Genomic DNA, 144179 nt, shown 5'->3' on the forward strand with positions numbered 1-144179 from the left:
TGTGATGTTCGTATCGATTTTTTCTTTTTGCTCTGTGTCTGCCCACACTCCAATCCCAGTGCTGTGCCTCAGAGGGGGCCAGAAATTTGAAGTCCAGCAGCCTCAGATACATCTGGATGAGAGGTGCTGACTGCCAAAGTGTGAGTGAGCTCACCATCCATCCCTGTCTGTGACTGAAGTCTCCTCCCTTCTCTCTCCTGCCTCTGAGTGAGTACAGTAAGGTAAAGCCGGGTTCTCAGAGCACCCCTTACAGCAGAGGTCCCCTTTACACCAGAGGCCACAGTGTTCTCCGATAAATCCGGGTTCCCAGAACATCCCTTATGTTCGAGTCCCCAGAGTTCCCCCCTACATCAGAGTCTGCAGAGTCCCCCCTTACAGTGTAAGGAAACTCTTCAGATGTAAAAGGGGAACTCTGTGGACTCTAATGTAAAGGGGGACTTTTGTGATTAACTTCATGTGATTAGAAATGTTATTTAATTGCAAAATACAGTCAGGTCCATAAATATTGGGACATCGACACAATTCTAGTCTTTTTGGCTCCACCACAATGGATTTGAAATAAAACGAACAAGATGTGCTTTAACTGCAGACTTTCAGCTTTAATTTGAGGGTATTTACATCCAAATCAGGTGAACGGTGTAGGAATTACAACAGTTTGTATATGTGCATTACACTTTTTAAGGGACCAAAAGTAATGGGACAGATTAACAATCATCCATCAAACTTTCACTTTTTAATACTTGGTTTGCAAATCCTTTGCAGTCAATTACAGCCTGAAGTCTGGAACGCATAGACATCACCAGACGCTGGGTTTCATCCCTGGTGATGCTCTGCCAGGCCTCTACTGCAACTGTCTTCAGTTCCTGCTTGTTCTTGGGGCATTTTTCCTTCAGTTTTGTCTTCAGCAAGTGAAATGGATACTCAATCGGATTCAGGTCAGGTGATTGACTTGGCCATTGTATAACATTCCACTTCTTTCCCTTAAAAAACTCTTTGGTTGCTTTCGCAGTATGCTTCGGGTCATTGTCCATCTGCACTGTGAAGCGCCGTCCAATGAGTTCTGAAGCATTTTGCTGAATATGAGCAGATAATATTGTTCGAAACACTTCAGAATTCATCCTGCTGCTTTTGTCAGCAGTCACATCATCAATAAATACAAGAGAACCAGTTCCATTGGCAGCCATACATGTCCACGCCATGACACTACCACCACCATGCTTCACTGATGAGGTGGTATGCTTTGGATCATGAGCAGTTCCTTTCCTTCTCCATACTCTTCTCTTCCCATCACTCTGGTACAAGTTGATCTTGGTCTCATCTGTCCATAGGATGTTGTTCCAGAACTATGAAGGCTTTTTTAGATGTTGTTTGGCAAACTCTAATCTGACCTTCCTGTTTATGAGGCTCACCAATGGTTTACATCTTGTGGTGAACCCTCTGTATTCACTCTGGGGAAGTCTTCTCTTGATTGTTGACTTTGACACACATACACCTACCTCCTGGAGAGTGTTCTTGATCTAGCCAACTGTTGTGAAGGGTGTTTTCTTCACCAGGGAAAGAATTCTTCGGTCATCCACCACAGTTGTTTTCCGTGGTCTTCCGGGTCTTTTGGTGTTGCTGAGCTCACCGATGCGTTCTTTCTTTTTAAGGATGTTCCAAACAGTTGATCTGGCCACACCTAATGTTTTTGCTATCTCTCTGATGAGTTTGTTTTGTTTTTTCAGCCTAATGATGGCTTGCTTCACTGATAGTGACAGCTCTTTGGATCTCATATTGAGAGTTGACAGCAACATATTCCAAATGCAAATAGCACACTTGAAATGAACTCTGGACCTTTTATCTGCTCCTTGTAAATGGGATAATGAGGGAATAACACACACCTGGCCATGGAACATCTGAGCAGCCAATTGCCCATTACTTTTGGTCCCTTAAAAAGTGGGAGGCACATATACAAACTGATGTAATTCCTACACCGTTCACCTGATTTGGATGTAAATACCCTCAAATTAAAGCTGAAAGTCTGCAGTTAAAGCACATCTTGTTTGTTTCATTTTAAATCCATTGTGGTGGTGTATAGAGCCAAAAAGATTAGAATTGTGTCGATATCCCAATATTTATGGACCTGACTGTATATGTATAGTTTTTTACTATAAAAAAAAAATTGCTGTGCGCCGCTAAAGTGTTCGGGTTTGACTTGAAGAAAAGGTGGCAACCCTATCACCACCCCCTTCAACCTCTGCAGCAATGCTGGCAGCACTCATACCTCTATTTCCCAAAGACAACCTCTGGATATGACGCTGAGCACGTGCCCTCAACTTCTTTGGTCGACTATGGCGAGGCCTGTTCTGAGTGGAACCTGTCCTGTTAAACCGCTGTATGGTCTTGGCCACCGTGCTGCATCTCAGTTTTAGGGTCTTGGCAAGCTTCTTATAGCCTAGGCCATCTTTATGTAGAGAAACAATTCTTTTTTTCAGATCCTCAGAGAGTTCCTTGCCATGAGGTGCCATGTTGAACTTCCAGTGGCCAGTATGAGAGAGTGAGAGCGATAACATCAAATTTAACACACCTGCTCCCCATTCACACCTGAGACCTTGTAACACGATTCACATGACATCAGGGAGGGAAAATGGCTAATTGGGCCCAAATTGGACATTTTCACTTAGGGGTGTACTTACTTTTGTTGCCAGCGGTTTGCCAGAGGTTTGGAAATTAAAGGGGTTGTAAACCCTCATTTTCTTTTTAAAATAATAAACGTGTTATACTTACTTCCAGTGTTCAGTTCGTTTTGCACAGAGTGCCCCGATCCGCCTCTTCTGGCGGCGTTGGTGCCTCCTCCCCGCATCGAGTGCCCATGTTGGAGAAGGCTTTCCTAAGGTGGACACCCGTGCGGGCGTGCTTCCGAGTCCTGCTTCTGTGTCCATTCACACAGAATGTAGGACTTGGCTTCGTTCCCCCGGCACCCGAGTCATTGGATTTGATTGACAGCAGCGGGAGCCAATGGCTGCGCTGCTATCAGTCTATCCAATCAGGACACAAGACACAAGCTAGAGCTGGTGTGCTCGTTCCCGGCCAGAGAAAGATCGGGTTCAGGTAAGTAAAACGGGGGTTTGGAGGGGGCTTCAGCACTACAGAAGGTTTTTCACCTTGATGCATAGAATGGGGACATTAAAGGGTCTCCATGAGGGTTTACAACCCCTTTAATGGCTGTGTGTTGAGTTATTTTGAGGGGGCAGCAAATTTACACTGTTATACAAGCTGTACACTCACTACTTTACATTGTAGCAAAGTGTCATTTCTTCAGTGTTGTCACATGAAAAGATAGAAGAAAATATTTACAAAACTAGAAGTAATATAAAAAAATAAACAGAAAATAGAAGAAAAAGAGGGGTGTACTCACTTTTGTGAGATACTGTATTGCACAAACCATGTGATTACTTTACAAGGCTCAATACTAAAAGGCTGTGAATCTTACATTGACTACAGATTGCAAGCTCTTGGGCTCAGCAAGTTGCAGGAGCAGCTTGTAGTATTCTCTTGCTGGAATGATCCATAAAAGGTAATTATTAAGGATTAATAATCTTGATAAATGTATTCATTCTGTGAGAAATGTTAAAGTACCCAGCTAAGTCAGAGATAGAGTTCTCTAATCAACAATGATTGCAGAGCTATGTCTGACTCAGAAAGGGGCACGTGGGACCTCTGCAGAGAGACCACAGCTTCCACACAGAGACGAGCAAGGGTCCTTCTCTGCAGCATGCTGGCAACGGCATATTATCAGTCAGGAGATCCACCCTTTCTGTTAGTCCTGTTGACCACTATCACCGGGCAGACAGTGGGGGGAAATCCAAAGGAAACGTATCAAATCTTTGCTTTGAAGCCTGCAGAGCATTGCAACTCTGATCAGTGTGTAGTGGTTGCATAGGCATGCGCAGGGGGGTGTGCCTGGGCACACCCTAATCACTAGGTGCAGTGCTGATTCCCCCTACTGCCCAGGCTCCCCCCCTCCCCGAGTTGTGCCCCCCCCACCCTACTCACAGTGCTGGCTTCCCTCCTCTCCTCCCGGCTGCTGCAGGGATGTTTCAGAATGGAGAGTGGGGGAAGAAGCTAGTCAATACGTCATTTACCAGCCCTTTCTTTTTCTAAATGAACACAGTGAATACACTGTTTGCGTTCATTCCTAACCGAAGCATAGTAAACTGTGTTTATTATGCTTCAATTCATGAATGAACAGGAAGCTGCTCAGCACAGAGCACTTCCCATTCATTCACTGTCCAGTTCAGCTGAGGCTGCAGAGAAAGGCATGTGTGTTTGAGCTTTGGGGTGCACACTCTAATGCAATGGGCTGCGCACACCTATGAGTGATAGCAATGCTCGGGCTCCATTGTCTACCTCAGCCACAGGGCCATACAGAGGTTCAGACATTCCGCTATGGGAAGTCAACAATGGACGTCACGACACTTGTGCTGGTGCATTCTGCTTCCCATTCATAAATCCCTGTAAATGGATGACATGGCTTTATGGGAGGAGCCATGCACTGCCATGCTAACCTAAAAAAAACAACTGGAGGTTGCAGAGAGAAGCACCCCATGATTCAGGTAAGTGGGGGTAGGTTTGTAGGTTTGAAGGTGGGGGGGGGGATGGGAAATGTGACCGTGTTTAATGTTATACCCTAAATATTTGTGTAGCGTGAATTTGGTTGGAAGGGTGAAGTACGCCTTTAAGCCAAGGCTTTGATTTTGATTACTCCGGGTTCTTGGGCTGAAGGTATATGCAGACACCTATATGTACTGTCTGTTGGCACCTGAGGTGAGTTTTAATTTAATAATAATTGTAACCTATGCTCAGATCTTAGCTCATACTGGCCCTTTACAAGCCCCTAAGGCCTCTTTCACATATGCAGCCGGGGGTTGATAAAAACAGGCGGCTTACCACCCATTTACCCATTTACCACCCACCTAAAGCCTAGAACAGTGGTTGCCAAGCAGTGGTCTTTGGGCCACTGATGGTCCGTGGAGAAAATGTTGGTGGTCCCCAGGGGTTCTGCCGCAAATCAACATTGTGGCGGATGTATACCAGCCAATGTTTCTTCCAGTGTTGTTCTCAATGCATGCTAACAGTCAATACTGTCAGTTGCACATTGATACTCAATGCCTCCTCTGTAGTTCTGGCTCCTGTGAACTCAGAGGGAGATGCTGGGAGTAGTGCAGAGAGTGGGAGGTGAAGAAGGAGGGGTCTTCCAATGGCAGCGCTGATCACAGACTGTGGGAGGGAGCACAAAGCTTGAGCACATGGCTGGATAAGATAAGATAATGTGTAAGGCAGCAGTGTGATGCAGGGAGGGGGGAAAGAGCTGAAGCACTGTGTAAGTCAGAGGTGTGATCCAGGGGAAGGGGGGCAGAGAGCCGGAGCATTGTGTGTATAAGGCAGCAGTGTGATCCAGAGGAAGGGGGGCAGAGAGCCGGAGCATTGTGTGTATAAGGAAGCAGTGTGATCCAGGGGGAGGGGGGCAGAGAGCCGGAGCATTGTGTGTATAAGGAAGCAGTGTGATCCAGGGGGAGGGGGGCAGAGAGCCGGAGCATTGTGTGTAAAAGGAAGCAGTGTGATCCAGGGGAAGGGGGGCAGAGAGCCGGAGCATTGTGTGTATAAGGAAGCAGTGTGATCCAGGGGGAGGGGGGCAGAGAGCCGGAGCATTGTGTGTAAAAGGAAGCAGTGTAATCCAGCGGGAGGGGGGCAGAGAGCTGGAGTATTGTGTGTATAAGGAAGTTGTGTGATCCAGGGGCAGGGGGGCAGAGAGCAGGAGCATTGTGTGTATAAGACAGCAGTGTAATCCAGGGGGAGGCAGCAAAGAGCTGGAGCATTGAGTATAGGTTGGCGACCCCTGGCCTAGAATACAACTGGAGGGGACTGTTCGCATGTCGTGCCCACGATGTTGTACAAATTTTTGTGCAAATTTTTTTTTTAACTTCTTTTTTATTGCGTGTTCGAAGAACTAGTACAAAAGCCGCGTGCCCAGGCCTGTGCAGGGGTAGGACACCCAGCGGAGATCCTGTTGTCAAAAACATCAACAGACAAGCGTAGTAAATCATAAAGCTCCACAAAACTGGTGCGTGGCTCACGTAAAATTGGTAACATAAATGCAAATGAGAGACTGACAATAAATACCCACAAACCAATCCCCACATGTTCCTCCCACTCGGAATTTCAAATAAAGGGAATCACAGCTAAAGGTGTCATTGAACATAGCCGTAGAGGGGTCCTCAATCCAGCCTGCCCACAGTGGTTTTTTGTTGGGCAACAGAAAATACTGCATGTAGCTTGGAAGGTAAAGCAGAATTCACCAGGCACTTACAAAAATGAATAGTTGGAGGACAGGACTTTTTCCAATGTAATATGATGCCTTTCCAGGTGTAAATCAGGAGAAGACTGAGGAGTGTCCGTTCTGCGTTGGTGGAAACCAGGTCTTCCACTATGCCAAGCAGACAAAATCTAGGTGAGGGAGAAAAAGTGATGGCGACAGCATTAATAACATTCTGGGTTCGAGCCGGGAATTCCTGTTGCATACCTGGAACACAGTAGAGCAGTGTTTCTCAACATTTTTTCAGTCAAGGCACCCTTTAAAATTATGGACAGTCTCGAGGCACCCCATTGTAAAATGTAAAGAAACGCAATTCGAATAGCTTTACACAATGTAGCAACATCCACACATAGGACACCCAACGTTAGAAGTGATTTATTCTTCCAAACAAATACACTTTTTTCACACTGGTACTGACTAGTATTCCAATGTTTCTCTTCTCCCTCAATTTCTCTGCATCAGTCAGCTAACGTGACCCCAGTGCTGAGGGAGAGGGACACAGGAGGGTCACACAAGGATGCTGTGGAGGCAACAGACACCCTCCTTATTAACTGATGTCGTCATTGGTTGTTAGGATGCCGGTGTCTAGAAAGTCGTAATGGTGCATAATGAAAACCCGTGGCTTTGTGTCACTGAAAGGCAGGCTTGATCCACCTGCTGGCTTGTATACAATTTTTTGATCAATTTTTAGGCAGTTTGCCAAGGTACCCCTGAAGAAACCTCAAGGCACCCTGTTTGAAAAAGGCTGCACTAGAGTCTATCATTTATAGAATTCATTGCTATCTCTGAATGGCTGGCTGGTATGCAAGAGGAAGTCTTGGCTCGTACCCGGCTCGTACCCGGAACACAGTGCGGTATGCTGTATGTAGTTGAAGCTACATACAGTTTATTCCGCACATTCAGCGGTCTCACATGTTAGTGAGGGACATACTGGAATTCGTCTGGGCCAAACTGGCCCAAACGAACTATGCAAAGTATATTAAAAGATGGAGTTTATCTAAGAGTAGTAGTACTGCTTGCTCCTAGGGCATGGCTCCCTTACTGCCCAAATTGGTCAGGGAGGGAGCAAGGACAGTGTGACCACTTGCTGATCCATCTGGCAATGGAGGGACATTGTGAATGCTCTCCTAGTGAGCCTAACGCTGGTGAGTTGCCACCATCAACAGCATTCCTAGTATGACATGACCATAATAATTAGACATACAAACCATTTAAAATAATGTTTTTATTCGAATTGATATTTGTTTTTGGGTATATTGACTCTTTGTTTCCCACTGACCTTTTCCAGCTCATGAATTTCAAAGTCCTATTCTGGGATCTTAAGTACTTTTGAGGACAAAGGAGAAGTGTGGAAGAGCAAAAAGGCTACACTGCTAATAATGCAAGTCCGACATGGAGACCTTTTCTGAGCCAGACATAATCCCATCACAAGGCAGCATTACAAGGGCTTTAGTGTCCAGCTGGTGGAACCTGCGGGCCTGAGGCTTGCTTATAAGAACGTTAACTCGGACCAAGGAATTAACCGCAGGGAGTATCTCACCTTCGTTTACTGAAATGAGTTGCACTAAATTTGAGATTTCAAATGAAGACTTTTTACATGTCCTGAGGGTTTCGTTGGGTGCCCTCATTAGGGTATGTATATTGGGGTGCTGGGCAGCTTGCTACAATTCTGCTGCATTATCACAGCACCAATATCACGGCCATATCCATGTGTGATGGGGTCCAACTGCAAAACCAAATAAAGGTCCCCCTGCCTTTCTAATCTCTTTCTCAAAGCAAATTCCTCCAGTTATTTGGAGCAAAATAGACACAAATTGCATTGTCCTTACTCATTCAGACATTAGACTTTCTCCAGTGGTCAAGACTGTAACTAGAATCCCCTATATAACTGCTGTGGAAATGAAAAGTATTACTTGAATGGACAATGCAATGTATGCCCATTTTAGCTCATAATAAATAGAGGAATTGGCTTGGACATACAGATTAGAAACGGTAGAGGGACCCTTAAAGATTTTGGACCCCATCACACATTGATATGGTTCTGCTATTGATGCAGCTCAAAATAAATTATTTCTATAATATTTATGTGTACACTTTTTAATAAAGAGCCAGTACACCCAAACAGTGATGTTTTAGTTATGGGTTCAGGCCTGGTGGACCAAGTCAGCCCTTGGCTTTAGATATGTCTTGGTTACCTCAACAGTAAGATCTCCTCGCCAAATTTGCCAGCTCTGTTCCTCCTCCAAACATTTAAGAAGATTTCCTTCTACTTGCTGTTATGTCTTCAGGACAGGAAGTAAAGGAAAATCTCCCCAATAGGGCAGATACAACAGAAAAAGAACTGACAGGGCTTTTAACCATTCACAACTCCATCCTAAACCAAAAAAGATATGTTTTACTATATGTTGGGCAAGCTCCCTCTCATGCTCTCCTGCTTCAAGATCTGGCAATGCTAAGGGTTTTTTATCAGAACCAGGGAACTCAATGGCCTGCATATGCCCAACCTCAGATTTAGGGCCATACTTAAAATCAGGATATTGGTCACCACACTGATTTTGCTAGTAGGGCAACTAGGGACCCCAGTTTGGCTATGTTCCCTGAAGCAGTTTATATCTGCGATCAATGCATTCCCAAGATGAACTCCAGATTTGGATATTTCAAACATAATGGACATTTGGACCAATCTAACCAGAGCTTTCAGAGAATAGGTGCAGGTACTATTCCTTCCAAATCACCCCTTATCTCCGCCCCCTACCCACCTCCAAACACTGTCCCTTGGTTGCACCCCCTATCCATCTCTCAGTACTGCCCCTTTTAGAGAATACGGCTCCAAGTATAATTTTTTGGTGCTAAGTAGTTTGTATGCAATTTGCTAAAGAAAGACAGTAAAATCAGTTCCCTGCAGCCAACATCAATAGACCCCCCCCTAGCAACAATAGACCCCCCAGGAAAAAATAGATCCCTCCCAGCAACAATAGACCACCCCCCTCAGCAACAACAGACCCCCCAGCAACAATGGACTCCCCACAACCAAATACCCCCCAGCAACAATAGACCACCACCAGCAACAACATATGTCCCAATAGCCAGCAACAATAGACCCCCTCCCTCAAAAGTAGATCTCATCTCTCCTATCAACAATTGATCCCTCAGCAACAATAGATCCCCCAGCAACCAGCATGAATAGACCCTCCAGCACACCCCAGCACCCCTTGGCATTATATCCATTTAGTGCTAGAGGTGACGGAACTGCGTTCGCCCTCGTTCCCGCTGAAAAAAAGCCCTGAATGTAATCATGCATATACTATGCATGAAGGACCTCCACTTGCTTCCGAGTCTTGCGCCAAGTGGCTCAATGAATGCAAAGTGTTCTCTGATTGGACGAGGTGGAGAGATGGGGCAGTGACCTCAAACTCTCCACCTCATCCAATTAAAGAATGCTTTGCATTTTCTCAATGGCACCAATGCCTACCGGCCGACCTTCTGTTCTCAGAATGCAGCAGGGCAACCGATCCGCACGGGACATGGAGGCAAGTGGGGAACACTGGAGTAGTGGTGTCTACTTCAGTGATTTCCAGCTTCCAGGGGGATCGGCCAGGTATGATATGTAAATAGATACACTGGTCCAAGCTGGTCCATATCCATACCTGAAATTCATGTTTAAAGCATCACCAACAGAAGCCAATTTTGGAGGATGGATATCTATTTACTCTGTCCAAGCTGGATCAATGCAACCATGTATAAAATATCCATATCTGGAAGTCCTCTTTAACCACCTCAATACAGGGCACTTTCACCCCCTTCCTGCCCAGGCCATTTTTCAGCTTTCAGTGCTGTCGCACTTTGAATGACAATTGCGTGGTCATGTTACACTGCACCCTAATGAAATTTTTATCATTTTTTTCCCCACAAATAGAGCTTTCTTTTGGTGGTATTTGATCACCTCTGCTTTTTTTATTTATTGCGCTATAAACAAAAGAAGAGGGACAAGTTGGAAAAAACACAATATTTTTTACTTTCTGCTATAATAAATATCCAATTTTTTTTTTTTAAACAAATTTTTCCTCAGTTTAGGCCGATATGTATATTTCTACATATTTTTGGTAAAAAAAATCGCAATAAGCGTATATTGATTGGTTTGCGCAAAAGTTATAGCGTCTACAAAATAGGGGATAGATTTATAGCATTTTTATTTATTTATTTTTTACTAGTAAAGGCGGCAATCTGCAATTTCTACCCGGCAATCGCGGGTACCCGACGGACATCGCGGCCGCTGGGCACGCGCGTCGGGTCCCGAGCGACGCGGCGGGCATGCGCGCGCACCCCCTAGTGGCTCGGGAGGGCGATCACGTCATATGACGTCCGCCCAGAACAACAGCTGCCTCGTCCCACCGTCATATGACAGTGGGCGGGTAGCTAGTGGTTAAAGGCTCAAAACTGGTAGTACTATCCCAAAGCACAGCTTTGATTTCCATAACTGATCTCACACCTCAAAGTAAACCCATCGATTTAACAGTTTCAAAAAACAGTTACATTCCCAGCATGTGCTGGAAATGTAACTGTCACATTGGTTGTGTTCTCAACCAAACTGTCAAACCATCCAATGGCTGGTGTCATAACAGATCACAAGTGCAGCAACTTGACAGTTAAAGATTAAACAGAGGCCAAAATGGCAGCTTCCTTGGCTGAAAACGATAGGAGGGTTTACTTCCACTTTAAAGCGTAGCTCCACCCAAAAGGGGATACTTCGCTTGTATGCCTCCTTCCCCCACTCCGGAGCCACATTTGGCCCCTTGTGGAGGGGGGAGTTTGCTGTGGCGAACTCAGATGGAATGGATCTTCCTTTTCTCGGGTCCCGCCTCGGTGCTCCTGTCCCCTCCCTCCTGCCTCCAGCTTGCTATGGGGGCACCCGAGCCAAGCTGCAGCTCTGTGTGTCCATTCAACCCCTCTCTCCTTATTGGCTCACTGACTTTGATTGACAGCAGCTGGAGCCAATGGCGCCACGCCGCTGTCTCAGCCAATGAGGAGGGGTGTCTCTGGCAGCCGAGTCTCTCCTGGGACATTGATGGATCGGCATGGGCTCAGGTAAGTATTTGGGGGGCTGGTGCACACAGAAGGTTTTTTTATCTTAATGCATAGAATGCATAGAACGCATTAAGATAAAAAACCTGCTGACTTTACAACCACTTTAAGTTCTTTTTTCTTTCTCGTTCTTTCTTTTTTTTTTTTTTCTTTAATTTTTTTTTGTGACAAAAAAATGAGGGAAAAAAAAAAAATAGAAGAGCAAAGAGCTACGTCTTGTTTTGTTTCCCTGTTTCCACTCTGGGCGATTACGCTGAGCAAATAATAACCTCGAGTTAATTCTAAGGAATATATTTGTGCTTACAGCGTACCGAAATGTTTCAACAGGGTACATTGCAGCCTTCGCCTCCTCCACCTTGGCGTGCATCCACCTTCGTCAGGCTAGAAAGTCATCAATATTGGGCTGAGTTTTCTCAAAGGTGTTGAATTAAACATGGAAGAGTCTAAATATTGCAGATGGCCCAATTTTTGCCAAGAAAAAGCCATCTGCACTATGTGTTTGTTAGAATAAAAATGGACTTAATGGAGCTACCACAACGACTCCCCCCGGCAGGTCTTGAGTGAATTTCCGCAAATCTTTATCAATCATGGCAAAATCAGAGCCTTCTCTACCTCGTACTGATGCATTAAACTTCACTGAAGGATAACCGCCTCACAATGCTGAAGTAAGGTCAAAAACGTTGACAGCCGGGGTTGTGATGGCAAGCTGTTAATGTGTTGTATTTACAGGATAATCGCCGTTGTGGGTGTCAGAGCTCCGAGTACAAGTCCATGACACATCTGGCTGCAAATACTGAGCCATCCGGAAAGGGGGATTTCTGGAATGAAGATTGAAGTTTGTCCTAAATGCAGAAAAAAAAAAGAAAAATTGTTTTTCGTTTGCCACCCTTTACTGAAAAACTTTCATTCAAATATATTCTTCAGTAGCCACATTTTGTGTGCACCAAACACCTTGAAAAAACCAAGAGGGGAGGGGCCCAGCAGCTCCACCCACTACAGGCTGCCTGCAGAAACCTACAGGAGGGGGCGGAGACAAGACCAGTCACCCTGCACAAGGAAAGAAATCAGAGCTGTGGGAGTGGCTCAGCAGCTCCACCCACTACAGTCTGCCTGCAGAAACAGCAGGAGGGGGCAGAGCCAAGACAGGTCAACCTGCACAAGGAAAGAAATCAGAGCTGTGGGAGTGGCTCAGCAGCTCCACTCACTACAGTCTGCCTGCAGAAACAGCAGGAGGGGGCGGAGACAAGACCAGTCACCCTGCACAAGGAGAGAGAGCAGAGCTGTGGGAGGGGCCGAGTAGCTATACCCACTACAGGCTGCCTGCGGAAAACTACAGGAGGGGGCGGAGACAAGATCAGTCAACCTGCACAAGGAAAGAAATCAGAGCTGTGGGAGGGGCTTAGCAGCTCCACCCACTACAGTCTGCCTGCAGAAACTACAGGAGGGGCGGAGACAAGACCAGTCACCCTGCACAAGGAAAGAGAACTGAGTTGTAGGAGGGGCCTAGCAGCTCCACCTATTACAGTCTGCCTGCAGAAAACTACATGAGGGGGCGGAGACAAGACCCGTCAACCTGCACAAGGAAAGAAATCAGAGCCGTGGGAGGGGCCCAGAAGCTCCGCCCACTACAGGCAGCCTGTAGAAAACAACAGGAGGGGGCGGAGACAAGGCCAGTCACCCTGCACAAGGAAAGAGAGCAGAGCTGTGGGAGGGGCCCAGCAGTTCCACCCACTACAGGCTGCCTGCAGAAAACTACAGGAGGGGGCGGAGACAAGACCAGTCACCCGACACGAGAAGTGAGAGCAGCAGTGACCGGTCTGTATTACAGGAAGTTCCTGCGCAGAGGTAAAACAGAGGACTTGTTTAATGCTGGATAACGGCATAGATATGTTAAAAAGACACAAAGGATACCAAGATTCCTGTAAGAATACACAAGGCTCTTAGATTTGTTTATCCTGGACTTCTGCTTTAACTCAAGCCCGACTCCAGCCTAAACCTTTCTTTCTGGAGCAATACAAGCTTTGGAAAAGGTTAGAACCTCTGTCAGGCTTTTATTACTGGTTGTTGCTGCTCTAGGGATTTCTTCTCACTTCTGGGAGAGGGAGTAAGAGCAAGTATCCCAAACAGAGATGCTTAACAGCTATTTAAAAACGTTTAAATAGATTGAGGAAGGGTTAGAATCTCTATCAGGTATCTATGGTCCCAGTGGAAAGAATTGCCCTGTCTACTTTCTGTCCTGGTGACACTTAGGGCATGACCGGGTATTAGGAAGTGAACCTCTCCAGGGACACAGGCAGCAATAAAAAGGTGAAGTTCTAAAGTGAAAGAAAATTAATAGATTCCCCCCCATCCACACATTGGAGGTGAATGGATAGTCCAATGTGTCAATGTCCATTCACAGGAGAGTGGCTCGGGAGTGAGCGAGCTCGGGTGCCCCCATAGCAAAAGGCTTGCTATTGGGGGCACTCGGCAGGAGGGAGGAGCCAGCACCGCCAAAAAAGAAGAGGATCAGAGCTGCTCTGTGCAGAACCATTGCCCAGAGCAAGTAAGTAGAACATGTTTGTTATTTAAAAAAATAAAAAATGTATCTTTAGAATCATTTAACAACTTTAGCCCCAGAAGGTTTTACCCCTCTTCATGACCAGGCCATTTTTTGCCATACGGCACTGCATTACTTTAACTGACAATTGCGCGGTCTTGCAATGATGTACCCAAATAAAATCGGTCGTCCCTTTTCCCCACAAATAGAGCTTTCTTTTGGTGGTATTTGATCACCTCTGCGGTTTTTATTTTTTGCACTATAAACAAAAAAATGCAAATTTAAAAAAAAACAAAAAAAAAAAACAATATTTGTTACTTTCTGCTATAAAACATCCAATAAAAAAATGGGGAAAAAAACAAAAAACAAATTTCTTCATCAGTTTAGGCCAATATATATTCTGCTACATATTTTTGGTAAAAAAATCCCAATAAGCGTATATTGATTGGTTTGTGCAAAAACGTATCGAGTCTACAAACTATGGAATATTTTTATGGCATTTTAATTGAATTTTTTACTAGTAATGATCAGCGATCAATAACGCAGTCCCATTATTGTTTTAAGTGGGACTGCGATATTGTGGCAGACAAATCGGACACTTTTGACACTTTTTTGGGGACCAGTGACATTATTACAGTAATCAGTGCTAAAAATATGCACTGTCACTGTACTAATGACGTTGGCAGGGAAGGGGTTAACCTCAGGGGCGATCAAAGGGTTAAATGTGTCCCCCTGAGGAGCGCTTTCTAATTGTGTGGGGAATGGACTGACTGGGTGAAGACAGAGATCGGTGTTCTTGCTTAGCAGAAACACCGATCTCTATCTTCTCCCCTATCGGAATGGCGATTTGCCTTGTTTATATAGGCAGGTCGCCCTTCTGCCTTTCCCGGGGAACGATTGTGGGTGGATGGCGGACATCGGGTCTGCCAGACCCGCTGATTGCCATCCCCTCTGTCCAATCAGCAGGCAATCGCGTCTCCCAGTGGCTATTGCATGAAATAGAGTACAGGTACGTCATTTCGCACAATAGAACCGACCTGCCGCCGTATATCTACGGTAGGCGTTCGGATACTGGTTAAGATGCAACTTTACCCATAAGCACCTCATTTCTCCCACACAGATCTATACGAGGGTAGTCTGAAAGGTTCATGGCTTGACACGGAAGGAGTGACCACACAGACGTGAAATGTTATCACTGCACCAAACCACTCTTCTAAATATTCAGTGCTCAAAATGACGCATGCATGCTATACCGTTGTCATGCACTCTTTGCAAACATTTGCCCCCTCCCAAACTTACATAGTTACATAGTAGGTGAGGTTGAAAAAAGACACAAGTCCATCAAGTCCAACCTATGTGAAGTCAAGTTGAAAATGGAGAAAGTGGAAGAAGAAGGCTTGAAGTGTTTATTTTATCACGGTTACGTGGTAGTTTATGTTTTTGGGCTTGTATTCAAGATGTGCAAAGAGAGATCACACAATTAATTATCAGTATAACATTTAATTAAGCAATGACAGATACAGATAACAGATGTAAAATATTAGAAAAGATAACAAGAATGCTTAAATAAAGATGCCTTTTCGCCACGGAGTCCCTTTCCCGCTTCTTTCATGACGTGGCACAGAAGATCATAATCAGGCCCATACACAATAGCAGCTCTGATACCAGACTATTAATACAAGTTTTAGCTGTAATATGTATAGGACTTGAATGTAAGGAATTGGCAACCCCCCCCCTGGCCAACTCCCCTTAGAGCAACATGATCTTTTAACCACTTGCTTACTGGGCACTTAAACCCCCCTCCTATCCAGACCAATTTTCAGCTTTCAGCACTGACGCACTTTCAATGACAATTGTGCGGTCATACAACACTGTAATGATTCCAAATGAAATTTTTATCATTTTTTTCCCCACAAATAGAGCTTTCTTTTGGTGGTATTTGATCACCTTTGTGGTTTTTATTTTTTGTTAAAAAAATGTAAAGAGACCAAATTAAAATTTTTTTTTTTTAAATATTTTTTTAATAAAATTTAAAAAAAGGTAATTTTTCTCCTTCATTGATGTACGCTGATGAGGCGGCACTGATGGACACCAATAGGTTGCAGTGATGGGCACTGATGGGTGGCAGTGATGGGCACTGATGGATGGCAGTGATGGGCACTGATGGGTGGCAATAATGGGCACTGATCGGTGGCAATAATGGGCAGCACTGCTAGGTGGCACTGATTGGCACCACTGGTGGGCATTGATAGGTGGCACTTGTGGGCATTGATAGGTGGCACTTGTAGGCATTGATAGGTGGCACTCATGGGCATTAATAGGTGGCACTGGTGGGCACTGTCAGGTGGCAATGGCAGGTGGCACTGGCAGGGGGTAATGGTGGCACAATTGAGGCAGAATTGCCTCTTCTGGACCGATGCCCCTTGCTGATAAGCCGGCGATCGGCCTTTTTTTTCTCCTCGCGCTGTCATAAGCCGAGTTTTTCAGCACATTTTTTTGTGCTGAAGATGCCCCCCTTGGCTTATAGTCGAGTCAAGCACTTTTCTGCAGCAGAGAATGACATTTTCCAAACTGACTTCGGGGCCCCGTATCTCGGGGCCATTTGGTGCTAGGTACCCCAAATTTGGTGTGCAAACCCAGTGGAACTAGCTCTACAACATATCAACATGGGGTTCCTAGCACCAAGTGGCCCCAAGATATGGGACCCCAAAGTCAGTTTGGAAAATGTCATGCTCTGCTGCAGAAAAGTGCTTGACATTTTCCAAACCGACTTTGGATGTGTTGTAGTGCTGGTTCCAGTGGGTTTGCACACCAAATTTGGGGTTCCTAACACCAAGTGGCCCCAAGATATGGGGCCCCAAAGTCGGTCAACTGTGTCCATCTGCAGCAATGTCATTTTGGGACCCTTTGGGTCCAGGGACCCCACATTTTGGCTGCAGCTAGGGGGCATCTAGGAACCCTTCACTACCGAGTTTGAAGTTCGGGGGACCTATGGCTGCAAATGGGAACAGTGAGGCTGCAAATGGGCACAGTGAGGCTGCAAATGGGCACAGTGAGGCTGCAAATGGGCATTATTGACCCTCTTTTCCACTTACAGTAGCTGCGCATTTCTCACCCTCGTCTTATACTCGGGTCAATAAGTTTTCCCAGTTTTTTGTGGTAAAACTAGGTGCCTCGGCTTATATTCGGTTCGGCTTATACTTGAGCTTATAAACGGTAATTTTTAAAATTTCTTTAGATGGATCTATAAAGTTTAGGTAAATGCCAGCGGCAAACTTCTCTTCTTTGCTCCATTGTGTTCTGTTAAATATACAATTGGAAGATTTTTTTTTATACAGTAAAACCTTGGATTGAGAGTAACTCCGTTTGAGAGCGTTTTGCAAGACAAGCTAAATTTGTTAATACATTTTGACTTGATATACAAGCGATGTCTTGATATACAAGTAGCGTCATGTCCCAACTGAGTATAAAAGAGAAGAGAGGCGCCTCTAAGTGTAGCAATATGGTTACATTTAATGAAGGTACAACATTTAGCAACTCACACGGTTGATGATTAAAAGAGGCACATCTAAGTATGCAGACATCCGGGGTATAGCTGTCCACATAGACCATCCTCCTCAACGCCATCGACGTCATCCTTTCCACACTGCGCTCCACAAGCGCTTCAAGCCTCGCTTTCAGATCGCTCTACTGCAGGGTAGTCTTCCCGGTCACGATTGCAGACTGACAGCGGTGAGGATGATGGTCTATGTGGACGGCTTTACCCCGGATGCCTGTATACTTAGATGTGATTCTTTTAATCATCAGCCATGTGAGTTGCTAAATGTTGTACCTTCATTAAATGTAACCATATTGCTACACTTAGAGGCTCCTCTTTTCTCTTTTATACACTGGAGCTCCTCCTGGATTTTGCTGCTAATTCATTTGTGGATGGACATTTTATGGTTACACAAGCCATCACATTGCTATAATCTTTTTATATGGACTATAAATTGAATGATTTATGAATAAATGATTGTAGAACGAATCATCAGAGTTTCTATTATTTCTTATGGGGAAATTTGCTTTGATATAAGAGTGCTTTGGATTACAAGCATGTTTCTGGAATTAATTCTGCTCGTAATCCAAGGTTTTACTGTATCTGTTTGATAAGTGCAAAAAAATAAATAAATAAAACCTTTGGTTCATGTGCGTGCGTCCCAATACTTTTGGTAATATAGTGTATTTAACCGCTTGCCGACCAGCCGCCGTCATTATACTGCGGTAGGTCGGCACGATACCCGCGAACCGTCGTAGTTATTCGCCGGCTCGTGGGATCGGGATAGCAGGCGCGCACGCCCGCTACGCAGCAGGGGTGCCGATGCTTGTGGCCGGCGGGCGATCGCGAGCTTGAGGGAAAGAACACGGAAGTGTGTGTGTAAACATACAAATCCCTGTTCTGCACTGAGAGGAATGACAGATCGTGTGTTTCTATTAACTAGGAACCACAATCCGTCACTTCCTCTAGTCAGTCCCCTCCCCCTTCAGTTAGAATCACCTCCCAGGGAACACATTTAACCTCTTGATCGCCCCCTAGTGTTAACCCCTTCCCTGCCAGTGACATTTTTACAGTAAACAATGCATTTTTATAGCACTGATCGCTGTATAATGCCAAAGGTCCCAAAAATGAGTCAAAATTGTCCGATGTGTCCGCCATAATGTCACAGTCACGATAAAAATTGCAGATTGCCGTCATTACTAGTAAAAAAAAAAATAATAATTATAAAAATGCTATAAATCTATCCCCTATTTTGTAGATGCTATAACCTCTGCGCAAACCAATCAATATACGCTTATAGCGATTTTTTTAACCAAAAATGTGTGGAAGAATACATAGCGACCTAAACTTAGAAAAAAATGCGCTTTAAAAAAAAAAAAAAAAAGGGGATATTTATTATAGCAAAAAGTACAAAATATTATGTTTTTTTTCAAAATTGTCGCTCTTTTTCTTTTTATAGCGCAAAAAATAAAAAAACGCAGAGGAGATCAGATACAATCAAAAGAAAGCTCTGTTTGTGGGGAAAAAAAGGACATCAATTTTGTTTGGGTGCAGCATCGCACAACCGCATCGCACAAATTGTCCGTTAAAGCGACGCAGTGGCGAATCGCAAAAAAATGGCCTGGTCATTCAGCGGCCAAATCTTCCGGGGCTGAAGTGATTAAACTGAATGATTTATGAATAAATGGTTGTGGAACGTATCATCTGAGTTTCCATTATTTCTTATGGGAAAATTCGCTTTGATATAAGAGTGCGCATGTTTCCGGAATTAATTATGCTCGCAATCCAAGGTATTACTGTATTGCCCCGTACAAACGGTCAGATTTTCTGACGGAAAATGTGTGCTAGGACCTTGTTGTCAGAAATTCCGACCGTGTGTAGGCTCCATCACACATTTTCCATCGGAATTTCTGACACACAAAGTTTGATAGCAGGCTATAAAATTTTCCGACAACAAAAACCGTTGTCGGAAATTCCGATCGTGTGTACACAAATCCGACGCACAAAGTGCCGCGCAGAATAAATTAAGATAAGAAAGCTATTGGCTACTGCCCCGTTTATAGTCTCGACGTACGTGTTTTACGTCACCGCGTTCAGAACGATCGGATTTTCCGACAACTTTGTGTGACCGTGTGTATGCAAGACAAGTTTGAGCCAACATCCGTCAGAACAAATCCATTGATTTTGTTGTCGGCATGTCCGGTCAATGTCCAAACGTGTGTACAGGGCATATCTGTTTTATAAGTGAAAAAAAAAAAAAAAACACCTTTGGTTCATGTGCGTGTGTCCCAATACTTTTGGTAATATAGTGTATTTAAAAATATGTTGGTAAGAATTATGTTTTTTTTTTTGTAGCGTTATGTTTACCGTGTTGTCTTTTGCACATGAATTTTGGATATATCATATATGATATAATGTCTGTATCACATGGGAGGTTATAGTAAAGGGGTGTCTTTTGGCTAAAAACGCTAGCGCTAAAACGAGCGCCTTTTTCCATCGAAGACGGTAGCAAGGTAATGATTATGGGTTAAAATAAATCTTGTTTGTGCAGCTAAAGAAACCTTTTTTTTTTTTTTTTTACTATCACTTGCTGCATAAATACAATTTTGACCTCTACCGGCTCCAGAAGTATTACGGTAAAAAATACGGCTCTGCAAGGTGCTTTATATCCGGCGTTGTAACCTTCAACAACAAATATTTTCGTACTATGTAGACAGCAAATACAAACAATTGCATATGTAGTCTGAAAGCATACCCAGGAAAATCAATATTTGACATCTCAACAACTGGCTCTTTGGAACACCGCTCAATAGCCGGTATTCATTATACCCTTCTATCTCTTTCAAATCCTCTTTTGTCACAAGAAAGCCATTTTTTTCCCTTCTGACTTCTACATAACTTCTTTGCCCTGCACTTTTACAGATGCCTCCCAGCTATAAATACTGATGACATTTTACTGGTTAATTCAATTTTGCTGGTACACTTGCAGTTATGACCTAACTTTCCCACGAGAGAGGCTGATTGAACATTCGACAACCTTATGGAGAGGCACAAACACTCGGCTGAAGTGGACGGACAATTTCCATAATTATAGAATTCGCAGCCTAATGACCTTAAAAAACAATAAAAAGATCCTGCCTTTAATTCCATTTTCTACCGCTGACATTCAGAATATTTAATTCCACTCAGGGACAACAAATTTACTTTTTTATTTAAAAAAAAAAAAAAAAAAAAGGAGCCCTATCTTTTTTACTCGCAGACTATATTATCGGAACCGGAAAAAAAAAAAAAAAAGGTAAAAAAGATTTCATGGAATATTTAGCATTTCGTTGTCTTTTAAAAGTTAGAATATTTACGATCTTTAAAATGCTGTGACTGATTTATGGCAGTCAATTACAATAGTGCTTTTTCAAATGGCCCTTTTAAAAATGAAGTATAGAATAATTAAAAAGATCACAAGTCCTCCTCTGCATATCATTAGTTCATTATTTCATTACAGTGCAGAAACAGTTTTTGCTGAGTGGAGACAATTTTAATTGAGAGGAATCTATAACGGGGGAAAGGTAGGGAAGGCAGCTCTTCTGGAGCAAATCGGCGTGCGTGGAATTATCTCTAAGGACTGTCTATCATTCCGCGCCACCGTATCAAATCAAAGTCTAGATAATATGGACATTTTCAGCTCCTCGGAGCATATTAGAAGAAAATAACTTTATTTTAATGCACAAATAATAATAATGAGTGCTTACACGGAGGTGTTAGATATGGTCCCCAACCGTGCCTCAGTCTGGCTTCCCGAACCAGATTTCTCCTCCATATCTGTTCCCTTTGAAGGTCTGATGTAAAAATTTGTCTGAATTGTTCCTACTATTTAACTACCTAGATTATTTATCTTACCTTTATGGTAGATGCCAATCTGGTAGCTTATTTTTCAAAGGAAAAATTATTTTTCTTAACTTGTATCTAACACTCAACCTTTTTTTTTTTCAGTTTTAGATAAAATAATGAGGGGTTAGAGGGGGTCACATTTTTAAGGACTGTCTATAATTCCGCGCAAACATATCAAATCAAAGTCTAGATAATATGGACATTTTCAGCTCCTCTGAGCATATTAGGAGAAAATAACTTTATTTTAATGCACAAATAATATTAATGAACACTTACACGGAGGTGTTAGATATGGTCTCCAACTGTGCTTCAGTCTCGCTTCCCGAACCAGATTTCTCCTCAATAACTGTTCTTTTTGAAGGTTTGAGTTACGGATTTGTGTGAATAATGTCTACCATTTAACTACCTAGATCAGTGATGGTGAACTTTGGCACACCAGATGTTTTGGAACTACATTTCCCATGATGCTCATGCACTCTGCAGTGTAGTGAAGCATCATGGGAAATGTAGTTCCAAAACATCTGGGGTGCCAAGGTTTGCCATTAATGACCTAGATCAGGGATATGCAATTAGCGGACCTCCAGCTGTTGCAAACCTACAAGTCCCATCATGCCTCTGCCTCTGGGTGTCATGCTTGTGGTTGTCAGAGTCATGGGAATTGTAGTTCTGCAACATCTGGAGGTCCACTAATTGCAAACCCCTGACCTAGATTATGTATCTTATCTTCTTGGTAGCATCCATCCTAGTAGCTTATTTTCCAAAGGAAATTTTGTTTTTCTTATCTAACACTCAAACTTTTTTTTTCAGTTTTAGATAAAATGGTGAGGGGTTAGAAAACATATCAAATCAAAGTCTAGATAATATGGACATTTTCAGCTCCTTTGAGAATATTAGGAGAAAATACCTTTATTTTAATGCACAAATAATAATAATGAGCGCTTACACAGAGGTATTAGATATGGTCCCCAACTGTTTCTCCTCCACAACTGTTCTTTTTGAAGGTCTGAGGTATGGATTTGTCTGAATAATGTCTACCTTTTAACTACCTAGATTATTTATCTTATCTTCATGGTAGCATCCATCCTAGTAGCTTATTTTCCAAAGGAACGTTTGTTTTTCTTAAAGTGTATCTAACATTAAAACTTTTTTTTTCAGTTTTGGATAAAATAGGGAGTGGTTAGAGGGGGTCACATTTTTAAGGACCGTCTATCATTCCGTACAACTATATTAAATCAAAGTTTAGATAATATGGACGTTTCAGCTCCTCTGCGCATATTAGGGGAAAATAACTTTATTTTAATGCACAAATAATAATAATGAGCGCTTACACGGAGGTGTTAGATATGGTCCCCAACTGTGCTTCAGTCTCGCTTCCCGAACCAGATTTCTCCTCCACAACTGTTGTTTTTTGAAGGAACCTCTGGAGGAACCCTAATGTTCCATGGAACCCTGGTTGGGAAACCCTGACCTAGAGTATTAACCTTATTTACTTGATACTACCAACCTGGTCGCTTATTATCCAAAGGAAAAAATATTTTTCGAAAAAGTGCATTTAACACTTAAACTTTTTTTTTTTTCAGTTTTGGACAAAATAGTGAGGGGTTAGAGGGGGGTCACATTTTTATTGCAGTTAGGGAGATTCACTTTCTTTTTCGACCATTGTCATTGGGACAAAAATTGAGTGAAAATTTTAAAAAGATTTAAAGTGGTAACCATCTAACGGGTGATAATTGATTAAAAGAACATTTAGTTCACTTTTTCACTTTGAATACAACATTTGTAGGAAAGGGAAATAGGACTTTCAAGGTACCAATAGTTCAAAAAATTAAAAAATATTTTTATCATGTTGATGGTTTAAGATCACATAATAATCTTTATATCAAGTATAATAGCAGTATTAACCCCCGCCCAAAAAATAAATAAATAAATAAATAAAATAAATTAATATTTTGTAGCTCACCAATGTGGTTGTGTTATTTCTCATTTTTAGGCTTTTTTATTTCTTTGATTTTCACCTGTTCATCCTACCAATAACACATTTTTTGTCTTAGGGTGTCTCCACTTTTGATGAGGTAGAAATGGAGACACCTTTGGACACCAGCATTGTCAGTCTGGAGAGGGAAGTGTTAGATGGACTAGCATATTTAGATGGACTTAACTAGCAAATTAAAGCCAAACTCCAGCTAACACATTTTAGGCAGTTACAGAATTTTTTTTTTGCTTTTGAGATAAAGGTTTTACATCAATGAATAAAAACTGACCAATGTAGGCACCCTTGTCAAGGCTAAATGGTTTGTTTCAGCTCTCCAACCGCCACTTTTGCTGGACAGCTTGGTCATTGAAAAATAACAGATTTACTGGCTGGGTCAATAGGTGAAAAAAAAAAGGAAAAAAGCTTATAAAAAGAAAACAAATAACACCACATGAACTAATTGGTAAGCTGCAATATGATATTGTTTTATTTTTTAGGTTTAATAGAGAGAGTTGCAACTTTAAGCCCTCGTAGATTACACCTCAACAACCAATGACCTGCTATTTGTTATGCACAATTCAGTCTAACATCATTATATTATAGGATAATCTATCTCCATTAATTGGTACTGATCTCTATTATTTGGTGCTGATTTTACAGTGAAATGAGGAAGATTCAACAGAGCATTTGCTTTGTCAGGAGGATATAGGAGGTGTTTACCGAAAACATTTTTATAACGACCAGTTTCATCCTAACTCGAACCATATTCCCTCCACAGGTCAACAAGAAGAACCTGGGACCACTAAGGCTCTTTAAGCGGTTCTAATCAATACTATTTTCTACTAGATCAGTCTCTTTTTTTTAAAGAAAAGGAACAGGGACAATCTTTTATAGTAATAAACCCCCCAAAATGGCATAATAGTTGTTCCAAAAAATTATGAAACGACAGGGTCTACAAATAAGCAACCTACAAGATCTCAAAGTAAGCCAGTTCTTGTTGAACCATACATTTTCTAAGACTTACATATGCTTTTCCTGTTTGTTTGTTTCCCCTTATCCCTTCTCTCTTTTTTATACTTCTGCCGCCTTATTCTATTCTAGAGTAGGTATGTTCTCATTGTTCTGTATTCCATAGGCATTGGCTTATTGGTATGCTGAATGGCAACGTACTTGTACTTTATACTGATGGTTTTTGTAATCTCTCTGCTAAAAAATATATTCAGATTAAAAAATACAAGTAGAAAAATAAATTAGACCCAGACAAATCTTCTAAAGAGTAACAACTGTTTAAGAGCAAATTTACCTCACTTTGTTTTAACCTGTTTTTATTAAATGTTTCTATAAACACAAGACATAACATAACATAACATTACAGACAGTCTACTGACTGGAATGGTACCAGCTGATTGGAGAAAAGCCAATGTAGCACCAATATTTAAAAAGGGCCTAACATCAATAGTATGCAAACTCTTGGAGGGGATGATAAGGGACCATATACAAGATTTTAGTAATGAGAACGGTATCATTAGCAGTAATCAGCATGGATTCATGAAGAATCGTTCTTGCCAAACCAATCTATTAACCTTCTATGAGGAGGTGAGTTGCCATCTAGATAAAGGAAGGCCCGTAGACGTGGTGTATCTGGATTTTGCAAAAGCATTTGACACAGTTCCCCATAAATGTTTACCGTACAAAATAAGTTTCGTTGGCATGGACCATAGGGTGAGTACATGGATTGAAAACTGGCTACAAGGGCGAGTTCAGAGGGTGGTGATAAATGGGGAGTACTCAGAATGGTCAGGGGTGGGTAGTGGGGTCCCCCAGGGTTCTGTGCTGGGACCAATCCTATTTAATTTGTTCATAAACGACCTGGAGGATGGGATAAACAGTTCAATCTCTGTATTTGCAGACGATACTAAGCTAAGCAGGGCAATAACTTCTCCGCAGGATGTGGAAACCTTGCAAAAAGATCTGAAGAAATTAATGGGGTGGGCAACTACATGGCAAATGAGGTTCAATGTAGAAAAATGTAAAATAATGCATTTGGGCATGAAGGGCAACAAAGCTAATAAAGGGTTTGGAGGATATTAGTTATGAGGAAAGGTTGCGAGCACTGAACTTATTCCCTCTGGAGAAGAGACGCTTGAGAGGGGATATGATTTCAATATACAAATACCGTACTGGTGACCCCACAATAGGGATAAAACTTTTTCGCAGAAGAGAGTTTAACAAGACTCGCGGCCACTCATTAAAATTAGAAGAAAAGAGGTTTAACCTTAAACTACATAGAGGGTTCTTTACTGTAAGAGCGGCAAAGATGTTGAATTCCCTTCCACAGGTGGTGGTCTCAGCGGGGAGCATCGATAGTTTCAAAAAACTATTAGATAAGCACCTGAATGACCGCAACATACAGGGATATACAATGTAATACTGACACATAATCACACACATAGGTTGGACTTGATGGACTTGTGTCTTTTTTCAACCTCACCTACTATGTAACTATGTAACTATGTAACATTCAAAAACATATATGTGAATCATTCCTAGAATGCACATACTACAAAAAATTTTAAATCCTCCATAAAATACATATAATTCCTAGATTCTCCCTCCACAAAAAAAAAAAAAAGGGAGAAAAAAGAGAGAGCCGGGGGATCCCCTTTTATGGAAATCCCTCCGGCTCTGTCCATCAATACCCCTCCCTCACCCCAAAATCTCCAACCAACAAACTCACCATACAAAATAAAACACTCCCCCATTACAAACCGTGAAAAACCAAAGATACCTAAAAGTTTGTGTAAATTTTTTATTTAATTAAGGGGTGGATCTGGGAACATCTGCCTTGTGTCTACAGGACAGGAAATTAAGGTAATCTGCCTAACCTCCCCAATAGAACACAACTGGCAAAAAAACAAAACAAAAAAAACAGATTGGGGTTTTTACCATTTTCAACTTTATCTAAAATAAAAAAGAAACATGAGTGAAGTTGGTTGTTATGAGCAGGACAACTACAAAAAAAAGTAGACTTTAGGTGATTTGTGTTGTTTTTCAGTGTGTTCGTTGTTGATCATTGTAGGTGTATTTTTTTTAAATCCTCATGGTCTGACTTTGCATATTTTTTTATTCCTAAATGTACAAAGTATAACTGGGTAATAATATTTGTAGGTAACAACACCAAAGCTTTTTGATTCAGGAAATACCTGATTGTCTTTAAGGGATCAGATATTATTTTTTTTTACCCCTGCTGAAGTACTCTAAATTGAACCATGCTTTGTAGGGGTTTCTTGTCTAACTAGGGTACTGTATATTGAGGTTTTCTATTTATTTATTTATGTATTTGTTTATTTATTTATTTATGTATTCTATTGGTTGAACTAGACGGACTTATATCTTTCCAGTACAAAAAAATTGGCCACTGCCCTCACCTATAACTGATCTTTGCAGCAGGGAGCACATAGAAAGGCAATGCATGCAAAACAAAACCAAAGAAATTCCCAGCTCAACTTACCGACCAGCCTGCTATCCAACCCAATGGTCCTGTCTAACAGTATACGTTAAAAGCAGGGGTTTAGTCTGTACACATTTGCAAATACATGCGTAAGCTACAGAGCCCTGTCAAGGCACCCCAGTATCTGTAGTCCTAACTCTAAATTTTGAGAGCCTCCATAGTGGAAGAACATGCATTATAATGGATAGTTAGCGGGGAGGTGAGCTTGGAGGGAGCCCACCCCTCCTTAACAGTTATATCAAATTTACCTATTCTTAGAAATGTCCCCTCACACCTCCTGCTACCTAACTGTCACATACCTGACTGTGGTGCCCGAGGTGACGAAGGTGGTCTCTTGCGCAATTCTCATCCAAGCACCCCTGGTAATGGAAACAGGGAGTGCAAAGGCGTAGGTGCCAAGAGGCTGGAGTAGTGAACTTGAGCTTGGAAAAACAGACGTCCTTTCAGCAGCAGTATGGTGTCAGGTCACAAGCTATGTTCAGCAGCAACCAGGCAGACAGGTGAAAAGTCAAATTCAAGGTCAGGAACAGGCAGGAGCTGGTGGCAGGGTACCAATTACAAGGCAGAATCGTGGTCATAAGTCCAAGCCGTGGTCGTTAACACAAGTGAGAAGCAGACAAAGCTGGCAGGGGTGATCCAAGAGAGGTGTCGGACGTAGCCTGGTCAGCTACAAGGGAGCAGACTTCCAGGAACTTGGGTTACACAAACTAGAGTTGAAGTCAATCCAGCACTGAAGATAGGCAGACCTTGGATTTAAATAGACCGCTGGGTGCCAGGATCTCTGGGTGCACCAGTGCTCATGCACATGCCCATTCTTGTCTTTGCCCATCTGGTTAGGTTTCTACGCTCACCTGCCTGCACATGAAGATGAGCACTTGCATTATGGGAATTAGCACTTGCTGTATAAGAGTTAGCACTTGTTGCACAAGCTCCCTGACACTACCCCATATAGTCCGCTCACGCAATCCTGTAGCTCTGGATACCCTGTGCCAGTAAGTGGCTGACTGCAGGGAAAAGGAGGGAGCGTTGACAAAGGCTGGGCAATGGGTGCCTGTGGGTGACCTCACCGATTCCAGAATTACCAGCCGTTGTTGACTCTGACACAGAGGAGCCGGAGCTGTGAGATCATGTGACTGGACCAGAGCGGGCTGAAAAAAGGTAAAAATACAGATCTTTTTTACATAAAGTAGGCAGCATAAGTAGCAGTAAGAGGGAGGGGACATTTTTAAGAATAGTCATGGTTGGGCAAGAATTTCACTTTAATGTCTGTTTTGAAGTTTAACTTCAGGCTGGCCAAAAAATGAAATGCACACCTCCCCCAGCAGTTGTAGAATAAAATGCTTGTTTTTCCAGGAGAAGATTTACTTACCTTAATCCATGGCCCCACAAATGTCTCCCCTGCTGATCCTGATCCATGGTCCCGCAAACATCAGTCATGCTACCACTTCAGTCACCAACCAGCGGCCAACTATATCGTACATGATGATGTTAAGCAGTGGTCTCCAAACTGTGGCCCAGGGGCAGGATGCGGCCATTTGCTTGTTTTTTATCCGGCCCTTGGGGTACTATTTCACTGACACCAAAAAAGGGGCACAATTCCTCCCAATGGAACCAGCGATGGGGCACAGTTCCTCCCAATGACACCAATGATGGGGCCCAATGACACCAATGATGGAGCACAATTCCTACCCATGACACCAATGATAGGGCACAATTCCTCCCAATGACACCAGTGATGAGGCACAATTCCACCAATGATACCAATGATGGGGCACTATTCCTCCCACTGACACCAGTGATGGGGCATTATTCCTACCAATGACACCAATGATGGGGCACAAATCTTACCAATGATGGGACAGAATTCCTTTCACTGAAACCAAAGATGGGGCATTGTTTACTCCAACTGATGCTGGGTCATTTTCGACTCCCGAAGACCACAGTGCGCCCCCCCCCCAGTAAACTGGCCCTTTGTTTAGAATGTTTTGGGACCCCTGATGTTAAGGGTTGGCTCACATTCCAGCATTGGAGAGAACAGGATTGGAACATTGTTGTGGGACTTTGTGTTAAAGTAAGTATTCCTGTATTCCTTCTATACTCAGACCCTCCAGAGACAAAACAAACATCTTGACAGCTCAGAGTGCAGCTTTAAGACCTTACTTAAAGTGGAACTTTAGTCAGAAAATTAAGTCCTTCTGGACCACCCCAGGTTGGCCCCTTTTGCCGATGTAGCTATGTAAAGTAATACATTAAAAATAAGTGTCTAGACCACGGGCGTCAAGCTGGGGGCCCTCCAGCTGTTGCAGAACTACAAGTTCCTTGAGGCATTGCAAGGCTGACAGTTACAAGCATGACTCCAAATAGCAGAGGCATGATGGGACTTGTAGTTCCGCAACAGCTGGAGGGCCACCAGTTTGGTCTAGACTGTTCAAAATCCAGTAATACACTGTCTCACCCTGCTCTGCACATGCTCAGTCACTCCCTATTTTTAGGCACTGTGCCCAATATCAGAGCCACTAGAGGCCGATCTGCTGGCAGCCTAAAGATTTACTGCTGCTCAGGGGCTCTGGGCTTTGGAAAAATGGCAGTCTCCAACAAGAAGAAACAGGACCAAAGCTGGAGGCAATTTAAAGCACACACCCATTTTAGTAGCAAAATTATTAGTGTGAAATGTATGTAAGTTGTTACAGGTTAAGTTCCACTTTAAATAGTTATTATTGGGTAAAAAGAACCAACAACAGAAAAAGGTGGAATAAAAAAAAAACACAACAAGTAGAAGCAAATAAAACAGCACATTCAAAGAGTGTCTATATTGCATAAAAAGAATATAATTATTTCATATAAAACTTCAAATAAAGATAGAATTTAATTCATGTCAGCCAACGTAATCCACAGATGTTTAATGAATACGAGGAAAGCCGAATAATGGCTACTTGTTCGCAGGCTTCTTGAACAGAAATTGAATTAAAGGGGGGTCCAGTGACCTAAAAATAGGACAACACAAATTCAATGATTTTGAAAAAGAACAATAATAAAGACCCATCTAAATTTAAATGTCAAAGATCTGGCTTTAAATTACCACCCAGATTAGTTCCTGTGTCCAGTCCAGTTTTTGGCTGATGGTAATTAAGAGGAAACTATAAGGGCCCCTTCACCGTTGTGCATTGTGCTAAAACACATATGCAGCATCTCATGGTTACCTGACCAAAAAAAAGCACGCTCCAGTTTTAGTAAATCAACCCCACAATGTCTACCTGTGAATTTAGTGATTAGTTGTATTATTTCAAACAATGGACTTTTACACACAAGAGGCATTTGCCTATGTGGGCTCATTTCTGCAGTGGACCAGTTTGGTTTTACGTAATGTGAATAGTAGAGATGAGCGGAGTGATCGTGCCGAACTTGATTCTGATATTTTGCTATGGGTATGGCTTAGCCATAATTTGCTTGGACAAAAAAATCACATGGCTGTGTTGATAAAGGAGCATAGTTAGTGCTAGGTTTACCGCTGCGGTGAGTGTTTCTCAAAGGGTTTATCTGTTCCTCAATATCCAATGTCACATTCAGAACTAATGAGAGGTGTCATGTTTTGGCAAAAGAACAGATTCAGGCTAGTTAAAAAGGAGCTATTTAAAGGCCACTGCATCCTTAAAAACCACCTTCATACAGACCAATCATTTTCAACCAAGGTTCAGTGGAACCCTAGGGTTCCTCCAGAGGTTGCTAGGAGTTCTTTGAGCTGTGGCTGACTGACCTCCTATCTGTTGGTGCCATCTAGTTCAGAGGCAAACGCCACTTGGCAGAGTCAGCAGCATGACAACAATCATATTTTTTAGCTGAGTGAATTGGGAGTGTAGCACTGTGATGTTTAGGCAGGGTGGCTATTAAATTGATCTGCCAAGTGATAGTTGCCTGGGCCAATTGTTAGGAGGCCAATGGATTTCACCCAAATTCTGGAATTGCTGCACTTCTCTCTTTTGTCACTAGACAAGGGAGGGATTTGCATGGGTCCCTTGGCCTGCTGGGAGAGCCTATTTATTTAGGTGGAGTCAGATGATTGGGGTTCTGTGCCACCTGGACGGCTGTCTGGGTGGACATGTCTTGTAATGCCAGGCCATAAGCCTTGGGCCTATCCCGGGGACATCTGGCTGCTAGGCTGTTTGAGGGCCTATCCAGACGTAAGAGAGCAGAGTAGGGTTGGGACTGTGGCTGGCAGTCCAACCAGAAGTAATGGTTCCGCTGGCTGGGGAACCAGTTGTGGTCGGAGATAGAAGGAAAGCTGTCACCACTAAGGGACCATCCACCTTGTTACCGGAGACCACTGTGAGTAAGCCAAGGCCAGTACCAGAGCAGACTTCTCGCCAGCCGGGAACTGTGAAGAAGTGGGAAAACTTCAGCAAGTGCCAAGTCAGGAACCCAGCGGGACAGCAAAGGTGACGCTTGTGGAGTGCCAAGCCAGGGACCTAACGTGTCAGCAAGGGTGAAGCTTGAGGAGTATCTGTGAGTGCCAAGCCAGGGACCCAGCGGTGAAGCGGGGGTGACGCTTGAGGAAGATACTGAGTGCTAGATTGGAAGAGCTCAGGGGATCCAGTGGCAGTGGACCAGTAAGTCTAGTGAAAGACTGAGGGCTCAGTGGAAGTGAAGTTCTACAATAGGAGAAGTGAAAGAATTCATTGCAACCTTTGTTAGAAACTGTTACAAGACTGTTGCCATAGGAGACAGCGATCCTACTCATGCAGATGTGGTGTTTGGCCCTGCATGGCTGTCTGCCTATAGAAGTCTCAGAGTCTGCCAATTAACATTGCATCTACTTAAGAGTGTCCTTGCCCCAACCCTCTCTCCCACAGTTCTGTTTAAGAGACAATAAATCCCTTTGCATCCAAGAAGTGTCTGGCACCCATCAATCTACTTTGCATTACACCCACCATGCCTTGTAACCCACTCTACACAGAGGGATGTCGGCTGTCCCTAACCCTGGAGGCCACCATTAGGCCGAGAGTGACCCGGGACTTTGTTACAGGAGCATTCTTCCCACTGACCGCCAATGTAAGCTCCATTTTTCACCAAGGAATTGGATGTAGAAGGCATTCAAAAAGACCTGAAAATGGAAAATTATATTGAGCACTTATCATAATTTTTCTTTCCTGTTGCATATCCATGGCAGCATACCAGGGTAAGAGCCTCACCTTTAATCACTCGCTCAGGACCAGTGAATAGCATAATAGAGAAAGAAATAGGACCCCTGGTAATCTCTGTAAAACCTTTACATGACATGGGTGGGTTTGAATGGTGCCATGGATAAGCATAACTGAAAAAAATATATAAAATAAAAATATATAAACTCGCTCTGATGATGTGAAAAAATGGGTGATAAAAATGAATGAAGCTGCTATACACAAAGTGCTAAACACTTGAACATAGTGACAAAAATATAAATACAGCGCTCACAGACAAAGACCCATGATAGGTAAAAACAAAAACATAAAGTCCATATAAAACTAAAAAGTGCTTCACAAATAGTGTGCAAAATTGCAGAAAATGCTTCACATCTGGTGTGCAAAAAGTGCAGAGAAAATGTTGCAGATGAATTTTCAGGCGTATCGAGACACCCCCACATGTGTCCCCACTCACCAGATCACGGTGACACCCAGCTTTTCAGTCTGGGAGTCAATGCAGGCTTATAACGATTTCCAGAGAATGTCACAGGATGGCAGATTCACCGATGAGATGATAAACGATCCTTCCACAATAATACTCAGCCATACAAGTACCCAAAAGGAAGAAAAGCGGGACCAATAGTGAAGTATGCTAAGATAGAAAATTTATTTCGCATAAAAGGTTATACTTACAAAAGTAAGTTAAAAACAGGCATTGGAATAGTCAGAGGATGCAGCAAACACTGTTGTAAGCGTTCCTACGAGACCGGAAATGACGTCAGTCGTGGCGGAAGTGCGTCGCGTCAATGCATTTCGCCCTCCCGCAGGGCGTCATCAAAGGACCTAACTTCCTGATTGGAACTCACTGCCTTATATCACAAGAGAGAGAAGTAAACTCCCCTTCCTCCACCAATCAGATCGGCCATTTTGTTGGTTAGGAAATCATGTCACCCCCATGGTTAGAGCACAGTCCATATGAGGAACTAAACCGCCATGACATTGGTTGGATATACCTCACCATGATTAGACATCAGTTCCGGTGTCGTGGGAACAACTGAAAACATAATTACTCCAATACTTTAATATACAAAAAATTTAATAAAAGTCACAAATGGCAAAAAATAATAAAATAAAAATAAGACGAAAAATATTAAAAAAATAAAGAAATTTTAAAATGAAAAAAATAATAAAAAATTAAAATAAAAATAAAGATAAAAAAGAAAATAAAATAAAAATCAAAATCAAAATGAAAAAAATAAAAATGAAAAAATAATAAAAAATGAAAATAAAAATGAAAAAAAAAAAAAATAATAAAATATAAAAAATAAAATATAAAAATTGAAAAATGAATGAAAAATGAAATAAAATTGAAAATAAAAATTAAAAAAAGGAAAAAATGTAAATAAAAAAATGTATGCATAAACCTAACCGGATCGATAAATATGATTAAAAATTAGATAGGAAGCAATTAAGATCTAGTTCAATGTTCAACCCCAGAGGGTTCATCGTCCTCAATCGATGAATCCACTGAGTCTCATTACGAGAGATGGCTCTCTTGAGATTACCCCCTCTCCAATGGGCTTCAACTCGATCATTACCACAAAAGGTGAGACTGCTGGGAACCCTACCATGAAATAAACTTAAAGCGGGGGTCCACCTATCTATCATTTTTTTTTTTTGAGTTCATTCACAAACTTTTCTTCTCAGCATTACATACTCACATATTGTGTGTAATATGTCCGCCTGTGTCAGATTTCGTCGGAAAGAATAACTTATATTATTCACTGCAGGCGGTTTCCATCTTCATTGTGGGCATTTGAAGCCCACAAGCATTTATTTCCTAGATGTGGTGAATGCTGTGCTCCCAGCATTCACCGCTCGTTCCTGCACATGCTCAGTGGCATCCTGGGAAGCCTGAGACTAGCTCCCAGGAGTCTGGGAGAGGCTAGAAACACGCCTACTCCCACGGGAGGAGAACCAGAAAGTGCAAAGAAGAATAGAAAAATAAAAGGTAATTACGGCGATTTAAATTTTTTTGAACGGCATGTCAGCATCTAGGCAAGGAAGAGAATACATACAGATATTTAGGGTGGAACCCCGCTTTAAGTGGTTAGACAAGCTGTGGTGTTTGAAACCCTTTTTTATCCGGTTGACATGTTCACGTAAATGAACACCCAATATTAATGCTGTGAAAATTAAACTGTTACTTTTAGAAGGTTCAGCTGATTTCAAAGAAAAAAAATGAAACATTTACAGGACTTTGACGGTAAGGTCGACAAGGAAACCCAAAAGAAAAAGATGAAAAAATATGTGAGGGATACCAATGATTACAAAACGAATAAAGTGTATAAATGGCAGGATGCCATATTGGTGGAAGAAGCCACTCATGTGACCTCAGTTGAGGATCGAGAGACTTTTCCTCCAACTCTCTACACTTTATTAGGTTATATTAATTTAACTCCACAGGCATCACAACGAGTACTAATGATGTTAGATCCCATGCTGATTCTAATTCCTATGGAGTTTCTGTCTATAATAGATATGAATCTTTACCACAAGACGATTACTATTCTCCTGAGGGTTATAGCCAGCCGGAGTATTATGATCGCGGTTGGAATAGCCCAGGTTGGGCTTCACCCCGTACCAGAGGTGGTCACAGAGAGGATACCCTGGCACCAACCACGGGGGGGGATTTTTAAAAAAGGGGGTACGGTGGCCCTCCTTGGAGGGGGAGGGGCCAGCACCCCAGAGGGAGGAGGAGAGGCTCACATCCCCAGCCCAATGGAGGGGGGATTGGAAACCTTGGTTTCCCATGGTACCCCCCAGACAGCACAGAGAGGAACCAGGCATGGTAAACAGGGAGGTTGCAGAGGAGGCAAAAAGAAAGAGAGAGACTTAATGCGGGGTATTTTTAATCTTAGTGATGCCACTTTCACTTTAGACGAGCTTAAAGTGTTGGGTCTCAAATTTGCTCCTGACAAGGAACCTAACAAATTTGATATTTTTATTGACTTTCAGAAGTTTAAGAGAAAAATAAATATTAAGAAGCATTTTAGTAAAACTCCAAGAAAGAAAAAAAACTCCTGCTAAGAAAGAGGCCAGGTACTTAATACCTGATGCTCCAAGGGTATCGGTAATTTACCAATTGCCCAAAATTCATAGGAATCCATCCAAACCACTTGGAAGACCAATTGTAAGTGGGATGGATTTGTTGTTCTCCAGAATTGGTGAATACCTGGACAGTTTTCTACAACGATTGGCACAGAGCTGCCCAACCTATCTGAAAGATCTTATGCAATTATTGCGGGGGATTTAGGTCAGTGATGAGCATCTTCTGGTCAGTATTGATGTCAACTCCCTATGGACTTTAAATAACACCAAAATGAAAAATAAACAAAAAGATTTCTTAATACATGATTTAGATCTAGCCATGAGTCATAATTTTTTCTGGCACGACAAACAGTTTTTTAGACAGAAAAGGGGAGTGGCCATGGGGGCCAAATACGCCCCCTCAGTGGCAAACATTTTTATGAGTCACTGGGAAAACGATGCCATTTTTGGCAGCAACTTACCTCAGCTCAACTTTTACAAGCGTTACATCGATGACATTGTCATTGTTTGGGCAGGATCAAAAGAGTCGTTTTTACAATTTTTGTCATAAATCGGCGAGAACAAATATGGTATTTCTTTCTCAACAGTTTCTGACAATCAGAGTATTAACTTCCTTGACCTTGTAATTTTTAAGGATAATCATCAATTGTCCACCAATTGTCCACCAAAACCTTTTTTAAGGAAGTTGATCGTAACGGTTATATTCTCTTGGGGAGCTGCCACCATCCTCAATGTCTTAGTTCCATCCCCAAGAGCTAATTCATGAGAGTCAGGCGCAATTGCGCCAGGTTAGAAGATTTTGATTCACAGTCGAGGGTCCTTTTTGATAGATTCTTGGAAAAGGGTTACACCCCACGAGAGATGAATAAAACCCTGCTCTCAGTAAGGAATATGAACAGAGATGACCTTTTTAAGAAAAGAGAGGTAAACGAGGGAGACTTTGGAGTTGCTTTCATGACAAGTTTCACCTGGCAATATAGACAAGTAGAAAAAATTATTCATAAGCATTAGCATCTTTTGTTGAAGGATAACGATCTCTCTAAAACCCTACCTGATAAACCCTTGTTTATCTACACGAAACCTCCTACTTTATGGCTGAAGTTGGCACCTAATGTAGTTGATCCCCCCAGGAAGACTGTCACCTTTCCGGACCAAGTTGGTTTTTTCAGCTCTGGGAGATGTGTAATGTGTAGAACTTCTAAACATAGAGTAAGAAAGACACTTGAGTTCACATCCCACTCCTCTGGTGAGTCCTTTAAGATCAATAAGTTTATAACATGTGGGACCACCCACGTCACGTACCTTCTGTCTTGTCCTTGTGGACTACAGTACGTGGGTAGGACCACCAGAGCATTGGGTGTTCGTTTACGTGAACATGTCAACCGGATAAAAAAGGGTTTCAAACACCACAGCTTGTCTAACCACTTCAGGTTATTTCATGGTAGGGATCCCAGCAGTCTCACCCCTTGTGGTATTGATTGAGTTGAAGCCCATTGGAGAGGGGGTAATCTCAAGAGAGCCATCTCTCGTAATGAGACTCAGTGGATTCATCGATTGAGGACAATGAACCCTCTGGGGTTCAACATTGAACTAGATCTTAATTGCTTCCTGTCTAATTTTTAATCATATTTATTGATCTGGTTAGGTTTATGCATACATTTTTTTATTTAAATTTTTTCCATTTTTCCTTTTTTTATTTTTATTTTCAATTTTATTTCATTTTTCATTCATTTTTCAATTTGTATTCTTTATTTTTTATGCTTTATTTTTTATTTTATTTTTTCATTTTTATTTTAATTTTCATTCAGCACAGTGGTTTAGTGGTTAGCACTCTCGCCTAGCAGTAAAAAAAAAAAAAAAAAGGTGTCGCTGGTTCAAATCCCAACCATGACACTACCTGCCTGGAGTTTGCATGTTCTCCCTGTGCCTGTGTGGGTTTCCTCCCACACTCCAAAGACATGCTGGTAGGTTAATTGGTTTCTGTCCAAAAAAGTGGCCATAGTATATGGATGTGAGTTTGGGGACCTTGGATAGTGGGCTCCTTGAGGGTAGGGATCGTGAGTGTGCGATGTATGTGTGCAGCAATGCATAAAATTGACGGTGTATATGGGTACCTTAAATAAAAAAATAGGGATAATTGTAGTCACGCGCACTCACTCAGGTTGAACTGGATGGATTGTGTCTTTATTCAACCTTACTAACTATGTAACTATATTTTTTCATTTTCATTTTTATTTTTATTTTATTTTTATTTTGTTTAATTTCATTTTTTATTTTTCTATTTTATTTTCACTTTTATTTTTATTTATTTTTATTTTCATTTTTTATTATTTTTTTCATTTTAAAATTTCTTTATTTTGTCATTATTTTTCATTTTTTGTCTTATTTTTATTTTATTGTTTTTTGCCATTTGTGATTTTTATTACATTTTTTGTATATTAAAGCATTGGAGTAATTATGTTTTCAGTTGTTCCCACGACACCGGAACTGACGTCTAATAATGGTGAGGTATATCCAACCAATGTCATGGCGGTTTAGTCCCTCATATGGAGTGTGCTCTATCCATGGGGGCGACATGATTTCCTAACCAACAAAATGGCCGCTGTGCCGATCTGATTGGTGGAGGAAGGGAAGTTTACTTCTCTCTCTTGTGATATAAGGCAGTCAGTTCCAATCAGAAGTTAGGTCCTTTGATGACGCCCTGTGGGAGGGCGAAATGCATTGACGCGACGCACTTGCGCCACGACTGACTTCATTTCCGGTCTCGTAGGAACACTTACAACAGTGTTTGCTGCATCCTCTGACTATTCCAATGCCTGTTTTTAACTTACTTTTGTAAGTATAACCTTTTATGCGCAATCAATTTTCTATCTTAGCATACTTCACTATTGGTCCCCCCTTTTCTTCCTTTTGGGTACTTGTATGGCTGAGTATTATTGTGGAAGGATCGTTTATCATTTCATCAGTGAATCTGCCATCCTGTGACATTCTCTGGATATCGTTATAAGCCTGCATTGACTCCCAGACTGAAAAGCTGGGTGTCACCGTGATCTGGTGAGTGGGGACACATGTGGGGGTGTCTCGATACGCCTGAAAATTCATCTGCAACATTTTCTCTGCACTTTTTGCACACCAGATGTGAAGCATTTTCTGCAATTTTGCACACTATTTGTGAAGCACTTTTTAGTTTTATATGGACTTTATGTTTTTGTTTTTACCTATCATGGGTCTTTGTCTATGAGCGCTGTATTTATATTTTTGTCACTATGGATAAGCATAAGGAAAGGAAAATTAAGGTAAGTATTTGATATCATCAATCTTGCCTGATACATGGCAGTATACCAGTGATAAGTAACTACCTGACAGAATGGGTTGGTGCTCAAAAATCAATTTATTGTAAGGAAGAGAGAAGCTTGGATGGTCCATCTCCCAAACTCCAAGGTGCCAGGATCAATTCTGTAATGTTTTAGGAAAGTGTGTTGCTCACTTTACTGGGAATATTCGGTATGATAAAAAAAAAAAAGCAGAATACTAGGGGTCCAAGTTCTTTCTTTTTTATGCTACACAGTGGTCCTGAGGGAGGGGTTACATCCAGAGATCTATCACTGGTATGCTGCCATGTAGGCACCAGAAAAAAATATTTGAGAAAGGCTTATATAGACTAATGACACCAATGCATTTCACCAAAATGATGAACTGTTGCCAAAATTTCCTGATTCTTTTCCAAAATAGAAACTATTGGCTCCTGCATTGGGCATGAGGTTAAAAAGCCTATTCTATAATGCTTGGTAAGGCTGGGTTCGCATATGTCCAGCTGGGGTTTGGAGCCCAGAGTCCGGTGCATTCCTGTTCACCGGTTCAGGTGCGAATCAGGTCAGAATTTTTGCCTGAATTTGTACCTGAACCGGACCCAAACATGCACAGGAACCTTTTGGAATCCGGACCTCGGGCCGCCCCGGACATGTGTGAACTGGCTTTATTGAGAGCCGGTCACACTCAAATGTCATGTTTAAATTCACAAATTCACACGTACGTGAACCAAGACTAAAGGCCAATGATGATGAGCAAACTGTAGATGTGGCAACTAATGTTACCATCACTCTCAAGAACTTGGCTCTGTGGGAGTTAAAAAACAGAGTGACAATTGGGGTTAATTTACTAAAGGCAATTAGACTGTGCACTTTGCAAGCGAAGTTGCTCCAAAGCTTAGTAAATGAGATTAAAGGGGTTGTAAAGCCTTGCGGTTTTTCACCTCAATGCATTCTTTGCATTGAGGCGAAAAACCTCTTGTAGTGTACCAGCCCACCAGGGTCCCCCTTTACTTACCTGAGCCCGATCGTTCCTGTGCCGTGGACCAGGATACCCACTGCAACCGGTGTCTCAGGTCCTGATTGGATAGATTGATAGCAGTGCAGCCATTGGCTCTCACTTCTGTCAATCAAATCCAATGACACGGGAGCCGGGGGGTCGGAGCCGAGTCCTCCTGTCTGTGCCAATGGATGCAGCAGCAGGACAAGGAAGCGCGCCCGCACGGGTGCCCCGAGTAAGAGAGCTTCTCCAACGTGGCACTCAAGAAGAGGAGGAGCCAGGAGAGCCACTAAAGGAAGAGGAGGATCGGGTCCACTCTGTGCAAAACCAACTGCACAGAGGAGGTAAGTATGACACATTTGTTTTGTTTTTGTTTTTTTTAAACTGAATCTTTAGTTATCCTTTAACCACTAGACATCCGCGCTATGGCCAAATGACGGCCACAGCGCGGACCTGCATTCCCGGGAGGCCGTCATATGACGGCCTCCCCTGTGCACGCTCCCTGCGCGCGCCCTGCAGGGCGCGCCGGGCGCGCTGTGATCACCGAGTCTATGAGACTCGGCTGATCACTGATCCGTGTAAGGGGCCGGTCCCGGCCCCTTACCATGTGATCAGCTGTCAGCCAATGACAGCTGATCACATGATGTAAACAAAACATCGGTAATCGTTTTTTTTTTACTCACGCTGACAGCGCGAGTAGAAAAAAAAGCCGATCACCGGCTCACATGTCAGGGACATCGGTCCCGAAGTGGAAGAGGCACATCTGCCTCATCAGTGCCCAATAAAAGTGCCACCTAACAGTGCCCACAGTGCCACCTAACAGTGCCCACAGTGCCACCTAACAGTGACCACAAGTGCCACCTATAAATGCAAACAAGTGCCACCTATCAATGCCCACAAGTACCACCTATCAATGCCCACCTGTAGTGCCAATCAGTGCCACCTGCCAGTGCTGCCCATCACTGCCACCCATCAGTGCCCATCACTGCCACCCATCAGTGCCCATCACTGCCGCCTATCAGTGCCCATCAGTGCCGCCATACATCAATGAAGGAGAAAAATTACCCGTTTTAAATTTTTTATAACAAAATATAAAAAAATAAAAATTTTCTTTTTAAAATATTCAGTTTTTTAAATTTTTTTTAACAAAAAGTAAAAACCACAGAGGTGATCAAATACCACCAAAAGAAAGCTCTATTTGTGAAAAAATGATAAAAATTTCATTTGGGTACAGTGTTGTATGACCGCGCAATTGTCATTCAAAGTGCGTCAGTGCTGAAAGCTGAAAATTGGTCTGGATAGGAGGGGGGTTTAAGTGCCCTGTAAGCAAGTGGTTAAGCTCTGCTGACTTCCATCATCCACTCAATTGCAAGTAAAATTGCTGTTTTTTTAATTTTTCCTTGTATGTGATTGGGTATTCTTGGCAAAATGAAGCTTCATCTCATTCATTAAGCTCTGGGGGACCTGCACTTGCAGAGTGCAACTGCACTTGTGAAATGCACAGTCTATGTGCCTTTAGTAAATAACCCAAAGAGTCTAAACTTGAGTTATCACACAGAAAGTTTTTTTGACATGTTGGAAAATTATCGCTTGGGTTGAAACAACAAGAAAATAAATTTCCAGCGAAATCTATTGCCATCTATTGCTCTCGGGGGGGGGGGGGGGGGCAGATATGCCCATCAATTGCCACAGTAACTCATAGCAGCCAATCAAACTCAACTTTCTTCTAATAAGGACATTTGATTGCATGGTTTCCATTTAATATGCAAATTATGGAAGGTGAGCCGGCCTTTCTGGTCCTTATATATATAACTGTGACCATCAGTTTCCATATTACAGTCTCCACATATGGCTGCGATACAGCGTGTACTGCTGGGGTGCAAAGAATGAGTTGGTTTTATAACAGATGAAGCGAACGTAACAACCTTGCAGCTGATTAATGTTTGCTATGAAAAGGCGGACGAATCTTCATCCCTCTTATGCGCGCCTCACTTCTCCCACTTTGATAAATGAAGCCCGGCAACTCACCGGCCACTGCGGAGAAAAATACACATATAGTAATATGATTTTCAGGGGCTGCATGGAAATAAGTAAGGGGGAGCAGCGAGCAACCATTTTTCCCTTTTGCAAGCCTTCGATACATCACCGGACCGGACTGAGCTATCGATATACATGACCGCCGGTAACTTTTTCATTGAGTTCTATTACTTTGCAAGTTGTTGCACTTTGTTTTGTCAATGCATCTTATTGAGTCTTCCTTTTTATTTCATACTGGTAAAGCGATGAGGGGAAATGAAATATGAAACGAGAGATTATAAAAAAAAACGAAAAAAAAATATCACAAATTCAAAAAAGTTGAACTGCTCAACTTTATCTTACTAAGAAGCGTGTTTCACATTTTTTTGGGTGGAAGTGGCATTTGATAAGTGTAATTTGTAGAGAGTGGACGTGATCCAATCTATTCTTCCCCTCCATGCATTTTCCAGCTGCTGCAGATTGATAGTTTAATACAAGTACAAGAAATGCCAGCGGAATCTACTTTTATTGTATCCGTAGACCAAATGTAACCAAGTTAAATGTTTTCAGTTAGTTGGAGGCTGTGAGGTTCTGACCTGTTCATTATTTTTGAGATGTAAAATAACATTTTAAATTTGAGATTTAAAGTAAAATGTAAAATCCTCAGCGAAATACATTTTTCAAGTTTTGCATGGAGTAGAACAGTGGTCTCCAAACTGCGGCCTGGGGAAGACATGTGTCCTTTTGCTTGCCTTGGGCACTATTCATCCCATTGATACGAGACACTATTTTGCCCACTGACACCAACAGTGGTCCATAATTCCTGCCACTGACAAACAATGGGGCACTATTTCTTCCACTGACACCAACTATGGCGCACTATTTCTCCACCTTACACCATAGATGTGACACTGTTTACTCCCACTGATGGTAGAAAAAATGTCTATTCCCACTGACCACAGTCCGGCCACCCTAAAAGTCTGAAGGACAGTAAAATGGCCCTTTATTTAGAACGTTTGGAAACCCCTGGAGTAGAAGAATGGTTAAAACCGGGGTTGGGTTTTTATTGCTTTGCTCTGTATTGGAACAAGAAGAAAGAGAAAATCTAACAGAGACGATCTATCCAATGGAGAAAATTGGGACAAACGAAACATAAATCTGCAAAAAAAAAAAATCTTTAGAAGAATGGGAAAGAATTAGGACTTTTGTCAGATTTTAATTGCTATGTCTTCACCGTGGAGTTTCTCCTCACTATCTGCTATGGAGACAGAAGGAAGTGAGGGAATCTTTCCAAAGTGAGATGAATTGACAGTTGTCATTGTAACAAACAACCCCATTGGAATCGGCAATAGCCATTAGGGCAGGCAAGAGCAGTCCCTTGGCCTCTAGGCCAGCATACAAAGACATTTTAGGCAATTGTGGGCCTCCAACCTTGTGGTAACAGTTTGAGGCAGGCCCTTTTCTGCTACAGCATTACTGTGTCCCTAGATACAAGGTAAGCTCCATAAAGACTTGGTTTGATGAGGTTGGTGTGGAGGAACGCAAGTGTCATCCCCAAAGCCCTGACCTCAACCCTACTGATCACCTTTGGGATAACTTGAAACGCCAGTTGTGAGCCAGTGTCTTCTCATCCAACATCAGTACTGACCTCACAAATGTTCTTTTGGCTTAATGAGCACAACTTTTCACAGACACACTCTACAATCATGTGGAAAGCCTTCCAAGAAGAGTGGAGGCCTGAGGGGGAGGTCTAACCCCATATTAATAGCCATGGTTCAGAATAGTGTGAGTGTACAACTTTCTCGTGTAAGTATTATGGTCAGGTTTCCACAAATCTTTGACAATATAGTGTATAATCATTACTTGCTAAATCCTTCTATCATGTAGGTCCCCTATTCAGACCTCCAGTCTGTTATAGATCTCTCCCATTGTCATGTTATTTGTCATATGACATAGAGCAACAAGACAATCTGAATGCCACTGAAACAAGGGCTAAATGAGCATGCAAGGTGGCCCCAATTAGAAATGTGCATCTATACAGGTCAAATGTAAAGGCTCGCCCATGATATTTTTTGTTTTTGAGCAAACTTTGTGGGACTTAGGATTATCCCGACTTTTAAAAAATGTTTTGGCTGTCCAAAGCATGATAATGTGCCGGAAGAGGCACATTAGCCCAAGAGGGGACCATACGGATACACAAGTGCATCTGATTCTTCATATTTTAAAGAGACCACTTGCTCTGGTAAGAGTTTTAGTATATACAAGGTGGTGGAGCACTTGAGGAGTCGTGATATTTCCAACACTAATCTTTTCTGTGGATCAAGACTCTCATGCAGCCATTTATGCACCGTTTAGGACTATTCTTGCTACTTTCACTTTTTTGGGACTATTATTTATACTATTAGTTGCACTTCTTTGAAGATTTACATATGATTCTTCTATTTATGTCACTTGATGCATATTGTTTTTATTAGCGTGGCTTTTTTTGATTTATAGCAATAAAAACACTGTTAGAAGTTCGAATCCTTCCCTACTCCACCGAGAAGTGTTTTCATTTTTGTCTGTTTCCCTGCTGCAGAGATTTCAATCACTTCCTGTCTTTACAGGAAGTAAAGAGACATCTCCAAACTGTGATCACAGCAATAAAAACATAAAGATATTGGAAGAGAAGGTTCACCACATCACAGGAACACCTAAAGAGCCAATAATACCACTAGTGTGTGCAGACGGGGCTACCGTATATACTACATAAAACACACAAAAGTAGGACCCCTAAACAATTGTCCGCACCACAAAATTTAGTGAAATAAGACAATACTTTATTATGAATAACACACAATACATGTACAAAGCATCCCATGCATGTAACTCACAATGTAACAAAACTTAAAGACACCCTAAAACCTCACATATCTTACCACCAACCCCTTGTATATACACTATATTGTCAAAAGTATGCGACCCTTTGTTTGTCCTTATCTAGCCCTTGAGGCACTTTTCCTGACATTAATAGACACTATTACTCCCACTGACACCAACAGCGGGGCACGTTTCCTTCCATTGACATCAATGATGGGGCATTATTCCTTCTACTGTTGTCAATGATGGTACACTACTTCTTTCACAGACTCCAATGATGGGGCCACTATTCCTCCTACTGTCACCAATGATGGGGCACTATTCCTCCCACTGACACCAATGATAGAGCACTATTATTTCCACTGACACCAACGATAGGGCATTGTTCCTCCCACTGATACCAACAATGGGGCACTATTCCTCCTACTGACACCAACGATGGAACACTATTCCTTCCACTGACACCAACAATAGGGCACCGTTCCTCCCACTGACACCAATTATAGGGCACTATTACTCTCATCAATACCAACAATTGGCACTATTTCTCCTCCTTCTGACCACAGGCACTATGTAATATTTTTACTCTCATTGACAACAAGCATGAGACATTTTCTACTTCTACTGGCAACATTCTGACCCTTCTAAAGTCTAAAGGACAGTAATCTGGCCTGTTGCTTAGAAAGTTTTGAGACACCTGCTTTAGAACAAATAAAAACCTGACAGCAGTTCTAACCCTTCTCTATCCAAAAGAAAAGAAAAGCGTTGGATGAAGTTGAGCAATGAATGCGCTTAGAAGTGACTGGGGATGATAAGTGCCCATGACTATGCTCCATTGTCCTCAATTGCACTCCAGACATTGGTGCCGGCTAAGCGCCAAGCTTTGTTACTTCCTACAAACAACGTACACAAGAAGGTAAGGCAGAAAACCACAAATCTTTTTTTTTTCTTGAGAACTTTATTAGGCAAAGTCAAGAAGGTAACCACAAACCAAAAATCTTTTTCTTCTTGAGAACTTTGCTAGGCCAAGTGGTGAAGACACTAGTTCAAGTGGAGGAGAGAGATGGTTGGGTCTTCACTACTTGCCTCAAAAAAGTTATTGAGAAGAAGACTTCCAGTCTTGCCTTCTTGTGTATACGGATTGGGAGCGATATGTGGGCACTGGATGGTGTCTACTCTTCCAGGATGAAGTTAGTTTAACCTCTTTTGGGCCAGCACAGGTTTACTTTAAACTGAGTGCATTTAATGATATGTTAAAAAATGAAAAAAGACCATAAAACTCCATTTGAAACGCTTTCAATGATTAGGTCCCGTATCCTGTATGCTAAATGTGACTTGTTGTAGCATAACTGAACCATGGTTATTATCTGCAATATTACCGGAGAGAGAGATGGATTGTGCATTAGATGGAACCTGCTTTACAAGCTAGCCGCATTATCAGTGGTTTGGAATGCCAGAGAATTCTAATTAACTTAATCACAATTCTCAAACGTATGACCTTCTAGTCTTAATTTTTCCACCCTCGTAACAGATATACGACTGTGCTTATTGCACAGATTACCCTGTGAATGGGCCACATCAAATGAACTTTGTAATAATTATGAGACATAAAATAGGCTGATAGATTGTAAAACGAAGAAAATATTTGGAAACAGAGGCATATGAGAGAACTGATAAAAATGGCAATGTACTGAAGCAAATAAGAAGTTTGAATAACATATAAATCTAGTTTACATGGACAAGAATGGGTCGGAAGTAACTACCCTGAAGGAAGATGTACTGCCTGTAGCAAGCCAACAGATTCCAGCAGTCATGGGTCGAATGCCATTTCAGTGATAATACAAGAGGGGGCTGGGTTGTAGGGGAGTTGATACTTCCCTTCAGCTCATCAGGGCAACAGTGGAAGTGACATCTAACCGAGTTAGGTGTCACCTCTACTGTTGTTTTCAGGAGCTGAAGGGAAGTAAGTACAAGCTTCAAGCTGACCTCCAGCCTTCCCCTCAGTCTTGCACATTTGTACAGGTTCCTCTTCTGTACTGAAATTGCTTACTCTGGTTTCACTGCACACCGTAAGCTAAGCAGCTGCAGTGCGTCAGGCAGAGTGAGACTCATTTCCTGGCTGGAAGTCATCCAGCATCATCTAGCGCTTTCCCTCAGAGCCTGACTGTCCCCAGTAAGCCTCTTTCATTCATTGGACTTCAGTTCATTCAATCATGGAGGCTTAGCATGATATGTGGGTGTTACATAGGGTGGTCTGCATGCAGAACACCCATTTCTCTAGATCAGTGGTCTCCAAACTGCCGCCCAGGGGCCGGATGTGGCCCTTTGCTTGCTGTTATCTGGCCCTCAGAATTATGGGGCATAATTTCCCCCTACACTAACACCAGTGAGGGGGCACAACTCCTCCCAATGACTTAATGACACCAACATTTGGGACCAATGATGGGGTTAAGAATCCTCTCAATGACACCAATTATGGGGCACAATTTCAATGACACCAACAATTGGGCCCAATGATACCAATGATGGGGCAAGAATCATCCCAATGACACCAATGATGGGGCACAATTTCTCCCAATGACACCAACAATTGGGCCCAATGACACCAATGATGGGGTAAGAATCCTCCCAATGACACCAATGATGGGGCACAATTTCTCCCAATGACACCAACAATTGGGCCCAATGACACCAAAGATGCGGCAAAAGTCCTACCAATGATGGACACAATTTCTCCCAATGACACCAATGATGGGGCAAGAATCCTTCAAATGATACCAATGATGGGGCACAATTTTTCACAATGACACCAACAATTGGGCCCAATGACACCAATGATGGGGCAAGAACCCTCCCAATGACACCAAAGATGGGGCAAGAATCCTCCTAATGACACCAAATATGGGGCAAGAATCCTTCCAATGACATCATTGATAGGGCAAGAATCTTCCCCCTGACACCAAAGATGAAGCATTGATTTTTCCTGCTGACGTCGGTAACTTTTCTACTCCCACAGGCCACAGTCCAGCCCCTTACTATCCCTGAAAGACAGTAAATTGGCCAATTGTTTAGAAAGTTGGAAGAGCCCCTACTCTAGATTGACATCCACCCATCCAGGCATTTTAATGTTTGCACTGACTGCATGACAGCTGTGGGTGAGCTGTGATGTTTTTAGGAAGCTAAGTACAGCACCCTGCCAGCCCCTTCCACCAGCCATGATCTCCTTGCACTGAATAGAGAAGTGCAGAAATCCAGTGATGATGTCAGTGGATATAATATAAGGTACAGTATGTATTGAAAGCAGAAACATTTTCTTTAAATATGTAATTCGGAATTTGATCAAGTAAGAGGAAAGGGGAGCAGGAAAATAAAAATAAATGACAAGCTTCCTTTAAGGGGTCAGTCCATCCGAAAGTTATATTTTAGTTAAAGTATGTGTTTTGCCCAAACTGAGTAGAAAAGGAATAGATCCCCAGCCAACTGCTGTCTGCTTCCCCATTAGGGAGTTTCATCTTCTGTATTTGTCTTGGTGACCACCAAAAAGTGATGGAAAATCCAATTTTTTAGTTGTCACCAGACCAAAGGTGAAGGTAAGTCTTCCATTGGGGAGTCTTGGTCACAGAGGAATTCCTCTCCTTTGTAGACATTTCTTCTCAATTCTTGTATTTGTGTGGCCCAGCTCATTCTGTTGCATTCTCCGTAATATAACATCAATACAAATTTCAACAGAAAGAGTGGGGGCCTTCATAATGGCTCCCGGCAGAATTCCCTTTAACTTCTTTTCTAGATCTCTATGAAGAAGTTGAGAAGAGGAGGTGAGTCTTGCAAACTTAACTATAAACCTTACCTAATATTGTTAGCTGGTAAAGCTCCCTCAAGAACCAGTCAGTGTTTGAACCGCTCTTATAAGACTTTGCTGGATTATAATTGGATGCTGGATCTAAAACAGAACTTCATTCTCCCAATCAACATTGACTATTTTTAATCCTTATTCTGCTAGCATTAGTATAAATAGATAGGAAAATATATCACATCATATAAAATATCATATTTACTTGATTTATCCTTTTTTTTATTTTTATTTCCTCAGTTCCTTCCTGGTTTCTGGCCTAGGCAAATGATGTTATACATCCCATGAGTCTTCAGGGGAGGAGGGGCTTTCTCAGCTAAGCACACCTTCCTGTCTGCATGTCTGAGCTAAGGGCAGATGGATTCCAGGAAGTAAATGCTACATGAATCATCTTCCCTTACTCAAGATGGCCATGGCCGGAAATGCTAGGGGCGTGCGTTTCAAAGTGATTTCTCAGCAAAAAAAAAAAGCATGGAGTCATGGGTGGATGAGGGGATTGATGGGGGGGGGGGAGGGGTTTGCTTTCAATATTAAGAATGTATTAAATCGTGTTTTTGGGCTATGGTGCTCAAAGGCAGTGTAGTTTCATTTTAGGATGGTTACACTGTTAGGAGCGTGTAAAGGCTCATTCCAGCATCCTGGTTTTGGGTGTGATACATTCTCTCTACCCATCCATCTGCAAGGTAATTGATGAGCCAATGTATCTGGGTAGAGACCAAACCTGATTTAAGCCAGCCAAGCCTGCAGTCTTATGCTTGTGATATTGTGTTTGTTACATGTGTTCCAAGCTGCCTGCCTTCTTATCTGCCCTGCTCTGCTATTTTGGATTCTGAACCTTGCTTGCCTTGTACTTGAACTGTCATGGAACCACTTTGTCTGCCAACCGCAAGAACCTGTTTTCTTTGCTTAGTTTGTGCATACCCTGGCATGGTGGCCAGGCACTATAGCTTTGTTTATAAGTCCTAGGAGCAACTGATTACCAGTAGGCCTGCTTGCCTTATGGGAAAGGGGGCTGCTATAGGCAAAGAACACAAACGCTAGCTATAGTGTCTGACCACCTGTGGTAGGTGTAAGTGTGACACATACATGGGTCTACCATTTGACTTTTGTACAACCAGCTTGTTGGGCTTTTCTTGAATGATCTGTATATCTCTATAGCCAACAGCACTGATCATTGTATTCTGATGGCGGGGAAGTCTCTCCATCAGAATACAATAACTCAGTGGGAGTGATTCCCCCTTCCATATCAAGTACATGGGGTAATTCACCATTGGTTGAATGAAAAAAAAACTGATTAATGTATGGCCAGTGAAAAAATATACAGTACCTCCTCTTCTTCAGTGAAAGCATCTTTGTCACATCCCAAATTATATGTTTCCACAGAAGTGTGTCCATTACAGACTAAAAACAATATATGAATGTGCTTAGGGTCTACTACCATTTCTAGATTGACTCTGTTCTTTGCATTCTTATTCTATTTTTTGGATTGAAAATTTGGAGATCCCAGTCACCTCAATTGTAGTTTTGTCTTTAGGATGGGGCTGTACCGCAGCTACAGTGCCTTGAAAAAGTATTCATACCCCTTGAAATTTTCCACATTTTGTCATGTTACAGCCAAAAACTTAAATGTATTTTATTGGGATTTTATGTGATAGACCAAACACAAAGTTGCACATAATTGTGAAGTTGAAGGAAAATGATAAATGTTTTTCAAAATGTTTTACAAATAAATATATGAAAAGTGTGGCGTGCATTTGTATTCAGCCCCCTTTACTCTGATACCCCTAACTAAAATCTAGTGGAACTAATGGCCTTCAGAAGTCACCTAATTAGTAAATAGAGTCCACCTGTGTGTAATTTAATCTCAGTATAAATACAGATGTTATGTGTATCCCTCAGAGGAACACACCAAACAGGCCAGGGGTAAAGTTGTGGAGAACTTTAAAGCAGGATTAGGTTATAAAAAATATCCCAAGGTTTGAACATCTCATGGAGCACTATTCAATCCATCATCCAAAAATGGAAAGAGTATGGCACAACTGCAAATCTACCAAGACATGGCCGTCCACCTAAACTGACAGGCCGGGCAAGGAGAACATTCATCAGAGAAGCAGCCAAGAGGTCCATGGTAACTCTGGAGGAGCTGCAGAGATCCACAGCTCAGGTGGGAGAATCTATCCACAGGACAACTATTAGTCGTGCTCTCCACAAATCTGACCTTTATGGAAGAGTGACAAGAAGAAAGACACTGGTGAAAGAAAGCCATAAGAAGTCCCATTTGCAGTTTGCAAGAAGCCATGTGGGGGACACAGCAAACATGTGGAAGAAGGTGCTCTGGTCAGATGAGACCAAAATTGAACTTTTTGGCCTTGTTGGCCTACAAGCAAAACGCTATGTGTAGCAGAAAACTAACACTGCACATCACCCTGAACACACCATCCCCACCGTAAAACATGGTGGTGGCAGCATCATGTTGTGGGGATGCTTTTCTTCAGCAGGGACAGGGTAGCCGGTCAGAGTTGATGGAAAGATGGGCCAAATACAGGGCAATATTAGATGAAAACCTGTTAGAGTTGCAAAAGACTTGAGACTGGGGTGGAGGTTCACCTTCCAGCAGGACAACGACCCTAAACATACAGCCAGAGCTACAATGGAATGGTTTACATCAAACCATATTCATGTGTTAGAATGGCCCAGTCACAGTCCAGACCTAAATCACATTGAGAATCTGTGGCAAGACGTGAAAATTGCTGTTCACAGACGCTCTTCATCCAATTCGACAGGGCTTGAGGTATTTTGCAAAGAAATATGGGCAAAAATGTCCCTCTCTAGATGTGCAAAGCTGGTAGAGACATCCCTAAAAAAAGAGTTGCAGCTGTAATTGTAGCGAAAGGTGGTTCTACAAAGTATTGACTCGGGGGGGCTGAATACAAATGCAAGCCATACTTTTCACATATTTATTTGTCACAATTATGTGTCACTTTGTGTTGGTCTGTAACAGGGATATGCAATTAGTGGACCTCCAACTGTTGCAAAACTACAAGTCCCATCATGCCTCTGCCACTGTGTGTCATGCTTGTGGCTGTCAGAGTCTTGCTATGCCTCATGGGACTTGTAGTTCTGCAACAGCTGGAGGTCCGCTAATTGCATATCTCTGGTCTATAATATAAAATCCCAATAAAATACATTTACGTTTTTGGTTGTAACATGACAAAATGTGAAGAATTTCAAGGGGTATGAATACTTTTTCAAGGCACTGTAAAACTTAAAGAGCTTGGTTGCTCATCAGTGGAACCTTGTTTGTGAGATTCAGCATCCCACAGAATAACATTTGAGAGAATTAAAAGGCCTTCACAGTCTTCAGAATCCATACATCTACCTTGCATCGCTATCAGTGTCATAATTCTTTGGTTGGACGTTCCTCCATGACGGACCAAAAATGGATTGATAATGAAAAGTGTCCCCAGCTCGGTCATGAACCTAATTAAAGTGTCAGTTATATACTACATTCAAATCAAAATATAAATGATAATACAAGTGTGAAGATCTTAAAGGTAAAAAACAAAGGCTAAAGGTTACAAGGCTGATGAACTCCTTGACCCTCAACAGAACCTGACTCATAGACTATAGAAGTAGCCATTTTATTAGTTCATCTATTGATTACTGCAGAAACACCCATCATAGCCCTTCTTTAACCTTTCACTGTTTAAATATTGCTCTTCATAAGGTCAATCCAAACTTTCAATTTTTCAGTTGAAACTTTTTCTTTTTTGACAGCAGAGAGCCCATAGAAAGAGCACAGCATTCTTACCTTATTTTAAGTTGAGATGAACCCTTAGAAACCATGTTGTAACACCTACTTCATTGGCCTCCTAGGAGAAAGAGAACCTTGACTGTGGTATTGAAAGGGTATAGAAACCAAAATGTATCTATCTAATATCTATACCACTGTAATTAGCAGCCCGTTGCTCTGTATGAACTGCCACTGGAAACAAAAAGAGGCAACAAAATGTAAACTGGGAAAATTTGATTCTAGATGTTTCAGTGTAGGAAGGTTGGTCTTTGATATCTCAACAAAGGAGAGGTGAAGATGCTAAGGTTTAACCAGTTCCTGATTGGGCTCACGTGTAATTTCGGGAGTAGAATGGCTCCCCTGCGCAAAACCCCATACGGGTACAGGGTTGCTTTAAGAGCTGCACGGCGGGGGACCCGATGCAAGTGGCCAGCGGTCGCGATCGCCACCGGCCATGCGCGATCAAGTGCACGAGCGCCAGCACGGAATACGTGTGTGTGTAAACCAATGTTTCTCAACTCTAGTCCTCAAGGCGCCCCAACAGGTCATGGTTTTAGGCTCTCCATTATTTTGCACAGGTGATTTGATCAGTTTTACTGCCTTAGTAATTACCACAGCCATTTCATCTCAGGGAAATCCTGAAAACATGACCTGTTGGGGCGCCTTGAGGACTGGAGTTGAGAAACACTGGGGTAAACACACAAATCCCTGTGCTGTCAGAGGAGAGGGGACGTCGTTTGTTCCTAGTAAGTAGGAACAGCGATATGTCTCCTGTCCTACTCAGTCCTATCCCCATACAGTTAGAACACACTGAGGGTACACACATTTAACCCCTTGATCACCCCCTAGTGTCACCCCCTTCCCTACCAGTGTCATTTACACAGTAATCAGGGCATTTTTATAGCACCGATCGCTGTATAAATGTCAATGGCCCCAAAAATGTGTCAAAAGTGTCCGATCTGTCCGTCGCAATGTAGTTTTTTTACTAGTAAAAGAAAAATTTAAAAATGCCATAAAATGCTATAAATCCATAAATTCCCATAGTTTGTAGACGCTATAACTTTTGTGCAAACCAGTCAATATGCTCTTATTTACCAAAACTATGTAGAAGAATATATTGGCCTAAACTGATGAAGAAATTTGTTTTTTAAAAGCATTTTTGGGGATATTTATTATAGCAAAAAATTTTTTTTTTTTTCAAAATTTTCGCTCTTTTTTTGTGTATAGCGCAAAAAAAAACCGCAGGATTAGGGTTACTGAAAGTGTTTGTGTTAGTGTTACAGAGAGTGTTATGGTCTAGTTAGTCTTATGAAGCGTACACACAGTCGGATTTTCTGACGGGAAATGTTGGATGTGAGCTTGTTGTCGGAAAGTCCGACCGTGTGTATGCTCCATCGAACATTTGCTGTCGGACTTTCCGCCAACAAATATTTGATAGCAGGTTCTCAAATTTTCCGCCAACAAAACTTTGTTGTCGGAAAGTCCGATCGTGTGTACACAAGTCAGTCGCACAAAAGTTCATGCATGCTCGGAATTAAGCAGAAGGAGCCGCACTGGCTATTAAACTACCTTTTTCTCAGCTCGATGTACGTCTTGTACGTCACCACGTTCCCACGTTCGTAATTGTTGGCCAACATTTGTGTGACCGTGTGTATGCAAGACAAGTTTGAGCCAACAACCTTCGACCAAAAATCCACGGTTTTGTTGGCGTAAAGTCTGATCATGTGTAGGCAGCATTAAGATTACGGGGAGGGTTAGTATTGAGGTTACTGGACAGGTTGGACTTAGGATTACTGGGATCTTTAGTATTAAGGTTACTAGAAGGGTTTACTTTACAGTTACAGGGAGGGTTAGTGTTCTGGTTAATGTTAGTGTTACTGGAAAGGTTTGTGTTAGTATTACAGAGGGTGTTAGTGTTATAGTTTCCGGAAGCTTAGTCTTAGGGTTACAGGGAGGGTTAGTATTGAGGTTACTGGACGGGTTGGCCGTAGGGTTACTGGGGTCTTTAGTGTTAAGGTTACTGGAAGGGTTAACTTTAGGGTTACAGGGAGGGTTAGTGTTCAGATTAATGTTAGGGCTACTGGAAAGGTTTGTGTTAGTGGTACAGAGTGTGTTAGTGGTACAGTGAGTTACTGGAAGGTTAGTCATAGAGTTACAGGGTGGGTTAGTGTTGGGGTCACTGGAAGGGTTAGCCTTAGGGTTACTGGGGGGGTTAGTTTTAGGGTCACTGGAATGGTTAGTGTTAGGGCTACAGCAAATGTTAGTTAATGTTATTGGAAGGAATTCATGTGAGGGTTACAGGGAGGGTTAGTAGTAGGGTGGGACTACTGTTACCTGAAAGATTCATTCAAAGGTAGGGTAGTGTTGGGGTTGGGACTACAGGGATCATTAGGGTGACGGGGGCCTTAGGATAGGGCACTGACATCAAATCTATCAACAACATTATGGTAATTTTTTATACTGTGGAATTACTGAACAGGAAGCCATCTGTGTGCTGAAAAACAGAATAATTCCCTATTATGCCTCCTGTGATATATGTTCTGATGATCTTCCAAAATGATTACATATTCACCCATGAATGTTATTAAAGACCCTTACATAAACCGTCTTATGAATGCGACTTGTGTTTCATTATCCTTTAAGATGCTTGTAATTGGGCAGTTTGTGGCCACGGAAAATGAGATCTCAGGGCACCTTTGCCGTATCAGCTTCGCAAATTTTTACTTCCAAGGAAATTGCAACTTAACCTTCCCATATCTCCGAACTGCTTTTGAGTCTAGCTAAACAATCAGTGTCTTTTACTGACCATCACTAGCCCAAGAGCCTGGGGTTATCTGACCCCAATTGACAATGTCAGATATTCTCAATAACGACACATGATTTTTTGTGTCCCTTTTTCTACTCTTTCTAATCCATTTATAATTCCAGGGGTAAAACAAGATTTCCTGCTAAACGGTGTATTTCACGCTGGTCATCTCGCTGGCTGATAATGATAATGACTCTGCACAAAGAAAGTGATTTACAGCTCAGCTTGTCCTTGCTGCAAGATTGATGTGACCGCGGACGCTAGGGAATTGCTGGGTCCTAGAGCTCATGGGAAAGATTAAAGGCATGAGCTCTGATTCTTTGAGGTTTCCCACAATGATCACATGATGCAAAATTTTGTTTGATTTGATTGTGGTGTCATAATCTCATTGGGGTGACCACTAAGGGAATGTCTCAAATGGTGCATCCAACAAACTTTGATCACCTAATAGCTTGGGACCACAAGTCATGTTTGTGGTATCATAATCCTCCCAGGAATTTTTAAAGGTGTTCCACAGATATCACATGGTGCTAAATTTTGTATGATGTTTATAATGTCATAACCTCCCTGGGGTGTCCACTAAGAGGAAGTCTCAAGGAGTACGTTCAACAAACTCTTATCTCCTAATGGCTTGTTTGGGACCACAAGTCATGTTTGTGGTGTCATAACCTCCTCAGGGTGGCCATTATGGGGTTATCCTCAAAGGTTATGTCCAACAAACGTTCATAACTAATGGCTTGAGGTGGCCACTAAGAGAATGTCTCAAAGGGTATGTCCAACGAACTTTGACCACTCAACAGTTTGTTTAGGACCACAAGTCATGTTTGTGGTGTGTCATATTCCTCCTCATGATTTTTCAAGGTGTTCCACAGGTATCACATGATGGTAAATTTTGTTTGATGTTTAAGGTTTCATGGCCTCCCTGGGGTGTCCACTAAGAGAGTGTCTTAAGGAGTGCATGCAACAAACTCTTCTCTCCTATTGGCTTTTTTGGGACCACAAGTCATGTTTGTGGTGTCATAATCCTTCTCATGATTTTTCAAGGTGTCCCACAGGTATCACATGATGGTAAATTTTGTTTGATGTTTAAGGTGTCATGGCCTCCCTGGGGTGTCCACTAAGAGGATGTCTCAAGGAGTACGTCCAACCAATTAACTCATATCTCCCAATTGCTTGTTTGGAACCACAAGTCATGTTTGTGGTGTCATAACTTGCTCAGGGTGGCCACTATGGGGTTATCTCAAAGGATATGTCCAAGAAATGTTAATCACCCAGTGGCTTGTTTGGGACCACAAGTCTCCCTTGGGACCACTAGGGTTTTATCCCCATTTGGGATCCGATTGTTTGGCTTAACTCTTTGTCGTATGATACTGTCACCTTTCCTGGGACGTGACACGTAAATGATATCTAAACCCAAGAACAAAAATGTACTATATTGTCATTTACCAGTCCCTAGATTTGGTGGTTGCATTAGATTTTATTTTTCAGGCCAAAAACATTTCACACAAGAAAAGAAAATACTTGTTGATCGCACCTGAAATGCCTTAATGTGAACAGGGCCAGCTCTTGAGGCAGGCAGACTGGTCAATTGCCAAAGGGCCCCAATTTTGTCTAAATCTGGCCCTGCTTGTATATTGAACTAAAAGTACAAATAATGTTATCCTTCTTCCAACGAACCAAGGATATGTGTGTGAGCTGCTCAGGCTGTATGTGAATGAAGTCCTGTGCCCACGCTGAGTGCTGGTCCGGAAGGGAGCTCATCTATGCTCCAGAGTCCGGGGAATGGCAGAGAGTGACTAGGTGTCCCGAGAGCTGCACATCAAGTCAAGACCTGCTGTATGGTAATGAATTGCAGTCTCAGCCTAGACCCCTGCCAGGCCATGAACGCTAAATGTTTTACTCAGCCCACCGGAGCTTACTCATCCCTATGAGCAAGCTCAGTTGGGTGGAGTTAATTGCACCGGGGGCATGGCCAGGTGGGGGTCCAGGCTGAGACTGCTATTCACTACCATACAGCAGGTCTTGACTTGATGTGCCACTCCCGGGACACCAAGACACTTTCTTCCTTACCAAAGCTATCTTCTGTATACTACAAATTACCCTGCCTCATATGTAATGGAGATGAAGAGAAAAAGATGGGTTTGTAACCCAAATCATGAGAGCTGCCTAGGCTGACAACTATGGCTACTCCAAAGGTGTTTAGGTTTTTTAAATCTGCAAAATAATACCTGGTAATCCTGCCATTAATGTCCTTATTCATAACCTCTTGTTCTGGGATGAAAACTGGTGGAGATTGCAGGCAACCATGCATGCTTGGTTCACTGTTGACAGTGACACCGTCACCAAGCTGGTCCAGAGCAATGATGTTTGGCCAATGCCAGAGCTAGTGCAACAGGAAATGGCTGAAAGAGGCTGGAGGAGAACATTAACACTAAAACAGAATAAAAAGGATTTCAAACGATGAAAATAGTACTTTAGGGAAACAAAATAATGGAAATTATTTTTGATACAAAGTACTTTAGCAAACAAAATGTTATCCAGACCTAGTTTAATATCAAGTGAGTTGTCTACTGTTTCTACCAAACTTCTTCTCAGCATATAATTAATCAAAGTCTGAAGGTGCAATTTTAGATATGTTGTACTCTCAAAGACATATGGGGATGTGGTTAGCTACAAGGAGATCACTCACACCGCAAACATGGAACCAAACAGCTGGTACAGGACACAGGCTTCTCCCGTGAACTACACAGAGGCTTATACTGTGAAGGTGAAATACCTCCTTGTGTGGTGAAAAATTGCAGTAAGTGCGTTGTTATTGGGGCACCTTTTAAGAAGCACCGAATAATGGTTACGAAGAGCACTTTTGTCGCTTAAGCCCCGGTTCACACAGGGGCGGCACGACTTGCAGGTCGCCTCAGCGAGGCGACCTGCAAACGTCTTCCGAGGCGACTTGCAAAACGACTTCTGCATAGAAGTCTATGCAAGTCGCCCTCAAAGTAGTACAGGAACCTTTTTCTAAGTCGGAGCGACTTGCGTCGCTCCTATTAGAACGGTTCCGTAGCACAGAACGGGAGGCGACTTGTCAGGCGACTAGGTCGCCTGACAAGTCGCCCCTGTGTGAACCGGCCCTTATTCATTGCATGACATTTGGACTTTGTAGTGCACTGGTACGGTTTATCAGAGGACTTTTTATCAAAGCTGAGCCTAGTGCAATATAACATTGGTTTCATGGCACAGGAACATATATGCATATTTTCTAAGTGCACCTATATGATTTTCATACATATTTTTGATTTATTATCACATAGGACATTGGATTCAGTGTGCGGTCCTCTGTACAGGGGGCATGTACTATTGTATGGGCACTAATTAGCATATGAGATTTTGGGTACAATATACAGTCTTTTGGCCCTTTGGTTTCATTTGTAGATCATTACATTGGTATTTTGCATCTATAGCACAAATTTAGAATAGCGCCATTTCTACCCCTTTTTCCTCTAACCTTTTCTATTTTCACCTTTTTGGTGAATTTATCGGTAGAGGCTGCAGTTCTCTTCATTTGTTTACACCATAAGCGTGGGGGTACAGACATTTTCATATGGGTATGTGCTAGACCCTCAGTTAACCACTTAAGTCCCGGACCATTTGGCCGGCCAAAGACCAGAGCACTTTTTGCGATTCGGCACTGCGTCGCTTTAACTGACAATTGTGCGGTCATGTGACGTGGCTCCCAAACAAAATTGACGTCCTTTTTTCCCCACAAATAGAGCTTTCTTTTGGTGGTATTTGATCACCTCTGCGGTTTTTATGTTTTGCGCTATAAACAAAAAAAGAGCGACAATTTTGAAAAAAAACACATTTTTTTCCTCAGTTTAGGCCGATATGCATTCTTCTAAATATTTTTGGTAAACAAAATCGCAATAAGCGTTTATTAATTGGTTTGCGCAAAAGTTATAGAATCTACAAAATAGGGGATGGTTTTATGGCATTTTTATTATTATTTTTTTTTTTTTACTAGTAATGGCGGCAATCAGCGATTTTTATTGTGACTGCGACATTATGGCGGACAGATCGGACACTTTTGGCGTTATTTTGGAACCATTCACATTTATATAGCGATCAGTGCAATTAAAAAATGCATTGATTACTGTGTAAATGTGACTGGCAGTGAAGCGGTTAACCAGGAGGGGGCGCTGCAGGGGTTAAGTGTGTCCTAGAGAGTGATTCTAACTGTAGGGGGGATGGGCTACGCGTGACACGACACTGATCATCACTCCTGATCACAGGGAGCTGTGATCAGTGTCATTAGGCAGAACGGGGAGATGCTTGTTTACATCAGCATTTCCCTGTTCTCCCTCTCCGTGAGACAATCGCGGGTATCCCAGCGGACATGGAGTCCGCGGGACCCGCGATCACACTCACGGAGCTCACGGCAGGGTCGCGCGTGCACGCCGGCGGCGGCGCATTTAAAGGGACGTACATGTACGCCCATTTGCCTGTCCATGCCATTCTGCCGACGTAAATGTTCGTGCGGCGGTCGGCAAGTGGTTAAGTATGCAAAGGTATGTTGGACTCTCTTAGTTATCTGTAGGCGACCATAGACCTTAAAGCAGCCTTTCTTAAAGCGCATTTCCAGCCGTTTCTGTGTTTATTAAAAGTCTAGCTGCTGACTTTTAATAAACACACACTCACCTGTCCCACATTACAGCGACGCAACTGCCTGAAGCTTTGGTTCGCTCCCCCGTCTCTCCCCGACGCCGGCATCACTAGTGTGCGGACCCGGCTGTGACAGCTTGCGGATATACTTCAGGGTGCACACTGCACATGCGCGAATCACACTGCGTGTCCTGAATGGCCGAGCAATCTTCCGGGACCTGTGAAGTGTCCCAGAAGATAGCAGGGAGGGAGAGGGAGAGGAGAACTTCCGCTCAAGTTGCCTAGGCGGCCCGACCAGTGACCCCACAATAGGGTTGAAACATTTCTGCAAAAAGGAATTTAATAAGACACGTGGCCATTCACTAAAATGAGAAGAAAAGCAGTTTAACCTTATACTTCGTAGAGTGTTCTTTACTGTAATGCCCCGTACACACGGTCGGACTTTGTTCGGACATTCCGACAACAAAATCCTAGGATTTTTTCCAACGGATGTTGGCTCAAACTTGTCTTGCATACACACGGTCACACAAAGTTGTCGGAAAATCCGATTGTTCTGAACGCGGTGACGTAAAACACGTATGTCGGGACTATAAACGGGGCAGTGGCCAATAGCTTTCATCCCTTTATTTATTCTGAGCATGCGTGGCACTTTGTCCGTCGGATTTGTGTACACACGATCGGAATTTCCGACAACGGATTTTGTTGTCGGAAAATTTTATATCCTGCTCTCAAACTTTGTGGGTCGGAAAATCCGATGGAAAATGTGTGATGGAGCCCACACGCGGTCGGAATTTCCGACAACAAGGTCCTATCACACATTTTTCGACGGAAAATCCGACCGTGTGTAGGGGGCATAAGAGCGGTTAGGATGTGGAATTCCCTTCCACAGGCGGTGGTCTCAGCGGGGGGTATCAATAGTTTCAAAAAACTATTAGCTAGGCACCTGAATGACCACAACATACAGGGATATACAATGTAATACTGACATTACAGTGAGAGGAGGGCCCCACTTTCATTGTGGCCAGAGGAAGATGTACCTGATTACGTCAGGACACAGTGGGAAGGAAGCCTCTTACGTTGGGGGTCAGTTATATGAATGATTCTTACATTGGGGGTCAAGTATGGAATGCCCTCCTAACAGACAGCTAAAAAGTGTCATTAGCGTCAGTGATTAGTTACTTAATGGAACAGGCAGGGGCGTAGCTATAGGGGTCTCAGGGGTCTCAATTGTGACTTGGCCCCATACTCCAGGGGGCCTATGCAGGTCCTCTGTACGAAAATCCATAGTAGCCAGCACGGTGCATCGGAGGGGGTGGGGCGGGAGGTGGAGAGTGAGATATGATGGTGTGGTAGTGCGGGAGAGGAGCAGACAGCAGCCCCCCCTGGACAGTGACAGCATGGCGGGAGCAGGCATGAGACAAACTGGTATGTTAATTGTAACCCCGTGCCATGTCCCTGAGCCTGCTTTGCCCTTCTGCCCCTGAGCCATATACCAATCAGTGGGAGGGGGAGAGACGACCTATCACTGGAGAAGGGATTAGAGATTGGTAACCCCACTCCCATCACTGAGCCGGCCTTGTCTTCCTGTTCCTGAGCCATACACCAGGGAGGCGGCAGAGGACCTGTCATGGGGGAAGGGGATCCAGAGAAGGCCAAACTACAAGTCCCAGAAGAGGGGGGGCAGAGGAGCCCATGAGGGTCAACAAAGTATTAATTACACCCGACCACCTACTTTGACTGACCTAGGTCCTGCTGCCCTTAGATAAAACAACAATAATAAAAACTACTGACACCAGTGGTGGAACTGCCAGGGTAGGAAAGGTCATCCTTGCGACTAGACCCTGGCGCTCTGCCACCATGGGGTGTCCCCAAGACAGCAGGAAGGGGGCCCACTGCAGAACATGTGAAAGGGTCCTGCTATGGGACCATAATAAAGGGCCCTGCGACTGGAGTGAGGGGCCCCAGCTGGGGGTCAGGTAGGCTCTTCATGGTTTCTTGCACCGGGGCCCTGAAGGATCTAGCTACGCCTCTGGTTATCAGCCTGCCTTGTGTGCATCTTCAGCTGCCTATTAGGCCTATCAGATAGACAGCCCAATAGCCAACTGTAGGAGCTCCAGGAAACTTTATAAGGCCCCGCTCACATCTCGCGTAGCAGAAACAAACATTCCTGCTCCTGAGTCTTTAAGTGCAATTTACACATGGTTCTGCGCATCGTCCATAGAGCAGCCTATTCACTTCAATGCCCGCTTATCACCCAAAAGAAGGTCCTGCTCCTTTTTGGGCGATACGCTTTGAGCGATTCTTAATTGTGTGTTCTGCCACGATTTCTGCACAATTCTGTCGCTCAACAATTACTGCAAAATTGCACCACCTTTGGGGTGCAGAGTTGCGGAAATTCTGGAAAATCTGCAATGCCAAATTGCCAAGTGTGAATAGGGCCTTTTTTGCATTTTTGCGCGTTTCTGCGCGTGTTTTTTGCATGATTTTCTGCTCAAATGAAAAATAGTCAAATATAAAATAGTAATAATATATGAATAAATAAATGTAAAATAAATACACAAATGTAATAATACAATAATAAATAATAATTCACCTCTAACCTTAAAAAATATTAAATACATTATTATTATTATTATTATTATTATTATTATAAATAATAATAATATTAATAAAATAACAACACCCAAATTTGAACAAAAAAATACATTATTAATAATAATAATAATAATAATAATAATAATAATAATAATAATAACAATGTTTTTTTTTGTGTTAGGGTGTTTCTTTGTTATTTTATTTTTTAAGGGGTAAGGGTTAAAGTTAAGGGTTAATTATGTCTTTATTGTTATTTAGTATTAATTTATTGAATTTATTTATTTTTTATTTATGATTTTTATCTATTTGTGTACTAAGTTTACATTTATTTATTTGTGTATTTATTTTACATTTATTTATTAATTTAATATTATTCTTATTATAATAATAGATAAGATAAAATAAAAAATAAATACAATAATAATAAATAACCCCAACTCCTAATCCTAACCTAAACAGAACTCGAACCCCTTACCCTAACGAATAAACATTATAATAAATGAATAATAATAAAAGAAGAAATAAAAGCTAACGGAAAAGCTAAAAAAGCTGAAATACCTAGAATGATGCAACAGATAATAGTTTTCTCTATTGGCTAATAAAAAAATGCCAAAGCCCAAAAACACTGCATATAAACGTGCAACAATGTGCCAAAAACGCCAGAAAAGCGCTCAAAAAACGCTATGCCTAGATGTGAGTGCAGCCTAAGAGATTCCCCAACAATATGAAAACTGTGTACAGTGAGACATTAAGTTAAACATACTGAAAAATAAATTCCAAGAGCAAACACCAAAAGGTCTGTACATACCTTGAATGCCAGATAGTTTTTATTTTATTTTTTTCCTTTCTTGCTTTTTTGCTTTCTAAGAGCCCCCAAACCTGGAGTTGGCTCTATACTTCAGCTCTTCATTGCAGCTTTGGTGTTGGTAAGTACAAAAATAGGTAAATTAATAAATAATAACAATAAATACAACATTTAATTGCAGTTGTTTATAATACAATAAAAATAATGCAATGAAATACAAAACTACAAAAAAAAATATATAATTGCAATTGTTTAGCAAACGAAATGTCATTCAGTTAGGGCTTGCATCTACTTTAACTCTTTCTCACGCTGAACCTTGCCAGTGGTGCTTGAATCCACGCCATAGCTTGCAGTCATCAGGCCCTTTACAGTGATGCTGGTGTCTCGGAGTCTCACAGTTAACAACACATCGTGGCTGATGTCATGAAAATTTTTATTCTTAACAATTCTTGTATTTGCTTTGTTATCTTATATTTATCAACTCCAAACATAAAGAACCATCAAGAGTAATGCTGAGGGAACAGTTTGCCAAAGCAATTAATGCGTAGTCTAAAAGTTACCCATAAAAAAATGTAATGAATACTTATATAAACAATTGAAGTCCCGCATTGGGGAAATTAAGACAACACTGCTTTATGGCGTGCCGTAATTTTCATATTTTCTGGAAGTTAATATTTAATCATCGGCAGAGCTTAAGTGCATTAACACAAACTGTTAGAAGAAAGAAAGACATAGAATTCAGTAAAATTTCTAAAGGGCGAATACTATTGGTGGTTCCTGCCAACAAGACCAATAGGATGGCCAGGCACCAGCACCCACAGAGCTCCTAATATTTGATAGTAACTTATTTTTGAAACCCAACTAGGGATTTAAAATTTTGCTTTAATTACTGAGCAGGATACTATTTTAAAGGAAAACCGCCTATGAGAGGTATCCCCGTGCTTTACAGCATGGGAGATCGGGCCCACCAACAATTTGTGCCTTCCAAGGTGGTGGAACTTTTGCAGGGTCTAGTAGACTCCTCCACCAGGCTTCCCACTCACCCATACTCATCCCAGCTTTTCAGGACTTGGCTCCAGACCATTCAGTCTCTCCCCTCATCTCCTTATTTTCACTAAAAGGGGGGCATGGTCTTCCTAAGGTGAGGTAAGACGCATGATCACGCATGATCACTGAGCACTGGAATCTCTCTAATCTCTAATCTCTCGAATATTTGGCACCCATCACCTTCAGACAGCTGTGTTGATTTGGGACCAGCTAATAAGCGCTTGTATCACGGCGGGGACGTCAGAGGCCGCTGGGATTAAGTTGATACTTAAGACCCTCAGGGTGGAGTTGATGCTGTAGTGGCCGATCGCCCTGTATGGTACCTGCAGGATTTTTTATCCAAGGAGAAAAGTAAATTGTTTCTGTGTAGGGTTGTGGCAACCTGATACCAGCTTACTGTTGAACTGAGCTATGATCCTTGACATTAATCTATCGTTCCTTTATAGGGGATACTCCCTTGGGATAGATTAATCAATCTTTGATCTTCCCTGGGTTAATGGTATCATATTGATACTAAGGAAAGGAATACAGTTATCTTCAAGGAAGGTAGTGTTTGAGTAACAGGAACTTGCCAAAATCATTGTTATATCTATCTAGAAAAATCATAGTTTTATAAGAAAACTCTGTGTTGAATGTTTTTTAGATGGCACAGTCCCCTTGAAGCTTACCATAAGTATATGTTTTGAGAGTGATATAGTTATCAACCTGTGAATTCCTTGACTTTCTAACACAACAGGGGAGGTTAAAGTTGAACTATGGTATGGTCATAATGATTGGCTTAATGGATAATAAGAGTGGTGTACCAAGTTTACTCTACCATATGCTTTTGCAGCTGTGAACGCTATTGCCCCCCTTTATATGGCACACTGACACCTCAGTGTACCTCTTGCTGGGCCCTGAGGACCATTTGGAACCTTGATCACTTTTGGGGTGAGAGCATGTCCATCAGACGATCTGTATATCATTATATTTTGTCAATTGTAAATCTGATAGATCCTTTGGGGTCTTTGTGTGTACCAATGTTTTCTTTCTTTCCTACTCTCCTTTTTTTAATGTATTTTTTTATTTGGATTTATTAAAATTTGTAATTAATTTCTTTTAGTGACATTGTATTAAGGTCCTACAAAACCTCTGGAAGAAGCCACGGTTGTGGTGAAACACGTTGAGGCATCCAACTTTTGTATTGTGACCGCACGATTCTTTCGTGCTCTAATTTTAAATGTTATTGTCTTTTTTAACCATGCTTGTTTAAACAAAATTATGAAATTTGTAATATTAATTTGATTTGATTTTTTTTGCACCTCAAAACTCCCAGTTTTTGTTTCTTGGTACTTTTTCAAACTTCTGAAACCCGGTGCTCCAGCTGGGAAGTTCCATTCCATGTGTAGCACAATCACAATTAGAGAGCCGGCAACTTGATAAACTCTTCATATCAAAATCTTTATTGGCTACATTCCATCATATATACTGTAAAAATTTTAACGCGATTCGGCCATATATATATGGTATATACATACAAGCTAAGACCAATGTCACAGTGCAAAAAATGCTTTATCTAAATTTCAATATTAAAACTGTACACAGTGAAGCACAATGCTAACCAAACTGAAAATTAGGTTTTGACAAGGCTTTTTTTTCCCTCAGAGAACAGGTGCAGGTAACTCCCCCTTTCAAGTCACCCCTTGTCTCCTCCCCCTATACACCTCCAAGCACCTTCCCTCGATTCCACTCCCTACCCACCTCCCAGTACCGCCCCTTTTAGAGAATGCAGATCCAAATATAATTTTTTGGTGCTAGGTAGTCTGTATGGAATTTGCAAACAAAAGGCAGTAAAATAGATCCCCTGCAGCAACAATAGACCCCCCCCAGCAAAAATAGATTTCTCCCAGTAACAATAGACCCCCCAAGCAAAATAGATCCCTCCCAGCAACAATAGACCCCCCCCCCCCAGCAAAAATAAATCTCCATAGCAACAAAAGATCCCCCCAGCAACTATAGCTTTCCCAGGAACATTAGACCCCCCAGAAAGAATAGCATTCCTCCAGCTACAATAGATCCACCCCAGCAGCAATAGATCTCCCAGTAGCCAGCAACAATAGACTCCTCCCTCAACAGTAGGTCTCTACCATCAACAATTGTCCCCAAGCAAAAATCCCCAAAGATCCCCTTACCAGCAGCAATAGATACACCCAGTGACAATAGACAATAGCCTCCAACATACCCCAGCACTCCTTGTCATTATCTACAGTATCTCACAAAAGTGAGTACACCCCTCACATTTTTGTAAATATTTTCTTCTATCTTTTCATGTGACAACACTGAAGAAATGACACTTTGCTACAATGTAAAGTAGTGAGTGTACAGCTTGTATAACAGTGTAAATTTGCTGTCCCCTCAAAATAACTCAACACACAGCCATTAATGTCTAAACCGCTGCTCAAAAGTGAGTACACCCCTAAGTGAAAATGTCCAAATTGGGCCCAATTAGCTGTTTTCCCTCCCCGGTGTCATGTGACTCGTTAGTGTTACAAGGTCTCAGGTGTGATTGGGGAGCAGGTGTATTAAATTTGGTGTTATCACTCTCACTCTCTCATACTGGTCACTGGAAGTTCAACATGGCACCTCATGGCAAAGAACTCTCTGAGGATCTGAAAAAAAGAATTGTTGCTCTACATAAAGATGGCCTAGGCTATAAGAAGATTGCCAAGACCCTGAAACTGAGATGCAGCACGGTGCCCAAGACCGTACAGCAGTTTAACAGGACAGGTTCCACTCAGAACAGGCCTCGCCATGGTCAACCAAAGAAGTTGAGTGCACGTGGTCAGTGTCATATCCAGAGGTTGTCTTTGGGAAACAGACGTATGAGTGTTGCCAGCATTGCTGCAGAAGTTGAAGGGGCGGGGTGGGGGGTTCAGCCTGTCAGTGCTCAGACCATACGCCACACACTGCATCAAATTGATCTAAATCACTGTCATCCCAGAAGGATGATCCACAAGAAAGCCCGCAAACAGTTTGCTGAAGACAAGCAGACTAAGGACATGGATTACTGGAACCATGTCCTGTGGTCTGATGAGACCAAGATAAACTTATTTGGTTCAGATAGTGTAAAGCGTGTGTGGCGGCAACCAGGTGAGGAGTACAAAGACAAGTGTGTCTTGTCTACAGTCAAGCATGGTGGTGGGAGTGTCATGGTCTGGGGCTGTATGAGTGCTGCCGGCACTGGGGAGGTACAGATCATTGAGGGAACCATGAATGCCAACATGTACTGTGGCATACTGAAGCAGAGCATGATCCCCTTCCCTTCAGAGACTGGGCTGCAGGGCAGTATTCCAACATGATAACGACCCCAAACACACCTCCAAGACGACCACTGTCTTGCTAAAGAAGCTGAGGGTAAATTTGATGGACTGGCCAAGCATGTCTCCAGACCTAAACCCTATTGAGCATCTGTGGGTCATCCTCAAATGGAAGGTGGAGGAGCGCACGGTCTCTAACATCCACCAGCTCAGTGATGTCGTCATGGAGGAGTAGAAGAGGACTCCAGTGACAACCTGTGAAGCTCTGGTGAACTCCATGCCCATGAGGGTTAAGGCAGTGCTGGAAAATAATGGTGGCCACACAAAATATTGACACTTTGGGCCCAATTTGGACATTTTCACTTAGAGGCTTACTCACTTTTGTTGCCAGCGGTTTAGACATTAATGGCTGTGTGTTGAGTTATTTTGAGGGGACAGCAAATTTACACTGTTATACAAGCTGTACACTCACTACTTTACATTGTAGCAAAGTGTCATTTCTTCAGTGTTGTCACATGAAAAGATATAATAAAATATTTCCAAAAATGTGAGGGGTGTACTCACTTTTGTGAGATACTGTACATTCAGTGCTGGAGGTGCTGGACCTGCCACCCCCCCCCATGTTCCCACTGAAAAAAGCCCTGGGTTTTGAGCCTACATGCACTTTACAGTCCTGTTGAATCTGGATGCTACAATTTACATAAATTAGATTAAAAGTTAAATGGACTTTCTGAACTTTTCTAAAGCCTAGTACACGGGCCAAGTGTCAGCCAGCATGAGCCGGTTCAATAGAAACCGCCTGACATTCGGGCCGTGTGTATGGCAGCAGGTCCATTCGGCTTCTGTTGAAGCTTCACGACCGAAAAAGGTCAGCTGACTGGCTCCCGCTCTGCGTTCTCAGCCAATGGCTGAGAGCACTGACCGGAGTGTTCTGGAGGGAGGGGCCCCACCCCCCTGTCACCCTTGTCAGAACACAATAGCACAGCAGGGAAGGTTGCTGTACTAACATCGGAACGAAAAAAAAAAAAATGAATGGTGTCTACGAGGCTTAAGAGTTTTCGTCTTTACTGGCGAGCACAGAGCTCTCTCTCTTTCTGTCATCTGTGGAAAATCCTTTTTGGAAATCAAATTACTTAAGAGAATTATCCGCAGTCAATGTAATGGTCGTGATAAAGAGAATGAAAAGCAATTCTCTTGTAACACATTGACCAGACTGACGCTGTTCAATTAGTCTACCACATGAGCAATAATTCTATTTTTACAAAATGTGACTCTTGTTGGTTATGTTTAATTATATGTCATGTATCTCTTTGGTCACATGTGAAAACAGACCCTTGTTTGCTGTCGAGGGTAAATGTTGTGGGGCCAATTAACACACAAGAGAAGTGATTGCCTTTTCAAGTAACTTTATTGAATAGAAATAAATTTTCCTAGAATGTCAGGATTCATGAAAGAAACAATTACGCATTACGGTTATATAACCCCTATGACTAACAAGGCTTATCCTATGAAGGGGCAATCTATTATTGTGTAATATGGGGCTTATTTGTCAGATTTACAGAAATGTATTTGTGTTTTCTTTCATGATCAGGATGGCGGGGAGCCAAGAAAAGTTGTAAATGGGTTAGGGATCTGCGTAGGCAAGTTTAAAGGGACCATGTCAGCTCTCTATGTCAGCCTTTCTTAATTTTTTTACCCCAGAGGAACAAGTGAAAAAAAAATCAAGTTACGGGGAACCCTTACAATTAAATAATTGGGGGGTCAGTGGGAATGATGCCCCTTACATTGGAGTCTAGTGGGAAGATTACCTCCATTACATTGGAGGTCAGTGGTAAGATTAACCCCATTACATTGGTGGTCAGTGGGAAGATTACCCCCATTACATCGGAGGCCAGTGGGAAGATTACCCCCATTACATTGGTGGCCAGTGGGAAGATTACCCCCATTACATTGGTGGCCAGTGGGAAGATTACCCCTACTACATTGTACTTTGGAGGCCAATGGGAAGATTACCTCCATTACATTGGTGGTCAGTGGGAAGATTACCCCCATTACATAGCAGGCCAGTGGGAAGATTACCCCCATTACATTGGTGGCCAGTGGGAAGATTACTCCCATTACATTGGTGGCCAGTGGGAAGATTGCCACCATTACATTGGAGGCTAGTTGGAAGATTTCCCCCATTACATTGGTGGCCAGTGGGAAGATTACCCCCATTACATTTCTGGCCAGTGGGAAGATTACCCCCATTACATTGGAGGCCAGTGGGAAGATTGCCCCCATTACATTGGTGGCCAGTGGGAAGATTGACCCCATTACATTGGAGGCCAATGGGACGATTACCTCCATTACATTGGTGGCCAGTGGGAAGATTACCCCCATTACATTTCTGGCCAGTGGGAAGATTACCCCCATTACATTGGAGGCCAGTGGGAAGATTGCCCCCATTACATTGGTGGCCAGTGGGAAGATTGACCCCATTACATTGGAGGCCAGTTGGAAGATTACCCCCATTACATTGGAGGCCAGTGGGAAGATTGCCCCCATTACATTGGTGGCCAGTGGGAAGATTGCCACCATTACATTGGAGGCCAGTGGAAAGATTACCCCCATCACATTGGAGGCCAGTGGAAAAAAATACTTACTTTACAGTGGTGGTTGTAATGCCTCCCTTAGAGATGGCTAAAAAGAACATTGGTGTCATGCTGATGGCCCTGCCAATAAATGTTGGCCCTGGAACTATGCAGGCAGTCAGACACCATCAAATGGGAGGTCAATCAGTCACATCTCAAGGAACCTCTAGCAACCTCTAGAGAAACCTTTGGGTTCTGTGGAACCCTGGTTAAGAATGGATGCTCTATATCAGCCTTTCCTAACCTTTTTACCCCAGAGAAACCCTTGAAATATTTTTTAGGTCTCATAAGACCCCTGCTAAAACCAATTCATTGAGGGACATTGATCACCAGTGGAAAGGATGCTCCTATTACAGTGGCGCCCAGAATGCCTCCCTTATAGATGACTAAAAAAGATTATTGGTGTCCTGCAACTGACTCTGCCAAGTGATGTTGGTGACAAAACTATTGAGGCATCATCCAATGGGAGTTCAATCAGTCACAGCTCAAGGAACCCATAGCAACCTCTGGGGAGACTCAAGGGTTCTATGAAACCTTGGCTGAGAATGGGTGATATAAATAAATCAAAAGACTAGTCCTCTGCAAGAGAAGAGCTGTTGTACTTACCTCTCTGGTGACCCTTGTTTTCTAATCCCTCCCTCCACCCATTCCACCAGTGCAACCTCCATCAGTCTCTGCAGCATTCATCAGTCTTGGAGTTGAGGGATGCCTAGAACGCCAATTGTGTGATGGCTCTTCCTTGGACACCTATGTCTCTATGGGACTCTCGAGTGATGTATTGGTCAAAGAAAGGAACCACAGTGCATGGTGGAGAACACAGGCATCTGACACTTAGAGGTATTGAATAGGCCACTTATATAGACCACTTGAGAAGTGAGCATAATACCGCTTCTATTGCAGGAAAACTGGTCTTTTGACCATGACAGGGTCTCTTTAAAAGTAAGCTGTGGTCAAAATTAAAAGTCCGGAGGTATAGGCCTTCAGTTATGGAGCTTAAGAAAGTATCAATGGGATGTAACGTCACCGCACTTCTGCTCCATTAAGAGTCTCTCTGCTGAGGTGGCACATGGGACTTGTAGTCTCATGCTGAATTCAAAATCAAACAGTAGCCTGTGATTCAAATAAGTGGGGGTGGTTTGGTGGTGGGCGGGCCTAGGCATGGCAACATGTTCCATATTATACCCTAAGTGTGAGACATACCGTGAAAGGTGGAATTCATCTCTAAAAATATCTCTGGTAAAAAAAAAAATATCAGAAGGTTAATTAAAAAATATTCCTAAATTAAAAAAGAATTTTGATTGGTCACTACGGGCACAAACTCCAAATGCCAAATTTTTGAGGAATAAGCCCCAATGTCTGCCAACTCCTCAGAGTACGTATCTGTGTCTAATAGCAGACAAATGCAGTTAAGAAGAATGTAGCTATCTCAGTGCTATATTATGTAAGACTGCTGTGCAAACTCAGGAGCTGGATGACAACGCATCAGACAGGGCAGTCTTCTGACCACTGAAACTCAATCTGTTCTTCTGGGGTTTTTTGCCTTCCTCTGGATCAACTGTGGGTATAGTATTGGGTATATTGGATTGTACGGTTTTTTTTTGTTTTTTTTTTGTTTTTTTTATGGTTGGACTGGATGGACTTGTGTCTTTTTTCAACCTGACTAACTATGTAACTATGTTGGAATAAGACATCATATGTAAGGCTGCTTCTTGCTGCAGCCAATAGATTGAATAAAGGCTGAATTCCAGCACATATAGGACCTACAAGAGTCTGAAAGTCATTTCCTATTACCTCTTGACTTCTCTTTCAAGCTATTAAAGCAAGTAAAGAAAATGCAAAAGTGTCATCTGATTGGCTGTTATGGACAGCTGTTACTAGTGATGCCTCTGGCAGGTGACCCAAAGGTGCAGATTCTAAGTGACAGCTACGTCTTCACCAGAGCACCCCACAAGGGGTGATGGATCTGTGACCGTAGTAGACCCTGGGCTACTTTGCACTAGCTGTCACCAGGTAACAGTGATTGGGTTTGTCCCTCCAAGGGGTCGTATGAGCAGGGTGGCTACATTGAGGAAATAGGACAAAATGAGGCAGGAGGTCTGGGCCGAGGTCAGAGCTGACACCAGACAGTCAATGTGCAGGCAGAGGTCGAGGTAAGCGACAAACAGAAAAACAATCAATGTCCATGCAGAGGTTAAGGCAGAAGGCAGGTGTGGGAATAGTCAGGGTTCAAGCGGTGGTCCAGGCAGGTGACAGGCGAGTGAACAGTCAATGTCCAGGCAGAGGTTGAGGCAGGCAAGAGAATAGCCAATGTCCAGGCAGATGCTGAGTGAAGCTGCAGACAAGAGAATTCAGTAGTCAGGGTCCCGGCAGGCAGTATGCAAGAGGGCAGTCAGGGTCCTAGTAGAGGTCAAGTCAGGCAGCAAGCAAGTTAATAGTTAGGATCATAGCAGGGGTTGAGGCAGACATCAGGCAAGAGAATAGTCAAAGTCCAGGCAGAGGTCAATGGAGGCAGCAGGCAAGTTAGTATTCAGGGTCCAAGCAGAGGTCCAGGCAGGTAGTAGGCAAGAGGGCAGTCAGGGTCCTATCAGAGGTCAAGCCAGGCAGCAAGCAAGTTAATAGTTAGGGTCTAAGCAAAGGTCCAGGCAGGCAGCAAGCAAGGTAGTAGTTAGGGTCCAAGCAAAGGTCCAGGCAGGCAGTAGGCAAGAGGGCAGTCAGGGTCCTAGCAGAGGTCAAGGCAGGCACCAGGCAAGTTAATAGTTAGAGTCCAAGCAGAGGTCGGGGGCAGGCAGTAGGCAAATTAGTAGTCAGGGTCCAAGAAGAGATCCAGGCAGGCAGTAGGCAAATTAGTAGTCAGGGTCCAAGCAAAGGTCCAGGCAGGCAGTAGTCAAGAGAGCAGTCAGGGTCCTAGCAGAGGTCAAAGCAGGCAGCAGACAAGTTAATAGTTAGGGTCCAAGCAGAGGTTGAGGCAGATGGCAGGCAACAGAATAGTCAATGTCCAGGCAGTGGTCGAGGGAGGCAGCAGGCGAAAGAGTAGTCAGGGGCCAAGCAGAGGTTGGGGCTGGGGGCATGCAAGGTGACATGCTGCCGAAGGACAGGATGGGTCCTAAAAGGACTGTAACAACAGCACAGCAGTTCTTTGATAACAATTAAAAAGATACTACACAACAAATCAAAAATTTCTGGCAGCTAAATTCACAACTGAAATACACATTTGGCAGGTTGTTGTACCTTTCAACAGATTTACATTTCTCATTTCCAGTAATAAGATATACAAAGCCCAACTTTTCTCGACTGCGGTTAAGTATTACAGCTAGGTCACCTCCAGCCTGCGAGTGGATAGTGAAGGAGCAGCAGCAGAGCAATTATGTCATCTCTCTGCTCTCTCCTTCTGTCAGTGTGTTCCTTGTCAGCACATGTGAATGCACTACACCTGACTGGCGTTGCCCCTACCTTTTCCAATCTGAAGCTCCGTTCACACCATTAGAGCACATGGTGCTGCGGCACCATGCAGTTTGGCGCTCGTGAAAATGCGTTTGCAGATGTGCGGGGTGTGCCATTAAAAATGAATAGCAATTAAGGGCTCTTTCAGCTGTCAGCAGGATTCCCCTACTGACAGCTGAAATGTAAAAAAAAAAAAAAAAAAAGCGGCGGCAAATTTTGTTTGTTAAGTAGCAGGGCCACTGCTTCCTTAACAACTGATGACTCATTCAGCTGTCAGTGGGGTTCCCCTGTTGACAGCTGAAGTGTAAATGAAGTCCTGCCAATCGGAGCTGTCAAAAAAAAAAAAAAAAAACAGCCAGGCAATGTTTATCAACAACATTGCTCAGCGGCTGAAACAGAAAGATAAATAGAGATATTTTTTCTTTGTGTATCTTTCAGTTTATTCATCTACAGATCAAAAGGCATGAACTTCGATCTGCAGATGAATTCACACCTGATCTTGATTCTGCCCACAATTTCAAATCACTGTAAAACATGGGACGCGTTTGCGATGCTATTGCTTCTAATGGCACGATTGTCACGCAGTAAATCGCGGCAAATCGCAACGCACGACGCTTTTGCCTAAAAGAAGCTCATGATCCCTTTGATTGCACAGCAATTTGTGGCACGATTGGGGGGGCCTTAAGAAGTAATGGCATCACAAGCGCGTCCCGCGTTTTGCAGTGCTTTTAAAACACGGGCGGAATGGCATTGATTCTGCCCGTGATCAGGTGTGAATGGAGTCTCAAGCAACTGGTCAAGTAAAGAATATACATAGTTGCATAGTAGGTGAGGTTGAAAAAAGACACAAGTCCATCAAGTCCAACCTATGTGTGTGATTATGTGTCAGTATTACATTGTATATCCCTGTATGTTGCGGTAATTCAGGTGCTTATCTAATAGTTTCTTGAAGCTATCGATGCTCCCCGCTGAGACCACCACCTGTGGAAGGGAATTCCACATCCTTGCCGCTCTTACAGTAAAGAACCCTCTATGCAGTTTGTTAAACCTCTTTTCTTCTAATTTTAATGAGTGGCCACGTGTCTTATTAAACTCCTTTCCCCGAAAAAATTTTATCCCTATTGTGGGGTCACCAGTCCGGTATTTGTACATTGAAATCATATCCCCTCTCAAGCGCCTCTTCTCCAGAGAGAATAAGTTCAGTGCTCGCAACCTTTCAACATAACTAAGATCCTCCAGACCCTTTATTAGCTTTGTTGCCCTTCTTTGTACTCGCTCCATTTCCAGTACATCCTTCCTGAGGACTGGTGCCCAGAACTGGACAGCATACTCCAGGTGCGGCCGGACCAGAGTCTTGTAGAGCGGGAGAATTATCGTTTTATCTCTGGAGTTGATCCCCTTTTTAATGCCAATATTCTGTTTGCTTTGTTAGCAGCAGCCTGGCATTGCTGAGCCTATCATCTTCTAGGACCCCCAGGTCCTTTTCCATCCTAGATTCCCCCAGAGGTTCTCCCCCCAGTGTATAGATTGCATTCAGATTTTTGCCACCCAAATGCATTATTTTACATTTTTCTACACTGAATCTCATTTGCCATGTAGTCGCCCACCCCATTAATTTGTTCAGATCTTCTTGCAAGGTTTCCACATCCTGCGGAGAAGTTATTGCCCTGCTTAGCTTAGTATCTTCCGCAAATACAGAGATTGAACTGTTTATCCCATCCTCCAGGTCATTTATGAACAAATTAAATAGGATTGGTCCCAGCACAGAACCCTGGGGAACCCCACTACCCACCCCTGACCATTCTGAGTACTCCCCATTTATCACCACCCTCTGAACACGCCCTTGTAGCCAGTTTTCAATCCATGTACTCACCCTATGGTCCATGCCAACAGACCTTATTTTGTACAGTAAATGTTTATGGGGAACTGTGTCAAATGCAAAATCCAGATACACCACGTCTACGGGCCTTCCTTTATAGTATCTCACATAAGTGAGTACACCCCTCACATTTTTGTAAATATTTTCTTCTATCTTTTCATGTGACAACACTGAAGAAGTGACACTTTGCTACAATGTAAAGTAGTGAGTGTACAGCTTGTATAACAGTGTAAATTTGCTGTCCCCTCAAAATAACTCAACACAAAGCCATAAAGATCTGAACCGCTGGAAACAAAAGTGAGTACACCCCTAAGTGAAAATGTCCAAATTGGGCCCAAAGTGTCAATATTTTGTGTGGCCACCATTATTTTCCAGCACTGCCTTAACCCTCTTGGGCATGGAGTTCACCAGAGCTTCACAGGTTGCCACTGGAGTCCTCTTCCACTCCTCCATGACGACATCACGGAGCTGGTGGATGTTAGAGACCTTGCGCTCCTCCATCTTCCATTTGAGGATGCTCCACAGATGATCAATGGGGTTTAGGTCTGGAGACATGCTTGGCCAGTCCATCACCTTTACCCTCAGCTTCTTTAGCAAGGCAGTGGTCATCTTGAAGGTGTATTTGGGGTCGTTATCATTTTGGAATACTGCCCTGCGGCCCAGTCTCTGAAGTGAGGGGATCATGCTCTGCTTCAGTATGTCACAGTACATGTTGGCATTCATGGTTCCCTCAATGATCTGTAGCTCCCCAGTGCCGGCAGCACTCATGCAGCCCCAGACCATGACACTCCCACCACCATGCTTGACTGTAGGCAAGACACACTTGTCTTTGTACTCCTCACCTGGTTGCCGCCACACACGCTTGTCACCATCTGAACCAAATAAGTTTATCTTGGTTTCATCAGACCACAGGAAATGGTTCCAGTAATCCTTAGTCTGCTTGTCTTCAGCAAACTGTTTGCGGGCTTTCTTGTACACCATCTTTAAAAGAGGCTTCCTTCTGGGATGACAGCCATGCAGACCAATTTGATGCAGTGTGCGGTGTATGGTCTGAGCACTGACAGGCTGACCCCCCACCCCTTCAACCTCGGCAGCAATGCTGGCAGCACTCATACGTCTGTTTCCCAAAGACAACCTCTGGATATGACGCTGAGCACGTGCACTCAACTTCTTTGGTGGACCATGGCGAGGCCTGTTCTGAGTGGAACCTGTCCTGTTATACCGCTGTATGGTCTTGGCCACCATGCTGCAGCTCAGTTTCAGGGTCTTGGCAATCTTCTTATAGCCTAGGCCATCTTTATGTAGAGCAACAATTCTTTTTTTCAGATCCTCAGAGAGTTCTTTGCCATGAGGTGCCATGTTGAACTTCCAGTGACCAGTATGAGAGAGTGAGAGCGATAACACCAAATTTAACACACCTGCTCCCCATTCACACCTGAGACCTTGTAACACTAACGAGTCACATGACACCGGGGAGGGAAAATGGCTAATTGGGCCCAATTTGGACATTTTCACTCAGGGGTGTACTCACTTTTGTTGCCAGCGGTTTAGACATTAATGGCTGTGTGTTGAGTTATTTTGAGGGGACAGCAAATTTACACTGTTATACAAGCTGTACACTCACTACTTTACATTGTAGCAAAGTGTCATTTCTTCAGTGTTGTCACATGAAAAGATAGAAGAAAAGATTTTCAAAAATGTGAGGGGTGTACTTACTTTTGTGATATACTGTAGATGGCAACTCACCTCCTCCTAGAAGGGTAATAAATATATATATATGGTTTTGTTTTTATTACATTTTCCTCTGTTGTAACCCCTCATTTCTATGCATGTTGGGAAATCACGCTATTTTGCATGGGTTCCTGACACGCCGTATTGTGAACCAGCCTAATGGTACCTTCGCATGTACACGTTTGCAGCACCATGCGATTCGGTGATTTTGGAAAAGGGTCTTTTGTGCGTTTCTTGCATGTAGGGCAGCCCATTGAAATGAATGTGTTGCCCTACACCCAAAGCGCGGGAACTGCGTGCGTTTTATCGGACCTGCATGATGTGAACGTGGCCTAAGAGGCCGATACAACGCTCAGCTTTTCAACGTGGGCCTGTTCTTCAACGAGGATGGAAATGACAAATCTTCTGATTTCACGAGCTGTCTAACATACATTTTGTTCTAAAACAAGATCAGCGGCCGACGCGATTTGGGCGCTCAATATCAGGAAAAGGGGAGGAAGGGGCTGCTTGTCTTGACAGAGTGTGTCTTGCAAAGTCAACAGTTCAGAAAGTCTTTTGTTCCAGTAAAAGGCTCTTTAATTTTTTACGCTCACCCTTAGTTTGGTATGCATGAGCTTAAAGTCCAAAAATTAGCCGGCATGTATATAATGGGATTTATTGGATGATCACGCGCATTTTCCAAAGATGTCACTTTCTGCGGGCTCTGATGGAGTAGCACTTAATGTAAATTTAATTTGAAGTGATGTATGAAAGGCTGGAGGTGATTCTCGGCGATTCCCTCACCGAGCGGACAAGGCGCTCTTCTTTTTTTTTTTTTTTTTTCGGTAGCATCTGGATCAAGCTGCTTCCCGAGCCCAGAAGCATCGACTAACTAGGATTAATGAGCTCGCCTGTTCAGCTCATGTCCAAGGGAGGCAAGGTACATTTACTCCCAACAATGTGAGAGGGAGGGCCCCGCGCCGGGCCTGGTAGGGAGCATTGTTCACCCGAGATGGACGCATTTTATTAGCCACGATAAATAGACTCTATTGACCGGGCTTTTCATTTAGCAGATGTAATTGTTAGGCAACTGAACAGGACGCGGATAATGAAATTAGAGGACGGAGGGGGGAAAAAAATAATAATAATACAAAAATGAAAGAGGAGCGGTGACATCACAAGGCGGATAGAAGGGGCGGAAAAAAAATGGCCGCCAAAAGGTGAAAGTCACTTCCGACCAATAAAAATCTTACATGTGGTTATGTCATTGTACCAATCAGAGACAGATATTACCAGATATTACCAGATATTACCGGATATTACCGGATATTACCGGATATTACCGGATATTACCGGATATTACCAGATATTACTGGATAGTACCTGATAGTACCTGATAGTACACCAGAAGAAATCTCAAACTCTGAGCATAAGGTTATATCTAAGTAATGGGAGATAATATCTATCTGTCCAATATCTAGCTATTATCTATTTGTCTATTCAGTATCCCCATATTTATCTATATATTTATCCAATATCCCTCTAAATATCTATAAATTCAATATCTATTGATCTATCTAATTACCCTTCTATTATCTACTTATCTACTGTACCTCTCTTTCAATATACCTGTCTATCTATTTATCTATCTCATAGATATCAATTTATTTCATCTATCTATCTATCTATCTATCTATCTATCTATCTATCTATCTATCTATCTATCTATCTATCTATCTATCTATCTATCTATCTATCTATCTATCTATCTATCTATCTATCTATCTATCTATCTATCTATCTATCTATCTATCTATCTATCTATCTATCTTTTTTATCTATCGAGCTATCTAATATCTCTCTGTTTATTTATTTATCTATCTATTCAATATCTATATTATCTATCTATCTAATTGATCCGTCCAATATCTAGATCTATTCATCTATCTATCTATCTATCTATCTATCTATCTATCTATCTATCTATCTATCTATCTATCTATCTATCTATCTATCTATCTATCTATCTATCTATCTATCTATCTATCTATCTCATGTATCTATCCAATATCTATCTATTCATCTATCCATCAATATCTATCAATATCTATCTATCTTTTTATCTATCTCTCTTTTTATCTAATATCTCTCGATTTATTTATGTATCTATCTATTCAATGTCTATATTATCTATCTCATTGATCCATCCAATATCTATCTATCTATCTATCTATCTATCTATCTATCTATCTATCTATCTATCTATCTATCTATCTATCTATCTATCTATCTATCTATCTATCTATCTATCTATCTGTCTGTCTGTCTGTCTGTCTGTCTGTCTGTCTGTCTGTCTGTCTATCTCTCTCTCTCTCTCTCTCTCTCTCTCTCTCTCTCTCTCTCTCTCTCTCTCTCTCTCTCTCTCTATTAATTTACTCATCTATCTATTCAATATCTATATTATCTATGTCATTGATCCATCCAATATCTATCTATCTGTCTATCTATCTATCTATCTATCTATCTATCTATCTATCTATCTATCTATCTATCTATCTATCTATCTATCTATCTATCTATCTATCTATCTATCTATCTCTCTCTCTCTCTCTCTCTATTAATTTATTCATCTATCTATTCAATATCTATATTATCTATGTCATTGATCCATCCAATATCTATCTATTCATCTATATATTCAATATCTAAATATCTATCTATCTATCTATCTATCTATCTATCTATCTATCTATCTATCTATCTATCTATCTATCTATCTATCTATCTATCTATCTCCTTGGCATCCCACCCATACCCTCGGCCGCTCTCTCTGTCCTGTCCACTTCTGTAATATTCGGCTGTCAGATTTGATTTAGGAATCGGACGCGGCGTGTTGTCCTGCGGTCCCGTCACTTGGCTAATTTCACGTTGCCGTCGCCCTGATGGTTTAAAGCCAAGAAGCCGGTAATAAATGGCGAGGAGATGAGTGTGGAGTGAATGAATAGTGAGTGCGGATCCAGATGCAATTATCCGTATTCATTAGGTGATAATGATATCAGGCTCTTTAACTGGGAAGAAAGGATTCTAATTGAATAATAACAGTTGTACAATCCCAGAGGAACACACTTCCCATCCCAGCCCCACCAACCCTGGGGGATGAGCCGGGATTGATGGCATTCTATTAGAGGCTGATAGATTTATTATGAAGGGCTGAGTAGACTCTCTTCTCCACTTTGTCACTCACTAATCAGCATGGTGAGGGCCCGAGCCCGGGGCCCTTTGTATCCCTTTCACAAAGGCAAGGTTAGGGGAGGATGACAGACTCTCATCCCAGCCTGACACAATGAGACGCACCAGATGAGCTCTGCAAAGGGACCGCATTCTCATTTGTTTATCTACGCCGGCTCCGGGAAGCGCCATACGGGCGTTTGTCAGAGGATCTACGCCGCACACAAATCCTTTTGTTGCCCAAGTGGCGCTTAGGCAAATATTTACTGAACTGTAAAACCAGACAAAAGAAACACTAAGAATGGGGAAAGGAAAACAGGGAGAAAATCCAATAAATGACAGATTAAAGAGGACCTGTCTTCCATGGTCCTGGGGGACTCGGAGGATGACGACACCTTTTCTGGTTCTTCGCTCACCAAGGGCCAGATGTTATAACTGGAGTGTTGTATAGGCGGCACCTTATCGGCTGTGCTGACTGTGCCATGGTTGGTACCCTGTGCTGATCTAAAGATTAATTAAAGGGAACTACACTACATTACCAAAAGTATTGGGACACCTGCCTTTACACGCACATGAACTTTAATAGCATCCCAGTCTTAGTCAGTAGGGTTCAATATTGAGTTGGCCCACCCTTTGCAGCTATAACAGCTTCAACTCTTCTAGGAAGGCCGTCCACAAGGTTTAGGAGTGTGTCTATGGGAATGTTTCACCATTCTTCCAGAAGCGCATTTGTGAGGTCAGGCACTGATGTTGGATGAGAAGTCCTGGCTCAATGTCTCCGTTCTAATTCAAGGTGTTCTATTGGGTTGACGTCAGGGCTCTCTACAGGCTAGTCAAACTCCTCCACCCCAAACTCGCTCATCCATGTCTTTATGGATCTTGCTTTGTGCACTGGTGTGCAGTCATGTTGGAACAGGAAGGGGCCATCCCCAAACTGTTCCCATAAAGTTGGGAGCATGAAATTGTTCAAAATGTCTTGGTATGCTGACGCCTTAAGAGTTCCCTTCACTGGAACTAAGGTGCAAAGCTAAACCCCTGAAAACCCCACACCATAATCCCCCCTCCACCAAGTGATTTGGACCAGCGCACAATGCAAGGCCCATAAACACATGGATGAGTGAGTTTGGGGTGGAAGAACTTGATTGGCCTGCACAGAGTCCTGACCTCAATTCAATACAACACCTTTGGGATGAATTAGAGTGGAGACTGCGAGCCAGGCCTTCTCGTCCAACACAAATACACTTCTGGAAGAATGGTCAAACATTCCCATAGACACACTCCTAAACCTTGTGGACGGCCTTCCCAGAAGAGTTGAAGCTGTTATAGCTGCAAAGGGTGGGCCAACTCAATATTGAACCCTACGGGCTAAGACTGGGATGCCAGTAAAGTTCATGTGCGTGTAAAGGCAGGGTTCCCAATACTTTTGGTAATAGAGTGTAGACTGTCCACTTTGCAAGGGACATTTCCTCAGAGCTTAGTGAATGAGGGGAAGCTCTGCTGACTTCCATCACCAATCATGTGCAAGCAAAAATGCTATTTTTTATTTCCCTTGCATGTGAATGGGTATTCTTTGCAAAGTAAAACTTTCACTAAGCTGTGAGGAAAATTCCCTTGCAAGGTGCAACTTCCCTTGCTAATTGAACAGCCTAGTTACCCTTAGTAAGCCAACTCCTTTGAAGTGCCCAGGGCCTACCTGATTGGATACAAACTGATTGGTTCAATTAGGTAGGCGCTCATATTGCACAGTTTTGATAAACCTAAAGTTGATTGTACGGACAGATTGCAATGTGTAGGGTGATTCCAACAGATCAGATCTGAGATGTCCATGTCAGTGATGCTTACAACTTTGCTTACAGTGATTAGGCCGTTTCTATTAAGATGGCCATACATGATTCAATAAATGGAGGGAGTGAATTTTGATTCATATTTGGAAGATATGATCGTAAGTTATGGATTGCATCTCTGTTTTAACCATTCAATCTCATAATCTGATCGTTGACCAAGTTCATGAACAATAAATTAGGGTTACAGGAAGGGTTAATGTTGAGTTTATAGGGAAGGCTAGTGTTGGAGTTACAGGGAGGGTTAGTGTCAGGGTTATGCCCCGTACACACAGTCGGACATTGATCGGAAATTCCGACAACAGAATCCATGGATTTTTTCCGTCGGATGTTGGCTCAAACTTGTCTTGCATACACACGGTCACACAAAGTTGTCGGAAAATCCGATCGCTCTGAACGCGGTGACGTAAAACACGTACGTTGGGACTATAAACAGGGCAGTAGCCAATAGCTTTCATCTCTTTATTTATTCTGAGCATGCGTGGCACTTTGTGCGTCGGATTTGTGTACACACGATCGGAATTCCCGACAACAAAATCAAAGATTTTGTTGTCGGAAAATTTTATATCCTGCTCTCAAACTTTGTGTTTCGGAAATTCCGATGGAAAATGTGTGATGGAGCCCACACACGGTCGGAATTTCCGACAACAAGGTCCTATCACACATTTTCCGTCTGAAAATCCGACCGTGTGTACGGGGCATACGGGATATAGGGAATGGAGGTGTTACAGGGTAAGTTAATGTTATCGCTGTCAGAGAGGTCAGTGTTAGAGGTAAAGGAATTGTTATGGCGTTGATTACAGTTAGTGTTAGTTTCAGGGTTACAGATAGCATTAGTGTTAGGGTTACATGGAGAGTTATTGTTAGGTTGCAAGTTACGAGTACAAAGGGGGCGCAAAAACGTGCAGCGTCCTGTAGACCTCAGCTTTGGTGGTGTAATGTGAGGGAACTACAATAGTGTTTTATTTTATCATTGTTTCTGTGAATATATTTTCTGATTCTGATTTTGATTCTGAAATAGTGTTAAGGTTACAGATAGGGTTAATGTTTGAGTTTTAAGTTGAAGAGATTTTTCCTTACTTCCTGTTCTGTTTGACACCTGTCACCCTAGCAGGAAGTGAAGAGAAACTTTATAAGGAGAACAAAGAAAGACAAGAGAAAGCAATCAAATACTGACAGCGGTTCCTACCCTTCCCCAGTGTACAGGATCATATGGTTTTATTGCTATCTAAATCTCCATTGGGGAGGTTTTCTCAGACCCATCCACCCTTCCTTTCCTCAGCTCCATTATTCCTCCCTTCCTTCCTTCCTTTAGATCCATCCATCATTTTTTCACTCAGACTCAACCTTCCTTCCTTCCTCAATACTCATCCTTCCTTCCGTACCTTCCTTCCTTAAAGTGGAGTTCCACCCACTTTTACAACTCTTCAGCATCCCTCACTAAACTGTGCACTGTAAACAAATTGGATATATTTTTTTTTTTTTCTCAGCACTTACTGTATATCTGCTGTATTCATTTTTCACTTCCTCCTCCCTGGCCGCGGCCCATCGCATCATTTCCTGTTTGCAATGCCTTCTGGTAAGGGGCGGCAACTTCCTCTGAAACTGCCGTTGTTATGGAAACCTGACCTGAAACCTATTACACTGCTTGTGCTGCACTGAGCACGTGGGGCGGCAACTTCCTCTAAAACTGCCGCTGCTATGGAAACCTGACCTGAAACCTATTACACTGCTTGTGCTGCACTGAGCATGTGCGAGATCTGCAAGGATGAGATCCAGGAAGAAATACAGTCTGGCTTCAGATGCCCACACTTAAGATGGCCACGGCCTGCTGTAAGTTTATAAAATAACAAACTACTGCTATAAACTAACAAAACAGACCTTAGTTTACAGACTAACTTTACTAGAATACATTAAGCTTGTGTATTATAGGGATATTTTTATTTAAAAAGTATAATTTCGGCCGGAACACCACTTTAAATCCATCCTCCTTTCTTTTTTCCTTCCCTCAGACCCATCTTCCTTCCTTCATCGTTCTTGTTTCTTTCTTTCTTTCTTTCTTTCTTTCTTTCTTTCTTTCTTTCTTTCTTTCTTTCTTTCTTTCTTTCTTTCTTTCTTTCTTTCTTTCTTTCTTCATTCTAAAAAAGGGAAAATGTATTAAAGGAGGTCTATGGTCACAGCTTTCACTTTCATTTTATAACATCAGCATTGTAATTGCAATTACAATCATTTTTGGTAATCCAATATAAGATTACTTGAAAAAGCTAATTTCATCTTGTAAATTCTGCCTGTCTGCTGGCCTTCTCTTTCCACAATGTACAGGAATCACAGCATGCTTTACAGATTCTCATAAATTTCTAAGGACTATATGTCCCATGGTACCCGGCTGTCTGTCAGCTGTGATTCCTGTACTGACCCCACCTTCTGAAACTCCTCCTCTCAGAAGGCAGGCTCTGTGAAATGTGTGACACAGCAGTGCCTACCCCCAGGGTATAGTGATGTGTCACAGAATTCCAGGAAGTATGCGGATCTTCACAAAGTACATTTACAAACTTCAAGATGATTCAGATTATTAGGATAGGTAGTCCAGAAATAATTGGAGTACAATGTGAAAATTCATATATTATTTTGCATTTTGAACATTGATATGCTTTAAATGATTAATAACTGTACTGATTTTAAACATTGCTTATCAATGAATAGCATTTATTAAACCCCAGGAGCAATAATTAATGAGAACCTGACCTGCAGAACAACGTGACTATAATGAACCTGAAATCCTGAGGAATGGAGCCGTGTATGTGATCTCACAGGGAACGCCATGTACCGGCATGCTCTGCTCGCTCCTATTCGGAGGTACCAGCACAGCCACTGATGTCGGGGACAATGACGGAAATGGATAGGTACACGGCTGATGTGTATTGTGTGTTGTAACTGTATCAATCTCTGTAGCCGATGCTGGGAAGGAAGGCCGTGTGATTCATATGAGGAACGTTCTATATAAAAGATTCATGTCACAATCATGGGCTCACAGACCCCGGTGCACCAACCCTCTACACTACCTAAATTCCTAAACAGAACCAATTATCAGAGGGAAGAGCAGCCCCAGCAAGTCTTACTTTTTTTCTTTCTTTCTTTCTTCTCTTTCTTTCTTTCTTTCTAAGGATCATCTGACAAAAGCTACTTTCTAACACATAGGTGGTAAATCTGATATTTCTATGACCTCAGATGTTTTTTTAGCATGCTTTCTTCTTTCCTCTCTTTCTTCCTTGCTCTCTTCTATTTTTCTTTTTTCTCTGCCTTCTTTCCTTCCTTCTTCTCTTCCTTCTTTCCCTCCTTACTTCCTTCATTCTTTCCTTCCTCCTTCCCTTACTTTCATCCTGCCTTCCTATCATTCTTCTTTACCTCCATCTTTCCATTCTCCCTTTCTTATTTAATTTCCGCCCTCCTTCCTTTCTTCTTTCCTTCATTTAGATCTATCCATCTTTCCTTCACCCAGGCTCATCCTTCCTTACCTTCTTTCTTCCTTTCTTCAGATCCATCCTCCCATCCTTCCTTCCTTTCCTCCTTCCCTTCTTTCCTTCCTTTCATTTTCTTTCTTTCCTGTCTTCCTATCTTATTTTCTTTCATCTTTCCTTCCTCCCTTTTTTCTTTCATTTCCTCCTTCCTTCCTTTCTTCTTTCCCCTCTACTTTCTTCCTTCTTAATTACCTCCTCCCTCCTTTACTTGTGTCTTTTCAAACTTCCTACCTCCCTTACTTTCTTCCTTCCTACTTTCTTCTTCTCTCCTTTACTTACTTCTTTTCAAATTTCCCTGCTTCCTTTTTTTCTCCGCTTATTTCTTCCTTCCCCCTTCCTTCCAATTTATTCTCCTGTCTTCCTTTTTTTCATCTCTGGGATAAGGGACATCTTACAAAGGTTACTTTCCAACACACAGGTGGTAAATCTGATATTTCTATGACCTCAGATGCTTTTCAGCATGCTTCTTACCTTCCTCCTTTTCTTCCTCCTTCTCTTCCTCCCCCCTTCCTGCTTTCCTCATTACCTCCCTTCTTCCTTTCCTTCCTTCATTCTTTCCTCCCTCCCTCCCTTCCTTTCATCCTGTCTTCCTACCATTCTTCCATATTTCCATTTTCCCTTTCTTTTTCAATTTACATCCCTCCTTCCTTTCTTCCTTCCCTTTTTCCTTCATTTAGATCCGTCCATCCTTACTTTACTCAGACCCATCCTTCCTTCCCTTCTTCCTTCTTTTCCTCAGATCCATGCTGCCTTCCTCCCTCCCACTCTCTTCTATCTTTCTTGAATTTCCTTCCTTCCTTCCTTCCTTCCTTCCCTCCCTTCCTTCCTTCCTTCCTTCCTCTCTTCCTTCATGCTTTCCTTCCTCCCTCCTCTCCTTTCATCCTGTCTTTCTATTATTCTTCCATCCTTCCATTCTCCCTTTTTTATTTATTTTCCGCCTTCCTTCCTTTCTTCTTTCCTTCATTTAGATCCATCCATCTCTCCTTCACATAGACTCATCTTTCCTTCCCTTCTTCCTCCCTTTGCTCAGATCCGTCCTCCCTACCTCCCTCCCTTCCGTCCTTCCTTCCTCATCTCCTTTCTTCTGTCCTTCCATCCTTTCTTCCTGCCTTCCTATTTTGTTTTCTTTCATCTTTCCTTCCTCCCTTTCACATTTCCTTTCTTCCCTCCTTCCTTTCTTCCTTCCTCTCTTACTTTCTTCCTTCCTACTTCCTTCCTCCCTCCTTCTTTTCAAACTTCCCTCCTTCCCTTCTTTCCTCATTTCTTTCTTCCTTCCCCCTTCCTTCCATTCCACCATCCGTCCTCCCATCTTTTCTATCTCTGGAGTAAGGAACATCTGACAAAGCCTGCTTTCCAGCAAATACAGTTGGTATATAAAAGAATCAACCCCCTTTAAAATAATCACATTTTGTTGCTTTGAAGCCTGAAATGAAGACAGACACAGTTTTTGTTAACGCCCAAGTGAAAGATATAACACCAACATGTCATCAAAAAAATAAAAATAAATAAAAAAACAGAATCACTGCGTTGAAAAAATGATCACCCCCTTGTGTCAGTATTTTGTTGAACCACCTTTTGCTTTAATTTCAGCCTTCAGTCTGTTGGGATTTGTCTCTACTAACTTTACACATCTAGACTTTGCAATATTTGCCCGCTCTTCTTTGCAGAACTGAAGTTTAGTTCAATTTGATGGTGACTGTTTGTGGACTGCAGTCTTCAAGTCATTCCACAGATTTTCAATGGGGTTTAAGTCTAGACCAGGCCATGCAAGGACATTCACCTTTTACTCCTTCAACCACTGTATGGTCATTGTTGCTGTGGGCTTTGGGTCATTGTCATGTTGTAAGGTAAATCTTCTTCACATTGACAACTTTCTGGCAGAGGGCAGCTGATTTTCCTCAAGAATTTGACGGTATTTTGCCTCATCCACTTTTCCTTCTATCCTGACAAGTGCTCCAGTCCCTGCTGCAGAGAAACACCCCCATAACAGGATATAACCCCCCCCCCCCCCCCACATAACAAGATATTACCACCTCAATGCCTTTATGTAGGAATGGTGTTAATTGGATGGTGAGCTGTATTGGATTTCCACCAGACATATTGTTTGGTGTTGAGGCCAAATAATTCAATCTTAGTCTCATCTGACCATAACACCTTTTCCCATGTGGCCACAGAATGTTCAAGATGTGTTTTGGCAAAGCTCAGTCGTGACTGCATGTGGCCTTTCTTGAGGAGTGGCTTTTTTCTTGCAACACTCCCATACAATCCACATTTGTGGAAAATTTGTGATATTGTTTTCACATGCACACAATGACCACTCTTTGTCATAACTGCTTCAGAGATGCTGTAGGCTTCTTGGTGGCCTCTCTGACCAGTTTTCTTCTGACTCTTTTATCCAGTTTGGATCGATGTCCTCATCCAGGGAGGGTCTGTGTTGTACCAAATACCGCCCACTTCTTCATAATAGGCTTCACCGTGCTTCTAGGCATTAATAAAGCCTTTGAAATGTTTTTGTATCCATCTCCTGACTTGTGCCTGTCCACAACTGTATCCCGGAGATCCCGATGACAGTGCCTTGCCACCCATAGTTGACTGTTTGCTTCAGGTGCACTACCAGGGAATAAAATGCTCCAGGAAAGCTCTTTTCATGCTGAGCTAATCAAAATGACCACAGCTGATCACAGTTGAAAGTCAAATGGCTTTGTGTGCCATTGAGAGGGTTATTAGCTACACCTGATTGAGTTTACAAGTCATTTCTAGGAGGGGGGTGATCCTTTTTCCAACTCAGTGATTCAGTTTTTGAATCTTCTTAATTTTATTCTGACATGTTCGTGTTATATCTTTCACTTGGATGTTATAAGTTGCACTAAGTAGCCTTTGTCAGATGTTCCTTACCCCAGAGATAGAAAAGATGGAAGGAAGGATGATGAAATGGAAAGAAGGGGGAAAGAAGAAAGGAACAGAGAAAGAATGGAATGAGGGAAGTTTGAAAAGGAAGGAAGGAAGGAAGGAAGGAAATGAAGTTAGTAAGAGAGGTTGGAAGGGAGGGAGGATCAAAGGATGGAAGGGAAGGAAGGAAGGAAGGAAGGAAGGAAGGAAGGAAGGAAGGAAGGAAGGGAGAAAGGGAGGGAAGAATGAAGGAAGGAAGGCAGGGAGGGTGGATGGAAGGAAGGGAGGAAGGAAGGGAGGGAGGGTGGAAGGAAGGAAGGAAGGAAGGAAGGGAGGGAGGGAGGGTAGATGGAAGGAAGGGAGGGAGGGAGGATGGATGGAAGGAAGGGAGGAAGGATGGATGGAAGGAAGGAAGGGAGGGAGGATGGATGGAAGGAAGGGAGGGAGGGTGGATGGAAGGAAGGGAGGGAGGGAGGGAGGGAGGGAGGGAGGGAGGATGGAAGGAAGGAAGGAAGGGAGGGAGGGAGGGTAGATGGAAAGAAGGGAGGGAGGATGGATGGAAGGAAGGGAGGGAGGGAGGATGGATGGATGGATGGATGGATGGAAGGAAGGAAGGGAGGGAGGGAGGGAGGGAGGATGGATGGATGGATGGATGGATGGATGGATGGATGGAAGGAAGGAAGGGAGGGAGGGAGGGAGGGAGGGAGGATGGATGGAAGGAAGGGAGGGAGGGAGGATGAATGGAAGAAAGGGAGGAAGGAAGGAAGGGAGGATGGAAGGAAGGAAAGGAGGCAGGGAGGAGAGATCTGAGGAAAGGCAACAAAATGTTATTATTTATAAGGGGGTGATTCTTTTCTACACCCTCTGTATATGGTAAATGTGATATTTCTATGACCTCAGATGTTTTTCAGCATGCTGGGGGATCTCTGGGAGTGACAGAAGCCGATCATCTACTTGTGTTTGGTGTGTCGATCTCTCAGTAGGACGCCCTCACACTGCTGGTGATGCTCAGATCTGCATCATGGCTCTTAGAGAAGTGATCATGTATGAACGCCCTTGTCGCGGGTTTTGATCCATCACGCCCCTGTTTGCTCCGGCTGCCTGAGTTGCTTGTTTTTGCCCGCTCAGTTTACAAAGCAGCCGAGCCTGACGATTTGCTGTTTCCCTCTAATAAGTAAATGCCAGAGGATTCTGTAAATGCTTTCCAGCGCAAACCAATCGCCAGGAAATAGCGGCGTTATCTCATGAATAATTAAGCGACCTTCATTAGCCCCGCTACACAGTCAGCACACCAAACAAGGCCAGTATACACAGCGCAGATGATAAACCATAAACATTAATGGGATTTTATTAAATTTAAACCAGCGGCATCGACGGGTTTAGTCATCACACCTGCCAGCGCGTCAGACCGCGGCTGTCATCTCGCTGCGGGGAGGAAGTGCTCAGACTCGCCTATTAATCTGTTTCAAAATGCCATAGCATTTCCACGAGTATCTTCCCGAATTTTTTTTCGAGAAATTAAATGTCTGTTTAAAGTTCATTCCCTCCCGCTGACACTAATTGAAATGAGGTTTGGTTTGTCTTTATGACACGGGAATGGAAGCGACTTTGATAATAATAACAATAATGGAAGCCGGTATTTTAGGCCTCGCAATTAATAATTGTGGCGATGTGTAAGAGCAGGAAAGAAGAGGGGGGAAAAAAACTGTTGAAAATAGTTACATTTTTGGATGGACCCTCTAAACTTTTTTTGAAAAAACTTTTAGGGTTTTAAATAAACTAGGGGAGGGTTAGAACCCCAGTCTGTTTTTTAATTGTTTTTAATTCTTCCAGAGAAGAGGAGCACTGGGCTCCTTAACGTGTATTATAAAGGTGTATTGGAGTTGACTAGCAGCTCTCCTTGTCCTAAGACATTAATAGGTAAAATAAATATAAGATAAGAATGTATTTATTAATTTAACACAAATCAGACTGAATAGATATAAATAAATAATTAAAACACTTTTCATTATAAATATTTTAATATCACTTATAGTGATGTAATATTTATACTGTATGTAAAAACCTTAATTGTAATTTTTTTTGTCTACAGTTTTTAAGAAAAACTAAATATAAGACAAGTAAAAGAAGCACCACTCCACATATTAAGTCCATAATGAAATTTTATTTAAAATCACCAAGGAAAAAAACAACGCGTTTCAGGAGGTTGTGAGAGTTCCTTTTATTCAGAGCTATAAACATATAGAACCATTATTATAATTAATGTCTTATCTAAACAATATAAAAAAAAAACTAACATAAAGATGAATACATCTAACTATTTATTATATAAATACAATTGTAATAAAAAAATATTATTAAGAAGTTTAAAAAATATTAATATATTTATATTTATTTTTATATATTTATAAAATTCAACCCAAATCAGAATGTATAAGTATAAATACGTATTTCAAAAACTTGTTAAAAAAACATATTTTTAATATTATTTATGATGATGTAATAAGTATTTTTAACACTAAATATTATATTAATATTGTGTATTAATCTTTATTTTTGATTTTTTTTTCTAAAGTTTTAGGAAACTGAAGTGAATAAAGTATAAGTATGTTAAGTTGATGTAATAAGTTTTTTTTAACAATAAATATTATATTAATATTGTGTATTAATCTTAATTTTTGATTTTTTTTTTCTAAAGTTTTAGGAAACTGAAGTGAATAAAGTATAAGTATGTTAAGTTGATGTAATAAGTATTTTTTAACAATAAATATTATATTAATATTATGTATTAATCTTCATTTGTGATTTTTTTCTAAAGTTTAGGAAACTGAAGTGAAGAAAGTATAAGTACTGTATTATAAGAGCCATTCCATGTAATAAAGTCCAGAATGATATTTTATTTAAAATCAAGTTAAAATCACATTTCAGGGGTTGCGAGAGTTCCCCTTCTTCAGAGCTATTAAGATTTAGGACCATTAGGATAATCAATGTCTCATCAAAACAATTTTTTTTTTAATTCACAAATAAAGATTAAAACTTATACATATTTATTATTTAAATACATTTTTAGTATATAAATATAAAAAAATAAAGTATTTTTAAAATAATTATTTAAATTTAGTATGTATAGAGAAAAGAACAGGAATTTCAAGGTGCCGACACAATTATTGTAAAAAAAAAAAGAACCAAAATATTATTATAAATATATGTTTAAAAATAACAATGTCATATGAATCCACCACAGAGAATCCATGTGACTACAATACACATGCAGCTTCAGCTCGACATGTTTCGCCAATCACTGGCTTCTTCAGGAGACTTTAGAAATACTGCATGCAAAATCACTGGGGTGCTCACTACTGATATCCCTGTGGATTATCCTTTTGGTGCAAGATCTAAGCCCTTGGCTTGGCCTATTAGAATAATTAATGAGTACCCCAGTGATTTTGCAACTATCCTGGAACCTGAGTGGACCCAGAAACTGGACAGCCATAGAGAACTGTCTGTGTCACCCATACAATGAAGTGAGCTCCTGAAGAAGGGGCTGCACTGCACTCCAGAAGACAGAAGACTCGGGAATGTCAAGTGACAAGGGGTTCGAGTAAAACAGGCTTTTATTTTTAAATATATTCCGGCAATTTGCTAGAGGGGTTTGGGGTAAAGATCGTTTAGGAGTGGGGCTTTAACATAAGAAAGAAAAAACGACCATCAGCGCTACAGGTGGGTGCGAATCTCAAGTCTCTAAGTATGCAATGGCGGTCTCAGGTTGTGCTCCTCTTCTGTATCACCAGATCCAGGAAGAAACTGACCATGAGGAGCTCAACACTATATTGCCACCCACTTCAGATAGAGGAAATACTTAACACAAACCGAAACAAAGACAAGAAGAAGAAAGGGCGCACCAGCCTAGTGCATTATCTTGAGACTATTTTATTGTAAAAGAATATAATATCCAATATACTCACCGAAAACTGCAAGCATAAAATCAATGCAGTCCCCATACTGGATGCCCATCCATGCAGGTGTAGGTTACATGTTTCAAGGGCAATACCCTCTTCATCATACCTTTGGTTTATGATGTGCGGCCCTAATAGCATCGATCTCTACCAGCCTCTTGTATGTTCCCAGTTTAATATTGTCTTCTGCAGCATTTCCCCCGCCAACAATGTATCCTGTCCTCACTCTCGGACCTTCATCTCCTCTATTAGGTCTGCAGTTTCTGACAGTCCTCTCAAGCATTACATATATTGAATAGTATGTGTGGCCCTTTGATGATGTCAGAGGCCGCATAGCTAGTTAAGTTAACAACCGCTGTTCTAGACCAGTGGTCTCCAGATGTGGCCCTTTGCTTGCTTTTATCCAGACCTTGTGGCCTTATCCCCCCCCCACTATCAGGAACAGTGGGGCATAGTTCCTGTCACTGACACTAACCATGGGGCACTATTTTTTCAATTGATACCAGTGATGGAGCACTATTACTTCTACTGACACCAATGATGGGGCTCTATTCCTTCTACTGACACCAATGATGGGGCACTATTCCTTCCACTGACACCAGTAATGGGACACTATTCCTTCCACTGACACCATTAATGGGACACTATTCCTTCCACTGACACCAATGATGGGACACTATTCCTTCCACTGAAACCAATGATGGGGCACTATTCCTTCTATTGACACCAATGATGGGGCACTATTCCTCCCACTGACACCAATGATGGGGCATTGTTCCTTCCACTGACACCAGTAACTATTCCTTCTCAGTGGCGGCTGGTGAAGTTTTAGGATGGGGGGGCGCCAGACCCCGCCCTTCCTTTTTGACCCCTCCCACTTGGTAAAATGGGCGTGGTTTCAGCGAAATAGTGGGCGTGGCTCTAAGGTGGTGTGGTTAGCGTCTGAGACGAACGAGGGATGGAGGGAGAGGGAGAGAGGGACAGCAGGCCTAGATCCTACACAACAATAGAAATGTGTATTCTACAAAGTTTAACAACCATCAGATAAAGATACTCCAAACACCTGGTGTTAGCGCTTCAATCATCCCGGCACCATGGTTGTTATGGTGTCAGGATGATTGAAGCGCATTGTTTCTATTGTTACATTGTAATATAAAATGAAATCATTCAACTCACCATAATGCAGAATCAGTGGGAGCCCCGAGTGTGTCACCACTAGCCACGTCGCCTACAACCAGATGCCATCAGGTGTCCCCAGCAGTCCGTCCTTACATGCAGCCTGTGTCACATCAAATGCAGCCTCTGTCACATAAAATGCAGCCTATGTCCCCCCAAATGCAGCCTCTGCCCCCCCCCCCCCAATACAGCCTCTGTCACATAAAATGCAGCCTCTGTCCCCCCCAAATACAGCCTCTGTCCCCCCCCCAAATACAGCCTCTGTCCCCTTACATCAGAGTTGCCATCAGTGTCCCAGGAGTCCCCCATCAGAGCCCCCCACAGCAGGTGTCCCCATCAGAGCTCCCCACAGCATGTGTCCCCCATCAGAGCCCTCCCCCACAGCATGTGTCCCCCATCAGAGTCCCCCACAGCATGTGTCCCCCATCAGAGCCCCCCACAGCATGTGTCCCCCATCAGAGCCCCCCACAGCATGTGTCCCCCATCAGAGTCCCCCACAGCATGTGTCCCCCATCAGAGCCCCCCACAGCAGGTGTCCCCCATCAGAGCCCCCCACAGCATGTGTCCCCCATCAGAGCCCCCCACAGCATGTGTCCCCCATTAGAGCCCCCCACAGCATGTGTCCCCCATCAGAGTCCCCCACAGCATGTGTCCCCCATCAGAGTCCCCCACAGCATGTGTCCCCCATCAGAGTCCCCCACAGCATGTGTCCCCCATCAGAGTCCCCCACAGCCTGTGTCCCCCATCAGAGTCCCCCACAGCATGTGTCCCCCATCAGAGCCCCCCACAGCCTGTGTCCCCCATCAGAGCCCCCCACAGCAGGTGTCCCCCCCATTCTCTACACAGCGGTACTTACCTTCAGTCTCCTGCGGTGTCCTCCTCCTCACACTGGCAGCAGCATTCTTCCTGTTTCCTCTCTCGGGCGCAATGAAAGAGAGAGGCAGGAAGTGACATCTGACTCAGGGCAGATGTCAATCAAATCTGAAGTGCCAAGTAGCTTCCGCCCGGCGCCTGTAGTATCTATTACTATGGCCGAGCGGAAGCTACTCGGCGCTTCAGAAAACGCCCCAAGGAGGGCTAAATGCCCGCAAATGCAGCGCCACGTCTGCAATCTCGTGATTGCATAGACGTGGCGCTTCCTATAAGTGCACTGTGTCCGGCGTCCGAACACAGTGCACTTAAAGTGGAGTTCCACCCACTTTTACAACTCTTCAGCATTCCTCACTAAACTGTGCACTGTAAACAAATTGGATATTTAAAAAAAAAATTTCTCAGCACCTACTGTATATCTGCTGTATTCATTTTTCACTTCTTCCTCCCTGGCCGTGGCCCATCGCATCATTTCCTGTTTGCAATGCCTTCTGGGAAGGGGCGGCAACTTCCTCTGACACTGCCGTTGCTATGGAAACCTGACCTGAAACCTATTACACTGCTTGTGCTGCACTGAGCATGTGTGAGATCTGCAAGGATGAGATCCAGGAAGGAATACAGTCTGGCTTCAGATGCCCACTCTTAAGATGGCCACGGCCTGCTGTAAGTTTATAAAATAACAAACTACTGCTATAAACTAACAAAACAGACCTTAGTTTACAGACTAACTTTACTAGAATACATTAAGCTTGTGTATTATAGGGGGATTTCTATTTAAAAATTATAATTTCGGCCGGAACACCACTTTAAGGACCTTTTTTTTTTCTTTTCTTTTTTTTTTTAAAGGGCCAGTAGTAAAAAAAAATTTTTTTTTTTTGACTTTTTTTTTTTTTTTTTTTGCTGCCTGGAGGGGGGGGGGGGGGGGGGGGTCGGTGCCCAGGCGCCCCCTATGGACCTATGGACGGGCCGCCACTGTTCCTTCTACTGACACCAATCATGGGGCATTATTCCTTCCACTGACACCAATGATGGGGCACTATTCCTTCTATTGACACCAATGATGGGGCACTATTCCATACATACCTGCTCTGTGCAGTGGTTTTGCAAAGAGCATCCCCGATCCTCTTCTAGGGTCCTTCGCTGGTGCTCCTGGCTCCTCTCTCCTGCCTAGTGTCCCCATAGATAGCAGCTTGCTATGGGGCACTCAAACAGGCTTGCTCCCGAGCCACTTCTCTGTGTGTCTATTCACACACAGACCACAGCGTGGCCCGCCCCTGCTCTCTCTTCATTGGCTCACTGACTGTGATTGATAGTAGTGGGAGCCAATGTGTACCGCTCCTATCTCAGCCAATAAGAAAGGAGAAAGGACACCTCATTGGTGTCAGTGGAAGGAATAGTGCCCCATTACTGGTGTCAGTGGAAGGAATAGTGCCCCATCATTGGTGTCAGTGGAAGGAATAGTGCCCCATCATTGGTGTCAGTGGAAGGAACAGGGCCGGATTAACATAGGGGCTGGTGGAGCTGCAGCTCCAGGCCCCTCCCTCAATATAGGCCCCTCCCTCAATATAGGCCCATAGCAGTGGCTTCTGAATATCTGTGTGCCTTCCTGAAGGAAGAGGAGGCCTCTGTGCTCACATGGAGGAGACAAGTGTCAGTGCAGCCGAGTCCTGTCTCTGTGATGCCTCCTGACTCCTATCACAGGATCTGTTCACTCACACAGATCCTCCTCAGTGTCTGGGAGCTGTCTGGGGGAGGGGCGCTGATGTTCTCCTAACCAGCAGGACCCCGGGAGGAAGGACATCTCCCATACTGTTGTTGAGATAAGGTCAGTACATTTGTTAGGGAGGTGTTTTATTGTGCTAGGGGAAAGACTGCTGCTTCCCCCCATGTAATGTGCTCTCTTGTACCCAGTGCCCACCATGTCATGTGCATTGCAGTGCCCCCCATGTAATGTGCTGTGCCCACTATGTCATGTACTGTGCATTGCAGTGCCCACCATGTCATGTGCTGTACATTGCAGTGCCCACCATGTCATGTGCTGTACATTGCAGTGCCCACCATGTAATGTGCAGTGCCCTCCATGTAATGTGCTGTGCCATGCAGTGATCCCACCAAGTAATGTACAGTGCCCACCATGTAATGTGATTTGCCATGCAGTGCCCACCATGTCATGTGCAGTTCCCACCCTGCCATGTGCTGTGCCCAGCATGTAGTGTATTGTGCCCACTGTGCAATGTGCTGGGCTGTTCAGCAGTGCCCACCATGTCATGTGCAGTTCCTAACATGTAATGAGCAATTGCATTGCCCACCATGAAATGTGCTATGCCATGCAGTGCCCACCATGTAATGTGTTGTGCCATTCAGTGCCCACCATGTAATGCGCTGTGCCCACCACGTCATGTGCTGTGCCATGCAGTGCCCACCATGTAATGCGCTGTACCCACCATGTAATGTGCTGTGCCATGCAGTACCAACCGTGTCATGTGCAGTGCCCACCATGTAAATTACTGTGCAGTGCCCACCCTGTCGTGCTGTGTTGTGCCCACCATGTCATGTGCTGCGCCATGCAGTGCTTACCATGTAATGTGCTGTACCCAGCATGTAATGTGCTGTACATTGTCCACCATGGCATGTGCCGTGCAGTACCCACAATGGAATGCGCTATGCAGGGCTCACCATGTCATGTGTGGTGTCCACCAATTAATGTGCTGTGCTCACAATGTAATGTGCTGTGCTGTGTCCTGCAGTGCCCACCATATCATGTGGTGTCATGCAGTGCCCACCTTGTCATGTGCTGTGAAGTGCCCACCATGCCATGTGCAGTACCCACCATATAATATGCTGTGCCCACCATATAATGTGCTGTGCAGTGCCCACTTGTAATGTGCTCAGCTGTGCCCGCCATGTCATGTGCTGTGCCCACCATATAAGGTCCTGTGCCCACCGTGTGCATGTGCTGTGTTGTGCCCACCATGCAATGTGCTGTGTAGTGCAGTACCAACCATGTCATGTGCTGTGCCCACCATATAATGTACTGTGCCTACCTTGTAATGTGCTGTATTGGGCAGTGCCAACAGTGTAATGTGCTGTGCCCGCCATGTAATGTGCTGTGCTTTGCCCACCATTAAATGTGCTGTATCCATGTATCCACCATGTAATGTACTGTGCTCCCCCCCCCCCGTGTAATGTACTATGCTGTGCCCCCCACAGACTCACCCCCTCACTCTCACCCCCTCTCTCTCTCTCTTTCACCCCCTCTCTTTCACCCTGTTCTCCCTCTCACCCCCTTCATCCCCCATTCTCTCTCTCTTGCCCCCTTCAACCCCCTCTTTCCTACCCCCCCTCTCTCTTTCACCCTCTCTCTATTCCCCTTTTTCTCACCCCCTCTCTCTCATCCCCATCTCTCTCATTCAATGCCTTTCTCTCTCTCATCCCCTCTCTTTCAGCCCCCTATCTCGCTATCACCCCCCCCCCCTCTCTCTCCCTCTCAACCACTCTCTCACACCCCTCTCTCTCTTTAATTTAATTCAACAAAAAATTGTTTGCGTTTTCATTTTATTTATTTTCATAAAAAGGCCCACCAAAATCCTTAGCACCAGGCCCATGTTGCTCTTAATCTGGCCCTGTGTATTGCGTGTTTGTTGTTTAAAAAAAAGGATTCAGGCTGTCTGTTGTGGACCGCATGAGGGAAATGACGTCACCCGGTGGACGGGCCTCGGTTTGTGAAGGAAAGGAAGCAAGGCTATGCCCTCAGAGCATACAGCTCCTTCTACTGGCGCCCCAGTAAGCTGGTCCATGGTGGGTGAATGTTGGGGGGATGGGCCCTCTGTAGCAGACAGGGAGTGAACGCTGACCCGTGCTGGACACTCCGGCGGACGTGACGTCACCTGCCTGTCAGCGCCCTCAAGTCAGCCTCTCATCGGTCCCTGGTGACGTCACGTCCACCGGGGTGTCCAGCACGGGTCAGCATGCACTCCCTGTCTGCTACAGAAGGTCCATTCCCCCCAACATTCATCCACCGTGGACCAGCTTCTGGCGGCGCCTGCAGGACAGAGAATTAATGGCAGACATCAAGATTGATGTGAAAGGCGATTTATTCTGTTTTATCCTGTAAGTGTTTTTAATCTTTGGAATGAAATCCCCCTTGTGATTCTGCACCTAGGGGGGCGATTCCCTTCCTTCTTCCTTCTTGTATCCAACAGAGCTGGCAATACTCTGAGGACAGCTTCACACACAGCCCCTTTTCTACCTCATCCCCAAGACTATCACAACTCCCAGTGCTCTAGTCCCACATCAACCATGTCGCTGGCACGCATCCCTTGTGCCTGAACTTTTAGACAATGTGTGCCCACCAGTGCTGCCATTAAATGCACATCAGTGCCGCCAATCAGTGCCCATCAGTGCCTCCTCGTCAGTGTCACCTATCAGTGCTGCCTACCAGTGCCCATCAGTGCCGCCAATCAGTACCCATCAGTGCCTCCTCATCAGTGTCACCTATCAGTGCTGCCTACCATTGCCCATCAGTGCCGCCAATCAGTACCCATCAGTGCCTCCTCATCAGTGTCACCTATCAGTGCTGCCTACCATTGCCCATCAGTGCCGCCAATCAGTACCCATCAGTGCCTCCTCATCAGTGTCACCTATCAGTGCTGCCTACCATTGCCCATCAGTGCCGCCTATCTGTGCCCATCAGTGCCGCCCACCAGTGCCCATCAGTGCCGCCCACCAGTGCCCATCAGTGCTGCCTACCAGTGCCCATCAGTGCTGCCTACCAGTGCCCATCAGTGCCGCCTATCTGTGCCCATCAGTGCTGCCCACCAGTGCCCATCAGTGCTGCCCCAGTGCCCATCAGTGCTGCCTATCTGTGCCCATCAGTGCTACCTACCAGTTAGAGCTGCATGATACTAGGAAAAATGAGAATCGCGATTCTTTTGCTTAGAATACAGATCACGATTCTCTCACGATTCTTTAAAATGGTTAAATTTAAAAGAGAAAAATCAGCTGTAGACGGCGCATGCGCAATCAACACACCGCTCGCTCCCGATGCTCGGGGCTTGTTATTCATTTATTACAGCAAGGGGCGGATGCTTTTCTCAAAGGGGCGGATGCTTTTCTCAAAGGGGCGGATGCTTTTCTCAAAGGGGCGGATGTATAGTTAACCATACATCCGCCCCTTTGAGAAAAGCATCCGCCCCTTTGAGAAAAGCATCCGCCCCTTGCTGTCTTTATAACCATATATACATCTGCCCCTTTGAGAAAAGTATCCGCCCCTTGCTGTATTAAATAACCAGCCCGGGCATTGGGAACGAGCGGCGTGTTGATTGCGCTTGCGCAGTCCAGGCCGGCACTATGCTCTATGCTGACTGACGTCAGTTCCAGTTGCTGACGTCAGTTCCGATATCAGCGCCATTTGCGTTCCACGCTGGTTCCGTGCCCCCGACTGGGAGATCCGGAAAATCGAGCTAATCCAGCTTGCAGATCGCGCGGGGGGGTGAATCGAAATCGCGATCTTATATACAATTAATCGTGCAGCTCTACTACCAGTGCCCATCAGTGCTACCTACCAGTGCCCATCAGTGCCGCCTATCTGTGCCCATCAGTGCTACCTACCAGTGCCCATCAGTGCTACCTACCAGTGCCCATCAGTGCCGCCTATCTGTGCCCATCAGTGCTACCTACCAGTGCCCATCAGTGCCGCCTATCTGTGCCCATCAGTGCTGCCTACCAGTGCCCATCAGTGCTGCCTACCAGTGCCCATCAGTGCCGCCTATCTGTGCCCATCAGTGCCGCCTATCTGTGCCCATCAGTGAAGGAGAAAAATTACCTGTTTCTAAAATTTTATAAAAAAATTATGAAAACTTTTTTTTTTTTTTCAACATTTTCTGCCTTTTTTCGCTTATTTAGCAAAAAATAAAAAACCCCAGTGGTGATTAAATACCACCAAAAGAAAGCTCTATTTCTGTGAAAAAAATGATGACAATTTCAATTGGGTACAGTGTAGCACGACCGCGCAATTGTCATTCAAAGTGTGACAGCGCTGAAAGCTGGAAATTGGCCTGGGCAGGAAGGGGGGGTGAAAGTTGCCCGGTAGGAAAGTGGTTAAAGCACCTTAACACGGAGATAACAGGAAAGTGACCCATCGCGGTGGATCGCCTGTCACTGTAACGCCAAGTTTAGACTTGCTTCTAAACTGCTGCACCTCTGAAAAGCGGTCAACATTTGGATCTCCTTTAGAGGTATTTGACAGGCGGTAGGGAAGCGATATGATGCTTCCATACTACTCGTTTTACCCAATAAATGCTGCACCAACATGCATTGCACACGACTGCAGGGTGTTTGTGGCGAGTCCCTTTTCGCTTGAATGGGTCGTGTTCAGCAGCGGTCACCATCCGTGGAATCAGTGGCGGCCCGTCTGTTAGGGGGCGCCCGGGCCCCGCCCCCTCTCTCCAGGCCACCCTCTATATGCAATGGATAGACTCATGCTGTGCATGCTATCCACGGCTGCCGTGGCCACCCCCAATACATGTGTCCTTCCTCTTTCAGGGCACTGGGCACATCAATTACAGCGGCCAGGGTTTTTTTTTTTTTTTTTGAAGCACCTGATTAGAGCCAGAGGCTCTATTAGACTTCAAAATCGGGTGGGCTTAGGTCGCAGAGAATGCGCTCCGATCCCACCCAGGTGTGTTACAGCAGCAAATGAATATTGGCTGTTGAAGCACTGATCCTCAATCCGGCCAATCAGAAGAGGGTGTGAGATGGGAATGAGGGACACCTACTAGCAAATATATGTAGGCATAAGACACGCCCCCCTGCCACACCCCCTTAAAGGAGAATTAACCAAAAAAAAAGGTTAAATAGATCCATAAGGGTTTTTTGTTTTTTTTTACCACTACTATTTCTTTATATTGGCTTTTAAAACTTACAAATGTAGAAATTTAGAAATTTGATAAAAGTTTTAGGGCTGGGAAACACTTTTCGAAAGATAAAAAGTGCATTTTATATACATCTATATGGATCAGACCAAAATGAGGGACAAATGAGGAGGAATGAGGGACAGAGGGACATTGCTCCAAATCAGGGACAGTCCCTCGAAATCAGGGACAATTGGGAGCTATGACGTTTTCCGATTGGCTGAAAAGAGAAGACTCCCGATTGGCCGCCGAGGAGGAGGGAGGAAATGGAATCCGCCGCCGCCATCGCTGTGATGACCCATAGAGAGCAGGAGAAGGGGAGGCCACCGAGCAGGGGAAGCCACTGGTGATGGGTTAAGTGCTACCGACTGATGCGGGGTGGGGGGGGGGGAATGGGGGGATGGGTGGGGGTTATGAGGTGGCATCCTGTTTGCTGCCCCCCCCCCCCCAAAAAAATATTCCACCGGCCGCCACTGCGTGGAATGTGATGGTAGAAGCAAAGTATCATGACTGTAGCATGTAAACACCTCTATTTGCTGCCTTTGCAGCTAATGGGGGATTGTTGGGGAGGGGGAGTTAAAAGCACGGCTTAGCCACGTGTTTTAATATCCTTACCTGACTGTGAGTCTAAAAAGTCCTAATAGTGCAGTGTAATGGCACTGCAATATACATCCCTGTTGTTTGCTATGCATTGCGCTAAAGCGCGGTAAAACAAGCGTTTGGCCGTGCATTAGTCAACGCATCAATATATTTCCGGCCTGAAGGTTGACATCTACTTCAAAAATTTGAAGCTAAAATGTGTCCTTTTTCCCCCCCAGATATCCGGGGTATATTAGAGCGCGCCTTTTGCGGCCTGGAAGGAGAGCAGTCCGGTGGTAATCATCTATTCCTGTCACACCTTCATGTAGTGTAGAGAACAGAATTCATTTCCCTCTAGAATGTCTCATCCAGTTTTCCTAGCAGATTGTCCTTGTGACTCGTGAAATGACAGAGCGCAGACACTGTTGCCAAGCACGGCGTTTCCTTCGCCCTGGACGCAGCCGTAGCCGTCCCGGGCCAGATGACTTTGTTTAGCGCAAAAATATCATTTGCAGGTGGCGATCGCTAAACTTTTCAGCAAAAAAAAAAAAAAAATGTTTTTTTGTTCATTGTGTTTTTGGACAAGTCAGTCCTAGATTCTCTGTCAGTTTTTTGTTTTTTTTTTTTTACTGCTGCTCGCCCCCATATTTGTGGAGATCGCCACTTATTTCCTGTCTTGGTGAACAATGGGACAGGAAGAGAGGGTGAATCTCTCCAGTGGTTTGGAAGACAGCAATAAAAACTTGACAGAGGTGCCAACCCTTCCCAATTTTACTATTATATTAAACTGTGCTGTCAGGTGCCTGTCCTGGTGACTGTGCGGGAAATCGCCTTAGTAAGGACACAGAGAGCAGTATATATTAATTTTGTGGCCCTGCAGAAAGCATTGTGTGTTTTCCTTACCTTATCCAGGCCAGTGGAGAAAATCACAGTATAATTCTATAGATGGGGGGGGGGTTATAGTTTGGTTTATTTCTTTCATATAATCTAACCATTTTCTGCCCATCCTTTTCCTCTTTTTTATGTTTTTTTCCCCTCTGACCTTATATAATGGTGGCTGTATGGAGCGCAAATGTGGAAGCATTGACTTGTAAAGGAGCAGTGATTTCTATGATTTCTAGCAGTTTAATGTAATGTGTGTCCAATCTCTGACCATCTTTGTTTTAGACTCTGACCATCTCATATAGCATGCCCATAGTCTCTGACCATTGCTTGTAGCATGTTGCTGTTTCTCTGATAATCTCATATAGCCTGCCCATAGTCTCTGATCATCTCATATAGCCTGCCCATAGTCTATGACCATCTCTTGTAGCATGCCTGTGGTCTCTAAAATCTCATACAGGATGCCCATAGTCTATGACCATCTTTAGTAGTATGCCACCCCTATTCTTTGACCAATTTTAGCAGCACGCCCATAGTCTCTGGCTATCTCTTGTAGCTTGATGCAGTCTCTGACCATCTCATATAGCATGCCCATAGTCCCTGTCCAACTTTTGTAGCATGCCCGTAGTCTCTGGCCATCTCTTGTAGCATGCCTGTAGTCTCTGACCATCTCATATAGCATGTCCATAGTCTCTGACTAACTTTAATAGCACGCCCATAGTCTCTGTCCATCTCTTGTAGCTTGATGCAGTCTCTGACCATCCCATATAGCGTGCCCGTAGTCTCTGCATATCTCATACAGCATGCTCTTAGTCTCTGACCATCTCTTGTAACATGCCTGTGGTTTCTGATCATCTCATATAGCAGGCCCGTAGTCTCTGACCAACTTTAATAGCACGCCTATAGTCTCTAACCATTGCTTGTAGCATGCTGCAGTCTCTGACCATGTCATACAGTATGCCCATAGTGTCTTACTATCTTGTGTAGAATGCCTGTGGTCTCTGACCATCTCATATAGCATGCCCATAGTCCCTGCACCAACTTTTGTAGCACACCTGTAGTCTCTGGCCATCTCTTGTAGCATGTCTGTAGTCTCTGACCATCTTTTGTAGCATGCTTTAATCTCTGACCATCTCATATAGCATTCCTGTAGTCTATGGCCATCTTCTGTTGCATGCCCTTAGTCCCTGACCATCTCATATAGCATGCTTGTGGTGTCTGACAGCTTTGTGTACTAATATGTTCACCCAATAGTGAGCTTACTATTACTATGTTTAAATAGTAATAGTAAGCCCCTTACTAATGTCGGGGGCTGCACATGGGGCCTCCAGCATCAAGTAAGGCCTCATTCACATGAAGCGGATCCACTCAGGGAAGTCCACCAGCTCAGCAGGGGATCTCTCCGCTGATCTCTGCTGAGCCGGCGGGTGACAGGTCCGACTCTGCTCACTGAGCGGGTAGGGGACTGTCAGAGCGCCGTTGATTCCTATGGAGAGATCGGACGAAAACGGACAGTATGTCCGTTTTCATCAGATCTCAGCCGATCCGATCCACCAAGATGGATGGCGAACGTATCACCATACGTCTGATTTTAGCGGATCGGATGGCAGAATGGGTGTCAGCGGACACATCTCCGCTGACATCCATCTCCTCATAGGAGTCAATAGATGGCCCGCTCGGATCCGCCTGAAAAACAGACCGGTGCATCCGAGCGGGCTTGCCGTGTGAAAGGGGCCTATGTTGACCACCTTCTTTCCTCCACTGCACTTCTTCAGTGTCCACCACTGCCAACTTGACAGCACCTTCACCCACAAAAAAAAACTGAATAAAACAGCCAGTGGATAGATTTAAACCTGGCCTTGGTCTGTTGTCACCGGGACCAGGAACTGTACAAGGCAGGGGCGGAAGGGGCACGTGCCCTGGGCGGTACCATTTGGTATGGGGGGGGGGGCGCAGCCTGCAGGTGAAGTTCTGCCACGCCAGTGTGTACAATAATGCTGTCTTACAGTGCATGTACAGCGCCCAGCACACAACTACAATGTTTACTCCCCTACGGAGGAGTCCCATAGTCTCTGCCAGGGCCGTGATGTCACTCACGGCCGGAGGCGAGGTGGGAGGACACAGACGAGCGCAGGGAGGCGGGAGCTGTGAGCTGTGAGCTGTGAGCTGTGAGCTGTGAGCTGTGAGCTGTGAGCTGTGAGCTGTGTCGGCGCGCTGTCTGTTACCTCAAGCGGAGCGGAGCTGAGGAGCTGAGGAGCTGAGGAGCTGCTGGCTGGCTCAGGCTGCTGGATTCAATCTGAAAGGTAGAAGAGTGCAGTGCCAGTGTCATGTGTGCCAGTGTTCTGACTCAGATCTTCAGCAGTGGTGGTCACTGGTCATTAACCTCGCCTCAGCCTCCTCCCCTCCCCCAATCCAGCCATTTATTAATCTGTTTTTTAGTGTTTACTTACACAAGTTCAGAATCATAACTTCTGAGTCTGAACTTGTGTAAGTAAACACTAAAAAACAGATTAATAAATGGCTGGATTGGGGGAGGGGAGGTGGCTGAGGCGAGGTTAATGACCAGTGACCACCACTGCTGAATACCCCACAACACTGTGCAATACCCCACAACACTGTGCAATACCCCACAATACTGTGCAATACCCCACAATACTGTGCAATACCCCACAATACTGTGCAATACCCCACAACACTGTGCAATACCCCACAATACTGTGCAATACCCCACAACACTGTGCAATACCCCACAATACTGTGCAATACCCCACAACACTGTGCAATACTCTGCAATACCCCACAATACTGTGCAATACCCCACAATACTGTGCAATACCCCACAACACTGTGCAATACTCTGCAATACTGTGCAATACTCTGCAATACCCCACAATACTCTGCAATACCCCACAATACTGTGCAATACCCCACAATACTGTGCAATACCCCACAATACTGTGCAATACTCTGCAATACCCCACAATACTCTGCAATACCCCATAATACCGTGCAATACCCCACAATACTCTGCAATACCCCACAATACTCTGCAATACCCCACAATACTGTGCAATACTCTGCAATACCCCACAATACTCTGCAATACCCCACAATACTCTGCAATACTCTGCAATACCCCAAAATACTGTGCAATACCCCACAATACTGTGCAATACTCTGCAATACCCTGAAATACTCTGCAATACCCTGCAATACTCTGCAATACCCCACAATACTCTGCAATACCCCACAATACTGTGCAATACTCTGCAATACCCTGAAATACTCTGCAATACCCTGCAATACTCTGCAATACCCCGCAACACTGTGCAATACTCTGCAATACTCTGCAATACCCCGCAATACTCTGCAATACTCTGCAATACCCCGCAACACTGTGCAATACTCTGCAATACTCTGCAATACCCCGCAATACTCTGCAATACTCTGCAATACCCCGCAACACTGTGCAATACTCTGCAATACTCTGCAATACCCCGCAACACTGTGCAATACTCTGCAATACTCCGCAATACTCCACAATACTGTGCAATACTCTGCAATACCCCGCAACACTGTGCAATACTCTGCAATACCCCACAATACCCTGAAATACTCTGCAATACCCTGCAATACTCTGCAATACCCCGCAATACCCCGCAATACTCTGCAATACCCCGCAATACTGTGCAATACCCCACAACACTGTGCAATACCCCACAACACTGTGCAATACCCCACAATACTGTGCAATACCCCACAATACTGTGCAATACCCCACAACACTGTGCAATACCCCACAATACTGTGCAATACCCCACAATACTGTGCAATACCCCACAATACTGTGCAATACTCTGCAATACCCCACAACACTCTGCAATACCCCACAACACTCTGCAATACCCCACAATACTCTGCAATACCCCACAATACTGTGCAATACTCTGCAATACCCCACAATACTCTGCAATACCCCACAATACTGTGCAATACTCTGCAATACCCTGAAATACTCTGCAATACCCTGCAATACTCTGCAATACCCCGCAACACTGTGCAATACTCTGCAATACTCTGCAATACCCCGCAATACTCTGCAATACTCTGCAATACCCCGCAACACTGTGCAATACTCTGCAATACCCCGCAACACTGTGCAATACTCTGCAATACTCCGCAACACTGTGCAATACTCTGCAATACTCCACAATACTGTGCAATACTCTGCAATACTCCACAATACTGTGCAATACCCCGCAACACTATGCAATACTCTGCAATACCCCGCAATACTGTGCAATACCCTGCAATACCCAGCCATACTCTGCAATACTCGGTGAGACCCAGCCATACTCTGCCATACCCAGCCATACTCTGCCATACCCAGCCATACTCAGCTGTACTCGGCCTCTGTATGTGGCCAGGCTGTGGAAGTCTCACACATGTGGTATCGCCGTACTCAGGAGGAGTAGGAGAATCTATTTTGAGGTGTCATTTTTGATATGTACATGCTATGTGTTAGAAATATTGTATAAACGGACAACTTTGTGTTAAAAAAAAATGCGTTTTAACCACTTCCCGCCCGCCGGTTGTCATACGACGTCCTTGACTTTGTGCGGTAATATCTGAATGATGGGTGCAGCTACAGGCATCATTCAGATATCAGCTTTTTTAGCCGGCGATTCTCTACACTATAAGAACGATCATAGCGGCTGTTCCACTGCTTGATATATTCTTGTTTTGAAACGACATTGATTCTTTATTAAAAACGGGGGGGGGGCGCAGTTTGCCATCTTCGCCCTGGGCACCAAATGGCCTTGTCCCAGCACTGACCAGGACAGATGTCCCCTTTGGTAGATGTTCTCTCTAATCCCGTTTTGTTGATACCTCAAAGTTTTGGATTTTCGCCACATTCAAACACAGTTATAACAGTCAGCAAGGCTGAGACACAAAGTAATGAAAACATGTACACTCATCTACTGTCTAGAGAAATCTGGCCAGCAGTAGTCTTCGTGGAAGAATTGTGGCCAAAAAGTCATAGCTCTGATGTGGAAACAAGGCTAAGCCACTTAAATATGCAGGAAAACACAGGAACTGCGGTGCAGAAAAATGGCAGCTAGTGCTCTGGACTGATGAGTCAAAATGTGAAAAATTTGGCTGTAGCAGGAGGCAGTTTGTTCAGGGAATGGCTGGAGAGTGGTACAGTAATGAGTGTCTGCAGGCAACTGTGAAGCATGGTAGAGGTTCCTTGCAAGTTTGGGGCTACATTTCTGCAAATGGAGTTGGATATTTGGTGAGGATCAATGGTGTCCTCAATACTGAGAAATACAGGCAGATACTTATCCATCATATCATACCATCAGGGAGGCGTGTGATTGCCCCCAAATTTATTCTGCAGCAGGACAACCACCCCAAACATACAACCAATGTCATTAAGAACTATCTTCAGCGTGAAGAAGAATAAGGAGTTCTGGAAGTGATGGTTTGGCCCCCCCGCAGAGCCCTGATGAACATCATGGGGTCTGTCTGGGATTACGTGAAGAGACAGAAGGATATGAGGCAGCCAACATCCACAGAAGATCTGTGCTTAGTCCTCCAAGATATTTGGAACAACCTACCCTCCGAGTTCCTTCAAAAACTGTGTGCGAGTCTACCTAGAAGAATTGATGGTGATTTGGAAGCAAAGGGTGGTCACACCACATATTTATTTGATTTGGATTTCTCTTCTGTTCATTTACATTCCATTTTGTTAGATGCTAAAAAAAATTATCACACCTACCTATAACTTGTGCCCACTGCTGTGTATATATATATATATATATATATATATATATATATATATATATATATATATACAGTATCTCACAAAAGTGAGTACACCCCTCACATTTTTGTAAATATTTTATTCTATCTTTTCATGTGACAACACTGAAGAAATGACACTTTGCTACAATGTAAAGTAGTGAGTGTACAGCTTGTATAACAGTGTAAATTTGCTGTCCTCTCAAAATAACTCAACACACAGCCATTAATGTCTAAACTGCTGGCAACAAAAGTGGGTACACCCCTAAGTGAAAATGTTTAAATTGGGCCCAATTAGCCATTTTCCCTCCCCGGTGTCATGTGACTCGTTAGTGTTACAAGGTCTCAGGTGTGAATGGGGAACAGGAGTGTTAAATTTGGTGTTATCGCTCTCATTCTCTCATACTGGTCACTGGAAGTTCAACATGGCACCTCATGGCAAAGAATTGTTGCTCTACATAAAGATGGCCTAGGCTATAAGAAGATTGCCAAGACCCAAAGAAGTTGAGTGCACGTGCTGAGAGTCATATCCAGAAGTTGTCTTCGGAAAATAGATGTATGAGTGCTGCCAGCATTGCTGCAGAGGTTGAAGGGGTGGGGGGTCAGCCTGTCAGTGCTCAGACCATACGCCGCACACTGCATCAAATTGATCTGCATGGCTGTCATCCCAGAAGGGAGCCTCTTCTAAAGATGATGCACAAGAAAGCCCACAATCAGTTTGCTGAAGACAAGCAGACTAAGGACATGGATTACTGGAACCATGTCCTGTGGTCTGATGAGACCAAGATAAACTTATTTGGTTCAGATGGTGACAAGCTTTTGTGGCAGCAACCAGATGAGGAGTACAAAGACAAGTGTGTCTTGTCTACAGTCAAGCATGGTGGTGGGAGTGTCATGGTCTGGGGACTGTATGAGTGCTGCCAGCACTGGGGAGCTACAGATCATTGAGGAAACCATGAATGCCAACATGTACTGTGACATACTGAAGCAGAGCATGATCCCCTCCCTTCGGAGACCGGGCCGCAGGGCAGTATTTCAACATGATAACGACCCCAAACACACCTCCAAGACGCCCACTGCCTTGCTAAAGAAGCTGAGGGTAAAGGTGATGGACTGGCCAAGCATGTCTCCAGACCTAAACCCTATTGATCATCTGTGGGGCATCCTCAAAACAGAAGGTGGAGGAGCGCAAGGTCTCTAACATCCACCAGCTCTGTGATGTCGTCATGGAGGAGGGGAAGAGGACTCCAGAGGCAACCTGTGAAGCTCTGGTGAACTCCATGCCCAAGAGGGTTAAGGCAGTCCTGGAAAATAATGGTGGCCACACAAAATATTGACACTTTGGGCCCAATTTGGACATTTTCACTTAGGGGTGTACTCACTTTTGTTGCCAGCGGTTTAGACATTAATGGCTGTGTGTTGAGTTACTTTGAGGGGACAGCAAATTTACACTGTTATACAAGCTGTACACTCACTACTTTACATTGTAGCAAAGTGTCATTTCTTCAGTGTTGTCACATGAAAAGATAGAATAAAATATTTACAAAAAATGTGAGGGGGTGTACTCACTTTTGTGAGATACTGTGTATATATATATATATATCTATATATATATAGATATCTATATATAAATATTTATATATATATAGATATATATATATATATATATATATATATATATATATATATCTCTATATATATATATATAAATCTTATGTACGTATATATTATATATTCATCTATGTATATACATTTTATACTTTGTATATGTATACAATGTATACAATTGTATACATTTGTACATGTGTACACCAGGCCTATGCAGTTTCCTTTTATATACACCAGACATTAGTTTATTTTTCGGGATCATTGACAAAATGTTTGTTTTATCTCATCAGCTTTAAAAAAAATGAACATTGGGTCAATGATCCCGAAAAATAAACGAATGTCTGGTGTATATTAAAAGGAGCTGTATAGGCTTGTGAAGGGGGAGATGACGGACAGAGGGCCTCCATTGTCGTATGAAGGTAGCCCGCCAGGTCTTTTGTCTCCCCGTCGTGGAACTTGTCACCTCAGTATGTGGCGATGGCTTGATGGAGTCAAAATGTCCGCTTGTCCCCCTTCACTGCAGTGGCCGCCACTTCAAACATAGTTGAGTGAATAGAAGCCATTTGACCCCTGACCACCACCAGAATCCAAACGTGCAGAGACAGAATCAAAGTAATTTGTATCATTTCAATTAGTTCCTCGCTGCATAACAGAGAGGTCACGACTTGGCAGAGTGATTACTGCCCATGGCAACCGGACTGTAATGTCCTATTAGTTTCCAAATACTTTCACTTAATAGATGTGAGCCGGGACGAACAAGGTCCGATTGTTGGTCTACAAGGGAACAGACCATCAGAGATGGATGGCCAACGAGCGGAAGATGACATAAACTTTTGCCAGCACAAAAAAACTTTTGATTACGGAGAGGGCTGCTGACAAAATGGCAAAAAAAAAAAAAAGGGGGTGAGGGGAAGGGGGTCTGGTTGAATGAATCATATTAATTTTGAGCCATTTAGGTGGGGGAGGGGGGCAAGTTTGTGTTGTTGCCACCAACGAAAGACACTGGTCTCCTTTTAGCGGTTTGTTCTGTCTGAAAAAATTCAAATATCCTAAAATCAATGTTTCCATTGTTGGCCAACATAGGACACCGCTAGCCCGGCCAACGTGAAGAATTTTAAAATATAGTCGCTGGTTGATCAACATAGGCTATTAATTGTTTTTTTTCCTATTGGGGATAAAGAGCGTTTTGTTGCGACGTCGGAAAAAAAAAAAAAATGAAAAAAAAGAATCTCTAGATTTGTTGCTGTCGTGCTCACAGGGTAATAATTCAGCTCTCTCAAATGAAAAATATTTAGCATTTTTAGAACGTATCGCCAGACTCTGGTAGCGAACGGCGGTTTAATGGCGGGGACTTTTGGAGAGAGCGTAAAAAAAAAAAAAGAAAAAAAAGTTGGTCACGTACTAAAGTTTTTGCTATTTGCCTTTTGTTTTCCAATTCAAAGCAAAGGTTTCCTTCTGTGGTGTCACAATCTATTAACGGGCGGAGGAAGGCTCGTATCTCATCCCTGTCCGCTTCGAGCCGGAATCTGGAGCAAATTTGACGGCGTGTGTAGCCTGACACGGGCAGTACCGTGTGACTGCGTCACCTGCAATCAAGGCCCACCGGCCGTTTGATTAAACATGACACCAGGCAATATTTTCAACATTATTAGAAGAGAAACTGGATATTCAGAGACATCAGGGATCTTTGAGCCGTTGTCCATCAAACACGAACCTTAATTTTCTGCTTGCTGGATGGCTAGCTTTCTGCCGTTAACCGTTTCGTGGTCGAGCGCTGTGCTTTTGTCTTCTGCCTGGGCTTTTTTTTTTTTTTTCTGTTTTTCTGCATTTTTGTTAACGCTCATTATTTTTATAGGCTGCCTGTAGCGGAACACTTTGATTTAATTCTTGGGTATTATTTATTAATGGAATCTAAATGACTTGATAATGGATGACTACTCAATCAAATACATCTTTAATCGCGTCTTTGTTAATGTCTGTTTTTCCTTACAAAAAAAAAAAAAGATAAAAACACAGAGCCATGGCTTGTCATCGGAAAACATAATATTGCTATTAAACTAGCATAGAGCAACTGATTTTATGATTAATGGCTGTTAGGGTATGGAAGAAAAATGTAATATTCTAGTGCTGTGATCATACCTTGAGTGGATACGATTTTATTCAAGAATGCCAGAAAATTGATTGGAGTCATTGGACATTGGACCCATTGTTAATGGCATCAGTTTGAGATGCTTCTGAGATCATTCATAATTGGATGACAGGTGCATTTGACTTGCTGTTGACCTCCTTCCAACCTGCATTTGACCTACTTCATGTGGTGTGGGCCATGGGTTAATGGCCTTGGGTCTCATTGTTGATGGCATCAGTTTGAGATGCTTCTGAGGTCATTCATGATTGGATGACAGGTGCATTTGACTTGCTGTTGACCTCCTTCTAACCTGCATTTGACCTGCTTCATGTGGTATGGGCCAGGGGTTAATGGCCTTGGGTCTCATTGTTGATGGCATCAGTTTGAGATGCTTCTGAGATCATTCAGGATTGGTTGATAGGTGCATTTGACTTGCTGTTGACCTCCTTCTAACCTGCATTTGACCTGCTTCATGTGGTATGGGCAAGGGGGTCAAAGGGCTTGGGGTCCATTGTTGATGGCATCAGTTTGAAATGCTTCTGAGATCATTCAGAATTAATTGACCGATGCATTCGATGTGCTGTTGACCTCCTTCTATTTCCAATTATTATTTGTTAATTATTATACAAATATACAACCTTACATATCATTTCAAAAATATATATACAAATTATTCAAAAACACAAAGACACAAGAATGGATCTCTCCTATATCATCCTCAAAGATTTCAAAGTTCTTAGAAAAAGTAAAAATTAAAAAAGGGCCCATATTCCATTAACTCACTCCGCTCCCCCCCTCAATCTCCCCCCCACATCCCTTATACAAAATGGCCACTCCCTATTACATAACGTGAGAAGAGAATGTTTTTTGTATTATTGTGTATAGTGAATCATTCCCCTTATTCCCTCCCAGGTTATTAAATACCCCTGCCGAATTTTCTATTCCCTCTTAATTTTAAGAGGGTGGATCTAGGGTAGGATAACTAGTTATAGCTCCCCCCGAGATTCCAATCTAGAAACAACCCAAAAAAAAAAAATGTTTTTGTTGACCTCCTTCTGACCTGCAGTTGACCTGCTTCGTGTGGTATGGGCCAGGGGGTCAAAGGACTTGGGGTCCATTGTTGATCGCATCAGTTTGAAATGCTTCTGAGATCATTCAGAATTCATTGACCGGTGCATTTGACTTGCTGTTGACCTCCTTCTGACCCGTTTCATGTGGTATGGACCATGGGTTAATAGGCTTGAGGGCCAATTTTTGATGGAATCAGTTTTAGATGCTTCTGGGATGCTTCGGAATTGATTGGCGGGTACAATTGACTTGCTGTTGACCCCCTTCTAACCTTTATTTGAACAAAAAAGAAAGAAAGAGGGCGCACCGGCCTAGTGCATTATCCTTTAATATATTTTATTTCAAAACATGATTAAAATCTACTCACAAGGGTAGAAAGGAAGTCGTGCTTATAGCAATCTTAAGGCAATTAGTCCACTGGTAGCAGTGTCCAGGTTCTAGGAGGAGAACGTACAAACTGCTGCTGGCTGACGCGTTTCGAAGGTGCTGTTGTTAATGGCATCAGTTTGAGATGCTTCTGAGATCATTCAGAATTAATTGACCGGTGCATTTGACTTGCTGTTGACCTCCTTCTAACCTCCTTCATGTGGTATGGGCCAAAGGTCAATGGGCTTGAGGCCCATTGTTGATGGCATCAGTTTGAGATACTCTTGCTATCATTCAGAATTGACTGACAGGTGCATTTGACTTGCTGTTGACCTCCTTCTGACCTGCTTCAAGGGGGTTTTGAATTCTCATATGACAATATACATTCTCAGGGCAGCCAATAGGGGGATACAGAAAGCCCTCCTGTAATATGCCCAGGCCCCAGTGGTTCAGCAGGGGAGCCTGGGTTCGGCTGGGAACTAGGATGAGTTTGATTGGTCGTCATCGGCATCCTTCAGACTTGTGCTGGTCTTGTCCCTTGCTTTTGACCCAGCAGGGCCTGTCAGGTAGGCCATATGGGGCCACCTAACTTCTAATGGCAGCCCTGTGCATTTTTATATGACTTACTGTATATAACAATGCAAAGTCCATCTGATGCAAACAAAAAGCACATTGACACCTGGTGCCAAATGCCAGGCTAGAGCTCGTCCTATACTCCATATGCCAAACACCCTTCCCCTTTTTTACTTTTATTTACCCCTTTTTTTTCTTTTCTTCCTCCTCTCTTTCCTTTTCTTCCCCATTCCCTCTTTCATTATCCTTCATTTTCTTTTGTGTTTTTTTATGACTTTTGATACTTTTTTTATATTAAACAGGCCCCCCCCCAACCCTTACTTCTTTTGCTGGGTTATGCACAAAAACCTATTCACACTCCCAGTGATCCTGGGGTGTCCCAGTGTGATGTAGAGGTCCACCGCTCCGCCCCTGGTCCCATGCCTTCATATTCTTCTCTGACATCATTAAGGGTCTGGCTGTCTCTTCCGGGTTCTTGCACCCAACCCCCTACTAATGCCCATGCTTTGTGGAATGTCAACAGGGGGCATGCAAGAACCAGGAGAAGACAGTGGCCCCTCTGATGACACGCCTCACCACATACACCAAAAAGTACCCCAAGGCCTCCCGGGATGTGTGACTTGGGTATCACGGAAGGCTGTGGAAAACAAATACATCATTCTCATGTAGGTGGAACTCTAGGAAGTAAGGGGAGGCTTCTCTAATATACATATTAAAGACAAAAATATTGTTAAAGTGTAGGGGGAGGGGAGGCTTAGGACTGGAATGACAGAAAGTGGGTGGGGAGGGTGAAGGTCTACTTTAATGGTTGTTATAAATGGTATAAACCTTAGGTGTATGAAATTGTGATTTTAGTCAAATGATCGATCCTCCCTCTCACCAAGTCCATAACCTTTATTTATTTAGCGAATTTGTATGATTTTGAGGTCGCATGACCAAGTACCTAAGCCTTCAGCCATGTGGCCAGCACTGAAGGAAGCCCAGAACAGCATTTTCTCCAGGAAAGGTAAAGTTTTACTTGGGCATCCAATCAAAAATGTCAGCCTCATTTTTTTTATTTTATTGAGATTTTTTAATTTTGTAGATCACATCACCCTTCTTGCAGTGCCACCCCTGAAGAAGGAGTTAACTGACTCTGAAACGCGTTGTTTTTTTAGTAATAAACTGTGTAATGCAAGTATTCTATGTTGGTGATGTAACAGAGATAAGAAGAACAGCTTGCAAAACGCATTGGGGTTGATTTACTAAAGGCAAAAAAACTGTGCACTTTGCAGAGGGCAGTTGCCCTCTGCAAGTGCAATTGCTCCAGCGCTTAGTAAATGAGGTAAGGCTTCACTTTGCAAAGAGTACCCAATCCCCTGCAAGGAAAATTAAAAAAACTACATTTTTGCTTGCAGGTGACTGGATGATAGAAGTCAGCAGAGCTTCGCCTCATTTACTAAGCTCTGGAGCAACTGCTTCTTCTTTGTCCCTTTGGTAAATCAACCCCATTGTTTTTAATATTGATCTTTTATACTTTGTAATAAATAAAGACTGGTGTAAAATTCTTTTAAAATTGATGTATCTTTACCAGTAATAGCCCATATAGTTGGGGGGGGGTGTAATTTTTACTAGTTTGTCTACAGCTCTGCCACACAGCACAACCCTGTCTGCCAGGGCAGGAGATCTGATTCTTCACTGCTGCAGTTCAGTAACACAACTTTCTACCAGTGACTGGACAGTGAAAAGAGTAGAAGCAGACCGATGAGCTCTTCCTCTCAGCATGCTCATTGCTCTGTGCCACATCTGATTGGCTTCTTTTAGCTTTTTCCCCCTTCCCCAGTCTGAATTCTGCTGTACGGTGACTGCAAGAGGCTGATACCAAACCAAGTAGATAAATTATTTGTTGACCCAAACTAAATTGACAGGTGCCACTCAAGGCTCCACCAGGTCTTGTTATGTAACAACCACTTGGAGTACAGACAAGGACAGAGCTTGTCCCAGCTCTAGACATCTAATGGAAAAGGGAAAAGTCCTGGAAGTTGCACATCTCTGCAAAATCCCGGAAGAAGGTGTACGACACCCTCAGCCCAGGCTCCAACCAAGCCACACCCCCAATGTGTTTCACTCCACCCACGGAGTGTAGTCATGGGGAGTGAAACGTGTTGGGCGCGTGGCCTGGTTGGAGCCCGGGCTGAGGCTGTCTTACACCTTCTTATGGGGTTTTGCAGAGACTTCCAGGACTTCTCCCTTTTCCATGAAATTATTTGTTGGCACATGCAGCAAAGCTGATTGAACATATCGTGGCTGAAACTAGTCTTACTTTTGAAGAGGTCTTAGATAAGAGTTGTCACCCTCATCCTTACCTCGATACTTAACCATAACAAGTATGCAGGTCTGGAATCCCACCATCTCATTTATCGTTCTGGCTCAGTGATAAGTAAGGATTAGGCTGACATTCTAGGAGTTTGCACACTCAAAAGCAGGTCAACGATCTTCTCTCCCGATCTTCTGTCTAGAAAAGTAGCATGTAGAAATAGCTCCATCGGGGATATGGGAAGATTCTCCTTCTTGTTATGGCCATTTCTAGGTACTCTGTAACACAGCTTATCTCCTGCCGTGATGGAGAAGGTAACGCCAAGCTGCAGACCATACGGTAGTCTGACCATAAATAATTGATAGGACTTGCAGTAACAAGACGGATGGTGGCGTTCAGCCATGCAGAGATACATATGTCGCCAGCACATCTTTCCTGATGATTTCTATAAGCTCATAAGACTTGTGTATCTAATAAAAAATGACACTTACAAAAGGATGACTTGATAAGGGCATAAGAACAGGAAGAACCTCTCTTGAGGGATACCAGGTCACATTGGCCATTGCCGAATTCCCTCTCACTGGGCAGGTAGAAGGAAAGATGAAAGAAAAAATCGAGGCATAAACTATCGAGCAAAGGCAGTACAATATGTCTCCAAAATCAGATCTGGAATTGTATCCTGAGTTAGCAACTACCTCCACTTACATGTTTCAGGGCCATGCCCCCTTCATCATCAGCACTTTAATAAATGGGCATGGCCCCAAGACGTGTAAGTGAAGGTACTTGCTAAACCAAGATACAATTTTGGTCCTTGTTCACAACTGGTTTAGGAGACATACTGTATTGCCTTTTTTAGGAGCCATCTTTCATCATCAGAATGTCCCATCATCATCAGCACCATAATGAAGGTACATAGTCCCTCGTTCACAGCTATTTTTGGAGATGTCTTGTAGTGCCTTGTTTCCAGGGCCATGGTCCTTCATCAGAGTATCCCCTTCATCATCAGGAACTTAATAAAGGTACATGGGCCCAAGATTTGTAAGTGGAGGTACTTGCTAACTGAGGATACAATTTTGATCGCTCGTTCACAACTGGTTTTGGAGATGTCTTTGTAGTGCCTTGTTTCCAGGGCCAATGCTCCTTCATCAGAGTGCTCCTTCATCATCAGGACCCTAATGAAGGTACATGGTCCTCATCAATTTGTAAGTCAGGAAATGATTTCAGTCCCTTTTTCGCAACTGGTTTTGGAGACATACTGTAGTGACTTGTTTCGGAGTCAAGCTTCTTCATCAGAGTGTCTCTTTATCATCAGCACCCTAATGAAGGTACATAGTCCCTCGTTCACAGCTAGTTTTGGAGATGTCTTGTAGTGCCTTGTTTCCAGGGCCAATGCTCCTTCATCAGAGTGCTCCTTCATCATCAGCACCCTAATGAAGGTACATGGTCCTCATCAATTTGTAAGTCAGGAAACGATTTTAGTCCCTTTTTCACAACTGGTTTTGGAGACATACTGTAGTGACTTGTTTCGGAGTCAAGCTTCTTCATCAGAGTGTCTCTTTATCATCAGCACCCTAATGAAGGGGCATGGTTCTGAAATTTGTAAGTGGAGGTTCTTGCTAACCCAGGATACAATTTCAGACCCTTGTTCTCAAATGTTTTTGGAGACGTAGTGTAGTGCTTTGATTCAGAGTCTTGCTTCTTCGTCAGAGTGTCCTTTCATCATCAGTACCCTGATAAAGGACATAGCCCCAAAATGTGTAATTGAAAGTATATTCGATCATGTGCACTCGATCAGCTGAATAAAGAGAGAGTGGGTAATTAGAACTCTCTTTCACATCAAGTTGATGTGGAGGGGTACATTTATGACACAAGGACAGTTGAAGTATTCTTAGATAAGCTGACTGTGGATGACTCCTCCCCGCTCTCTCTCCAACCGGAAGTGACTTACATTGCTGTCTGTGAGCCGTCCTGAGTGTCTGGAAGCTCTGGGAACCACCGGCGTCCCTGGAACCATCAGCTGCCTCTTCACCAGTGAGAAGATCATCTTTCCCATGAGCGGATGAACCACAATATTAATCCCACATGCACTGACATCTCATACATCTTGTGAGTTACCAATTGTCTTTTATGGAATAAACTGTCTTAATAATGCTGCACTTAGATGGCGCTGCTCTCCTTCTGTCTTTGCCAAAATGTGTGGAGGTTCTTGCTCACCCAAGAGATAGTTTAAGTCCCTTGTTCACAACCGGTTTGGGGGGACATTCTGTAGTGCCTTGTTTCAGAGCCTTGCTTCTTCATGAGATTGTCCCTTTATTATCAGTACCCTGATGAAGGGGCATGGTCCTGAAAAATAAAAAACCTGTAAAACAAAGGCATAATGAGCTAGGATGCAACACATCCTAGCTCATTATGAAATACTTAACTTAGAATGAAGCCCTGCAGCAGCGCCCACACACCGCTGAGACAGCTGACATCGTCCCTGGTGTTTCTTGCGGGTTTTGCTTGCTCCGGCGCTGTGATTGGCTGGAGCCGTGATGCCATCACTCCCATGCATGCGCACGGGAGCTCGCCAGTCACAGCACAGGGCCCTGAAGAAACGGCACGAGTAGCCGTTCATTCAGAGCGCATGCGCTAATGACATCGGCGGCGGTGTATATAGTAAATATCTCCTAAACAGTTCAGGAGATATTTACAGTACCTACAGCTAAGCCTTATTATAGACTTACCTGTAGGTACAATTAAACAGGAAGACTTTACTTTCTCTTTACCTGATAATTGCGCGGTCATGCAACACTGTACCTAAATGAAATTTATATCATATTTTTCACACAAATAGAGCTTTCTTTTGGTGGTATTTGACCACCAGGGTTTTTTGTTAATTTTTTATCATATAAACAAAAAAATTGAAAATGAAAAAAAAACAAAAAACATTATTTTTTACTTTCTGCTGTAAAACATATCCAATAATAATAATAATAAAAAAAAATTGGCCAAAATGTATTCTGCTACATGTCTTTGGTAAAAAAAAAAAAAATCCCAATAAATGTATATTGATATTTTGTGTGAAAGTTATAGCATCTACAAGCTATGGGATATACACTATATTACCAAAAGTATTGGGACGCCTGCCTTTACACACACATGAACTTTAATGGCATTCCAGTCTTATGCCCCGTACACACGGTCGGACTTTGTTCGGACATTCCAACAACAAAATCCTAGGAGTTTTTCCGACGGATGTTGGCTCAAACTTGTCTTGCATACACACGGTCACACAAAGTTGTCGGAAAATCCGATCGTTTTAAACGCGGCGACGTAAAACATGTACGTTGGGACTATAAACGGGGCAGTGGCCAATAGCTTTCATCTCTTTATTTATTCTGAGCATGCGTGGCACTTTGTCCGTCGGATTTGTGTACACACGATCGGAATTTCCGACAACGGATTTTGTTGTCGGAAAATTTTATCTCCTGCTCTCCAACTTTGTGTGTCGGAAAATCCGATGGAAAATGTGTGATGGAGCCCACACACGGTCGGAATTTCCGACAACACGCTCCGATCGGACATTTTCCATCGGAAAATCCGACCGTGTGTACAGGGTTCAATATTGAGTTGGCCCACCCTTTGCAGCTATAACAGCTTCAACTCTTCTGGGAAGGCCGTCCACAAGGTTTAGGAGTGTGTCTATGGGAATGTTTGACCATTCTTCCAGAAGTGCATTTGTGAGGTCAGGCACTGATGTTGGACGAGAAGGCCTGGCTCACAGTCTGCGCTCTAATTCATCCCAAAGGTCTTCTATGGGGTTGAGGTCAGGACTCTCTACAGGCCAGTCAAGTTCCTCCACCACAAACTCCTTCATTCAGGTCTTTATGGACCTTGCTTTGTGCACTGGTGCGCAGTCATGTTGGGGCCATCCCCAAACTGTTACCACAAAGTTGGGAGCATGAAATTGTCCAAAATGTCTTGCTATGCTGATGCCTTAAGAGTTCCCTTCACTGGAACTAATGCCGTGTACACACGGGCGGACTTTTCGTCCGGACCGGTCCGACAAACTTTCCAGCGGACTTTCGACGGACTTTCTTACGACCAGACTTGCCTACACACGATCACACCAAAGTCCGATGGATTCGTACGTGATGACGTACACCGGACTAAAATAAGGAAGTTGATAGCCAGTAGCCAATAGCTGCCCTAGCGTCGGTTTTTGTCCATCGGACTAGCATACAGACAAGCGGATTTCTGGGTCCGGCGGAGTAAAGATTTGAAGCCTGTTCCAAATCTAAAGTCCGTCAGATTTGCGACTAGAAAAGTCCGCTGAAGGTCCGGTGAAGCCCACACACGATCGGATTGTCCACCGGATTTGGTCCGCCGGCGTCCGTCAGACCAGTCCGGTCGAAAAATCCGACCGTGTGTACGCCCCATAAGGGGCCAACCCCAACCCCTTAGAAACAATCCCACACCATAATCCCCCCTCCACCAAATGATTTGGACCAGTGCACAAAGCAAGGTCCATAAAGACATGGATGAGCGAATTTAGGGTGGAGGAACTTGACTGGCCTGCACAGAATCCTGACTTCAACCTGATAGAACACCTTTGGGATGAATTAGAACTGAGTGCTCTTGAGGGGAGTAGTGAAGCAGGGTGCTGGGATGTTTTCAGGAAGTCATGTACAGCACCTTGTCAGCCCCTCCAACCAGTCATGATCTACCTGCATTGCAAAGAGAAGCACAGAAAACCAATGATTAGGGTTGCCACCCTTTCTTCAGGTCAAACCCGAACACCTTAGCGGCAAACAGCAAACAAAATCAATAGTATAAACGATACATATATTCTGATATTAAATAACATTTCTATTCATATGAGGTTAATAACAAGAGTCTCCCTTTACATCAGAGTCCACAGAGTTCCCCTTTTACACCTGAACTCGCAGAGTTCCCTTTTACTGTAAGGGGGGGACTCAGCAGACTCTGATGTAAGGGAGAACATTGGGGACTCTGACAAAAGGGATGCTCCGGGAACCCTGATTTAAGGGGGAACATTGAGAACTCTGATGTATGGAGAGGATTCTGGTGTAAGGGGGAACACTGTGGCCTCTGAAGTAAGGGGTGCTCTGAGAACCCTGATTTACCTTAGTGTACTTACTCAGAGGCAGGAGAGAGAAGGGGGGGGGATTTTAGTCACAGACAGGGATGGATGGTGAGCTCACTCACCCCTTGGCACCTCTCATCCAGATGTATTTGAGGCTGCTGGACTCCAAATTTCTAGCCCCCACGTTCCTTTTTTGAGGGACAGCACAGGGGATTGGAGTGGAGTAAGAGGAAGAGGTGCAGATCAAGCCTTCTCCCCTCTCCTATCTGTGTGGGGGGAAGGGGGTGGGGGGATTGTTAGTGGTGGCTTTGGTCAGTGTGAAAGAGAGTGTAACAGACACTCTCAGCCAGCAACCCTGCTGGGAAGCCATAGTCCAGTCTGAGTCATGTGTCCGGGTTTCAGGTAGCCTGAAACCCGGACGCGTGATTCCAAACCCGAACTGTCCGGGTGAGTCCCGGACAGGTGGCAACTCTACCGATGATGACACCACCGGGAGTAAAAATAGAGAGATATCATGAAAACAGAAAGTTTTTATCTAAAAATTTGAAATCATCATGTTGATGAGGGTGGAACCAGGGAAGGCAAAATATAAGCAGATTTAAAATGAGGTATTATTGGTTCCAGTTCTGCTTTTATTAATTGTTACATTGTTACGTATGGGAATTATCCTCCTTCTCTTCCGTCAGAAGTCTTTGATCGGAGGCTCACCTGCGTGTACGCCCGGCCGCGTCTGCCTCACCCGGGGGGGGGGGGGGGGACTATACGTGACACAATGATTCCACTTATTAGTGATTAATTCATCTGCTTTAGGAGAGACAAATGTTCTGTGTGTGTATGAAGAATGGTGTGAAATGAGTAATACAGATTTGGGAAGGCTTGATTAATGTGTTGATATTGTAGTGCTAATCTTTGAGTGTAATCTTTCCTAAAATGCCCTGCGTTTTGTTAGATTGCCGCCGAGCCCGGAGTCTCCTCCATCATCCTGTTAGGTGCCCTGTCTGCCGCCATTGTAGTCACTCCGTCACCTGCAGAGCTGGACACAGAACCTTCTTGTTGCATCTGCGCTCGGCTGACGGCTCCTTCCCAGCTGGGGATCTTCTAACGACCCTTCATGAGATTTATTATGATGCGTGCCAAGCATTTTTTTTTTTTTTTCTATTAGGGGGAGTTAGACCCTTTTGGGACAGTTATCAGACTTTTTTTTTTTTTTTTTTTTTAAATCTTGGGTTAAATGATTAGACCTTCCATCTCAATGATCTGACACATACCGGGCAAGTTCTCGGTGGAAATCAATTTTTACGCTTTGCATTCCATACGGCTACTGCAGAGTAATCATCGGTGGAAAATCAGTCAAAGGCCCACACGTCTGAATGGACACGCCGGACACTGAATGGTCATTCATCAAATGTCACAGATAATTATTCAACAATTATGAATGTGGAATAACAAGGTGAAAACTGACTCCTGTTACATTACATGCAGTGCCTTGAAAAAGTATTCATACCCCTTCGAAATTTTCCACATTTTGTCATGTTACAACCAAAAACTTAAGTGTATTTTTTGGGGACTTTGTGTCATAGACCAGTGATGTCCAAACTACGGTCCTCCAGCTGTTGCACAACTACACGTCCCACGAGGCATTGTAAAACTCTGACATTTGATGGGAATTTTAGTTCCTGAACAACTGGAGGGCCATAGTTTGGGAACCCCTGTGATAGACCAACACAAAGTGGCACATAATCGTGAAGTGTAAGGAAAATGATAAATGGTTTTCATTTTTTTTTTTACATATAAATATCTGAAAGGTGTGGGGGCTACATTTGTATTCAGCCCCCTTTTACTCTGATACCTCTAACTAAAATCTAGTGGAGCCAATTGCCTTCAGAAGTCACCTAATAAGTAAGTAGAGTCCACCTGTGTGTAATTTAATCTCGGTATAAATACAGCTGTTCTGTGAAGCCCTCTGAGAAACATAATGAAGAAACACCTTCCTGAAGGCCAAGGAACACACCAGACAGGTCAGAGATAAAGTTGTGGAGAAGTTTAAAGCAGGGTTAGGTTATAAAAAAATATCCCAAGCTTTGAACATCTCACGGAGCTCTGTTCAATCCATCATCCGGAAATGGAAAGAGTATGGCACAACTGCAAACCTACCAAGACATGGCCGTCCACTTAAACTGACAGGCCGGGCAAGGAGAGCATTTATCATAGAAGCAGCCAAGAGGTCCATGGTAACTCTGGAGGAGCTGCAGAGATCCACAGCTCAGGTGGGAGAATCTGTCCACAGGACAACTATTAGTTGTGTTCTCCACAAATCTGACCTATAGAACTGGCAAGAAGAAAGACATTGTTCAAAGAAAGCCATAAGGCCCGTTTGCAGTTTGTGAGGAGCCATGTGGAGGAGACAGCAAACATGTGGAAGAAGGTGCTCTGGTCAGATGAGACCAAAATTTAACTTTTTGGCCTCAAAGCAAAACGCTATGTGTGGCGGAAAACTAACATTGCACATCACCCTGAACACACCATCCCCACTGTGAAACATGTTGGTGGCAGCATCATGTTGTGGGGATGTTTTCTTCAGCAGGGACAGGAATGCTGGTCAGAGTTGATGGGAAGATGGATGGAGCCAAATACAGGACAATCTAATGTCCCATACACATGAGCAGAAATTCCACCAGCAAAAGTCCGATGTGAGCTTTTGGTCGGAAATTCCGACCGTGTGTATGCTCCATCGGACCTTTGCTGGCTACAATGGCCCATCCACCCATCACCTGCACAGACATCTGATTCCAAACCTATAGTGCATGCAGATAGGATTAGTGTCACCCATGCTCCAGATTGTTGGCACATCAGCAGCCAGCATGGGTACTGCACTTTGAGCTTGATTTGAAAGTTCAACTATGCAGAGATGGGAATTTATCAATCTATCTATCTATCTATCTATCTATCTATCTATCTATCTATCTATCTATCTATCTATCTATCTATCTACAGTGTATCTATCTATCCCATTATCCATCCATCTATACCAATATCCTTCCATCCATTTTCCCCAATATCTATCTTTCCATCTATCCATCCATCCCAATATCCAACCATCCATCCAGGCATCTATTGATCCAAATATCCATCCACTCATGGATTTGTCCCAATATCCATCCATCCATTCTATCCATCTATCTATCTATACGTCCATCCATCCCAATGTACATCTATCCATCCAAAAACCCATCTCTCCCAATACACATCTATCCATCCCAATATCCATCCATCTATCCCAATACACATCTATCCGTCCATCTATTCATCCCAATATCCATCCATCCATGTATCTGTCCATTCATTTATCCATCAATCCCAATATTCAACCCAGTTTCCATCTATCCATCCCCATATTCATCCATCCATCTATCCCAATATCTATTCATCTATCCTAATACACATCTATCCATCTATCTATCTCAAGATCCATCCATCCATGCTTCTGTCCATCTATCCATCCCATTATTCATCCAAGTTTCCATCTATCCATACCAATATCCACCTATCCACCTGTCCCAATATACAGTATCTCACAAAAGTAAGCACACCCCTCACATTTTTGTAAATATTTTATTATATATTTTCATGTGACAACACTGAAGAAATGACACTTTGCTACAATGTAAAGTAGTGAGTGTACAGCTTGTATAACAGTGTAAATTTGCTGTTCCCTCAAAATAGCTCAACACACGCACTGTCTAAACCGCTGGCAACAAAAGAGAGTACACCCCTAAGTGAAAATACCCAGATTGGACCCAAAGTGTCAATATTTTGTGTGGCCATCATTATTTTCCAGCACTGCCTTAACCCTCTTGGGCATGGAGATCACCAGAGCTTCAAAGGTTGCCACTGGAGTCCTCTTCTACTCCACCATGACGACATCACGGAGCTGGTGGATGTTAGAGACCAGTCCATCACCTTTACCCTCAGCTTCTTTAGCGAGGCAGTGGTCGTCTTGGAGGTGTGTTTGGAGTCATTACCATGTTGGAATACTGCCCTTCAGCCCAGTATCCGAAGGGAGGGGATCATGCTCTGCTTCAGTATGTCACAGTACATGTTGGCATTTATGGTTCCCTCAATGATCTGTAGCTCCCCAGTGCCGGCAGCACTCATACAGCCCCAGACCATGACACTCCCACCACCATGCTTGACTGTAGGCAAGACATCTTGGTCTCATCAGACCACAGGACATGGTTCCAGTAATCCATGTTCTTAGTCTACTTGTCTTCAGTAAACTGTTTGCAGGCATTCTTGTGCATCATCTTTATAAGAGGCTTCCTTCTGGGATAACATCCATGCAGACCAATTTGATGCAGTGTGCGGGCGGTGTATGGTCTGAGCACTGACAGGCTGACCCCCCCCCCCCTTCAACCTCTGCTGCAATGCTGGCAGCCCTGATATATCTATTTCCCAAAAACAACCTCTGGATATGATGCTGAGCACGTGCACCCAACTTCTTTGGTCTACCATGGCGAGGCCTGTTCTGAGTGGAACCTGTCCTGTTAAACTGCTGTATGGTCTTGGCCACCGTGCTGCAGCTCAATTTCAGGGTCTTGGCAATCTTCTTATAGCCTAGGCCATCTTTATGTAGAGCAACAATTCTTTTTTTCAGATCCTCAGAGAGTTCTTTGCCATGAGGTGCCATGTTGAGCTTCCAGTGACCAGTATGAGAGAGTGAGAGCGATAACACCAAATTCACACCTGAGACCTTGTAACACTAACGAGTCACATGACACCAGGGAGGGAAAGTGGCTAATTGGGCTAATTTGGACATTTTCACTTAGAGGTGTACTCACTTTTGTTGCCAGCGGTTTAGACATTAATGGCTGTGTGTTGAGTTATTTTGAGGGGACAGCAAATTTACACTGTTATACAAGCTGTACACTCACTACTTTACATTGTAGCAGAGTGTCATTTCTTCAGTGTTGTCACATGAAAAGCTAGAATAAAATATTTACAAAAATGTGAGGGGTGTACTCACTTTTGTGAGATACTGTACATCCATATATCCCAATATACATCTATTCATCCCGATATTCATCCATCCATCTATCCATCTACCTATCACAATATCCATCCATCCATCCCAATATGCATACATCTATGCATCTGTCCATCCCAATCTTTAAGCCAGTTTCCATCTATCCATCCCTATATCCATCCATCTATCCCAATACACATCTATCCATCCCAATATCCATCCATCCATCTGTCCATCCATCCATTCCATTATTCATCCTAGTTTCCATGTATCCATCCCAAAATCCATTAATCCATCTATCCCAATATCCATCCATCTAACCGAATACACATTGATCCATCCATCTATCCCAATATACGTCTATCCATCCCAGTATTCATCACAGCATCCATTTATCCATCCCAATATCCATCCATCTATCCCAATGCACATCTATCCATCCCAATATCCATCCATCCATCCATCCACCCCAATATCCATTTATCTATCCCAATACACATCTATCCATCACAATATTCATCCATTCATCTATCCCAATATATATCCATTTCTCATAATATACATCCATATATAACAGTATCCATCGATCAATCCCAATATCCCTCCATCCATGCATCTGTCCATACCTCCATCCATCCATCTGTTCATCCACCCATCTATCCCAATACACATCTATCTATCCATCTATCCATACATCTATACATCCATCCATCCATCTATCACAAAATCTATCTTTCCTTAGACAATCACCTATCCAACTTCTCAAAAAATGTAAGTTTCACATTGTTGGGGATTCAGCTTTTCATGCTATCCCCAACTGAATCTGCCCCTCCCCCTCCCCCATGATTTTTCTTCTAGGTAGGTAGGCAGTGAGTAGGCAGGTGCATCTTCTACCTTTATTCCTGAAGTTTAGCCACAGAAGAACCATGCTGATCATGTTGTTATCTCTCACACACTAGCAGTAGATTAGTATTGCTAGCCTACAAGAGACATTTATATCTTTCGAATGTCTCATACCGGCAGATGTGCAATTCCAGCTTACAGCTTTCCCGGAAATCTACTTGATTGGATGGTTGTGTTAATACTAAGTTTAAGCATAAGAAGGATCATTTGGGAGTATGGGCCCCACCCCAGGCTCACCAAGAACAGAGGACACTCTCTGAGGCTCGGATAAGGAGTTCCATCCCCCCGTTCTACTTTCCCCGGTTCATAATCATGTCTTTACTCGATACTTATCTGTATAACTTTATCTATATTTACAGATGTTTGTCCTGATGAAGCGGTGAATCCACGAAACATGTTGAAAGATCATGTCATCTGAACTTTTTAATGTATATGTGCTTTGTAGTCTTTTTGTTGCTTTTGTATAAATAAATATTGTGGAATTTTATCAACGTTTTGTATTTCTTAGCTATATTTTCTTTCTATGTGCCGCAATAGTCCACTTGCCTCCTCTGTTCTTGGTGAGTCTGGGGTGGGACCCATACTCCCAAATGATCCTTCTTAACCTACTTGGATGATGGTACACTTTTATTGACACATATCTCAATTTTGTATTTGTGAGGCCATACATTTTCTAAGTCTAAACATGAAATACATGCAGATTTCTCCATAAACACGGAGGGTATATAGAAGTATTTAGGCCTCATAGGAATTGGCCTCTCGTAGTTATCTATTCTGTATCCTCGTTATCATCCTCAATTATTTTATGAGCATCTGACATTGGATGTGATTGGCCCGTGGCAGCCCCCGGTCCTCCAGCAGTTAACAAGTTTAATTAGAAATGCCAATCAAGACTCGGGCTGCTCTCTATTCATTGCGGTATGGATCCACTATTGAATGGTTAATTAGAGGCCGTATCGACAACCGCACTGACGCTGGTAAGTGATGGTAAGTAAATATTCTGAGCAGACAGTTAAACATGTTTGCAGGCCCGAGGTGAGAGAAAGATAACGAAGCATAAAGAGGGTTCTGCTAGACTTGTTCAAAGGGGACCTGTCACCTTCTCAGGAAGCCAGATTGTAAGACTGAGCATGGCTGAAACTGCTACCAGTTAACCACTTCAGCCCCGGAAGGTTTCACACCCCCCCGTCATGACCAGGCCATTTTTTGCGATACGGCACTGCGTTATTTTAACTGACAATCGCGCGGTCGTGCGACGCTGTACCCAAATAAAATCCATGTCCTTTTTTCCCCCCACAAATAGAGCTTTTCTTTTTTGGTGGTATTTTATCACCTCTGCGGTTTTTCATTTTTTTGCGCTATAAACAAAAAAATACAGACCAATAAAAAAACAAAACAATATTTCTTCCGTTCTGCTATAAAACACGTCCAATAAAAAAATGTAAAAAAAAATCTAATTTCTTCATCAATTTAGGCCAATATGTATTCTGCTTCAAATTTTTGTTTAAAAAAAATCCCAACAAGCGTATTTTTTTTTTTGGTTTGCGCAAATGTTCAAGCGTCTCCAAACAGTGGGATATATTTATGGAATTTTTATCTATTTTTCTTTTTTTTTTACTAGTAATGCTGGCGATCAGCGATTTTTAGCGGGACTGCTACATTACGGCGGACAAATCTGACACTTTTTGGGGACCAGGGACACCAATACAGTGATCAGTGGTAAAAAAAAATACACTGTCACTCACTATACTAATGACACTGGCAGGGGAGGGGTTAACATCAGGGGTAATCAAAGGGTTAAATGTGTTCCTAGGGAGTGCTTTCTAACTGTGGGGGGGAGGTGCTTTGACTGGAGGTAAACAGAGATCTGTGTTTCTGCTTAGCAGAAACTAAGAGGGGAAAATGGAGATCTTGTGTTTCTGCTTAGCAGAAACACAAGATCTCCATTTTCCCCTCTGACAGAACGGCGGTCTGCCTTGTTTACATAGGGAGACCGCCGTTCTGCCTCTCCTCAGAACGATGGCTGGGTCCAGTCACAGCGGGAGTGGGTTACGCACGTCACGTGCCTTCCCAAGGCCAAGTGCACGAAATCACGTACCTGTACGTGATTTGGCGTAGGAGGGCCGCCCTGCCACAGTATATCTGCGCGGGGCGGTCCAGAAGCGGTTAAAGAAGAGTTCCTAAAGCTAAATTTTTTTTTTTCTTGTTGGATTCTTTGGAAGGGTTAAATCCCCCCCATTATTTTTTTTTTCTTCTTTTTTTGTCATCTGTATGATTTTGTCATTTACAGCAGGTGGGTTTCAAATACTCTACGTCACAAATGCTCTTGCCCTCCACTTAGGGTTGCCACCTTTTCATCAAGTCAAACATGAACACTTTATGCCCCGTACACACGGTCGGACATTGATCGGACATTCCGACAACAAAATCCTAGGATTTTTTCCGACGGATGTTGGCTCAAACTTGTCTTGCATACACACGGTCACACAAAGTTGTCGGAAAATCCGATCGTTCTGAACGCGGTGACGTAAAACACGTACGTCGGGACTATAAACGGGGCAGTGGCCAATAGCTTTCATCTCTTAATTTATTCTGAGCATGCCTGGCACTTTGTGCTTCGGATTTGTGTACACACGATCGGAATTTCTGACAACGGATTTTGTTGTCGGAAAATTTTATATCCTGCTCTCAAACTTTGTGTGTCGGAAAATCCGATGGAAAATGTGTGATGGAGCCTACACACGGTCGGAATTTCCGACAACAAGGTCCTATCACACATTTTTCGTCGGAAAATCCGACCGTGTGTACGGGGCATTAGTCTGAATCATGTGTCCAGGTTTCAGGCACTCTGAAACCCGGACGCATGATTCCAAACCCGAACTGTCCGGGTTGAATCCCGGACAGGTGGCAACCCTGCCTCCGCTCCCTGCTTTAAGTTTAGATACTTGTTAAAATGAACCTGATGATTTGGCCCACATTGGGAAAAGCACAAGCTGACTTTAAGGCTAGGTTCACACTGCTGCAGTGCGAATTTAGCACGATTTTGATCCGATTGCGTTGCAAATTTGCATTGCTAATTCTTTGTGTGTTCTTGCGATTCTACTGCAAATTTTGCAATCTATGGAGCTGAATTCGCATTGCACACGGATCAAACTCGGACAGGACCCTTTTTTTACGCAGGTTAAATTCGCAACGCATTGATGTGAACAGCACTCATGGAAAACAATGTTATTAAAATGACTTGCGAATTTGAGCGATCGCAGCGGCTTAAATTCGCAATAAAATTCGCAGCAGTGTGAACCTAGCCTAAAGCACGGCTCTTCTCAAGTCTTTCTAACTTGTTATGAAAATTCTCTTTTTCCAAAGTGCCCCATTGGTCAGCCCCTGCCCAAAATAACCAGCTTTGTGCCTCAATTACTCCATCTAAAATGATCATTTCCACTAGAAAGCCATAAAAGATCTTTATGCAGCAGCAAAACAAAGGCTGCAATATGTTGAGCGCTATGCGGCGAGGCCCTGAGCAAAGACCATGTCATTGTCACATACGGACGGCGGACACAGAACCACAAGCGGGATGCCGACGGATCCAGACATGAGTCAGACTCAGAAAATGCTGAAAGATGTTTGAAACGGCTCTTTGTCATCCAGCAAAAGACAACATTTTTGGTGTTTTTTTTCTTTCGCTCACTCTCTGCTATTGCAAGCACACAGCTAATTAGTCCTTGAATGCAATGCATTATTCCGGGCCGGATATGATCTATAGGATATTGTGCTGTGAAATCCAAAGAATAGGCTAATTCTGTTAGCGGGGTTAATGTTATTCACTCCTACTTAGTTTGAAAGGACACATAAAAGTAGGCCTGTTGTAGGCCCAAGCCAGCTGTGGCCAGTGCTGAAAGTTTGAAGTTCTTTGTAGGCTTGTTGGACAAGCGGTCCCATTGTTGTCCCCTCCCGCCGGTCTAATCTAACAAACACCCAAGTGCCGCTGTTCTAGGGCGTTTCGAGCTGGAGGAAGGCTAGCGAATGTTTGTGCTGATAACCAAGGTATTGCAAGCATTGAACCTACGCGCTTCTAAGACACAAAAGCTCCTCCAGAAGACAAAGGCCCCTCTCGGAGACAATGTGTTGGGTGCCTTGTTTGCATGTGTTGGGCCCCCATTGTGAGACAATGTTTGGAGACCACAAACAAAGCATTTGTAGTGACTTGGCAGTTACTCACAAGAGGCACGAGGTTCTTACTCTCCATAACAATGAGTCAGTATCGCTACTGGAAAGAATGGCACTTGTTACTTTATATATAAACATTTTGATGAACTCAGCTCCAACGCTTTGTTGGTTAAGAGCTGGTTTAAAGGGAACCTTTCAAGACAGAAGTATGATATATGTCATCAAAGGCTTATTCTTATTTTTTTATTCCAACTTTGTACTAAAGAGATAATAAACACTATATTACCAAATGTACCGGGACGCCTGCTTTTACACACACATGAACGTTAATGGTATCCTAGTCTTATGCCCCGCACACACGATCGGATTTTCCGATGGGAAATGTTGGATGTGAGCTTGTTGGCGATAAGTCCGACCGTGTGTATGCTCCATCGGACTTATGTTGTCGGACTTTCCGGGAACAAATGTTGGCTAGCGTACTCTCAAATTTTCCGCCAACAAATGCTTGTTGTCCCACTTTCTGATCGTGTGTACGCAACTCCGTCGGACAAAAATCCAAAGTACAAACATGCATGCTCGGAATCAATGCTTGCCAAACACAACATTAGCAGAAGGAGCCCAAAGGGTGGCGCGTGACTATTGAACCTCCTTCTTATCGGCTCGCCGTACGTCTTGTACGTCACTACGATCGTAATTGTTGGCCAACATTTGTGTGACCGTGTTACATAATCACACACATAGGTTGGACTTGATGGACTTGTGTCTTTTTTCAACCTCACCTACTATGTAACTATATAACTATGCAACTACGTGTGTATGCAAGACAAGTTGGAGCCAACAACCTTCGAACAAAATTCCACGGTTTTGTTGTTGGAAAGTCCGATCGTGTGTACGGGGCATTAGTCTATAAGGTTTAATATTGAGTTGGCCCACCCTTTGCAGCTATAACAGCTTCAACTCTTCTGGGAAGGCTGTCCACAAGGTTTAGGAGTGTGTCTATGGGAATGTTTGACCATTCTTCCAGAAGAGCATTTTTGTGAGGTCAGGCACTCATGTGGACGAGAAGGCCTGGCTCTCAGTCTCCACTCTAATTCATCCCAAAGGTGTTCTATCGGGTTGAGGTCAGGACTCTGTGCAGGCCAGTCAAATTCTTTCACCCCAAACTCGCTCATCCATGTCTGTATGGACCTCCTTGCTTTGTGCACTGGTGTGCAGTCATGTTGGAACAGGAAGGGGTCATCCTCATACTGTTCCCACAAAGTTGGGATCATGAAATTGTCCAAAATGTCTTGGTATGCTGATGCCTTAGGAGTTCCTTTCACTGGAACTAAGGGGCCAAGCCCAAACCCTGAAAAACAACCCCCACACCATAATCCCCCCTCCACCAAATGATTTGGACCAGTGCACAAAGCAAGGTCCATAAAGACATGGATGAGCGAGTTTGAGGTGGAGGAATTTGACTGGCCTGATCTCAACCCAATAGAACACATTTGGGAAGAATTATGCCCTGTACACACGGTCGGATTTTCCGACGGAAAATGTGTGATAGGACCTTGTTGTCGGAAATTCCGACCGTGTGTGGGCTCCATCACACATTTTCCATCGGATTTTCCGACACACAAAGTTTGAGAGCAGGATATAAAATTTTCCGACAACAAAATCCGTTGTCGGAAATTCTGATCGTGTGTACACAAATCCGACGCACAAAGTGCCACGCATGCTCAGAATAAATAAAGAGATGAAAGCTATTGGCCACTGCCCCGTTTATAGTCCCGACGTACGTGTTTTACGTCACCGCGTTCAGAACGATCGGATTTTCCGACAACTTTGTGTGGCCGTGTGTATGCAAGGCAAGTTTGAGCCAACATCCGTCAGAAAAAATCCTAGGATTTTGTTGTCGGAATGTCCGAACAAAGTCCGACCGTGTGTACAGGGCATTAGAGTGAAAACTGCGAGCCAGGCCTTCTCGTCCACATCACTGCCTAAACTCACAAATGCGCTTCTGGAAGAATGATCAAAAATTCCCATAGACACACTCCTAAACCTTGTGGACGGCCTTCCTAGAAGAGTTGAAGCTGTTATAGCTGCAAAGGGTGGGCCAACTCAATATTGAACCCTACAGACTAAGACCTATTACCATTAAAGTTCATAGTTACATAGAAGGTGAGGTTGAAAAAAGACACAAGTCCATCAAGTCCAACCTATGTTTTGTGATTATATGTCAGTATTACATTTTATATCCCTGTATGTTGCGGTCGTTCAGGTGCTTATCTAACAGTTTTTTTAAACTATCTCCCCGCTGAGACCACCGCCTGTGGAAGGGAACTTCACATTCTTGCTGCTCTTAGGCCCCTTTCACACTGGGGCGGGGGTGGCGTTGACGGTAAAGCGCCGCTATTGTTAGTTTTACCCCCCGCTAGCAGCCGAGAAAGGGTTAAAAACCACCGCAAAGCGCCTCTGCAGAGGCGCTTTGCCGGCGGTAAAGCTGCGCTGTCCCATTTATTTCAATGGGAAGGAGCGGAGAATATACCGCTCCTTCCCGCTCCAAAGATGCTGCTGGCAGGACTTTTTTTCCCCCTCCTGCCAGCGCACAGCTCCAGTGTGAAAGCCCTCGGGGCTTTCACATTGGGGACAAAGCAGCGGCACTTTCGGGTCGGTTTGCAGACACTGCAAACCGCCCCAGTGTGAAAGGGCCCTTACAGTAAAGATCCCTCTACACAGTTTAAGGTTAAACCTCTTTTCTTCTAATTTTAATGAGTGGCCACGTGTCTTATTAAACTCCCTTCCACGGAAAAGTTTTATCCCTATTGTGGGGTCACCAGTACAGTATTTGTAAATTGAAATCATATCCCCTCTCAAGCGTCTCTTCTCCAGAGAGAATAAGTTCAGTGCTCACAACCTTTCCTCATAACTAAGATCCTCCAGACCCTTTATTAGCTTTGTTGCCCTTCTTTGTACTCGCTCCATTTCCAGTACATCCTTCCTGAGGACTGGTGCCCAGAACCGGACAGCATACTCCAGGTGCGGCCAGACCAGAGTCTTGTAGAGCTGGAGAATTATCGTTTTATCTCTGGAGTTGATCCCCTTTTTAATACATGCCAATATTCTGTTTGCTTTGTTAGCAGCAGCTTGGCATTGCATGCCATTGCTGAGCCTATCATCTACTAGGACCCCCAGGTCCTTTTCCATCCTAGATTCCCCCAGAGGTTCTCCCCCCAGTGTATAGAGTGTATTCATATTTCAGCCACCCAAATGCATTATTTTACATTTTTCCTCATTAGACCTCATTTGCCATGTAGTTGCCCATCCAATTAATTTGTTCAGGTCTTCTTGCAAGGTTTCCACATCCTGCGGAGACGTTATTGCCCTTCTTAGCTTAGTATTGTCCACAAATGCAGAGATTGAACTGTTTATCCCATCCTCCAGGTCATTTATGAACAAATTAAACAGGATTGGTTCCAGCACAGAACCCTGGGGGACCCCACTACCCACCCCTGACCATTCTGAGTACTCCCCATTTATCACCACCCTCTGAACTCACCCTTGTAGCCAGTTTTCAATCCATGTACTCACCCTAAGGTCCATGCCAGCAGACCTTACTTTGTACTTTAAACGTTTATGGGGAACTGTGTCAAATGCTTTTGCAAAATCCATGTGTGTTTAAAGGCAGGTGTCCCAATACTTTTGGTTAATATAGTGTTTATACCTCCTGGAAATGTACATTATTGCCACAAGGGTAGTCATAAGCCCACGCTGGGGGGGATTATTCAGCATCGAATAGAAACATGAGTATAGCAATTACAAATTTTGAATCAAAAGATGCCCAGGGGAGCAAGAAACAAGGCGAGCAAATGTAAAAAACAGTAAAGAATTAAGACGGAGGCAATGGTCGCCCATTATCCAACCTCATGGTTTCAACTAGGACAACTAGGCACCAAAAGAGTTGCAACCAGGGGAAGGAGAAGAAAAAAAGAAAGAAAGAAAGAAAGAAAGAGGAGGGGGGTCCTAGGAGCCGTCGTGGCAGCAGCACTTCAGGAGTATGTGTTTGGTAAGGTGACCACCCATATCAGGGCTCCAGAAGAGTGCTTGTGTGTGAGTGCAGCGTGGTATGCCAACAGAATCTGTCTCGAGAGGTGGAATGTGTCCTGGCCAGGCCGTACCCAAGTGGGGAGGCTTCCAGATAGGATGGCGTATCTCTGCAGTTTTCCTACTCCTCCGGAACCCCTCCCTGACACTAAGCACTTTCCCTGCGACCAGTAACCTGTCCCTACTCTAGCCACACGCAAAATGCATGCCAAGCCCAGGAGCCAGGGCCTTAGATAGACTCTGCCCAACCCAAGATGGCCACCAGAGTCACATGGGGTGCCAGCATCCAATCAGATAGCTACCCCCTGTGACTCAGAAAACCATAGGGGAACTATGGTCCGATGGACTTCCTCTCCCTCTGCAATGTCGCTATGGATGAGCGGCACCTGCAATGGAGAAAGCAGTTGAGCAGCACCTCTGTTTATTTATTTTGTCATGGATCATTGCCTGGGTAATTCGATGTTGCGTAGCGAGGATACAAAGCATGGCGGTTTTCCAAGATCATGCTATTGTCTTTTTAGCCCCAGCAGTGACTTGAAGGAGGAGTTGAAATTGTGATCTGGTGAGCTCGAGTGGATAACTGTTTAACAGAGTAATCCGAGGGTTGAGTTGTATATCGGTATTGAACAGATTGGTGAGAATGGAAAATACTTCGGCCCAGAAAGACCACATCACTGGGCAAGTTCACCAGATCTGCAGATATGAAGCAGACTCCCCACAGCCTCTGAAACAAGCTGACGGGTAACAAGGGACATACTTCGCTATCCTTTGTGGCACTAGATAACATCTGGACAACACTTTATAGACAGTTTCTAATGCCGAGATATTTTGGGACGATTTATGAGTTGCTAGCCTAATATCTATCAAGTCTTCAGGCGTAAGGTCCAAAGACAGGTCTGTTGTCCATCTGTCCACATAGGTGGGGAAATGCACATTTTTAAAGTGAATGTAAATGTAAACATGTTTGGTTTTGTTTTGGATAGAGTAGGATTAGAACCCCTGTTAAGTTTATTATTGCTTCTTGTGTCCTCACTGGGTGGTAACCATTGCCACCGAGGCAGAAAAAGAGGGGCAATCCAAAAAGTTTGAGTTGTTGTCAGAACAAGAGGTGATGGAAAATCCTATAATGCCAATAGCTGTTCCTTTGACAAATCTCATATATGGGAATTATGTTTACTTTGGAGAGATTTTTTTTAATTTCCTGTTGTCTTTCGGGAAAGAAAGTGAAGAAAAATCTTCCCCAAGTGGGGCACAGGAAACCAAAAAATAAATACTTGATAGAGGCGTCTAAAGCTTCCATGCTCAATCTAAAATTAAATTTGGCTTTACATACACTTTAAAGTAAATAAGTAAAGTTCATAAATACAGTGATTAGGGCTGAGCACAAAATAAGGGTTTAATTCCATTGAAATTTTAAAGTAAATTTGGAGATTTTGGTCATTTGGGCAAAATGTTTATTTATTTTTTAAGCTCCTCGGTGCGGTGCTTTGTCGAACCCCTGTGAACAAAAAAAAGTGAACCGTGAAATCACAGCACACCAAAAAAGGTACATAATGGCCAATCCTCCGAAGAGAAAGGGCCTCTAACCCTGAACCTCCCGGGGCGCATGATTCCTGATAGAGGAAAGTATGTCATGATCTACCTAGGCCGAAACCAGGTGGACCCCATTCCTTAGGGACCATCTGAAGCCGGTCCACCAAGTACTTGGTGAGGGGCCCTCCTGAAGAGAGACCCCTCTGGATGGGGAGAAGCAAAAGACCTGTAGGCCACAGAACCTCCCACCGACACCAGGTCATGACCTGCACCCTCTGTCTCTGTGCAAAAACCCACAGAAAAAACCCCACATGTGTAGTGCTTGTGCCCGTGACAAACATAAAAACTGCCGTGCAATATACAGCGGGCCTTTTTGCCAGTATTAAAATTGCCCTGGCTAGCCAAGAGGCCACATCCAAAGGCGCTGTTGAAAAGCATAGGTAATGTGCCCTTGTGTGGGTGAAACACCAATGGTGTGCAGTCCAAAAGTGTTTTTCTGGTACCCCTAGGGTAACAGGGCCGGATTAAAGCGGGGGTCCACCCACACCGCCAAAATAAAAAAAAAAAATATTAAAAGCCAGCAGCTACAAATACTGCAGCTGCTGACTTTTAATACATGGCCACTTACCTGTCCCGGGGTCCAGCGATGTCGGCAGGGGACGCCGAGAACCCGCTCGGTTCTCGGCAGCTGCCGCCGCCATCCTAGGTGAGGGAATCAGGAAGTGAAGCGTTGCGGCTTCACTTCCCAGTTCCCTACTGCGCATGCGCGAGTTGCGCTGCGCATCCCAAGTGGTCCCCGCTCTCTCCTGGGAGCTGTGTGTTCCCAGCAAGCGCGGTGGGGACGGAAAGAGGTGTAGACTCCCATGGGAGTCTAAGCCGGAAGTGGGTGCAAATACCTGTCTTAGACAGGTATCTGCACCCCCCTCCCCCCTGAAAGGTGCCAAATGTGACACCGGAGGGGGGGAGGGTTCCGAAAAGCGGAAGTTCCATTTTTGTGTGTAACTCCGCGTTAACATGGGGGCTGGTGGAGCTGCAGCTCCAGGCCCCTCCCTCAATATAGGACCATAGCAGTGGCTTATCGATATCTGTGTGCCTTCCTGAAGGAAGAGGAGGCCTCTGTGCTCACATGGAGGAGACAAGTGTCAGTGCAGCCGAGTCCTGTCTCTGTGATGCCTCCTGACTCCTATCACAGGATCTGTTCACTCACACAGATCCTCCTCAGTGTCTGGGAGCTGTCTGGGGGAGGGGCGCTGATGTTCTCCTAACCAGCAGGAGCCCGGGAGGAAGGACATCTCCCATGCTGTTGAGATAAGGTCAGTACATTTGTTAGGGGGATGTTGTGTAATTATTGTGCTAGGGGACAGACTGCTGCTCCCCCCATGTATTGTGCTCTCTTGTGCCCACCATGTCATGTGCTGGACATTGCAGTGCCCTCCATGTAATGTGCAGTGCCCACCATGTCATGTACTGTGCATTGCATTGCCCTTCATGTGATGTGCAGTGCCCCCTATGTCGTGCTGTGCCTTGCAGTGCCCACCATGTAATGTGCAGTGCCCACCATGTCATGTGATGTGCCATCCAGTGCCCACCATGTCATGTGCAATGCCCACCATGTCATGGGCTGTGCCATTCAGTGCCCCCCATGTAATGTGCAGTGCCCACCATGTCATGTGCTGTGCCTTGCAATGCCCGCTATGTAATTTGCAGTGTCCACCATGTCATGTGCTGTGCCATGCAGTGATCCCACCATGTAATGTGCAGTGCCCACCATGTAATGCGCTGTGCCATGCAGTGCCCACCATGTCATGTGCCGTTCCCACCATGTCATGTGCTGTGCTGTGCCCACCCTGCCATGTGTTGTGCCCAGCATGTAGTGTGTTGTGCCCACTGTGTAATGTACTGTGCTGTTCAGCAGTGCCCACCATGTCATGTGCAGTTGCTAACATGTAATGTGCAGTTGCATTGCCCACCATGAAATCTGCTATGCCATGCAGTGCCCACCATGTAATGTGTTGTGCCCACCATGTAATGTGCTGTGCCCACCACGTCATGTGCTGTGCCATGCAGTGCCCACCATGTAATGCACTGTACCCACCATGTAATGTGCTGTGCTATGCAGTGCCCACCATGTAATGCGCTGTACCCACCATGTAATGTGCTGTGCCATGCAGTGCCCACCATGTCATGTGCAGTGCCTACCATGTAAATTGCTGTGCAGTGCCCACCATGCCATGTGCTGTGTTGTGCCCACCATGTCATGTGCTGTGTTGTGCCCACCATGTCATGTGCTGCACCATGCAGTGCCTACCATCTAATGTGCTGTACTCGCCATGTAATGTGCTGTACATTGTCCACCATGGCATGTGCCGTGCAGCACCCACAATGGAATGGGCTGTGTGGGGCTCACCATGTCATGTGCTGTGTCCACCATTTAATGGGCTGTGCTCACAATGTAATGTGCTGTGTCGTGCAGTGCCCACCAATGTGCCCAATGGAATGTGGTGTGCAGGGCTCACCATGTCATGTGTGGTGTCCACCATTTAATGTGCTGTGCTCACAATGTAATGTGCTGTGCTGTGTCGTGCAGTGCCCACCATGTCATGTGGTGTCATGCAGTGCCCACCTTGTCATGTGCTGTGCAGTGCCCACCATGCCATGTGCAGTGCCCACCATATAATATGCTGTGCCCACCATATAATGTGCTGTTCAGTGCCCACTTGTAATGTGCAGTGCCCACGATGTCATGTGCTGTGCCCATCATATAAGGTCCTGTGCCCACCGTGTGCATGTGCTGTGTTGTGCCCACCATGCAATGTGCTGTGTTGTGCAGTACCAACCATGTCATGTGCTGTGCCCACCATATAATGAACTGTGCCTACCTTGTAATGCGCTGTATTGGGCAGTGCCAACCGTGTAATGTGCAGTGCCCACCATATAATGTGCTGTTCAGTGCCCACTTGTAATGTGCAGTGCCCACCATGTAATGTGCTCAGCTGTGCCCGCCATGTCATGTGCTGTGCCCATCATATAAGGTCCTGTGCCCACCGTGTGCATATGCTGTGTTGTGCCCACCATGCAATGTGCTGTGTTGTGCAGTACCAACCATGTCATGTGCTGTGCCCACCATATAATGAACTGTGCCTACCTTGTAATGTGCTGTATTGGGCAGTGCCAACCGTGTAATGTGCTGTCTTGTGCAGTACCAACCATGTCATGTGCCAAGCCCACCATATAATGAACTGTGCCTACCTTGTAATGTGCTGTATTAGGCAGTGCCAACTGTGTAATGTGCTATGCCCACCATGTAATGTACTGTGCTTTGCTTACCATTAAATGTGCTGTATCCATGTATCCACCATGTAATGTGTTGTGCCAACCATGTAATGTACTGTGCTATCCCCCCCCCCCCCGTGTTATGTACTATGCTGTGCCTCCCACAGACTCACCCCCTCACTCCCACCCCCCTCTCTCTTTCACCCCCCTCACCCCCTCTCTCTCTCATCCCCTTTCTTTCACCCTGTTCTCTCTCTCACCCCCTTCACCCCTTACCACCCTCTCTTTCACCCTCTCTCTATTCCCCTTTTTCTCGTCCCCTCTCTCTCGTCCCCTCTCTCTCGTCCCCTCTCTCTCGCCCCTTCTCTCTCGCCCCCTCTCTCTCGTCCCCTCTCTCTCGTCCCCTCTCTCTCACCCCCCCTCTCTCTCTCTCATTCACCCCCTTTCTCTCTCTTTCCCTCTCCCTCTCATCCCCTCTCTTTCAACCCCCCATCTCGCTATCCCCCCCCCCCCTCTCTCTCTCTTAACCACTCTCTCACACCCCTCTCTCTCGTTAATTTAAATTTAACAAAAATTGTTTGCATTTTCATTTTATTTATTTCCATAAAAAGGCCCACCAAAATCCTTAGCACCAGGCCCACGTTGCTCTTAATCTGGCCCTGCTAGGGTACCACCCCCAAGTAGCACATCACTGGGAGCCTCTTTGCCTCCCAGCCCTAGCCAGACAAATGCAACTCCATCCCTACCAGAAAGCTCTGCCTTCAACCGGGGACAATCCTGGTGCTCCAGCCAGAATCAACCCGGGAGGAAAAAGGTCTTTCCACCACTCCCACACATCAGGACGGATACTAACCAGTGCCCCCACTCAACAAGAGGCACCGGCGTTCTCCCTCTCAAAAACTGATGAACAGATTTGTTTGTTTTTTTGAAGTCCCGTGGTGTAGTGAAACACACTCACAAAAAAGTAACACGTAACAAAAAAAAGGTGTGCACACAAAAGTGAGAACACAAAAAAGTGCACAGGATGTACACATGGTCATCCTCTGAAGAGAAAAGACCCTTGCCCTGATCCCCCAGGCCAAAGGCTCCTGACAGGGTCTGGGGTACTCACTGGCCCACCTGGCCTAAAACCAGGTTCACCCCGTTCTTTGGGAGGGCTGCCGAAACAGACCAACCCCAAGTACTAGGTGGGGCTCCCCTGAACGGAGACCCCAAAAGAGGGGGAGAACCTGACCAGAAGGTCATGTGCCCTTCCCCCAAGACTTTCAGGGCAGGCTCAAGGACCTACACCCTACTAATCGGGAGGTGAGAAAATGCATACGTGCTGTGCAAAGAGTGCAGTGATAAACACACATATCAAACAGGGAAAAGGGAAAGTGGATAAGTATATACGAGCAGATACTACACTTGATCTTAGCCAAATGTATTGCACTTGAAAGGAGAAGGCAAAATTACGGTTGTTCTTGGTGGTTTTTTAATGGTGCAATGTGAGTTTTCACTGTCACAGCCAATCACAGTGATCAGGTGCATGGGAAGGCTGTCTTGCTCCCTCATCATAAAGACCCTGTTAAACCATAGCTCCCAACTGTCCCTGATTTGGAGGGACTGTCCCTGATTTGGAGCAATGTCCCTCTGTCCCTCATTCCTCCTCATTTGTCCCTCATTTTGGTCTGATGTTTATAGTTGTATATAAAATGCACTTTTTATCTTTCAAATAGTGTTTCCCAGCGCTAAACCTTCCATCCAATTTATAAATTACTATATAAAAGTCAATATAAAGGAATAGTAGTGGTAAAAAAAAAGCACTTGTGGATTTAATTAACTTTTTTTTTTGTTAATTCTCCTTTAAGGGGCGTGGCAGAGGGCTTGTCTTATGCCTACATACATTTGCTAGTAGGTGTCCCTCATTCCCATTTTAAAATGTTGGGAGGTAGGGTTAAATAGCCACTGGGACAGGAAGAAGTTAATATACTGCACGAGGGTATGTACAGTATCTGCTGAGTAATTCAGGAGCTCCTCGTGTAGCACTCCATGTGTGGCTAAGCTCCGTATAAGTATGCAGATGGGCTGTTTTGTGAAAAGTCCTTACGAATTCTGGCCACGGGGCTGGTAACCGTCACTCTCCTGTTCTTTCTGCGCCTTCGGGGGCAAATCTGCAACAGTTTCCTCCGCAAACAAATGTTTTGTTTTTTTAACAAATCACCATCTAATGTTTATTGCAGGTAAAAGCAATTCTCAAAACATACTTGTAATTGTCTTCTTTGTCTGTCTAGCTTCAAGCAATTGCAGTGTTGTTTACATATAAATATGCAGAAAATCAACAAAGAAGAGTATGAGAACATAGTCAAGAAATTAGCTTTTTAAGCAGAAGAGCTAAAAAAACAAAACAAGCCAATTTAGTTAAGCCTTGGCTCACACCTATGCCTGCACATCTGCACACGTATAGCATGTAAGGCATCCCATTCATTTTAATGGTTGCTCTTCATCTGACCAGAGCACCTTCTTCCACATGTTTGCTGTGTCCCCCACATGGCTTCTCACCAGAGACGTCGCTAGGGGGTGGCTATTGAGGCTATAGCCCCCAATCTGGGGCCCAGAGCCCGAGTCTCTAGGGCAGGGGTCGCCACTGCTGAATGCAGGCACCTGGCCCACGGACATTATCACAGGGCTGGATGGGGGCAGGAACCGCAGGAGTTAACTTTTTTCATTAAACAGTAGGTAATTGGTTGCAATCCTAGCAACCAATTACCAGCCTGTTCATGTGAAAAGTTAACTTCAGTAGTTCCCGCCCCCATCCAGGCCTGTGATGCCGATCTCAGATGCTCTGCTTGCTGTACACCTGTCTAAGGTAGAAGAATTCTACCTAACAGTGTCTGTTTGTGTGGTGGGGTGCAGGGGACAGAGGATACTACAGTGAGGTAGAGGGGACAGAGGACACTGCAGTGGGGTGGGGTGCAGGAGACAGAGGACACTACAGTGGAGGGAGCAGTGTTGGGCACAGGTGAGGCTGCATTGCTAGGCACTGGTGAGGTTGAATTACTGGGCACTGGTAAGGCTGCATAGATGGGCACAGCTAAGCTCTGCATTCTTTATGTAGCCAACTTCTGAGCCCTGGGGCTCTCTGGGGACCCTGATGTAAGGGAAGGCTCTCTGGGGACCCTGATGTAATGAGGAGGGCTCTCTGGGGACCCTGATGTAAGGGGGAATCCGCATTTAGATATGTAACAATATTATATTTTATACATGTGTATGCCCACCCAAGCTTATGACTTTCTTTACTTCGCTGCTGTGGGCTCGAGCCCCAGATCTTTTGTAGACCTAGCAACGCCCCTGCTTCTCACAAACTGCAAACTGGACTTCTTATGGCTTTCTTTCAACAATGACTTTCTTCTTGCCACTCTTCCATAAAGGTCAGATTTGTGGAGTGCACGACTAATAGTTGTCCTGTGGACAGATTCTCCCACCTGAGCTGTGGATCTCTGCAGCTCCTCCAGAGTTACCATGGGCCTCTTGGCTGCTTCTCTGATGAATGCTCTCCTTGCCCGGCCTATCAGTTTAGGTGGATAGC

The sequence above is a fragment of the Aquarana catesbeiana genome, linkage group LG07 (genome assembly GCF_042186555.1).
Source record: "Aquarana catesbeiana isolate 2022-GZ linkage group LG07, ASM4218655v1, whole genome shotgun sequence".
NCBI lineage: Eukaryota > Metazoa > Chordata > Amphibia > Anura > Ranidae > Aquarana > Aquarana catesbeiana.